Here is a 144179-nt window from a genome sequence, read left to right on the forward strand (position 1 = left end):
TCTCTGGCGCCACCCTCAGGCAAAACTTTACATTCTTTGACCCACTGTGGTATGTCTTTAAATAGTCTTTGCATATTTTATCCATGCATTTTTTTCTGACATGCAATGTGCATTACAGCCTCACGGGGGCTCTGCTGTGGTCACTGACTTAAAGTCATGTTGTTTTAGTTTTTGCAGAACTTGTATGGGGTTGGATATATTTAGGGTGCAGGACACCTCACAGTACCACAGCAGAAGTAGCAGTAATAATAATAGCAGTCGTCTCTGCTCAAGCCTCTGTGCAAGTTCACCACCACCAACACCCCCCCCCCCGCTCATATTTCCTCCCTTATATCTCCCTACATGATGGGCGCCCCCCTCGTCCTCCACTGATAAGCAGCATAATGGGGAGGAGCTCTCTTCTCGCGGGACTCCTCCTTCCACTGCCTTCGTTTTCTTTCACTTGCCCCCACACACACACTCGTCTCCACCTCCTTCTTGCCTGTCTGATCAAAAGGTAGAAGGGGGGGTTAGATGATGAAGAAGTGAAAGAGGGGGGGGGTCCTATTTTCTTAAGAGCGGAAAAAGCGTCACAGCGAGTGCAGAGCGCAGCACGGAGGACGGAAGAGAGGGAGACGCATCACGGTGAGGGGGAGATAGAGAAGACGGTGGGAGGAGGCGACAGCGGGTCGTAAACACGACAGAAAACGGCGAATAGGACGGCAGAGAGCGGCGATCACCCCCCACCGCCAACCCTCCTCATCTCTCCATCTCCATCCTTGTCTGCGCCGTTCGGCTCATCCCTTTGCGCACCGGAGCGGAGCGGTGTTTTCTGTTTTCTCTTTATTTTAATCCTCTCTGGACAAAACCTCTGCTCGGTCTGTCAGAGGATAAACACCAGAAGCAAGAGAGGAGGCTGTGCCATCACCACCGCCGACAGGATCCACTGGAGGTGGTGCACGGGACGATCATCGGCGCAGGCGATTCGGTGGATAAAACCAAAGGAGGGGGTAAACACTACGAGATGACCATAGAGTAACCCGGCTGAAGCACACACACACACACACACACTGAGACAGAGAGAGACCCCGGCCGCCGGCTACCACCGAGACTCCAGCATCACCAATGCGATGGCATAGCGGTTTCTGCTGCAAGACTACCAGACTAGACTCAGACCAGCAGGGCTCGCATCCACCATGAATCTCTGAAAGACATCCGACACAGGCACAGATGGGTAAGAGGAGATGCTCTGCTTTGCGTGTGTGTGTGTGTGTGTGTGTGTGTGTGTGTGTGTGTGTGTGTTTTTTGTTTTTTTTTTACTCCGGGATATGGAGGTTGGGCCGGGATGGGTTGGGGGGAGCAGGAAGGCTTGTGACGTGAAGACCCTGGCCATTGCATGTACAGTTTAAGACTGCAATGTAGAGGATGGGGTGTATTTGTGTGTGTGTGTGTGTGTGTGTGTGTGTGTGTGTGAGGTTGATGAAGTGGCTTCTGGTGAAATTAGGAAATACATGGGTGGAACCAGATGGCCTTTTACTACTGGTGAGACTGGAGGTAGAGTGTAGCTGATGCCATCTCGTATTATACTGTGCTGTGATGTTTTGGGGGTCCTGGGTATGTGAGATTGAATGTAATAATAGGGTACCAGGATCATGGATGGGTTAAGGAACGGGCCTACTGGGCGCAGGCCCATGGACTCAAGGGGTCAGGGGGTGAAATGTCACTGAAAGAGACACCAAACGGCTACAAAGAGATGCAAAAACAAAACCACTTTCCCACCACTTTCACTTTGAGTTTTCTCTATGTGTGCGATTGTTTTTGGGACGTTAACATTTCTGTGCCCACGGGCCCATTGTCTCATAATGAGTCTGTGACCTCATGGCACAGGACTTGAGGCCAAGCTTATAACATTTAAAACTATTTAGACTTCAAATCCTTTAAGTTCTTACTGCCTCAGTGGATTGATGTTGCACTAACACTGCCAGGATTTAGGGTTTGGCTGCCTGTCGTTCACTGAGTCCATGGTATTATAAGGTTTGTTTAGTGTCCACTAATTGAGCCATTTTCTACGGGCTAGTTCTTAATTTTCACACCATCACACGTCCCCATTCCCCTCCCCAAACACCTGAGCGGATGGCCGCTGCTACATCTTCCAGCCCACAGAAAAGCCCTGCTCCATGCCACCTCGCCGCATGTGAATCACCCTGCCCCGGGTGGTCGTCTTCTGTATGCAGCGACTGCAAGCCTCGCTGACAAAAAACATTTTCATCTCCCATCTGGTCCAAACCAAAAACCAAGCACCATCGCCTGCTGAATCCATTTCTAATTTCCCATGAGAGCGGGCCCCCCTCTCCCTGGTTGCCGCTCAGAGGTCAGGTATTGATCCAGGGTCTCAGATGGGTTTGAGTATATGAAGGCTTGAGTAAGCTGAGCCCTGATAGGCAGTTAAGTGCAAATTTAGCACTAATGAATGAGGGAGTTGCCTGGCGGTTGTAGAGGAGCAGGTGAGATTGTGGCTGTGGAGAAACACGGGAGAAATCTGGCTGTGTGGTGTAAATATGAATCTCTTCTTCTTTCCCTTGACATGCTGCCCTTGAGCAAGGCAATTAATCAGCAATAACGGCATTAGAGCGGCTCAGTGGTGCAACAGTAGCAGGCTGGAGCTGTACCTGGCAGCTCCCAGCTGTGAACGTGTGAAACAGGGCATCGCTGATGAGCATGCTCAGTGTGCCTCCTCAGGTTTTTAAAGATGCATGTCGGGTAGAGGTAATTAATCGAGTATCTGAGGTTGCTCCAAGAGAGATGTCTGCTTTGTACAGAAGATACACCACTCTTCATTTGGTCCAGTTGAACCCAGAAGCAGCGATTTGATGAAATGGCAACATGGTTTTGTCTGGACAGAAAATCGGACCTGCATCTGTGCCTGCCAGGCAGTAAGGAGAGCAGAGAGGAGAATAATCCGAGCTGGGCGAAAGCAGGAAGTGTATACTTCACTGTGTTTGTAGCAGCATAAGCAGAGGCAGCGGCCTGCAACTACTGCGACGGCTCTGGCTCTCTGTGGTTATCTCACTGTGGCTTTCAAATGGTCGACGATGCCCCAACCAACATGCAAGATCCCCACATTTCAAAACAACAACATCAACAAAGACCACATCTCATGGGGATGCTGGCCTTTTCACTTCACAGTGATGCTGATGCTGAGAGACAGGGCAGTGAGCTGGTGTGTGTGTGTGTGTGTGTGTGTGTGTGTGTGTGTGTGTGTGTGTGTGTGTGTGTGTGTGTGTGTGTAGGGTAGGGTAGGTGTGGGGTTGCAGAAAGAGCAGGAGGAGAGGAGACAGAAAATGTTTCCAAGGGATCTTAAAGGTTTTAGATGCCACAGCTGGGGACTGAACACAGTAGCCACGCCTGAACATGTATGTTGTGTGCATGTGTGTGTGTGTGCATCAGAGCCGAGGCATTGCTGCTAGGTTCAGAGATAAGAGGAGTGAAATGTAAAGATGGAGAATGGACGGATGGATAGATGGATGTACTGAAGAATTAAAATAGAGAAAACAGGGGAGCTGGGGGGGAGGGGGGGGGTTATTCAGTCACGTGTCTGAAAGAGTGTGTGGACTCCAGAGATCCACCTGAGCCCCACAGCTGAAGCTCACTTCTTTTGTCAGATTTGATTAAGAACACTCTCCTGTGATTTCTCCCCCCCTCTCTCTCACACACACACTCTCAGTTTCACTTTCAGTTTTCCTTATTGATGTGACAAGTAAATATATCTCGGTTGCAAAAGCATATTGAGCAGAAAAATAGTGGTTAAAGGAGACAAAAACAAGAAGCGATGCGGAGTATAATACAAACTGGTTATGGAAGAAAACAACCATGAAGAATGACTGAAAGAAAATCATATGTATAAGTCCATTTTCTCTTCCTTAGATATGGAATTTAAAGGTCTAGTGTGTAGGATTTAGGGGGATATATTTGCAGAAATGGAATATAATATCGTAAGTATGTTTTCTTTGTGTTTTGGTTACCTTAGAATGAGCCATTTATACCTACATAGGGAGCGGGCCCTTGTCTATGGAAGTCGCCATATTGCCATTCGCATTTTCACATTGCCCACCATAGTTAGCAGTTCCTCCATGACAAGAGCATTGAAAAAAATAATTATTTTTTTTTTTTACGTGAAACTGCTTTATTCAGTATTTTTACCGGTTTAAAACATTGGGTCCGTTTGTTTTGGAGAGGAACAGACCTCTGCAGATAATTCAGTTACTGGTAAAAAAAAAAAAAAAACCTGCTGAACGTCTTGATCTTAAGTTATCAGAGAAAAAAGGTGAGCACAGATTAGCAGGTGCTGGGGCTAGCAGTCTGTCTCTGACATGCCAAACAGCGTTGGAGAAACCCTGTTTTTTCTGGTTTAGATCACCAGGTCTGTTTGTTTTGGAGAGGAGACCTCTGCAGATAATTTGGCTCAAGGTAAAAACCTCCCGAAACTCTGGATCAGAAATTAGGTGAGCACACATTAGCAGGTGCTAGGCTAGAGGCCCATCTGCGACGTGCCAAACAGCATAGGAGAAACACTGATTTGTAACATGAAACTGCTTTATTCAGTATTGTCACTTGTTTAAATCACCTAGTCCATTTATTTTGGAGAGATAGGGATCGCTATGGATAACTCAGCTCATGGTAAAAACTTCTAAAACAATGAAAACAGAAGCAATTTTAAATTAAGTTTCAGCTAGTTGCAGTCTGCAATCCTCATCGCTAGATGGCACTAAATCCCCCTAACTCTTACACACTGTACCTGTAAAGGAAAAGTTAGGGGGTGATCACACCTGCAGGGAGCGCTAGAAATGAGATGCCAGTAAAACAATTGATTCCCTATGATATGGCGCGTCTGACTGGTTTTCAAGCACTTTTGACGATGAACGTCTTTCTGGCGTCTTTTTAGACTCGCGTTTTTTTTTTTTTTTAGATGCGCGTTTGTAGACGCTGAAAGTTGAATTAATCTCAACTTTTGGGCGTCAGGAGCCAGTAGCACCACCAGCAGAGCAACGGCAAGTGCCCTCCTCCATCTTGGGTCATTTTCAATGTTTTGATCGCCCGGTTGCGCACACAACCCTGCTCTACAGGTGCTCCTCATGAGGAGCGCTCATTGAAAGGGCGTGTCAGGCATTTCAAGCGTCTTTGAAGCGTCTGCCTTTCTAGGGCCACCTGTAGCTGTGATCGGCCCCTTAATCTTGGGAGGCATGCTTATTTGCTTTCCTGCAGAGAGTTTGATACCACCGTGATGTCTGTATAGTACAGATAAGGCTGGAATAAGCAGGCGCTTAGCTTAGCTAAAACACTGTAAACAAGGTGGACACCATTTGGTTGGGTCTGTCCAAAGGCAATTAATTGCACCTACTGGCACCTCTAAAGCTCACAGATTTTCACATCATAGTTCACCTCAGGCTAAACAGTATGGAAAAATCAATTATCAAAATATTTTTGACCTAACACCTCGATATTGATATTGCGACCATATTGTCAGTTTTGCAGTAGTGTGGATGTAATGACTAAGTGGGTAAAGGCGAATAGTAGAACAGCTCCAACAGTTTGGATCATTTTTCTGTAATGCCACCTTTTAAAACCAGTAAAGACAACTCTTCCAGTATTATGATATCAAAAATCTAGGACTATATCTATCATATCTAGCAGCATGGTGGTGCAGTGGTTAGCATTGCCGCCTCACAGCAAAAGGTTTCCTGGTTCAAACTCCAGCGTAGGTTTTCTCCGGGTACTCCGGCTTCCTCCCACTATCCAGAGACATGCAGGTTTGGTTAACTGGTGACTCTAAATTGACCCTAGGTGTGAATGTGAATGTCTGTCTCTATGTGTCAGCCCTGTGATTGTCTGGCGACCTGTTCAGGTTGCGCCCTGCCTCTTGCTCAATGTCAGCTGGGATAGGCTCCAACACACCCGACAGGATAAGCGGTCACAACAAAAAATAATGAATATACCTAATCTCATATCTCATCTCTCAGCCCTAATTTTGCTTTGTTAACCAGAACAAAAAAATGGAGAGTAAAAACAGCAATTAGCCGCTGAACAGATGTTATGTGCTGAACTATTTCTTGGCCTGGACCCATAACTTCCTGTAGCTTTGGCCATGCCATTGTCTGTTCGTACACCACAGTCTCAGTGTTTACTGTACTGATATAAGAGGAAGTGAACCACTGTTTTTCCCAGAATACTGAACTTGTCCTTTAAGGCTGTTAGTTGCCCTGTGACAAATGTAGCTTCTGTCCCTGCGGTGTTTCTGTCTTACCCAAGTTGGACAAAAGGAAGCTTTTCATCATCAGACAGGGCAATGACATGTGGTACGCTGTAGCTTGTATTCAAACTTTAATCATTTAGCTCAAATATTTTATTTTCCTGTCTTTGTCTCACCTTTTCAAAGACAGTGCGTCTGCAGATACTTTATGCACCAGCACTATTATCAACTCATCTAATGACAATAAGAGCTCATGTGGAAAAAGGCAGTGCCATACCTCTTATCTCATTAACAAACAGCAGCTCTACACCTTTGTATTTGTTTTATCAGAACCGTATCACAACTCCTCCATTCTCTGTTCCTTGCTTCCTCTCACACAGCACTTTCATTATGTCGCTCCCTCTTTTCGCTGCCTGTGACTCAAGTTGCAAGGCTGAAACAAATGGCTTTGCTGGCGCACGGAGAGGCTGTCAGTTAGGCGATCTGGGTACACAGAGATCAGCAGCCTCTTCCTCTTCCACAGCATCCTGTTTTGTTGGCTTTCTCTCTAAAAGACAGTCTTTGTCAATTTCTAGGAAATCAGATGTTAGCTCTGACTCACAGCTAAACGTCTTGTAATCACAGCACGGCTGCATTCAGATCAAGAATCTTCGAAGCTTTTAATTTGTAGATGCATAGATTTTGTTGTTATTATTTTGGTTCATGGAGGTGACAACAGTGGTCTTTAGAATCCAAACCATGTGTCAGCCTCTTTCCAAGGCAAACGTATTGCATTGTGTAAGAAGTGAGAATGTAAGTCTGCAGGAAATGACCACAAACCAGGCTTGTTGTTATAAGCAGATGGATGCAGACATCTGATATCCTGCAGTGTGTGAACACCAGTGAAAGACAGCAAAAAAAAAAAAAAAAAAAAAGCGAAGGCAGTTTTGCATAGTCAAAGTAGTTCCTCTTATGGAAGTTATGGAAGCAAACTGTGTAGCAGTGACTTTTGGTTACAAACCTTGGTTTGTCAGAAATTAGGCAGAGCAGATGTGAATAAGCCAAATGCAAAATTTCACCGTCCATGCCTAAAACACATGATTTGGGTATGTTTTACAACCTTAATTAAATTATTTCGCACAGTATTACATCGAGGAAAAACACATAAAGAAGACAAACAATGATTTTTAAAGCTCTGCGTTTTAACTGAACTGTGTGGCCTGATCTTTGTGCAGAGAGGAAAGAGTTAAGTCTTGGTTTAATATGTGCACATAAGAGCAGAGTCTTGTGACATCATGGTGATGGGCCAACATGCAACTTGCAAAGTGTGATGTTGAAATTTGAAACCCCCAGTGAAGTAGGAATCATGTCAGTTTCACCAGTTAAAGTTTTGAAACTAAAAATACTTGCATGTTGATAGAGTCAGGACTTTTCAGTTTGAAGACTTTTGGGGTAATTAGACTTTTTTTGTGCTTAAAAATCATATCAGGAGCAATTCTTATTCAAAGCAAAGTATTTTTGGCTTGAGAAATTTCTGGAACAGTATCCAAATTTACTGTAAAGATCTCAGCACCAGATACGACAGTGAAATGTAGGAGAGGAGGAGGGTGTTGTCTGTGACTGCAGGTTTATTACGGCTATATGTATGGTGTCATCCCATTGTTCCAATCGCCCAAAATTCCGAAGCCTCATTAGTCTGAAAAATGTCCCATCGGACCGAAAGCCTGTTTCTTCAACAGCCCGATATCCCCAAAACAAATGGCCATTACTCCGAAGTCCCATTTCTCAGAAAGTACACACACCCTGCAGTTATTTTCTGTTTCCAAGTGTCCTTTGAGCCACTGATCCTGGGTGTTTTCACCAACCTTTGCAGCATTTCTCAGTGGCGTTTGAACCACCGATTGCGAGTGTTTACCAACCCTTTGCAGCATTTTTCACTGATGTTTGACGCACAGAACCCAGGTGTTTTTAATCGATCATTCGCAGTGTTTCTCAGTGGTGCTGGCGCCACCGATCTCGGGTGTTTTTACTGGCCCTTTATTGCATTTGAGCTACCAATCCCAGGTGTTTTAACCAATGTGTGGCATTTTCCGGTGGTGTTTGAGCCACCAAAGAAGGGTGTTTTCACCAACCATTCAAAGGATTTCTCAGTGGCACTTGAGCTACCCATCCTGGGTGTTTTCACTGATCATTTGTGGTGTTTCCCAGCAATGTTTGATTTGCTGATCTCAGGTGTTTTTACCAGCTATTTGTGGTGTTTCTCAGTGGCGTTTGAGCTACCAATCTTGTGTGTTTTTACGGACCCTTCATGGCATTTCCTGGTGGTGTTTTAGCCACCAAACCAGGGTGTTTTCACCAACACTTCACAGTGTTTCTCAGTGGCGCTTGAACTACTGAGCCTGGGTGTTTTCACTGATCATTTGTGGTATTTCCCAGCGATGTTTGAGCCACCCTGCTTATCTAGTGGCTTTTGTGCCACTTATCGATGGTGTTTGAAGCCAATACATGTTCTTTTCCTAGCCATAACCAAGGGGTTTTTGTGCATAATCCTAACGACACCTCCACCACAGAGTTGTAAAGTTTCAACACATTTGATACAAAATAAGCTACAAATGAAACATACAGTGCAAACAATATTCTGGTGATTGGGTTTTCTAACTACAGGGAGTTTGTATTTTCAGAGAAACAGGACTGTGGAGAAATGGGCTTTTGTTTTGGGAATAATTGGCTGTCAGGGAAATGGACTCCCGGTTCAGTGGAACGTTTATCAGAAAAACTTGGCTTTGGAATTATGAAGGTGTAATTTTGAGATGGAAACTGAGACCAGTCAGCTTTCAGGATCCACATTTTGCATATAACTGATTTCCTGAAACCTCCTGAAACTGAAAGTTTATGGCCTTCAGCTGCACCTGTAGCTGAACACTTGAGTCACTTGTTTAAGCTGTAGCTGTTGAGGAGGCTTGAAGTGGTGCAGGTGCAGAAAAATCTTCAAGTAAACGTTAAGGAACGATGGCTCACAGTTACTGTAATTCTAGATTACCTGTGTTTCTACAGTAAAAAGTGCTGGGTGTAGAAATTAGAGCAAAGGTTGAGTGAAGCTCAATGATGTTGGAGGCCATATTTGTCCCAGCAGCCTCTGTTATTTCCTGCCCGGGGGCGGTCTTTGGCATTAATATGCTCTTTATTCCATTGGAAGTCAGTGGGACAAAGGGATGTTTTCAGCTCTGAGACACAGAGGCAAAAACCCCGGTGAGAGCCAAAGTAATTACAAGACATAGCTCAGCGGAGAGTGAAAGGAGAGAAAAAAAGAAACGCGCAGCAACACGACTGTTTCCTCTCCAGATTTCTTCTTCTAGCTCTTTGTGCATCTCATCGCCTGTAGTTTTTCCGCTGACCTGGATCATACAGTAGAACCAATCTCTGTGTGCATCATTACCACTGTGCGTGTAATCTCCCTGTGGTTCAGGCGGGGTTGTCCCAGGCTCCAGGATGTCCAAACGGCGCCATGCTTACCCCACCAACAGGTTACGTACGGCCGAGCACAGCCTGCTGCCGCTGCTGCTGGGGGGAATTAAGCTGTGTTCCACCTCTGATCTGGCATCTGTAGACACACACAGGAAGACACACACTCACACACACACACACACACACACACACACACACACACACACACACAGTGCTAGGCTCCTGGCTGTGCTCACACTATTCCTGGAGAGAGAATCAGACACATAGGCGTACATCTCTATCCTTTTTTTGACATCTCTCTCTGCACACGTCTGTGCTGTCTGATTTCACTTGAGTTATCAGGCTTCCAGTAAAATTCTCCATCTCTCTTTCTCTCTGCCTATATTACATACCTCGTGCACACATTCATCGTACACATACGATGCATTCACCCCTCTGCCCACGCATACTGCAGATCCTGTGTTGCGTTGAAAGACCAAAAATGCAACACAGGACCTGAACCTTTGCTTCAAAACCTCCAGAGCCCTCATTAGTCAGTCGGAGGGCGTTTGATGGCTCGATGATTGAAGAGCTCAAAGTCTTCTCCCGTCACTAACCTCCTGTCACCTGACAAGATACAGAGATTTAAAAAAAAAGACATCATCCGGGAGCTCAGCACATGAAAGGCAGCACTGTGGCGTTCTACTTTGACTCTGAAAGCTCACGTTTGCTGACTGTGAAGCTGCTGTTTTGGGTGCATGAGCATAAAATGTTTTTTTTGGCAAGGTGTGCTCTCGAGCAGGGGATTTAATACAAAGATATTGTAACAGAAGCATGTCTTAACGGTTAAAGATAGTGACAGCCCCTCCAGTCATTTGGCAGCAGCGTCTGTTTAGACAAACCAGATCTTTAAGTAGGAAACTTCAGTCATTAATTTCACTTTTGAAAGACAGGCAGGCTGAGATGATGAAAGAGATTTTGATGTGTGATGACATTGAGCCTCTGCAGCTGCATTAGGGCTGGGCAGTGGATTGATATTTTGTCCTCTATTATTGTAATAATAAATTACCATAAATTAATGTCTCGCCTAACAACTGAACTTAGATTTTTACGCCTCTGTCCTGGTGACAGCTGAGGCCAGAGGCATTATGTTGTCAGGTTTCCACCCCATGTGTTTGAATGTGATATCTCAAAAACGCCTTGAGGACATTTCCTCAAATTTGGCACAAATGTCCACTTTGACTCAAGGATTAACGGATTAGAATTTGGTGGTCAGTAGTCAAGGTTACTGTGACCTCATAAAGCATGTTTTTTGCCATAATTCAAGAATTTAGGAGCTTATTATGACAAGATTCCACACAAATGTCTAATAGAATAAAATGATGTGATTTGATATCCAAAAGGTCAAATGTCAACTTCACTGTGACATCATAATATCCTGCAAAACACACTCTTATGGAAATTGTTTAATGCCACAACTTAGGAGCAAAAGAGGAGACATTTAGGCACAAATCTTGGGTGTCCGCCTTGAAACTGTGCTGCTGTGTTAAAGATGTGTGTGATGTTTCCATGGTTTAGAATTTATAGCTCTGCAGCAACATCCATATATGAAGCATTGCCTACTGTCATGGCTACATACGAGTCTGGACAGACATGAATGAAGGCTGTATCTAAATGCTCAGGCCTTATGGCACTTGCAGACTCGCAAACTTTGTGGGCGTGTCCCCGGGAAGTCTGGGAGTGCTTAGGGCTGTCTAAATCCACAATTCATCCAGTCCACAAGGGGCCTCAAACAGATTTTTTGCAGACTTCCAGAGAGTCCACTTGGGGTGCAGACTTTGCTGATTTAATAACCCAATACGGACGTGACATTGTAGGTTTTTCAACTGCCGAAAAAAATCTTATGAATGTGTAAATTAGTTATTGATAGTGAGGCCTATTAAAATGCTGCTTGAGTTATGTGGGCCAGAAAGTAAAAAAAAAAGGCTATACATGGGATTTATATCTTATCTGGAGGGACAGATGAGTAGGCACTATTCATCAACTTATGAATATGACAGCAGCTATAGTTGAACGTTTCCACGGCAACGAGCAAAATGGTCTCAAGGGCTGCTTGCAGTCTCTGCCCTTGCAGACTTTATGTGATGACAGTAAATACGTCACACTACGTATAATTGAAGTTCGTGAGGGCTCAGTCCGCAAGCATTTGGATTCAGCCGTAAACTGCAACTTGACTGGTTGGCGGAGGCATACAACCGTAAGGTTATTTTTCAGAATCATTTCTAAAATACTTTAAAGAGGTCCAATTTTTAGATGTAGAGCCATAAAAGTTTCTTCTTGAACTTCCACCTATTTGATTTTTCTTTTCTGAACAGTTTAAATATATTTAGACAGAGGTGGAAAATGTACTGAAAAATTCAACTCAAGTAAAAGTACCTTTTACTTTGATGAAATTCTACTTAAGTACAAGTAAAGGTGCCCATCTAGAATTCTACTCAAGTAAAAGTAATAAGTAGTTTGTTTAAGGAAAAGTTACTTAGTTACTTCAAACAACTTGATGGGGGTCACTCCTGTGCAATGCAAAAATGGTCCAGGGGTCATAAATCCAATCCCAAAACTGGTTATTTTTACTAAAAGAAAAACTTTACAAATATAACGAAGATTTGAGGATGAATTTTTGAAGGCCAAGAGTTCCGTCTTCCAAGGCAGGCACAGCTTGCACTGAATAATGAAGTAGCTTCCTCACGTATGTTTGAAGGCAAAGAGCTGTCCAAGATGTGGCCGGGGTTTTCTTTCGTTTCGTTCATTTTTTTCATTCATTTCAACTGTTGCATCTGCTTGTGCTTCTGCCGAAGAACTTCCATCCTCCTCCATCCCTCTGTCCAGTAACTCGCCGGCACTGGCCGCTTGTTCTGGGTCAATTCCACGCGAGATTTCCAAGATTCACCCTTCTGGTTTCCATTTAGTCGAAAACTTTTTTTTGTTTGTTTGTTTTCTTTACTCAGTAATGGATGTAATCCCCAATGTAGCGAAGTACAATACTTCAGTCAAGATTTACTTCAGTAAAAGTAAAATTACAGATTTCAAAAACTACTGAAAAAAATTACACAAAAAAACTACTCAATTACAGTAACGTGAGTAAATGTAATTAATTACTTTTCACCTCTGTATTTAGACAACATGTAAATAAAGTAAAAAACACATTATCTTTTGATCTGAGCTTTCAGCCACATTTATCAGTCTGCCTTTACTAAGTGGACCTTGAGGTCACTTTTCTTTTGCTTGTCTTTTTCATGTCAAACTACCATTTCCAAGGCCGAGGAAGAACGAACCATCAAGCTCAATATTTGCATTTCGTTTCATGCAGCTTGAATTTGCATGAGTCCGTTATAATCAGAATATTATAACTTCTTATATTAAGCTAAGGAGATTGAGTAATGAGACTGTCATTATTAAGAAGTGATTAATTCGTTGGGTGTGTCTGCTGTTTGTGTCTGTTCGGAGTTGTTCACTGTACTCACTGATGGTTGGTGACAGTGCATGCTCTTTACTCTTTATTTGCTTGTGCTTTTACAGCAGTATTTAGCATTCTCTGTCTTGACCGTGACCTTGCCTACATGCAATCTGCCGGCCTGTAAAGATTACGATCCGAGCCATTTCAGACGAAAACAGTTTAACACGGATCCCATAAAAAATCCCACAGGTGCCCACAGGCATCATCACGTGAGCTGTTAAGCACAGAAACGATGGACTTTGGTTAATATGCCTGAGTAAATCCTATGTTGACGCAGCGGCCATCGGTCGTATACTGTGAGATAGTGGCCCTGATGTAGTCTACGTAAAGTACGGACTTACAGCGCAGTTACTCCCACTCAGTAACCTCTCGATGGGCTCTCGCACACATACACAAGCGCTGCGTCTCTCAGGCAGGGTCTTGAGGGGGCAGCAGTTGTGATGATGAAGTATGGATTTCTGTTCCTGCAGGTCAAACTGAGTGTGGCTGGGCTTTATGTGGGGGTGGATGAAGAGCACTCCACATGCTGCTGCTGTTTGTCAAGGACAGGACCGCCTGTTGAAACACCAGCATCGCAACCTTACTCTTCCTTTACACTGTCCTTTCTCTCCCTCTTGCTGTTTGGTGGGTGCTCCCCTTTTTCTAAATAAGGCAGTTTCTCCCTCCATGACCCCCCTCTACCCCCTCCACGCACACACACACACACACACACACACACACACACACACACACCGCCACTGTGTCGTACTCGTCTTGTCAGACAGCCAAGCCAAGTTTACCACCAGGCCAAAATAGAAGTCGTCTGCCCTTGAGGACGTCTCTCTCCCTCTCTCCCTTTCTGTGCGTGCCCTGTTTTCTCTCTCACCCACTCTCTATTTTTTCCTTCCCCCCACCCACCTCTTGGTCACCTCAGTGTCACCTTACAGTCATATCCCGCCATGGAGACCTCAGGGGACCCTAGCAGGGAAAGAAAGTGGCCCTGACCTGTGCTCAACCCGGCATGTGTGTTTATTGAGGTTACAGTGCTGGAGCGTACCACTGCCTCACAATTTGTAGGGGGGAGGTGTCACATGCCAGTTGGAAATAAAGCACAAGTCGTGCTTGGTCAAAGATGAATGTAGATGTTTCACTGTGTGCTTAGTCTTTGTGGAGGATAGTTTGTAATGCAGGATGAAACGTCTAAGAGGAGAAAGTTGAACTATCGAGCGCCCCTTAAGTAGACTTGGATGGTATCTGGTTTTTTTTTTTATACATTCATACCTTATTGAAATTTCAGTGGGGTATATAGTTTTCCAGTTTAATAAATAAACAATATAAACTCACAAAATATCAATAAAAGTAATATTCTTGCTCCTATTTTCCTCATTAAACAAATAAACAAATACTTCTGTACACCTTCTGAATTCAAGTTTCTCGCTTTCACCAGAGAAAGACTAACTTAATTGCCTTTTTAACTTAAAAACTCGACAAAAGCAAAATAAATCTCAGCAAAACCGCCCTAATTACGTGATGTGTACTACATACAATTTATCCCCAATACAGCATCTCCGTATGAGTTTAATAGAGGTGGGTATTTTTGACAGTGTTGAACATCACACTGTTGGATTTCTAAATACCCAGCTATACCCTGATACCGTGATATGGCTTAGGTCAGCTGTTTTGCTCATTTTCAGGTCAAAAGATGTCAATACATCTGTGGTGAAAATGGGCTAAATTTGGCTTTTTGGATGCAACTTTACATACAACTGTTAACGTGTTTAAACAGCATTTTTAGTCCTTAAGGCCCAAACACACCAACAGTGGTCACTGAAGTGCCTCATTTGATGTGTTGTTTCATGTTAAAGTTTCACTGTTATAGACGTATAAAATTAAAAACTGTATAGGTATCAGATTGAAAAGCCATCACCGCAAAACCAGCAATATTTTAGGACAAGGTCGCTATTTAGGCAAAATTACAGATACTGTGATTTACTGATACTGAGATACTGATTCTGTAGTGTATATTACAGATACCCCTATTGATTTTCTATACATTTGCTGTTGAGGAATATGAATTTACAGAACCAGCAGTATTTTGGGAAAAGTTCACGCTGAGATATATTGAAAATTTAATTAAGGAAACCTTGCAAATTTCAGACTTATCATATCAAGGAAATGCTACTTCTAATAAAACATTTATGATTTTAAATGCCATTGATGATAGACTTCAGATCATTTATCACCATGGATGGAGCCCACAAAGAAGATTATGTTGCTTATAAATGGTATGTTGCTGTAGAATTTATTGCAATGTCTGGTAGTCAGGTAGGTAGCCAACGCAGCTCAGCACAACAACTGTGGCTGGGGAAAAGAATTTTGGTCACTGCGTCCTCATTTGGTGCTCCAAAATCGTGCCCTATATGAATCTTGGTGCGTGTTCTGCTGTTTAAAACAATAGATGTACTTGTGTGTCAGATGCTTCTTGTGCTTTTGGGAACGTACAAATTAATACACAGATGTCATACACATAGCTAACCATTTTAATCACTGGATCGTACTCTATCCAGTGATAACGGTCTCTGCAATATCCATCAAGGACAGTTGTGCATATTTAAGCTCAGATGTTGCCTCACAGTATCCAAAATTTGAAAAATGTCCTCAGTATCATATGTGATACGAGTTGTTTTCTGCACTTGCGTCGTAACCGTACATAAAGGAGCTACTAGTTGCTAGCAAAACAAGCAACATTTCATGGTACAGATTTACTAAAATATAAAGAAATATATTCAAATTCTGATACTTTGAAAACACCCTAAACTTCTAAAAATATTAATGCAGTATATTCCAGGCAGGCTGAGCTCACACATTAGTACATCTTGACACTTGGATGTCTTTTGACCTGTAAATGCTGACTGGATGTGATGACAGCCTTGGTAACACTATCTGTCCTCATGCTGCACATCTAATACTTCAAGTGGGTTTGAGCAAACACTGACAATTATTTGCCGGTTCTGTTCAAGCCAGATCTGCTGACACTTTTAAGTGAATTTATAGTCCAAACTAGAAAATAGTAGGTGGGGGGAGTAAGTGTGACACCACTGAAGAAGGTTATTTTCCCTTTTTGTTGTTTTTTAAATGTGTAGATGTTATTGGATTGAAGGTCGTCTACACACAGCACCCAGCCACTTTTGACACACTTGTGTTTTATCGCCTCCTGGGAGCCTGCAGCCTATCCTGAAATGACTCTGAAAAACTGCCTCAAAATAGCAGACGATGCTGAGCATGAAAATGAAGACGCGCGGGTTTTATCTTGTCAAATCCAACTAGGTGTAAAGAACAAAAGCTCTTTCTAGAAAGCCCAAGCACATGGCGTCGGCGCTGGACAGAGGGAGGGTTTGTGAGAGAGATTCTTGTCATTTTATCAGCATTAAGTCTTTCATAATATGCACTTGAGTGCTAGAGAAAGAAGGGTACGCAGAAAAAAGACGAGAAGAATCCGGGAAGTTTAGTGGAGGCCAAGGTAGAAGCTACAGACAGATGAAGAAGGTCGGGGGCGTGCTTATGATTCATTTCCAACAACAACAAACGCCGCTCGACAATTCTGCAGGTTTTATGAAAAAGATAATGACGCACAGTCGTCGCATTACTGTTCTTTTTGGCTGTTGGGAGATACTTACGTCAGTGAGGAGTCTGTCACTGGTAGTGCGAGGGAGGTGAGACGTGAACAAAGGTGGGAGAGGAAGAGCGGGGGCGGCTGGCCAACTGTTTGTCTGCGGACGGACGGATGGAGAGAACGAGAGCGAGAGGGAGAGGAAAGACATTTTCATCAGGATTATCCTGCAGCAGAGAATCTCATCTGGGAAAGTGGCCCAGTGCTTACTGAACACACACACACACACACACACACACACACACACACATATACACACTGCCTCAGGAGGCTGCACAAACTGGAAAAGCTGTGCTTTACCTCAGTTTGCCCAGGAAAGCCCCTCTTTTAGACTTCGTGCTACATTGTGGTCCCCCCAGGAAGACTGCCGATGGATCTTAGTGTACAGTTCTATGAAGTGTGTGCGTGTGTGTGTGTGTGTGTGTGTGTGTGTGTGTGTGTGTGTGTGTGTGTGTGTGTGTGTGTGTGTGTGTGGTCCATCCGTCTGTCCTCCTTGTTGAATCTCAGCGGAGTTCCTCCCACTTGATCACACTGTTTATTCACCGTGCATCCCCAAACTCCTGCCCACCCGCCAGCAGGCTGCAGCCAGGAGGGAAGCCTTGATAGCAGTGTGGCGCTTTGTATTCCAGTGCCGTACTTACACATGAAGACTTGAAACCACATGCATGAAGCTCTGTGAAGGCTCAACATTAACACAATGCATATGGAGAAAAGGCAGAATCATGCAGGTGCCAAAACAATCAGATGTCTCATCAGATAATTGATCAGACAGCAAATCCAATAGTTTGGTTTGGCAAAGACACCAAACATTGGCTCGGAGCAGCCTCGCAAATCTGAGGATTTTTTATTTTTCTGTTTTTATATTACTGTAAATTAAATACTTTTGGGGGACTGGACTGTTGGTTGGTTAAATTCAAATGTCCCCTTTAGCTCCAGGACATTGTGTCAGGCATTTTCTCACTGTTAATTGAGTTTTTTTGTCATATTTTGGGGACATCTTTTACTTTTATGGGACAGTGTACAGTCGAGAGCTGACAGGAAATGATGGGAGAAGGAGAGATGTGGTCCCCAGCTAGACATGAACTGGGGATGTATATCAGGGCCGTGTCTTTAATACACCAGGGTACCATCTTATATCTTATAGTGTGATGAGGTAATAAAAAATACCATACAGATGAACCATTAGTTGTAGCTCTTGAAATATGTCCTTTTTTATGCCTCTCTGCGGGCGAAAGTTGTGTTCAGAGGCATGACATTTTCGGGTTGTCCTCACGAACACGATACCTGAAGAATGTCTTGAGGGATTTTGACATATTTGGCACAAACATCCACCTGGATGAACTGATTCAATTGTGACCTCTCAAAACATCTGTTTGGCTATAACTCAAGAATTCATGCACTAATTATGGCAAAGTTTCACACAAATATCTAATAAGATAAAATGAAGAGATGCCATTTTATATAAACTTTTACTGTGACATCATAATGTTCTGCAAAAACACTTTCTTTTGCTTATTCAGTGCCATAACTCAGTAACAGAAGGCGGCACATTTGGTCGGATAATGAATTGGTGACCCTAATCTTGGGTGCTCACCTAGAAACTGTACTGATTGTTTGATCTTCTATACTGCCGGGGTTTGAGAGGTGTGCGGAGTATCCACATTTTCAAATTTCTAGTCTTTCCGAGTCTGGATAGACATGGATGTAAAAATGCAACTTGACTGGTTGGTGGAAGTGTACAACTGCAAGGCTGTAATTCTAGTTCCTGTCGGCCTTTTAAGGACCACTGTGTGAGATTTAGTTGGATCTATTGGCGGAAATGGAATATAATTTTCATAAACATGTTTTCATTCATGTATAATCACCTGAAACAAAGAGCTGTGTTTTTGTTAGCTTAGAATGAGCTGTTTATATCCACATAGAGAGCAGGTCGCCTTCTACATAGCCCACCATGTTGCACCGCCATGTTTCTACAGTAGCTCACAACACACAAACTGAATACTGGCCCGAGAGAGGACCTTTCGAGGTTTATGTTACCTGAAGACCACTATAAGTTTCCCAACATGCTTGGAAAGGAAGGGAAGGGGTATTTAGTTGGTTGCAATCTGCTGCCTCAACACTAGATGCCACTAAAGGCCCATTTATGCTCCCTTTACATATGAAAATGTATACGTCCGTTTCAAACGATGTTACCGTCACTGCCCACATATTTCCATGCATCCTTTACGTTGGCATGGATGTTAACCAATATATCCACCAGGGGTCAGCCCAGAGTCAAAAGTTTATGACAACAACAAACTCAGAAACAAACATGGTGACTGTGGAGGAGATATTGATAATGTACCTCTTGCATAAAAGACAAAGTCTCTAGTACTGCCGATGAGAGAATTTGATGACGAGCGTCATTTCCAGTACTTTAGGATGTCCGCCGGGGCATTCGATAACCGCCATTGTTATTTCTTCTTCCTGTCTCACTAGAGCTACGTATCAGGTAGTGACAGCAACACTGCCCCCATGGTTTCCGGTGGTACTGCCCCGTTTGGCCCGTATCCGTAAGCTTTATGGAAACGTGTAGAAATACGGACGAAATGAATGCGGAGCACAGACAGAAGTTTAAGTTTATTTACTTTATTAATCCCCCTGAGGAGAAATTCAATGTTTTCACTCTTGCTTGTCAATTACACACAGGTCTGAAAGACACACACATGCACAAACAGGACCTATACATGCACAAAGTGGAGAGATGTCAGAGTGAAGGGGCTACCCTTTGGTCAGGCGCCCCGAGGGGTTGGGGGGTTCGGTGCCTTGTTCAAGGGCACCTCGGCAGTGCCCAGGAGGTGAACTGGCACCTGTCCAGCCACCAGTCCACGCTTCATATTTGGTCCGGACGGGGACTCGAACAGGCGACCCTCCGGTTCCCAACCCAAGTCCCTATTGACTGAGCTACTGCCGCCCATAGCTCCGTCCGTATCCGTATCCATATCCGTATGTAACGTTGAGCATAAATGGGCCTTAAGTCTTACATGATTGTCCTTTTAAAGCCAAGCGTTGGTGGAGTTCTGTTATCAGACTTCGTCATTATTGTTCAATTTTTACCTCACCTCACCTCACAGTTGGACATGAGGGTACATAGACGCACCCACCATCAACTGTATGGGTAGTTCAATACCTCCTTTATCACCACCATTCTTCATACCTGTCAACAACAAAGAAAAAACGGTGACCTTGCATAACATTGCGAGCAGCTGCGACTATATTTATCGCACCCACAGTGTAAAGGTGGTACGCATGTGTTTTGGATTGCTGATGCAATTTTGAGATTTCAGCAGCATTGTACACAGTGTGGGGATTTTGTGGAGAGCTAGGTATGTCGCTGTGATTGGGGAACATTGCAAGCTAGCAGGAGAAGAAGAATTTGCATGCACCAAGAGAAACAGAGGTGAGAAAGAGTAAGTATTTAAAAGACCATCTTTGGGCAGCCAGATGTATTTATTTTGCTTTCATTTTTAAATGTGATTTAATTCATTTTTGTTATTTTTGAATTTTATTTCAATCTCTAGCTCATATGTATCAGTTAATTTTTCAAACAGTAGAGCTTAAGCTAGTTTTGCTGTTTGTATTTACAGCACTACTCTGAGTTTTAGATTTGCTCTCGGTACCAGTAAGATGGAGTCATGGTGTAGGCATAGTTAAGCCGAAACCCACTGTTGATGGGATTCCCACTCTTTCCCACACACTAATACTCTTATTCCCAGTGAGCTATTGCTGTGGGATACTAGGTTAATCTTAAATTCTTTCATCAGCAGATGTACATGCCGCCAGCGGTAAAGATTAAAACGTACTGAGGCTTTGGTTTTCTTACAGCTGACCGTGTGAGTTGTCAGGGGCGCTCTGCGCAGGATGAGTCAGATGACATTGAGCCAAATGAAAAAAATGTGTTTTGTGTTTTTGTTACAGTTGGGTTTCAGTATCACATTTGGCTGTCTCCACTGTACGGAGAGACTGATAGCTTTGGTGGCACTTTAACACTTCTCCTGTGTGGCACGCTGGGAAGGGGCCAAGTGTCATCTGTTAGGCTGCTCGAGATCAGGATTGAACTGGAAGACTGACATTGATTTAGACTTTATTAATTCTTGCTCTCTTAAAGATTTTTAATTTGTAGAATTAGTAATGTGATTAAATGCTTTACATCATGATCAGTGCTGCCTGGTTTCAACGATGTGGGTCAGAACTGAAACGCTGCAGTAATGAAAGACTGATGCTTTTTCCTGACTGTATGTTATTCGTAGTAAAATTAAATATCCCTCTAAGGTTTAGGATTTCATTGAGCACTTGATCTGTAAAACGTTTGCTCAAAACCATGAATTGATTTTGTAATTTTTTATTTATTTGTATTATTTCAGATTATCACCTGAGCTGCTGAAATTGTTAATTCTCGCCCCCTCCTCCCATTTATTGTAATCACCTGAGGGTTGGATTTGATTCAGACTATAAGCCATAAGAATGGGGAAGCTGTGTGTGTGTGTGTGTGTGTGTGTGTGTGTGTGTGTGTGGGAGAGGGAAAGAGAAGGATTGAATGGATGATGCATTTCAATGAGGGTGGTGAGATGTGGGAATATTCATCATGTCTCCTCATGGCATCATCTTGTTACCAACATAGTTGAATATTATTAGTTGTGAGTTACTCTGCTGTCATGTGCCTTTTGTTAAATGGCTCCTACATGAATCATGCACACACAGATTTTTGGTTGGAGCAGCTGGGTGGCCTGCTGGTTGGTAAAAATGGAAATTGAAATATACTCAAATCTGCGTTAGCATTTCTCTTGATTAAAACATCCATTTAGCCATTGTTTTTTGTCCTGAGATCTCTCAGCCACATTTCATGGTCTTCTTATTGAATGATAGTAACCCTACTCTAATATAGTTTGTGAAACTTAACATGCACCAAATCAGCTTCAGATCTGATCATTTTAAAGGGACAGTTTAAAACAAACAAACACATTCTTCGTCCTACCTGTCGTGTTGTTGTCAATTCAGATTGTTCTGGCGTTAGTTGCCAATTGTTGGAGAAATCGGCCGTAGAGGTGTCTGCCTTCTCTCCAATATAATGGAACTAGATGCCGCTCAGCTTGTGGTGCTCAAAGTCCCAAAAAAATACATTTGAAAACTCAACAGCAATGTCTTTTTCCAGACATCATGCCTGGTAGGGCTGGGCAATATGACCAAAATCTCATAAAGTTGACGGAGTTGTCAGAGACAGACAGCGGTGGAGTTATATAAACTCATTATGTTACTGTAAGTGCAGTAAAAGCTTCGTGAATTAAAAAGCCAAGAAGAGTAATTTATCAATGTGATCCGTGCAAAAGATGGACAGACTCCAGATGATGAAAAATATTGCCGTAAAAAGTGTAATTTGCATCACAACGTATAAACGATAGAGCAAAATATGAAACTATAGACATTTTTCTCTCGTCACACGATATACAGTATATCGTCATATCACACAGCCCTAATGCCTGGGTTCCTCAAGATAATCCACAGACCTTGTTGTGAGAGGTTTCATGTAGGAACTACTTTCTCTCTGCAGAACTACACGTGCCAACCAAATCACCGTGCAGATGGAAGCGTGCATCTACTCATGGACAACAGGCTCATACTCGTCCTCCTTGACTGAGCTGTAACGTTAGCTAGCTCAGTGATGCTAGATGAGCTAGAAGTCGATGCACGCTCCCTTCTGCGCAGTGATACCGGATATAGTTCGGTAGAGAGAAAATAGTTCCTACATGAATCTGTTAACAGCAAGGTCTATGGATTGGATAATTTTGGAAAGAGACATTGCTGTTGAGTTTGTCGAATGTATTTTTTTGGCGCTTTGAGCTGAGTGACATCGAGTTCCATCATATTGGAGAGAAGGCTGACATCTCTTCAGCTGATGTCTTCAACACTCGGCAACTCACACCAAATCTAGACTGATAAATAGCACTACAGGTGCAAGGAAAAATGTGTATTTTTGATATACGGGTGCACTGTCCCTTCAAGGTCAAAACCGCAACAGACAAAGTTTGGAGAAGATCAATACAATACAATGTTTAATTAATACAATGTTTTGGAATCAATATCACAATGAACATGAGTTGGTTTGGAAGCTAAAACTTTATACCCAAGACACAAATACATGAGTATGGGCATAAATCCATAAACACAATATATTTTTTAAAAGGATCCCTACATTTTCTAACATTTGTTGGTTCGTCTGCCAATGAAAACTCTGACTCTTGCAGAACAACTTTGCCATTAACTCCACATAAGTGCATAAACACTTCTTACACCATTTTAACTTGTTGTCTTTGGACATGCAGAAAAAGGAGAAAAGGAAAGTTCAACTCTGTAAAATATGCAGAACTCTACTTGTATTCTTTGGCATAAGATTTATTGACTGAAATTTAGGTGAAACTAAAATTAGATGCACATGCTCAACATTTTCCAATAAGCTGAAAGCCAGGAACAGATTGCATAACCTAAGGATTTGATTTGATCATATTCCAAATATATCCCAGGAATATGGACACATTTGGACCTGATTCTATGGTTGGGTAACCTTTGATTATCAGTCGGTGAATATCTCGTCTCGCTCAGCTAGGATTTGAAGTCTTCATGTGTATTGGCATGACAATGAGGCCCATATAAGAGCAGCCACCTCCCCGCCCTCCTCTGCCTTATAGTAAAATACTGAACACAGAGGGTTTCTGCTCGACCTTTCACTCCACCGGTGGGTCATTGTTCGGTAAAGGTAGTGTAAGCAGACACCGCTCCCACTGCCACTGTATCTCTATCGTAGATACCTGGAGAGCTGAATAGGTGTGATTGAGCCTTGACTATTATCTGGCAGGAGGTCGGATTGTAAAGAAAGGTCATGTGAGAGATCAGGTGGGTTTGGGACTTTGTGTGTTTCTGTAGCATCTAGGTCACACACCACACACATGAGCCAGCTCATATTTAATACCTGTGTGAGGTAAGGGGTCAGTCTTACACGCTGTCAGTAACCTAAGATACTCTTTTAGATTAGTGACTGCTCAAACAATATGTACAGGTCATATTGTGTATGCTTGAACAAAGACTTTGCTGCCTGTGACCATTGTATGGATGTCTCAACTTCCCTAACGAGTGTTTATGGCATGAAATAAAATGCTGATTGTGTCAAGTAGCACATATCAGTTGACACTTTCTGTTTGTGAAGGTTGGATAATATCTCTCACTGGTTCATTGCTGTTACACAAATCGGAGACACAAACAATAACAGGTCTGTCACGGGAAAGTGATACATGAAAAATACCGCAAGTGTTACTGTCATTCTGCCAGAGGATCTGTCCTGTTGAGATTGTAACACTTTATTTTAGGTCTCCCAATTTTTTAACTTTTTTTCCCAAGAAGTTTTCAGGAAATTATCAGAAAAATATAAAAGAATAGCTTCACATAAATCCAATTAAATATTTATAAAATATTCATAAATCATTTAGTATTGGAGACTTTACTCACGATATATGTTGAATTGTATGTTTGCCTGTAAAAAATAATTTAAGTTATACTTTCACCTTATTTAATTACCTAGCTGGAAATGTACCAGCTGCACACTGTCTCTAGTTTTCTTCCATAATTTCTACCTAATTACACATTTCTTTTAATGAAGAATCTTGAAAGTTTTTAGGACATTTATATGATCACAGATCCTTAAAATGAAGCCTCACCCTTACAACTTTTAAAAAACACAATATAGAAACATGAACAAATGTAAATGCAGATATTATTGCCTTTGTCGCGGCAGTTGACAATTTACAGTAATTAAGGATTGTATGTAAAACAGGAATTTTAAATAGAAAATAGGGTTTATCGAATTCACATTACATTTTTTTATTGAACTTATTGTAGTATAATTATTTTAGAAATAATACACGACTTACTATTAACATGAAAATAGAAATCTCCCCTTAAGTACTCCAAAGTTGGGCTCTATGATGAATTGAAATATTATGGAAACCACAATATGACCAAGTGCAATATCCAAATCACAGAACTTTTTTGACAAAAGTAAAATGTGTCATAACATACAATTATAAATTAAGCATTGTAATGCTAAAGAGATGCCCCAGCCTTCAAATCATATTCCAGATTTAATGAAGCATGCTTGTTCTGTACAGACCCCAGTGAAAATTACATCATCATTTTCTTTTTCTTTTTTTTTAAATTAGGGATGCACTGAATATTCGGTAACCGAATATATTTGGTAACCGAATATTGCAAAAAAACACCACACATTCGGTATTCGGTGGAATAAGTGAAAAGCAAGGCCGAATAATAGCAGCGTGTTTTGATAACACAATCAAACAGTGAGCGGTGACGGATGGAGTAAAATGTCGGCAGTGTGGTGATATTTTACTCCATCCGTCACTGCACTTGCATTTGCGACTAAAAATAGTTTTGTGCAAGCAAAATAAACCATTCAGCATGCTGTGTGAGTACAGATTTCAACCAGCAGCAGAAACGAAAGGTGAATCCCGCTGGTTGTGGGTTGAACGGGGGTCACAGACACAGACAGGAATGTATTCCTGTCAAATCCACAACCTCATTCTTTCGGTCACTACCCACAGGTGAGGGTTGGGACGTAGATGGACAAGTAAATCAAAAGCTTCGCCCTCCAGCACAGCGCCACTGCAGAAGCTACACCAGGGGATCAACAAAGTTATTAGGGTTCATCCTCTGGGGATCATGAATGTTAGTTGTTAAGATATTTTAGTCTGAACCAAACCCACGGACTGCCCATAATCGCCATCCCCAGCATGATGCATTGCATTCACAACCCAACCCTGATTAGAAGTCTGTTTTTCTCCCAGTGTGATTGCACATGAATGCACCACTGCTGCATAAATCTCAGTCAGCCTGTATTTTCCTCTGCCTTTTTTCACACCCAGTTTTGAAAGACCGAAATAAACACAATAATACTAAAAAATCTGAGTGGGTGGGAGCAAATCTATTTGAGTGGGCTTCCAAGATAAACTCGGCATATAAAAAAACTGCTGCAGTGGAAGAGAAGTACTTTATTGTTTCCTATTGTTGCTATAAATCATCTGAAGATGTTTGGGAACATACTGTGCCTGACCTCTGAGGGTAGAGTCGTCTTAGTTTTGGACATTTACTGATGATAACAGCTCAATCTTTAAATGGATATGTTGACGTTTGGGGTGCAGCCTTTTGTCTTGTTTGCTCAGGCTTGTCAGTCAAGTGTCAAGCAGTGTATTGACTTAAACCTTTTCCTCATGCGAGTCTATCGTGTGAGCAGCCTGGCTCTGCTTGTTAACTTACAGTAACATGTTGTATTACACTCATATAATGTAAGTAATGTAACCATATATCATGCTGTCCCAGGGGATTACAGCTCTAGCACTGTAGCTTCTACTGTTTTCATATCTATATTGTGTTTTTAATATATTAAAATGGGTATTTATGTATCACTGATAAGCTGTAAGGGCCATCAGGTCACCCTCTGGGAGCTCAACATGCAACATGATGAACAGCGCGTCAGGGTGCGCTGGCATTACATGATAAAGTTCAGCAGTTATTATAATTCACAGGCTGACACGGCATCCTGTCGTCACACTCGCTCATGATGGTATTACATCAGTGTAATGACAATTCAAAGATGGCTTTATTGGGGATTATGTGAGTGAGTGTGTGTGACTCATAGATGCGCACACACACATGCTCCCACCCCATCAGGAGCTGTGATACAGCACTAGTCTAGAGACAGGAGGTGGCTGCAGAGATGAATGGGCTTCTTTGTGTTCCAACAGCAGCACTATCTTGGAGACAGAATGGCGAGCCAATGTGCACACTGACACATACACACACACACACATACATAATGAGAAGCACTGTACTTGAATCAACAGCAATCTTGTTCTCTAATAAGCGCTGCATATTAACACTGTTTGTCCACATTAGCCTTCTGCTTGTCTCGACATACATCTGACACATTTTTAAACACACGATGGAGTCCAGTCATTGTGCCTTTTGTTGCAGCCATATTGGAAATTCTTTTGTGTATTCTAGGGATGCACGATATTGGATTTTATGCTGATAAGTTACAACTCATTTGACTGATAACCGATACTGATATATCCACTTTTTTCCCTTCATAGTTTGACGTGATCATCAAGTCTCTTCTGGAGTAGAATTAACATCCTAAACAGGCCTAAACACTCTCATGACCACGTGGGGAAATTGCAGTAGCTAGCACTTAAACAGCAGTTTGATAAGAGGCAGCACACTGATTGTGGGCAGCAGTTCACCTTTAGGTATACAAGCCATAAAATAAATTTCTACCTGCGAGCCAACAAAGACAGATGATGAGTCTTGTGATGCGATGACAGATTGCAGCCCCAGTATAGGTCACATATAGGTGTGCAAGTTTTCGTGTCAGCTTGGGTAAAGCGTACTTTTTATTTTCTGTTTTTAAGAACACGGAAGGAGTTTTGAAATTGGTTGTAGAGAAATTATGTGAGATTCAAATCCTGTTATTTTTTTTTGGCAATGCTGGCAGCGTTGGTCAATCCACAGCTTTGTTCCAGACAAAAAATATCTCAAGGAATGTTTTACTGATAGTCATGATTCCCAGAAAATTACTTGACTTTGCTGATCCCTTGGTTTTACCCCCAGTAGCACCGGCAGCTGTCATGACTCAGCGTAGCAAAGCTTATGTCACAGCCTCGGTCCTTCATTTTTTGTAGTGCTAATTAGCAAATGTCAACATGCTAAACCAGTGAACTAATATGGGGAACAAAACATTACACCTTCTCAACATCAGCGTGTTAGCGTTGTCACTGTGAGCATGGTCGCATGCAGACATTAGCACACCTTTGCCTCATTATAGCCTCCCAGAGGTGCCTGCAATCGTAGTAGTAGTGATAGAGGAAACGTCTCACAGTGATCACGTCTGTGTTACGATAAGCAAATGATTTTTTTTTTCTTTGTGTTTATTATTTCATTCATTCATTCATCTTCTAACCGCTTCATCCTCTTGAGGGTCGCGGGGGGGCTGGAGCCTATCCCAGCTACATCGGGCGAGAGGCAGGGTACACCCTGGACAGGTCGCCAGACTATCGCAGGGCTGACACATAGAGACAAACAACCATTCACGCTCACATTCACACCTACGGACAATTTAGAGTCTCCAATTAACCTAGTCCCCAAATCTGCATGTCTTTGGACTGTGGGAGGAAGCCGGAGTGCCCGGAGAGAACCCACGCTGGCAACCCTCTTGCTGTGAGGCGAGAGTGCTAACCACCACACCACCGTGCCGCCCGTGTTTATTATTTTAATGCAGATATTTGCATGTTTACCACATGCATGTGACATAATGAAACACACAGCTTACCTAATCACGACTTTTTATTGACTGTCTCAAAATACAGTACAGCTGTTTTGTTTACGGGGGCATTATGTGACTGAGCGTTATCAATCCACTTGACGATCAGGCGGCTTTAATCACAGGTGCTTTCCCTATGTACAGTCATTGTCTGTCTCCATTAGAGTTGCAACTATTAAATGATTTGTTTTCAACTATTGAATTATTTTTCAGTGGTTTGAGTCATTTTTTAAAGAAAAACAAGTCAAAATTCTCTGATTTCAGCTTCTTGAATATGACCATTTTCTGGTTTCTTTACACCTCTATGACAGTAAACAGAGTATTTTTTGGTAATGAACAAAACTTGAAATTTCATGATGTCATCTTGGGCTTTGGAAAACACAGATTGACATTTTTTCCCACAATTTTTTGACAATTTATAGAGCAATCAAGTAATCGATTAAGCAAGAAAATAAGAGCTTATTCGGCAATGAAAACAGTCGTCAGTTGTAGCCCTCGTCTCCATCACTGGCAGCCATGGATGTGTCTCGTTGTGGGAGTAGATGACACAAGGAAGCCTGAGGAACAAGTTTCTCTGCTGCATGTCCTCTGGGAGACAACGTCTTTCATTGAATAAGAAATGACTTTCTTTTTCCTATCATGATTTCAGTGTAGAGACAGGTTACGATGAGGCAAAGTGTCGTTTTACAGTAAATAATTAGAATTAGAACAGTTTAATTTTTTTTCCAAATAATGATATGAATAAAAGGACCCCAAAATTAACACTGTAAGTGGACTACTTGATTACTGTAACCAAACTCACGCTCACTTGTAGTGTACCTTAACATGTAGGTTCCCAGCCATGAACATACGCAGTCTGCTCAGCGAGTGAGCAAGAGATTAACATTACTGTCACCACCACAAAACTCCGATTAGCCTGCCACGAACATTTTAAAGACAAGCCAACAGACCCGACAACAACAGCCAGCAAAACAATAAATACGCTGAATAAAGCCCAGAGACATGTACAGGCATTTAGCAGACAACAGATTACCTCATTTGGCCGTGTCACACAGCAACAACATCATGAAAATATACAGCAACAACATATAACACAAAGCCCAAAAAAATTAAGTAGTATTCCTACCTATTTGAAGTTCATTCTGCGTCTCCCTGTTGCATCAAACACTTCACTGATGACATATATTTGCTCCTGAGACTAAACATCGAAGTATTCTGAGCTTGCACAGCAGTCACCCATGAAGGTAGCTGCAGCAATAGATTCCTCCCGGTGCTCATCGCCTTGTGAAGCGGGTGGATCCTGGACATGTAGCTGGCTGCTAGCCTCGGTCGTTGTAATGTTAATGCTAGCAGCAGTTACTTTAGCAGACTCTGTGCTCGTACTGCTGCTCTCTGCATGCATGCTGGAACATGCTCAGTTGTTTCCATTTGCTCATTTCTGACTACTTTTGCATGCTAATACACAAGATAAGTAGCACAGTATTGCTTGCATCACAATTGAGCGCCAGAAATGTTTATCACACACTGAGCTCTGACATGTGCACCAATCATCTGCATCCAAATGCACTTGCATCATAGTGAGTGGACACAGCCTCAAAATGCATCTGAGGCACATTCATCAGTAAAAAAGAACCCAAAGACAATGTTATTTTCAAGATAGGGTGATAAATCATTGCAAAAAATCAGTGCAAACAGGATTACGGCTGCCGGCACCATTGATATAGACGATAGTGTGCATTCCTCCCAGAAATCGTAAGTGCTATATCGTAGGCAACTGGACTTGCGGTTCTTGAAGACATTTCACCTCTCATCCAAGAAGCTTCTTCAGTTCTAAATGACTGGTGCGAAGTTGCAGGCTATAAACCCTGTGTGGGTGGGAACCCTTGCAGAGTCGTAGGGGTCACGTGAGCTCTTAGTTTCGGAGTCGGTAAGGTCACAATGTGAGTCGTTGACCCACCTGGCCACCATGTGAGTGTTCTAGGAGGGGGAACCCAAGACTGCATTGTAGGTGGGATAAGTGGTGTTGTAAGCCACCCTCTCTCACACAGGGTTTAAAGCCTGCACCTTCGTACCAGTCATTTAGAACTGAAGAAGCTTCTTGGATGAGAGGCGAAACGTCTTCAAGAAACGCAAGCAAGTCCAGTTGCCTACGATATAGCACTTAGGATTACCATGACCTGGATGACTGAGAATCTTCACCGACAAATTCCTCCCAGAAATTTTTGACAGTATGATAGGTGTGGGTTGTGAGGTAAACCATTGCTACTCTGGTGAGCCTAGGCTGTATCACAGTGGAGCTACATGAAACATGGTTAGCTGTTTGCTACAGCGTGAGTGTCGATGTGACCCAAATGTGGCTACAACAGACTGAGGTGAAATTCAAACAGCTTCTTCACTGAAGCCAAGCCAGAATGAAAACCACAGGAGCTATGATCTGCACATCTTTAACCACAGTTGTTATTGTCTCCCTCTGTCTGCGTATAGGTTTGTAGTTCAGTTTGATCAGTACAGCGTAGTACTTTGTTTCAGATTAGTTTCTGAGCTTCTGCAGATGTCAGATTTTTTTCAAATTAAAAGGAATGCTGTTTTCCTTACTGCACAGGAAACATAAAAAGCGTCGTGACCCCGAAACTGGGCTCAAATTGGATTTTGTGTACTGTTGCAGCCATATTGTTGACACAGAGCTCAGTTTGTCAGAGCTGATCTTAGTTCTATTTAACAAGTGCAAAAGCTTTCATTTGATGACTGTGAGCATGAAGGACTGGCATATTGAGTTTTTCAGAGCTGCACTGATGGCACAAGAGGAAGTTGAGATGTGATAAAAAAAAAAAACCCCACACTGAGGGCTGACACACACACACACACACACACACACACACACACACACACACACTATTGGCTGTCTCTTGTGTACACATGCTGTTAGATCTGCCTCCTCTGTCACACACACACACACATATGCTCTGACACTTCTATATCTGTGTCACACAAAAACACAAGCTCCCCCTTTGCTCCCGTTCCTCTCTCACACTGTACAGCACAATCAGTGGCGATGTGACACGCAGTAAAACACGACTTGAATATAAATCATCTGCAGGAGATAAAAGCCCGCAGAAAGGTAGAAGTGCTCATAATGGCCGTGTCAACACAAATAAATGACACATGCAGCCACAGTGCACACAGCTCACATGAGAAACGCCTGATTGCTTTGGTGTGAGATGCAAACCACATGCAGTTTCTTTTTCTAAGTCGAGAGATCCAAGATACAGTATGTTTTAACTTCCTCTTTAATCGAGCACTTCCTTTCTTTGCATTTTCTTTCTTTTTCTTGACACAATATCAAATCCTCATCTAGTAACCTTCACCTAAATTTTACTTCGGTGAAGGTTGAACACATAGAATTGTAACCCTTTAAAAACGGACTACCCTTGGATGGCCATAGAAGATTATTGTTTGCTTGATCCTTTTCAAATCAATCTATATAAAAACCATAATAGCTGGAGCATTCATTCTTTCTGCAGGAGAAAGCTAATGCTTCTGTAGTCCATGTCATTGTGTACACTTGTTGTGATGCCCACACTGTAACTAACTGCACTCCCTGAAGAAATATTATCATGTTATTGGAAAATGAAAGAGTGATTCCAGAGAGAAGCAGACAGAGGGGTCTACAGTCTGTGTTTGAAGGATATATCCAGGATGTCAAACTGACTCAGCAGCAACAACAGGTTAAAAAGACAAAGATAGTTAGAAGCTAAAGCCGAACTATAGGCTACAGATCACAGTGTAAAAGTGAACCACCACATCACTGCTGATCGCCACACAAGACAATGAATATAAAGGGAAACTTTGCCGATACTGAACCAGCTGTGTGGCATCGCAGTGTGTGCAGATGAACAGTGTTTGGCTTTGCCCTCGTGCCACTGCCAGCACCCGGACCTCTGCCACCAGACGGGTAGGGATCTCTGGGGAAAGTCAAACAACATTCATCTGAGCACAATGCAATGACACACAGCTGTTAGAATCATTAAAAAGCAAAAGCAGCATGTGTATACATTCAGTAGGCTATATCTTCAGTAGCTAGCTAGCTAACCCTACACTTTTCAGGGTTTGATTTTGGTTTTGGAACAGGGAAGAAACATGTTTTTCCAACCTCTCCAGGTAACGAGTATCATTAATACACAACATGCCCCAGGCACAACATTTAGCTCCAAATCCACAAAACCAGCCTGAAAATGAAGGAAATCTGAAACAACTGCATTAGAGCGAATGAGGCACAGCTGTGTTGTTGTCGGACCCTGGTCTGAGCTGGCCTGATGCTACATTATGATTGGCCAGTCTGCGTCTTGGGGTGGGACTTAGTGAAGGGTCAGTTACGTTACATGCTGTGCAAAAACCACACGAAGACATTCCGGCACCAGAGGAATGAAAGTTTAAGTAACTTACGGAGTGTTGAGAAGTATTTTATTTATGTTTCCACATTTATAAAACAATTTGGATCAATATTTTTTGTTTTTATTTTGATGAAAAAACATTCGATTTTTTTTTATTTTTTTTTTATGTCACACATTTCAAGATACTCCAAGAAATGACATCACAATAAGCCAAACTACCATTGTAGGCACTGGCGGACTATTTCTATGGCAGAGTTTGAAGGGTTAAACAGAAAGCAAGGTCCTTCTGTCTCTGGAATAATGTACAAAATGGAGCTGCAAGCAAAAGGTTTTCATAGTTTGCCCAAATTTCATTCAGCTGTCAGGTTATAGACACTGGAGGGAAATCTTGTCCTCACAGGCGGTGACTAACCAAGCGTTTTCTTATAAAAATCTGTTTTACAACTCTCAGTTGTGGATTCATATGACTAAAGAGATTCGGCCTTGGTTCAGGTTCTTGGTATGATTGACACACCATAACTTGGAATCGTAGCTTAAAAACACCACAGTAACGAGACATTGGCACCAAACATGTCGCCCTGAAAGGATATCACAGACGAGCTCTTTAAGCTTTTAAAGTATCCCTTTCATTTGTGGAAGCTAGCATGCAAAACTCTGTGGGGATGTTTTAATTCTTATGCAGTTTTACATGTTAAGTTTCCCAGGACGACCACAGTCATTAGCTGGTCGACACAGAGTGGCTTCAGTTGGACTGTTTCGGCCTCGGTCAGGGGCAACTTGACTTTTGTCCCCTCCTGTGTTTTTAAGGTAGTGCTTATCATTACAAGGTCACTCATCTAATCGGTCTTATTGTAACACACACACACACACACACACACACACACACACACACACACACACACCATTTCCTGCCTTACTTTCTCATTTCATGTCACCCCCTGCTTCTCTCTACCTATTTTTGTCTCCTTCTCCTCCCCCTCTCAGGCTGACTCTGGAACAGTGTCACGCTGCCTCGCTGCAGGTCTCCTGCCATTACTGCCAATCTGCCATCACAGTGTGTTTTCATCAGTCTGTTGAATTGTGATGGAAGGCTATTGAAAGAAAGTTCTATTATTATACAATTGGGTCTTGCCTTTTATATGAACATAGATTTTTTTTTTTTTTATGACTTCATAGTTGCGATTATTGTGCTGTGTGAACCGTCAAACTGCCAAAATGTCCTTTTTTTTTCTTCTTTAATTTATGTAAATGGAACAAAGGTTAATGGGTATAATTAGATGATTATATTTTTGGTCCACAAGGCATAAATACCATTTCACCATGTCTGTCTACCAGTGCCACGGTCAAACCGAAATTCCCGCTGGTACATAAGAAGCGTCAGAACTTATTGACAGATGGTTTGATACAGGATACATCCTCAGTCACAAACATGAGGAATCCTCTTTGCTCTGTATCACTCACCTTTTCCCCGGCACCATTAGGGCAGACTATGTACCCAAAACAATCCTCTAATCCACAAGCATACTACCATGACATATACTGAGGAGATTCATGCTGTTAATGACAAATACTTTTGAGTTTAGTGATCCCAAGGCTTTACTAGTTGACACTCTTAACATTATTGGGACTGTAAATCTCAAAAGAAAAGCAGAGGCATTGGTGTGTTTTGTGTTGATCACTGTAAATCACTGGTGTAATAAATGTTGCAGCCTCAGCAAGCTGCAATTTGCGCTCCAGACTTTTAACCTTGTTTTGCTATAACCAATTAATTTAACAAATGAGCTTCATTACAGTAGCTGAATTTTTTGTTACAAACATGATTGTTATTCTTTTTGTATTAACCACAGTTTGTAGCGGGTCCAGTGCGCCTTAAATGAAGAGCAGCTCAGCTAACATATTTTTTTAAAAAAATACAGTTTTATGAGGTAGATGAATCACTTGGGGAGCTTGCGTCAAACCAAAAATGCCTTACATTTAAAAGTATGGCTGACGTTTAGATCATTATCTTCCTAAGTCGATCACAGAATCAATCACAGAATCAATCTTGGTGGCGCACCACCTCTGCTCAACACTTTTCTGGGAGATAACCCTTGTTAACAATAACTGAAGAAGCATCTGCTGTAACACTGCCTGTATTCAGTGGGTTTTATGTCACAGTGCATTGATGGACAGTATTTTGTGTGGTTAAAGGAATACTTCAACTCCCAAATGACCATTTGTGTATCTATTACTCACCACATGTTACGTTAAATTTGTAAAGAAAACTTTGTTTTTCTGGCATGTCTCCAAGGTGAATCAGGAGTCCAAAAATGGAAGTAACTGGGGTCCGTGTTTAACTACAGCAAATTATATCAATACATCTGTTTACAAACTCTCACACAACTTGTGCGGTATAATCCAAGCCCATTTATCCAGTCGTATGCTCAGTACTTCCCAAACAGACAGCCTTTTCCACAGGGGACTGAACTCAAAGTGAAACTCTATGCGATCCTCAAAGCCAGACTCCACTGACAAAAACGGTGATTTTTACCTCTCTGAAAAAGGAGCTGCTGGTCTACCACTACCTCCATCTGTGAGGTAGTTTGGGTTATTGTGTGACTTTTGGTGTTTTAAAGGGTTAGTTAGGATTCACCAAAGCGACACACTAACGCTATAGAGGGAGAGGTAGACCAGCAGCTCCTGTGGTCAGCCAGGTTAAATCACTGTTTTTGTCAATGGAGTCTGGCTATGAGGAGAGCATCGATACTTATAACTTTTAATTCAGTTTCCTATCAGACAGGGGTGCCTGTTTGGTAAGTACGAAATCAAATAGACTCTCATATTACCCCTATACTAGAATCCCTTCCTTGACTCCCTGTCTAGTGTAGGATCTAGTCCAAAATTTTCATTACGTACTGAGCGTTACATGGTCAGGCTCCCTCTGATGTAGCTGAACTACTTCACCCGTATTCTTCAGCTCGCTCTCTTCGATCAGATGTGCAAAATTTGTTGTCCGTCCGTCCATCCCTCACACTCACCTTAAGACAGGTGGTGATCGAGCTTTTGCAGCCATAGCACCTAAATTTTGGAATGCTCTACCTGCTCCCTTACAGTCTGCTGACTCTGTGGTTTCTTTTAAAAGCCAGGCGTTTAGGTAACTTCTACGCACCAGAGCTGTGTTTTTTCAGATTTTATGTTGTTTCGTAGTGTGGAATCTTCTTTTTTGGTTGTTTGTGCAAATAGTTTTGCTAGTTGTGCACTTTTCATTACGTGGCTCATGCATACACGTTGTCTGTATGAGTTCTGTCTTGTTGTATGTTGCCCTTGTGAAGCACTTTATGACCTATGTCTGCAAAAAGCACTATATAAATAAATTTTACTTGCTTATTACTGAGACCAGATAAATGAGCCTTGGATTATTCTACATTAGTTACATGAGAGTTTGAGAATTTTCTCAGTTTTTGGATTCTTAGTTCATCAAGGAAGCATATGCCAAAAACCAGTTTTCTTTGCTAATTCAGCGTAACACAGGTTGAGTAATTGATAGACAAATGGTCATTTTGTGGGTAAAGTTCAGTGGCTTCCTTCAACTACTGGTGCAGTGTTTTTTGTAGCTTTGGTGCTTTTATTTTGCCTTGAACTGAACGGTCGTAGCTGCATGTTGATCCGGAGAGAATGTATGAATAGTGTTGTAAAGCTGCTCTTTCTATTCAACAACACTTGCTTTTACTGTGTTTTTTTTTTATTTTTTAGCAACAAGACTTGTTGTGAAGCAGGAAGTGTGTGGCTGTGTGTGAGCACATTTAAACATCCATAATCTGCTCTTAAAGACTCACTGACGAGGCATGAAGTCAGAGAAAAGCCCCCGACTGTTCAGTACCCCTCACTGTTTCAGGGACATAATGCAGCATTTTGTCAGAAAATAGAGAGGCTGTTTGTGCATCTAAATGATCCAATTTATCTATTTGAGCGTACAGCTGTGTTTTTGTTCACGTCGCACCACAGTCTAACCAGAGAGACTGCCTCGCCATTGTCGGCTTAATTCAGGAATTTGTTTTTCTGCTCGGGTTCAAGACTTTCTTTGTCCTTTACGGGAAACTTAATTTACAGCAAATCAAAGATACAATACGCTCAGCAACATGTACATGAATGGGACACATTAACATTCACAATGGTGACAGGATGACCCTCTCACCTTATTCAGAGTGTGAGGTGCTGTAGGCTGAAAACTCATCACGTTAAGAATAACCTCACGTCACCCTACTGAATCACATCCTGTCTCCTACATTGTCCTCCTCCGCTCACACTAATTACTCTCATTAAAGAAATCCACCTTCTTCCCCTCTCCTAACTTCTGCGTCCTCCTTTCCACCAAGATCCCTTTAAGGTTAGAGGAATTTTGTTTTTCTTCACTGTTGCTGGGGAGCTGAGGCTCTCTCCTTTTCTTTTTTTTTTTTTTTTTTTTACAGTTGGTTGATTGAGACAGAAGTGATCCAGGAAATGAAGCTTATTATGCTCCCGATGCCAAAAAATGTAAAATGTAAGCAATGCGAGGAGCAGGAAATTGAATGAGCAGTGAAGTGGAGGGCTGCTGGAGCATTTTGGTGGAGGAGACTTTGCAGGGAGTTTGATGTCAGCGGGGAAAGTTGCTGCAATATAGAGCCATTGTTCTCAGCCTTCCTGGTTTGTCAAACTCCTTATCAGAAGTTTAGAGCAATGAGCTGAGAGCAGAGTACCGACAGAAGGTGTTTCCTCTTTCCAGATAGTTTAATTTGAATATTTTTAAGATCTGAAAAAAACATATTTTCTGTCTTAAATTCATGCATTTCCTTTTCATCTCTCAGCTTTTCAGATCATCTTTTACTGCCTGCGGTGCCTCCCAGGTTGCAAACGACTGGGTCATAGCACAGTTTTACTGTTGTTTCTTAGTTTGATCATAGCTCCCTACTTAGTTTTCTCAACTTATATGCTGCAAATGGCCTCTCTTCATAAGACTAACCCAGAGGCAGAGAAAGTAGCATCGAAACAGATGGGATACAGATGGCAAAAGAAAAAAAGGGAAAAACAAATCTCTACGTTAAAATGTCTAAGAATAGTTCTACAGTCAGAGGCAGGTGTTTGGTTTGCGGGAACAGGTAGCTCGAGCTGATGGATGGTTTTTCAGTGTTTGTTTGTGAGATGAAAAATTCTGGAGGACTCTCACCTAAAACACTGATTATTTGAAGTTTTAATCAGAGTTACTTAAACTGCCTGGTACGACAAATGTGCTGAAATTAGTTTTGGTGGCGTTGGTGCGGAGACGGTCTATACTCTGCATTGATTAAGGCCATGTGATATATGATTTTTAAATGTCTGCACTGAGATGAGAGGTTGAAAAACTCCCTCTCTGTACTATGGATTGACAGCCTGATACAGTTCAGTCAGATGTCCACACTGTATCTCATTGTCGTTGGATAGAAACCCCATTTCTCCCTAAAGGTCTTTCATTTTTGGATAGATGTAAGTGTGTGTGATCTTTGTATACATATGTTCCCAATAGCTGATGTGTCCACTCTTCTATCTTTTAGTTTTCATGGCAAAATGTTAAAAGTACTTCCAGATATATTTTCTTGTCAGTATGAATGCACCGATCCGTTACTGACATTGGATACTGGGCCTGTACTGCAAGGCTGCGGTCATGGAGTCAACACTGGGTGTACCAAATCTACCAAAGGATCTGGGGGTCCATGCTACACATCATTAGCTACAATCATTCAGTTCACTTTACCGAAACCATGAGCAATGTTTCGGTCAAGTCTGATGTTGCCTTTTAAAGAATAATCCCAGTCTCTTCCACACAGTGAGACATACAGCTTTTTAATTAAACAGATCAGTACTCGGCTGGTACCCAAAGCCCAGGCTTCAGTTTTGGGCCTGAGAAAGTTGAATCAGTGCATCCCTCCTTGTCAGGATGGAACAGCCTTTGAGGCAGCATTTAGAACATCATGAAAATCTTGTAAAATCCACCACAACCCAAACTGACATAATTGTTTCCGGGTCGGCGGCTTTTAAATGGCGGGTTGACCCTCTGAACCCAACCCACAGCAGAGGAAATGGCCTGTTTACATCACCTTTTAAAATATTTATAGGTTTTAAAAGCAGCTACCAGAACTTGTGCAGAAATGCTCAGTTCATTAAAGACACTGACTCTTCGGGGCCCAGTCCCAGCTGCGCACCCGTATGCAAAACAGCACTCAGGGGGAGGCCAGCACATGCAAATTTACAGCATCCGTTAGCCTGCTCTCTCATCCTGCCATCACAAGAAGGAAGGCTTAACATCACTAATAGGCTGTCTGTAATTGTGGCGTGCGTGTGTTAGCGTGTATGTGTGGCTGATTGAATGCTGCGGAGTCAAGATGAGGAGGAGCGGACAGATGTTGCTGAATTGCAGGAACTCAATTAGACCCTGTTGCTTTATGGGAATTATGCAGTGGGTTGTATGTGTGTGTCTGAACGTATGGGCATAAGGAGTTCTCTGTAGACTAAAGACGCCATGCTACATCTTCTGCCTGTCTGTGTTTGTGTATATTTTTGTCTTTTGTTTGTCTTGTTTGTGTGTTTGTGCATGCATGTTCTGTCATCCTGTAACGTCTAATAGCAGGGGTAAGGTGCTAGCTGTGTGTCGCACTCGCCCACCGCTCGCATCAGTAACAGGTTGTCTTCCAGGGTTTAATGAGCTGCCAATTCCTCTCCTTCCTCTCACATTTCCCTCCTCCCCCCTGATGGGAAAGGTGCTTATTTGCTAATTTTTCGATTTTGTGGAGAGAGAAAAAAAATCCCTTATTTGTCTCGGTGTCAGTCAGGTTAGGGTTTGCACGGCTGCCTGCACGTATCAGCTGAGGCCTTTATTTACCTCAACAAAAATGTGGCAGGTATTCATCAGAGCCAAGTCGTTATTTCTTGTGGCAGGATTGCAGTGGTCTGCGTGGCTTAAAATAAATTATTGACCGCTGTGTTACAACCTGAAGCTCCAGAATAAAACTGATTTTTATGGTCCATGCCGACGAGAGCCGTGGCTGAAGGCATTATGCTACAGGTTGTCCGTCCATCCCGGTCTCGTGAATATGATACCTCAAGAACACATTGAAGGAGTTTCTTCAGGTTTGGTACAATCATCCACTTAGACAATGAACCAATTAGATTGTGGTGGTCATAGGTCAAAGGTCAAGGTCACTATGACCTCATCTGCCTTTTGTAAACATGGTATCTCAATAAAGTTTTGAGGAATTTCTTCCAATTTGGCACAGTTGTCCACTTGGACTCAACAGTGAACTGATTAGTTTTTGGTGATCAAAGGTCAAGGTCACTATGACCTCATCTGCCTCATTCTTGTGGATGTGGTATCTCAAGAATGTTTTGAGGAATTTCCTCAAATTTGGCACAGTTGTCCACTTGGACTCAGTGATGAAGTGATTAGTTTTTGGTGGTCGTAGGTCAAAAGTCAAGGTCACTATGACCTCATCTGCTTCATTCTTGTGAATGTGATATCTCAAGAACATTTTAAGGAATGTCTTCAAATTTGGTATGGTTGTCCACTTGGACCCAGTAATGAACTGATTAGACTTTGTTGGTCAAAGGTCAATGTCACTGTGGCCTCGTGCATCACATTCTTGTGAAAGTGATATCTCAAGAACGTTTCCACAGATTTTTTTCAAATTTGGCACAAACATCCACTTTGACTCAAGGAGGAACCAGTTAGATTTGGTGGTCAGAGGTCACTGTGACCTAGCATCTGTCTTGTTCTCGTGAACGTGGTATCTCAAGAAAACCTTTGAGGAATTTCCTCAAATTTGGCACAAATGTGGACTTGATCTCAAGAATGTACTGAGGAGAATTTGGTGATCGAAGGTCAAAGGCCAAGGTCACTGTGACCAAACAAAATGTTTTATTTTTTTGGCCATAACTTAAGAATGTGTACCATTTATGACAAAATTCCCCACAAAAGTCTGATAGGATAAAATGATGAAGTGATGACATTTGATATCTAAAAAGTCAAAGGGTAGCTTCACTGTGACATCATAATGTTCTGCAAAAACATTTCTGGTTATTACTCAACACTGTATCTCAGGAACAGAAAGGGAGACATTTGGTCTGAGACTGAATTGGTGACACTAATCTTGGGTGTCCACCTTGAAACTGTGATGATTGTATAGATTTTCTGTGCTGCGAAGATGTGTGTGAAGCATCCATGTTTTCACCGACATGGATATAAACTGTACGTGCAACTTGACTGGTTTGCAGAGGCATACAACAGTGAGGCGGTAATTCTAGTTTAGTCCTGGGGATGATTAACATGCAGTTCAGTCACTGCTGACCAAAGCTGAAACGTCTCTCTTTTCGTTTGCAGGATATTTGGCTGTGATATTCTTTATGGCATCCTGTTGTGACCAGGGCTGGTTGGATGGATGTTTGCTGTGGTTCCGCACCATTAGCAAACGAAACAACTGAGTAATGATGAAGCATTTCCATGCTGTGCTGGAGATGAATCAGCGTTTTTTTTTTTTTTAACTTTGCATGTGGCACATGCAGAGTTAACTTCTGATAGTGTGAGTGATGCTTGACTTGCTTCTATACTACAGTGGTTGCTGAGGTTATACACATTGGTGAATCTGATTGCTGTATAATGCGACTGTACTGAAAACGTGAGACAAAACACAAAATTCAACATCACAGGAATCTCACAAACAAGATCCAATTTGTCTCTTTGTCTTTCCTAATATTTATGTTCCCCTGAGAGAAGACTGAGACTGGGATGTTGCTGCAAATACTTTCTGTGCTGCAGTATGAGGAAAGGTTCAGAGAGGAGATTAAGTGTCTGTGCTTTCATCCAAAGATGCATCATGTTTGTTTAGATAAACCCCCCCGCTCCTCCGATCACTCCATTAAAGCAGAAAAATGCACTGGAAATGAAGTCAGATTATTTACAATTTTCAAAATGTTCCATTTGCCTCCAATCAACCAAAGCACAAGAGAAACCACAAGTGGCTCATCAAACCGCTGTGACCCATCTGCTGGAGATTAATTTGGGGGAGAATCAACAAAAAAAGTATCAGCAGAGTAGATGTCATTCTGCATATTTTAAATTTTGTCAGACAGCAGTGGTTGTTTGAACACTTCAAGGTCCATAAAGTTGCTGTTCTGGAGCTTTCTATTATTATTATTAGTATTATTAGTATTATTATTACATGGTCTTCATCGTCAGAGTTTTCCCAGTTGTCTTGGAAATGTAGATGGTCACATTTCATTTTGTTTCCATCTGTGTTGTCAGCTGGTGTTGACTTTGAATCCCTGCTTTAAGTGACCTTTTAGTGAACTGTGGTTTTGTTTAGTTTTCCTAACCAGTGTTCTCTTGTGGTTGAGTGAATGACGACCGTCCCCTGTCAGCATCAAACACAGAAGCAGATTGATGTTGTTGTACTACCACAAACCCTCAGGGTGGATTCTACATCATACAAGGCATTTGACTTTGACATACAAAACCGCAATTCAAGTCGTTTTTCTACCACCTGTCAGTGTTGTTTTCTTGTAGCTATAAAGGGGTTCTTTCTTTAACCATGCATGTTTGTATCCTAACAAATGATGCATTGACTCATACCAAAGTAGTGTCTCTCTCAATCACTTATGTCTGGCTAGAAGTGTGTGGTAGTGTGTTTATGTGCAGAGACCCTGCCCTCTGCTTGTATTTTCTTATTGTCTTCTCGTTCTGCTATGTTCAGGACGTTCCTGGGCAAAGAGTGAGTTCAAGACTTTGTAAAAAGGTAGCGTTTATGTACCAGATCAAAAGCAGCGTGCATCCGAGTTTAAGCTACAAAAATCACAAACACGGCGCCAAAAACTGCAGATATATTGTTCGAAAACTGGGGTTGGCTTTAACTTTTGCTGGCAATACTGTTTACATACAGTAACCGACAAGTCCCACCTTTTAATGAAGTGGTTTCGGTGCCTAAAGTTGGCCAGACTTTAACCAACACCTGTGAGCGGTTATGTTATGTTGTGTTTACACTGGGTGCGAATAAAACAATTCAGGCAGCGCGATGGATTTGATGGATGCTACACAAATTAAGTGGCGCAGATGAAGTGAGCAGAGCGATTCTTCGCGAGAGTTGAAAAATCTGAACTTCCACAAATCAGTTTGCGCTGTGATAGCCATTCAGCAATGAGATCCTGCAGGGATGTATGATGTGGAGGACGTACCGGCAGAAGTTCATTCATCAACGGGAAAATTCGCATCGTGTTTGGTGTGAACAACACATTAGAGCATGTTGGAGTATTCATGGCTGCAGTGATACTAATTCTTAATGGGAATATTTGATGAATAATCATTTTCATTGGCCATTTAAACAGCTTAGAAGAAATATTGTCGTTTTTGGAGTATGGGAAAAAACTGAATATTTTGTGCATGTAAATATAGTCCTTGATGAGAAGTCTTTAAAGTGCTCAGAAAACAATGAAAGTTGAAGATCTTTGATTTCATGACAACTAGGCATCTGCTGGTGATGCTTGTGATACGATTTAAAAAGTTCTAGAAGAGCTCTTAAATGGTCCGTCTTGAACATTTTTTTTTCCTTGTCAGTTTGTGACCTTTAAGACCTACATACACCAAACTTCTGCTGTAAGTTGGGGCTGTTAAAGAAGAACACAACAATGTTATTTCAGTTTCTCACGACACTGTGTAAACTCCATGAAAGGCAGGTGCCCTGAGGCTGCGCGGCTGGTTGTTTACACGTGGGCTGAACTCAACAGTTGATGCACAGATCTGATCGACATTTGACTGAAAGGTTTTACCACACACACTGCTGCATTCATACTTTGACATCATTACTTGACCCGAGTTTGTCTGCCATTGACGACCAGTCTGTGTGGAGTTGTTTCTTTTATAAATTCAGGTGCATCCAGGTTAATTCAGAGGTCTTGTGAAATGTGGAAATGTAACAAATGGATCTCTGCAGGGACTGATTTATGACTCTGGAGCTACTTGCACATTTGACACAACAAAATGATCTGTTACATGGTGTTACTGAACTGCGCAAATCTAATTTTCTTCCCTCATTTAATCATTGTTCTGTGTCACTGTGTTAATACAAACAATGTGCTCCAGTGGTAATCATACCTTTGAGTTAAAATGTATAGTGTGCTTTCCTGCCTGAAGCCATTTATAGTTTTGTCATGTTGTTGCCGCCGGTGATTTTTCATTTAAAATAATGAATAACGCGTCATGGCGATGTGCTGTAGTGCTCGGCAAGGAGCTCGGAGCATCTGGCTTTGCAGAAAGGTAGTAGATGGTGTTGAGTGCAATCTGAAGCCGTGCAGCAGTGGGAGCTTTAAAATGTCAGCAAACTTTGTCTGTTTTGAAAGGACCGCAACAGAGAGGAAGATGGAGACGGAGAGAAAAAGGTTGTGGGAGAGACAGGAGAATGACAATGAGGTGTCAGCTATAGGGGAAGATTGAAAATGGTGTCAATGTGTTATTTGTGTGTGCGTGTCTGAGTGAAGATTAGCATGAGCACTATAGAAGAAGAGGGAGCGCAGTAAACAGCCCGGGGTTATTTACCTGGCTCTCAGAGGGATCGGACATGCTAGCACACCGCCTCCACTATCTAACGTACGCCCTGCTGACAAATAGCTCACGGTACCTGACATTTTCCTTTTCATTTGTTTTTTTTCTCCCCGTTTTCTTTTTCCCCCACATTCCTGACCTTTGCAGTTAGCACTCGGTGTGCAGGTGAGGTTTGTGCTGTTGAAAGGGAAGAAGGGTTGGTAGAGATAAGGGCACTTGAGATGCTAGCAGGTTGGCTTGGCTGCCAAATGGTCAAGGTGGACACCACTGGCAAGGAAACATGAGCTGAATGTAGAGCTACAGTGATTGAATGTTGTTGTGCTCGAGCAGCTACTGACAAATGATCCAAACACAAACACATGAATGATTCACACATTTATATTGGACATTGTTCGACTATCATAAGGTCTGTTCACCCAAAAAATATGTAAATAAAACCCCATATTTCCTCACTACCTCTAGTGGTATCCAAACATACAATTAGTTTTGGTTTTATTTGTAAAGGTTTTGAGAGATTTGAGTTTCCTGCCACCATGATCTGGTGAAAAGTACATTTGTCATGCTTACATAATACTAACACAGGCTGAGAACAGTTTTCGTGGGGATTATGAGTTTCTTTGGTAGACAGCAGTTCCAAAGAAAGCTCTTAACTGGTGAGGTTAGTGGATTATCCAGAGTTACTGGGATCTTGTTTCAAGAAAGGCATGTTGTTTTTCAATTTTTTTTTTTTTAAAGCTGCACCATGAATATTTTTAAATTAACAACAGATCAGAAGACTGTGTGTAATGTGAAAGAGCCCAATGCAGAGTAATAACCTGACTCTGCAGTTTCCCTCAGCTTAATGGAGCATTTTAGCATCTTTTAGGTCATTGTTTTGGAATTACAACCTGCAGCTTAACTGTTTTGGTTCACTCTTACAGCTGTCATTGACCTTGTTTCCAGCAGCAAAACCTGCACCAAATGGCAGACACACAAAGGCCCCATTTATACTACCTGTTCAAGGCAGGAACATAACGCTGTAATTCTGCATTACTGTTCTTTATGAAAGGTACGACTGCAGAAAGGTGGGACAGTGTTGTCTTGTTTTTAAGATGTCGTTGGAGGTAGTTACAGTGCCAAACTGATGTCCATATTAAATGGACAGCCAGCAGAACAAGACTGGTATGTTTTAACTAGCACTGTCAAAATAACACATTCATTTCAATTAATAAATCACAGAAAAAGCAACACGTTAAAAAAAATGAACACTGATTAATCATGTACTGTGGTGCCCTTTGACCCGGTGCATCACTGAAGGCCACAGTGGCTTTGTCACATGATGGAGACAGATGAGACGATGCATTCATGGCGAATGGAATATTTGCATTTAAAAAACGCCCTGATGGAACTGTTGACAGGAGCATTGTTCTCTGCAGTATCTGCAGTCAGGAATTTCCATACCATCAAAGAAATATCACCTCAATGCAAAGCATTTAGCAGCCAATCCGGAGATCAGAGCTGGAACAGCTTCTGGGCTTCTGGTCCTAGCGCTAGCAGCCAGGCATTCAGATGCAAATTGAGTAAGTCTACCTGTGACCTACTAAGTTAGTCCCTTGCAAAATGGATTGTAATGAAATTTTTAAAATACTTTCACATCAAAAGTTGATCTATGTAATGAGTTAGTCTTTGGGTTAGTTTTTACGAGTAACTCAAAGAAGAGGAACAGTAGCCAAAAACTGGGAAAACAATAAGGTCTGGAAACTCCTTACTCCATTAGCAGAGGACAAGATCGACCACCATGTAACAGACATGATATATTATTGTTAATGCAGTGTTATGGCATTGTTATTTTTTATGAAATGCTGCTGCCGTGTAGGTTATATGTCGCACTAGAGGCTGGGGATGCTGTCTGAAATCACACCCTGGGGTGCTGTTGTTTGGTTTGGCGTAAAGCAGAGACTTCGTAGTGGCCCTGTGGAACAATATCTGTGTGAAAAGGGCTAGCAATTAGCTGGTGAGTGGAACATGTAGCAGCTGAAAAAGCAGATATTTGCCTCAAGAGTTGGTAGAGACCATAACAGAGCTAAAAGACGGATACATAAATTCAACAGCTGGCCAGAAAGACACGTGAAATAAATGCGTATGTTGCTATGTGTTGGCTTGCACCAAAAAAAAAAAAAAATCAATGAATGCATCTTTGATTCTTGTTTTTTATTTTGAATGTCTATCCAGCTCTATTATAATGCAGTGGCAATAGACATCTCAGAGACAGATGTATCAAAATATGGCCAAGTAAAACCAAAACCACAGCATTTGAACGTCTAGTTATCACTAAGAGCAAGAGAGAACTTGTTTTTTTTAGTAATTTGGGTGAACCAGCCCTCTGACAAGAGACATGGTGGAGGGTCAGCACTAGTGGAGTCTTCAGAAGTCTCCCTGACACTCTAATTGAAGCATTTCCAAACTGCAGTCTCTGAGCTGGCAGCTGAAAACCTTATAAAGTGTATCAGTCAGTCTGTCGCTTCCACTTTCCTTCAGTGGTCTTATTGCTGTAATGCCGCTATCTCAGATTGAAGGAGCTCTGATTCTGACAGTGACTGGTGCCGACGCGACAGGCTGCAGCCACCGTGACCCTTTCTGTCAGCCAAGAGAATAATAGAGTGTCCCTGGTCTGAGTAGTGCTCAGCCTGCAGTACAATGTGCTTTATATTTCTGTTTCTATATTTTACCACATATTCTCCTTTTTTTCTGTAACAGTAGCAGTGTTACCAAAACAGTGCATGAAGATTTACTTTCTACTTCAAGACGAAACAGGCCTTTTGACGCACTGACAGTATATCCAGCTTATTATTTAGTCTAAAACTGTGCATGCACTATTCAGTTACAGTAATTATCTGCCTCCCTCTGTCACACCCCCTCTCTCTGCAGCCTTTTGGGTTATTATATAACAGCACTGAGGTCAAGGACAGCTGCATTAATTTTTTTTCTGTGCAGTTTTGCAATTAACAAGCTCTTCAGTCCCATCCTGCAGTAACTGTAAAACACTGAACCCGGGTCAGTAAAACCTGCACGGCTCCACACTGGGGACGGCCTGCTCTCCACTGGCTGTGATCAAGTGTAAGCCCAAATCTGCTAAAACAGAAAACTGTTGTACGTCACTGGCTGCTTCGAATGTGAGGCTTCTATGGCAACACTGCAGGAAGCAGATCTAAGGCGTCATCATAAGTGGCACATGGATTGCAGCAGCGCCGTGGGGAAATGTTGCAAGATCTTTGTCGCAAACTCTTCATCACTCCTTTCAGTGTGCAGTGTGTTGTCAAATAAAGCATGACTTGAGGTTTTTCGATTTGCATTGTAGCATTTCCTCCACCACCATGACTTTGCATTCTGTAGTTTATGTCTGTGCAGCACATCGCCTCAGGAAGTGTATTTGAGATTCACTGTGGCTTCTCCAAAATTAAGAGCAGACGCCTCGTGGTGTGTCATGTTGCTGTTGGAAGTAATGCCACGACTTCCCAAGCAGATGTCTTTAAAGTGACACCCTTTTTTTCCCCAGATGGGTCACAGAGAGGTTAAAAGAGGATTGTAAGCCACAGGGGATTCATGGATCACAGGAAAGGGGAGTGAAGCTCAGTTTTAAGTTTCTGGCATTTTTATTCAAGGGCTGCATAACTTGATTTGGAGGGTTGCTTTCCATTTGCGTTCCTTCCTTGTTCTTTTCTGTGCTGCTGCTAAAATTAACTTCCTAAATGTCAAGTCTGAACGTGAGGGAGGGTGCGGTGTAAAAGCTTACAGTGTTATGGTGATAACAATAGCACAAACAGAGTTTCTTTTAAGAGACATGTATTTACTCAAGCGGCATAAAGAGACGTGCATGACTCTTTTTCCTCTTTTCAAACACACATCCTCTACTTCACAAACACACACGGACAGCAGGAGCCAACAACTCTGAATTCCCAGCGTGCACGGCGCCTCCTGAACTGTGCCCGTAACAGATAAGTGAGCCGTGGAGTGCAGAGACAGGCCCTGTGATTGCAGTTGGCACTGGACTCGTTACAAGTCTGGACAACGCTACGGCCACAGAAATCTGCCAGACCTGATCGGACGCAGTCGCTGTCACACGTGCAACAGCGACTGCTGATCAATCTGTCACACTGCTTGAAAACTCTCCCTCAGACATGAAAAGAGCTGTGGGCAGCACGAGGGGCAGGAAACAGAGGAAGTTTTTGTGCAGGCCTGAATGTGCTTTTCAGGGTTGTGTGAGGTGAGGTACGTGGTTGTGGTATGAGTCAACAAATGGATCCTGGAGTCAGCTGGCCCTTTGCAGCCTGTACGGTATGATTGTAAGCTTAGAGCTGAATTTGATCTCTCATATTTCAGTTTAAAGGAACTTATATCTCATATATGAGCCGACAGCTTAATGGGAACTTTTGAGAAATCTAATCACAATTACAAAGGCAGTTTCACAGGAAAAGTTATTAAGATTAACTAATTAGCAGCATGTGTCAACTTTTTGAAAAGGGTTCTTTAATATATACTTTTATGTGAGCTTTCAAAGCTGCATGGAAGAACTAAAAAGCTTTCAAAGAAAAGAGTAGCTAAATTACAGGTGCCTGGCAGAGCCGAAAAGGGAAAATAAGTTGGAAAATCATAAGAAGATGTGGCTGAAAGGACAAAGTTCTTAATTTCCAAACTTCAAAAACCAAAAAAAAAAAGGAGTAGGCGTGGGACAGAGACACTTAACAGGACTGTTTCTCAACACTGCAATTCGACTTTTCAACATTTCACCATTTTTCCTTCATCTGCTTTCGGAAAGCCAAATATTCCTTAAACTCTTTCCACCTGTTACCATCCCCGATCGATCTGTTTTGGTTTGTTCAGCAGTCTCATGACCATTCAGATTACTGCCATGCATCAGCAACAACTGAGCGTTTTATGGCTCTTTTATAGGACTGGGTTCCTGTATGCCAACACAAAGCTCCCATTAAATACGAAACACTTAAATAAGTTCAGACCCTTCAGCTTTTAAAGGGATAGTGCACCCAAAAAAGAAAATTTAGCCATTATCTACTCACCCATATGCCGAGGGAGGCTCAGGTGAAGTTTTAGAGTGCTCACAACACTTGCGGAGATCCAAGGGGAGAGGAGGTAGCAACACAACTCCACCTAATGGAGGTTTACAGTGCCCCAGATTCAAACATCCAAAAACACCTAATTGAAACCACAAAATATCTCCATACTGCTCGTCCATAGTGATCCAAGTGTCCTGTTTTTAGCCTCGTTGTAGCCTTAAGCCGTCAGCCTCCATTAGGTGGAGTTGTGTTGCTACCCCCTCTCCCCTTGGATCTCCGCAAGTGATGTGAGCACTCTGAAACTTCACCTGAGCCTCCCACGGCATATGGGTGAGTAGATAATGGCTGAATTTTCTTTTTTGGGTGCACTATCCCTTTAAATGGCACCACCACCAGTGGTTTTATCACTCAGCGTCACTGAATGTGTGTCAGAAGTTTGAGTGAGTAGTGCAGGGAGAGTTCTTTTTCCTTCCTCCTGCTCCGAAATGCAGGTCCTGTATCTTTATACGTTAATTTTAGATGGAACAAATCTTATTGGCCTTTTTAGTTGCTGCTGTTTCCTGATTTGCTTTATATCTCTAGCTAAGTTTTATATCTTTACTTGCAGCCTTTCTTATTATCAGCATGCTCAGTTTCCGTTTTCAAAGCACTGCAGCTTTCACCTTTGACCTTAGTTGCCTGCGGTGTCGCTGACCTAAGTCTTCAGCTGTTTCCTTAGTTGTGGTTATTCTCGGTTGCAGTAGATGGGGAGGGGAAATGCACATGCGGTATGTACACATTTGCTTCAACAAACAAACAGGCAGGCACCTGCCAGCCACATTAATGACAGCACCACATATCCACTGCCAGCTCACTTCCGTTAGAAAACTCCCTCGGTTCACACAAGGCTGCACTTCTCACACGCTTCCTCTTTTGTAGAGCTGAAACTGTTAAATATATGCTTCAGTGTTTATCCACTACTTAGACCCTGCCATCTGGAACATTAATTCAAACTGATGAGCCTTAAAGAAGACAGATGAGTAAAATAAAGTGGTCTAGATATTGTAGATACAGTTAGTGAAATAATCCTGGCCAGGCAGTAATTATAATATATACTAGGGGGGCACATTCCCACCCAAAAATTCTAATGTGCATCCTCAGTATATTGATGAGAAAGTGTATAAATTAAAAAGATGTGCTATGCTATCACAGGCAACCATGCACACCATCTGGAATGATCATTAGCCATTGTCATTATTAGGTTTGTCCAAGTGTTGTTGCATGCCTGTACCTGCAACATATGGAAAACTAGAATGTAATATAAGTGTTAGGGTGTTAGTCATTTGCATTTCACCACGTGTGTCATTTATATAGTAAGTACATACAGTAAATTTCATGTATTGATTATTCATGTTAGAGGTGGGAATCACCAAAGGCCCCACATTACGATAATATCTCTATACTTAATTCATGATTTAATACTATTGCAGTTTTGATTGTTTGTTTTTTTTAAAATGTACCTAGTGGACTGAAAAAGCGGTTCAGTCAGGAAAACTTTAGCCAAAGAAAACTTAATATCCATTTGCAGTATTATATTTGGAGATATGGCTCTGTTCTGGGGCCTTTCTGTCTTTCTTCGGGGCCTACGCAGAAAGACTCTTCCACGCGCTTATGCAGAAAGCCTGAAGCAGAGAGCAAACCTCCCTGCCCTTCCATGCGCCTACATGGAAAGCCTAAGGCAGGGAGAGAGCAGCAAAGACCCCCCGGGAACAAAACAGAGCAGCATCAAGGTCAAACAGAAATGACACTAAGTCAGACAAAGCATGAAAAGGAGGAGCTGGGGTGGAGGCGGGTCGCAAAGCGGCTTGCAGAGGGAGCAGCAACAGTAGGCAGGACGGAGCAGTTTAAATAGGGCGCCCTGAAGGAGATTCACCAATTGGTTGAATCAGCTGCCAACTCTCACTTCTGTCAGAAAGTGATCAATCAGCTGCTCCATCAGTTGATTGGACTGTTTGAGATCAGCTGATGTAGCTGGGTTGTGAGCTGAGCTTGCCTGAACTAACACTGTGCTCAATTTGAATTACTTATTCTAGTAGGTAAGTTTAATTTGAGTTTGCAGTACTAATAATTTATATAATGAAAAAAAACAATACTTATTGTTTGTGTATTGTAGGGTTGTACTTGCTTATGATAAATAATATAATGGGAAATGAGTTTTCATATTTTATTCTTTGGTCCCATCCAGTGTTAACTCCTTGGCTACAGCTTTGGCTCAGACTCGTTTTGCAATGATTAGGCTTTTTATGTAGAACTGGTTTTGATGCACTCAGGATTTCTGGTAATCATAAAAGAGGGATCGTTCTGTATTACTTGTTTTTGTTCATGAGACATTCTGGCTTTATTTACATATACCCAGGGATGATTTGTTATGACATGATTTCCAAATTGGGGCCTTTATTTACATTCTCAGGGATGTGATTTGTTATGACACGATTTCCAAATCAGGGCCTTAAGCTTCAAGCTAATTCTGGAAATCTGCGACATTTTCATTAACATTTCTATCCTTTGGTGCTAAGAACTCTGTATGTCTTGGCTTTTCTATTGACGAATGTAATGGTGTTCATTCCATGATGGCTGTTGGTGGCGCCCATGCTGTTTGTGTTTATTCCAAACAAACCTCTTTTGTTTGTCCTAAAAAACATGAGACGAAAATCCACCAAATCCCTAAAATGAAGGACTGGTGAATCACTGCACTGTTACAAACAGTTTGCAAACAGAAAGTAGCAAACAAGACTTTTATTTACAGGGGGTGTTGCAGATAATTCTGTATTGCACCATTTATCTTCCCGTTCTCATACTGTCTTTGTCCTGCTTTTATAAAAGCACAGGTTTAGTGAACTTTTTGTCTGGTGAGCAAGTTTGAGGGAATGGGAGGAACTGGTAGTGTGTGCCAAGCGCTTTCAGGCTTTTCACTTGGCCGTCTTTTCAGTAAGTGAAGAGCAGATGACAGCAAAGCCAGAAAGAGCAGGGCTGATACCCGGGCTCTCTGCTTTTATAAGATCACACAGCTGACAGGAATCACCTGATTCTTTCTCCCATCTCACTTTGTGGGTGGCTCTTTCTACCTTCAATTTTCTAATGTGCCACTCTGCCTCCACCCTTCCCTGACCCTCCATCTTTTACTCTGTCACTCACTGTTTGCATGAACTCTAATAATTTGATTAGAGCCAGTAGGGTAATATTGCAACTGTCAGATAAACCCCTTTTAGAGTTATCGTACTCGCATTAGGGTTGTAATCGCAGAAGCGCAACTCGATTAACCCAGATGGATTACTCAAATTCCTCTTGGCACCTATACAGCTTAGTGATCTCTTCCTCTGAAATATAAAATTGCTTGCAGCTATGTCAAAGAAACAGCAGATTTTGGGGGGGTTGGTGGCAACAAAACAGCTTAAATGTTAGAACTAATGCTGTAAGTAACTGAGCTTGTGCTGAGCTCCTATTTCATCAAAAAAGAAGCACAAATGAACCCATCCATCCATTTTGTTATATCCCTACTTCCTGTTAGCTTGTAGTCTTGCACACATCAATAACAACATTAATATATTATCAAACACCTCATGTTTTTGGGCCAGTTTTATCAGCCGATTTTAGCTCATGGACATACAGTAGATGTATTATTATCTGCTTGTATTCCAGGGAATAACGAACGTGAAATTGCAGAATAGAAATTAATCGGGGTTTAGCTTGTTGACATACAGTACAGGCCAAAAGTTTGGACACACCTTCTCATTCAATGCGTTTTCTTTATTTTCATGACTGTTTACATTGTAGATTCTCACTGAAGGCATCAAAACTATGAATGAACACATGTGGAGTTATGTACTTAACAAAAAAAGGTGAAATAACTGAAAACATGTTTTATATTCTAGTTTCTTCAAAATAGCCACCCTTTGCTCTGATTACTGCTTTGCACACTCTTGGCATTCTCTCCATGAGCTTCAAGAGGTAGTCACCTGAAATGGTTTTCCAACAGTCTTGAAGGAGTTCCCAGAGGTGTTTAGCACTTGTTGGCCCCTTTGCCTTCACTCTGCGGTCCAGCTCACCCCAAACCACCTCGATTGGGTTCAGGTCCGGTGACTGTGGAGGCCAGGTCATCTGCCGCAGCACTCCATCACTCTCCTTCTTGGTCAAATAGCCCTTACACAGCCTGGAGGTGTGTTTGGGGTCATTGTCCTGTTGAAAAATAAATGATCGTCCAACTAAACGCAAACCGGATGGGATGGCATGTCGCTGCAGGATGCTGTGGTAGCCATGCTGGTTCAGTGTGCCTTCAATTTTGAATAAATCCCCAACAGTGTCACCAGCAAAACACCCCCACACCATCACACCTCCTCCTCCATGCTTCACAGTGGGAACCAGGCATGTGGAATCCATCCGTTCACCTTTTCTGTGTCTCACAAAGACACGGCGGTTGGAACCAAAGATCTCAAATTTGGACTCATCAGACCAAAGCACAGATTTCCACTGGTCTAATGTCCATTCCTTGTGTTTCTTGGCCCAAACAAATCTCTTCTGCTTGTTGCCTCTCCTTAGCAGTGGTTTCCTAGCAGCTATTTGACCATGAAGGCCTGATTCACGCAGTCTCCTCTTAACAGTTGTTCTAGAGATGGGTCTGCTGCTAGAACTCTGTGTGGCATTCATCTGGTCTCTGATCTGAGCTGCTGTTAACTTGTGATTTCTGAGGCTGGTGACTCGGATGAACTTATCCTCAGAAGCAGAGGTGACTCTTGGTCTTCCTTTCCTGGGTCGGTCCTCATGTGTGCCAGTTTCGTTGTAGCGCTTGATGGTTTTTGCGACTCCACTTGGGGACACATTTAAAGTTTTTGCAATTTTCCGGACTGACTGACCTTCATTTCTTAAAGTAATGATGGCCACTGCGTTTTTCTTTAGTTAGCTGATTGGTTCTTGCCATAATATGAATTTTAACAGTTGTCCAATAGGGCTGTCGGCTGTGTATTAACCTGACTTCTGCACAACACAACTGATGGTCCCAACCCCATTGATAAAGCAAGAAATTCCACTAATTAACCCTGATAAGGCACACCTGTGAAGTGGAAACCATTTCAGGTGACTACCTCTTGAAGCTCATGGAGAGAATGCCAAGAGTGTGCAAAGCAGTAATCAGAGCAAAGGGTGGCTATTTTGAAGAAACTAGAATATAAAACATGTTTTCAGTTATTTCACCTTTTTTTGTTAAGTACATAACTCCACATGTGTTCATTCATAGTTTTGATGCCTTCAGTGAGAATCTACAATGTAAATAGTCATGAAAATAAAGAAAATGCATTGAATGAGAAGGTGTGTCCAAACTTTTGGCCTGTACTGTAGGCCACACATTTGGGAGAAGATGAGTAAAGAGGATGAGTTAGTGATTGGTGATAGGTCTGGAACTAATGATTTCCTTCAGTGCCCATTGATCTGACAAGTAGGCCTTACCTTTTGTTTGGTCCAAACAAGTGTTAAGGTAGAACCCAAAATTCTTATCACAATTTCCACCTCGGGTCTTATTCCCAACTGGTCAAATACCGACACTTAGGCAGTGGGCCTTGGCGTCAGATACCAGTGCACAGAGGCACCTTTGGCATCTGTATGAGACACACCGGATGGGGTCATTTTGTTAAGCTCTGAACAACTCTCGTAGTATTTCGAGGAAGCCAACATGGGTTGGGTGGAAGGGGAGCTGAATGGGTCCAACAAACTCTGGACTTTCACCCCTGTTTGTCTCCCATGTGAAACCAAAAGCAAACTGAGGTATTTAAATAACAACATATTGTAGTATGCTACAACGTCTACAATATTATTGACATATGTCAAATGCTACATTACATTAATGTTGATTTTTTTTTCTTAATCTAACCACATGCTTCTGTTGTCCAAACATAAGGAAGTAAACCTGCTTAGGAATTCAATTTCAAAACAGAATTGCATGCATTTAACAAGCAGAAACTGTGCTTTCCTCATAGAAACAGAAGTGCATTTTAAAAAGATACAATGCATGTAAAGAGCATACACTGACATGCTGTCCCTTTGCATCCAAAACTGATGCTGGAGAATAACCAAGAGCATCATAGTCTGATGTGGAGGGCCACTGCCCAAGTGTCGTTGTTTGACGAGCTGAGAGGCAGAATTTATTACAATTTCCTACAGTTCAAGATGGTCCTAAAATGATTTTGACAATCAGCTGTTGCTACTGTGCAACACAGTCATATTTTGCCACTTGGGCGCAAGCCTGCAGCAGTGGTTAAAATGCGACACTGAGCCGTCAATCTCACACCGACACCGAAAAGACTTGACTTTGGTGTTAAACCCATTAAAAACCATAGGGTAACATTAGCTGTGTGATGCTAACGGTTAGCCTTGTCACCATGTATGTGACTCTGTGTTTGCAGGCATGGAGCTCACACTCCTGCAGCAGTAATGATAAACAGGCCGAAAGAGGGGGCTGAAGGAATGCCGCACGCAGCTCAGCAATAAAATTAGATTTTACCTGTTAAGTAGTAAAATTAGCGGTATAGTTGCAACAATTGTACAAAATTGCAACCTCACACCAAGTTTATGGGAATTTGCTGAATTTACGATGATTGTTGCCATGGCAAAATCACAATATATAATTATATATACCCAGCCAGGGACACATAGTGGTTTTAAATCCAAGGATTCCTTATCAAAAATAGTATGTGTTTATGTTAAACAACAAACGCTGCTGATCTGTCTTTATTTCAATGTTTCAAAATATCCATGTTGTTATCGGCCGCACAAATCCAGCATCTTACAGGCTTTATTATCAGGGACATCAGGTTTCTGCAAACCCTGTTGTTCCCTTAATAAAACTATTATCCTTAATCTGAGTAGTGAAGTTGTTTGCTTGCATGTAAACGAACCAAATGTTTCATCTCTCTCTGTTGAACTTGATGTTGTACATCCTCTCCCATCCAGCTCTCCTCCACTCTGTGATCTTGTCTACAGTCTTGATCACAGACACACACACACACACACACACACACACACACACACACAGCTTCTGGCTCTTTCTTTTTTCAGTGCTTCCACTGCATCCCTCCCCCACATCTCTCTCCCTATTTCTATTTCTTTCCCTCCCTCCTTCCTACTCTCACTCATATCTATACAGCCACACATCCTCCTGCTGCAGCACCACTCGCACTAACCTTCCTCGTTTTTCTCACACTCGTGCTTCCCCTTTAAGACTGCCCTTTTGCCCCCTCTTTCTCCCTCTAGCTGTTTCTTTTTAGATTTTTGCCCTCTACATTCCTCCCTTTAATCACTGTCTCTTCAGTCTCTTCTCTCCCTCTGATCACGCTCTCTGCTCGAGTGCCTCCATCGACCTGTAATTAAAAACAGTTTCCGAGGCCGGACGGGCTGCGTTCAGGTGTATCGCCTGACTCCTGCCCTCCTCCTGTTAGGGCCACACTACTCCACAGCATCAAAATACCAGTTTGCCTTGTTGCATGAGAGAGTTAAACTGAGCAACTGCTGCAAGAATTGAATGTATGGTTGTAGATTTCATGACTGTGGGCTTCTTTAAACCAACGTGGCCATCTCTTAGCATTAAGTGTCCTGGTATGCCTTACCCAGCAACATTACTGGACACAAAGGCACCATTCTCTGGGTCCATCAGGACTGATTCTGTGCGTTCAGCAATTACCGCCTGGACCGTAGACTAATGCAAAGACTATGAGGCTTAACCAGAGCCAAAATGGAACCTTTCTAATGGCTTCCATCTTCCTGTTTCCGTAATAACAATGGCAACCACACAGACAATAGGAGTGTGTCAGCGAATCCTTCAGCCTTGTGTTTTTTGGGTGTTGACCTACTTTAGCTAATCCCAGGCCTGTGTGTACATCTGTATGCTCTGTGATTAGGCTCAATTTACCGTTTTGATTTGAGCGTCAGTCGCGTGGAATGGACCTGTTTTTTGACCTTGCTGATTGACCAGATCGTTAGCCGGCTGGCTGATTTTATGAAATGTAACGCCGAGTGCTTTTAACTTGAGAGGATGCAGCAGATTGAAAGGGGGGGGGGTGTAGAAAAAACAGATGAAAGGATGCGGCGAGTACAAGCAAGTGCGCTCCTCACAAAGGCTTGCTCGCACTGGGATGTGTGTTCTCATAGGGGAAAACAAACACACAGAGAATTGACGGTAAACCCACTCGTGTCTGCTGCCATTTCATTTTCTCCCACACAGATAGACGCAGTGAGGCCTGTGCTCATACCCACACAGATCCACTGGAGAGACCACTGTCACCCCACTAACTCACTCTGATACTCACACACACACACACACACACACACACACACACACACAAGCAAAACTAATGACTTCAATACTTCAGGCACCAACAGAAGCGGTAGTCCTTGCAGCAAACAATTCTCAGTTCAGCAGGCATCCGAGAGGAAGACAGGGAGGATGGGAAGGTGGGAGAGGAGTGGAAAAAAACCGAGGGAGAGTTGGTGTTTTCATCCTGTCTTGAAAATAATGACACACCTGGGGAAAGCATGGCAACAAGAAGATCGTCTTTGTTTACCATCAAGATGATCTGCAGAGCCCTGTCATTACCACTTATGTTACACAAACTGAGTCAGCCATACAATCACAATGCGGAGCGGTAACGAGCTAACAGCAGCCCAGAATGTAGCAGTTGGCCTTTTAGCTTCTAATAGAGTAGAAGTGAGTGGGCGTGGCAAAAAAAAAGAGGAGGATGGATGCTGCAAATGACTAAAGGAGTGAATCACTGCAGTGAAGATTGCTTTTTAAAAGAGCCATGTTCATTAGCGGAGCTGCACAGTGATGTACGATATTGCAGGGGATTGGGAAATTGGGAAGATGGACGTTAAAGCCTTTGTAGTGGAAGGAAGTTTTCCCGTAGGCCACAGATGTATAATTGGCTTACCTTTTTAATTTGGTGTTCAGTCAACAAGACTGGAGGCTGTGGCAGCAGAGCTGAGATGAGGAGGCTGCAGGAGTCTTATTAGCTTTTTAGGACAGAGAATATTCTGGAGATTGAAGGGAGGAAACTGAACTCAGATCAGGGTTGAGAGAAAGCTGAGAAGATGATGATGATTATGATGAGAGGACACCAAAGGAATTTCTGTGTGTGCTGCAACTCAAGACAACTTTGATTCCTCAGTGAGACTCAGACTCGCAGGGTTTTTCATCCTTCACGAGGCCTTTTCACTGATGCTCTTTATCCATTTCAATACTTGGCTTTTCAATCATGGCCAACTTCATCAAATATGTAGCATATCTTATATAAGACGTCTAACATTAGCTGGCAAGGCTGCACAAGTAAGTTTCGGGAAATGATGTATATTGTTATAGAACACAGGAATTAAGCCTGATTCGAGTCCACAAAAAGATTGAGAGGTCTCCCTCTTGAGAAGACTCACTTTTAGACTGACTATTTTTAGTCTAACTTATTCGTGTTTCTGTAACCTTTTAGCATGAACCTTCATCCTTGACGTCTGAATTGTTCATTTGAAGAAATAATATTCTCAACACAAGGTCGAGCTTTCAACCGCAACTAATTGCATTGATTCACATGATGAGTATCAAATAACGTAGAAAAAGAAGAGGTATGAAATGAAGTACTCTGTTGGTATCGGTATCACTTTAAGGTTACTGGTATTGGTTTCAAAACTTTTCAAATGATACCCGGCCCTAAGGGGAAGTCCATTTTACATGTCAGTGTCAGTTAACAAGTCATTGCCAGTAGCCCACCTGTGAAAACACTTCTGAAATATCTTCTGTGGCTGTGCAGGAGCTTTCAAGTCTGGGAAAGCTACCTTATATGACACCTTGGGTATATCTTGCTGAAACCTTGTGTTATAAACAAGTAGCAAAGAACTTTAAAGATGTTAGCATTGTTAGGGCAGCAAAAGTCTTCATGAAAGATGCTATGGAGTTGTGTTATAGTTTTTGGAGCTTGACCCCTGCTAGGGACTTGAAGCCTGAATACCTCGGCCTCTGCAGTGTCATTTTTGCCTTTTTAAATTGGTCTCTTTTGGTATGAGTCCCAAAACTTTATGGAAGTGCAGAGGTAGGTCTTTGACATTTTTGTTGCTTGTACTGTGTACAGTGTCAAATATGGGCCTCAGGAAGAGTGGACGTTGCAGAGGTATAAACTAAGACAGCAGTTATACCCCTTTTGACAGTCAGGGCTGCCTTGGCTCGGCTCGGCTCGGCTCGGCTCGGCTCAGCTTGGCTTGGCTTGGTTTGGGCTGTCAGCCCAGTACCACAGGGATTTGCATTTCCATGACAACAGGGCAACCATCTTGAAGGTGTGTCTTAAACTGATGATGGCTTGCCTTGAGTGATGACGTTTAAAAGCAGAGGGCTGATTCATGGCTAAAGTCCCCTGCTGTTTTTGCTGCATGTGTTCTTCCATCACACAGCAGGGCCGGTCAAACAAGTTTACTTGTTGGAGGTGAGCTGTTTGCAGAGGTGCAGTAAGAGCCTGTTGTCTGCAGCTCTTCATCAACATCTCACTGTGGCTGTTTCTGCTTTCATTTTCCTTGCTGCTGCATCATTAGACTTAGTTCTATTGAGGAGATGCTGCTAACAAGTTCTGCTAATTCAGTCATAACACACTTCCTAGATACATCACAATAAAATTCTCTTGTGACTTTGGTATGTATAAACTTTTATTGTGAAGCACCAATATAAGAAAATTGCAGTTTTCAAACAGCAACTTCACACAACTTTAAATGAGGCTGATAGCAACCAGGAAAACAGTAAAATAAAGCAGATATCTAAAGTAAAAATAGGATGCAGGAGAGAAACTAAACTCCAAAGCACAAAGATTCAGTTAGAAGTTATAAAGGTACTGAGAGCTGAACACACAGACTTTTAAAAAGGCCTTTCTCTCTGGTCTCCTGCAGGCAGAGGTGAGTGGCAAGAAGTCTGCCTGCTTGAGGGCGGGTGACCCGACTATTAGATACTCCTGATAAGGTCTGTCTCAGGCGTGGCACTGCTTGTCTAATCTGACAATGTAAGCACAAAGCAGTACGGCATTGCTTCACTTGGCACGGTCAAGAGTGACAATTGAAAAAGGGTGTGACAGGCAAGGAAATATCATATGTTTCACCTGTATAGACCTGTAATTATAGCTCACCTTGCTGCCATAAGGAAATGTGGGCGTTGCACATTCCTGCAAACCATGTTGCATTTGTACATTTCATATATATCATATCAACTTTTCTAAAGTGACATAGTATAGGAGCTGACTTTGTCATGCAGAGGAGGATAGAGGGGATAATGGATGGTGTGACACCTAGACGAGACACCTGCCAGGCTGTACACCACTGTTTGAGACCAACAAACACCAAAACCAGTTGTGTTTTAGCAAGTCATCGATGTGTTTCCAGCACTTTTATAACCACCAAACATGGGTGTTTTTTAGTGACCTGTTGCTGTTTTTCCACCGGGGAGAGTGCCATGTGAAACGGTTGTATTTATCGAGACATGACTGCGTTACCTGCTGGGATAGTGCCCCCAAAACCAGATGTTTTAAGCCAAAACTTGATCTTTTTCAAACATCACCAAGTGGTTTTTGTGCATAAACCTAAATCAACATATTATATTTCAACATTATCCTCTACATTATAACGTACACATGTAATGTATCCGTAGTCTTTGTAAGTTTAAAGATGCCAGAGCAAAGTGGTGATGTGCATTATGTGCACCATTCAGTGGATCCTGTGACAGATTGAGGGATAAATGCAAAAAAAAAAAAAAGCGCGGGCAAGAATCAAAGCTTAGTCATCATGGCAAGGCGACGTCCATCTTAATTATATAACATACACAAACACAAGTGCTTTATATAACACATATTAAATATTTAAAATTAGAAAAGCAACACACTTAGATACATAAATAAAAGGATAGACAATGCACAATGGAGAATATAAGAATATATACCTGGTTGTAAGCCCAGGCTAAGTCTTGTATCACCTCTGCGAACACATTGTGTATGTTGAGAACATCTCCATTCAGTGAAATTCACTGAGCTGCTGCTCACAGCTGCTCGGCCTCTGGAGAGGTAGTGGTAGATGGGGATGGATAGATGGGGAGAGGCAGTGTAATGTACCATGGAACACTTGTCTCCACCTTCAGTGCAGAGAGCGAACAGGGGGGAACGAGAGAAAGACCTCACGGACCGCTATGGAGCTGAATTATAGATGAGGTCGGAGGAATGGAGGCACTCCACCGGCTTTTCCCATCCTCCCACCTCAATCCATGCTCTCTCACTCTCACGCACACACAAACTCTAGATCGCACCTACTATACCCAAACAATATTCCTCACACGCACCGAGTCTCACAGAGGCAGCACACATTCACGCTGCAGCTCCAGCCCTCCACTTCCCAATATTCATGTACACCTAAAACCCGGCCCTGTCTCAACATACACACAGTTTCACACTCACACATGCACACACACACACACTCTTTCTGAAGCCCTCACTGTGCCTGCATTATTGAAACCCACTTAGCACGCTGGCTTTCTCCTGACATCTGACTCACCAAACCGGTGACCCGTAAGCCCAGGGAAGAGCTGAATTCCCTGATTCTGCTGCAAAAGAGACAAGAGAAGAATATACTCTGATATTCTGCCAAGAGAGGAAGAGTTAGTCTCTGGTGCTGCAGTTGGAAAGAAAAGAGAAAGAATGACTTTTCATGTAGGCTGCTGGAGGAATGAGAGAAGAAGAATTCTAATGTTTGAGCGCTTAAAATCATTAAAATACCACAATAAAGTGTCCTCAAAGATGCCAAACCCTTTACTTTAATCACCTGTTTTTTGGCACTTGAAAAAGACAATATTCCTACTAAGCTGATTACATGGCTAATGATAATGAATATTCCACTAATATTCCCGTGCAGCATGCAGCGGTGCGTACCCTGATTAACATGCACAAACATGTTTGTCACATCAAAATATGGAGTAGTAGAACGGCTGGAGTCACTTTTGACACTTTGCTTATTTGCATCGAAATAGTATTTGTTTTCCAGCGGTGGCGAGCTTGTTCAACAGAGTGAACACAGCCTCTCTCTCTCATTCCTTTAACCACCCTCTTGAAAAGGTCGGTTTTGGGTCTGTCATATTGTTTTAAAGCAAGTCTTCCTCTAACTATAAATATGGACTTTTCTTCTGGGCATGCACCTCTACCACAGCGTTGCAAATTGCAAACTAGTTGGTTTGATAACAACACATCCATGACAATGCATATTCTAAATGGGCTGTATTCATGGCTAAAGAATAGTCCCAAAACCAGAATAATACTGGCATATTCCACATGTCTTAGGGTGCATTCAGACCTAGAGTTGTCTTGCTTTGGTCCGAATCAGGGACTTGTTTTGTTCGGAAGTTGCAAAATTGTCTTGAGTTGGTTCATGTTCTCTCGTCAGTATTTACAAGCGGACCAGATGAAATGCCTTGTGCGAGAAAGCTGCTCTTGATTGGTCAGAATTTCGGGACCACCTCTGTAAGAAAGTCTCAGTCCGGTTGTTTTGGTGCACAGCTGAGTGTTCACACCTAACCAAACCAAACCAACTGCACTTAGGGGGCAAACGAACTTGAGTTCGATTGAACTGAATCAAACAGGGCAGGTGTGAAAGCAAAGAAAGTTTGGATGAAACCTTAAATCAGAAAATCCAAACAAAATATGCTGTTTCCATGGCTTGTATCAAATGCAGGATGTTGCCATATTCAGATCAATAGTGGAATATTAGTGTGCATGTAAACGTAGTCTATGAAGCATTGATCAGAAAGCAACAGGTCAAAGGATCACATATATTCAATAACACTTAACGCAATTTGAACCAATACAATAGGCCTAATGTAGCTTAAAAGCCACCAATCAAGCATAAGGCCAAGTGGATCCAGGGAATGACAGTAATACACTTTCATTATGGGCATGAAAGCAGGAAGTGTTAGCAAATGTGCTAAGTGGATAGCTTTTATTGGCACACTCATGGGAGGCAGTCATAGCTTCAAAACAACGTGCTAAAAATGCTCAAACCCAAATTAAAGTCAAGTTTTGGTTGGAATATTTACGGATACTTCATACAACAAATGAATCACAGCAGAGAATAAGGAGCTAACAAGCCACTAGTTTGTGTGTGAGCTTTTGGCTAATGATGCTCTAAGGCCTACAAATGCTACGTGGCATTCATCCAAAAGCATCAGCTCAAAGCATCATATATATTCAAAATCAGCTTAACACAATTTGAACCAATACAGTAGGTCAGGTATGACTCAAAAGCCACAAAACAAGCATGGCTACCGGCCAGGCAGATTCAACAAATGATTCTAATTAACATGCATTACAGGCATTGAGGCCAAATAAATCGTTCAGCATACAGTGTGCACTGAGTGAACAGCTTTCATTGGCATGAATGGGCAGCCATGTTTGGATACCTCATCGAGCGCTAAATTCATCCACTGGAGCTACAGGAGTTTTGAAAAAGTGAATAACTTTATATCTTTGCCAGCTTCTTGTTAGGTCATTAAATTACTAGGAGCTCTACAGACGAGCAGTTTAACATCTCCAAGTGAAAGCCTTGAATCACATCCTGTTGGGAAATTGTCAAAGTGCATTCATTTCTTGTGTATTTACTGTTATAGAGCAGTGTTTAAGTTTTGTTGGCCCACAAAGGTCAACTTGTCTTGCTTTTAGCCAGCTTAATGTTGGTTGGAGGAGAAAACTACTGAAAGCTTTTGGTAGTGTTGAAAAACAGCTGTTTGGAGGACATACTTTTACAGTCCTGCTTCCTGAGGGGACAAAAATAAGAGGGTACTTGTGATAGAGTTAAACTTTTTGTGTTTCCGTAATGCTACGTGAGGAACAGCAGAAGAGCAGTTTTGTTTTTGGTTGCGTTATTTATTATTTATAGATTGAGTTATTTAGGAAACTCATCTTAAGTTTCCCGTAATGCTCTGTTTGTCACTCCACATATACATTTACATGAATCAGAGTGTGTCTCTGCATGCATCTGGCATGTGTGGGGAAGGAAGGGCGAAATGTCAACGAGGAATGCAGTAAATCCACCCAGAGTGAGCAGTGAAGTTCTGGTGATTGCCTTGGTGAAGTTTCATCTAATCACAATCTGTCCACTGAAACACACTTGTTTGCTAATGGAGGAACTACATACAAGAAAGTCACTGCAGCTGAGCAGGCATTAAAAGCAGGAACAAGAGGGGAAACTGCGGTCAGCGGTGCATGGTGAGAGATTTACTCTAATACGCTGCAAGTAAAAGGATCAGGCCAATAAAACTTTATGGCTGAAGCGTTTTGTTCTAAAACTCATCCATCTTTTGAGGAAGTTGCTGCCTGATGCTCAAGATTTCATTAAAAAAAAGTAAGGTTTTCTTTTTCATCTTCAGTAATTTCAATTTCATGCCAGTGCTTGTTTATCAACCTAGGAGTTGTACATTTAAAGTGGATTTTAGAAGAAAACCCTTCAAGAAATCCAAGTCTGTATGAGAGTGTTAATGGGACCTTGGGGTTTAGCCCATATTAAATGAAATACTTGTGGCTGTAGCTGATGATTATTTGGATTATGGATTTGTCCTTTATTGCTTAAATTAACTGATTAGTTATGTTGTCTTTTAAAAGTCATCACTGACCGCACAGTCGAAAGAATTTTTTACTTGATAAATTCTGATTGATTGTTTTAAAATGTGACATTTTCAGTGTTTTGAGCTCTCAGTAATGGTCTGGTTTCAGACTTACATAGGATGAATTTACCTTGAGGTGCTTCAACAATGGCCCCCCTCTGTGCTTCATGCATTATCTGCTTAGCAACAAAATCTTTCATTAATTCAGCTTTATCTGTGTTGTATTCCCCTGCAACAGCGACAACTGAGGTCAGAGGCATTATGTTTATGAGTTGTCCGCCTGTCCGTTTGTCCCATTCTTGTGAATGTGATATCTCAAGAACTCAAGGATGAACTGATTAGATTTCCGTGGTCAAAGGTTCAGAGTCAAGGCCAATGTGACTTGGTCTGTCTTATTCTTGTGAACGCGATATCTCAAGAACGTCTTGGGGGATTTTCGTAAACCGGGCACTTGGACTCACGGATGAAGTGATTAGATTTTGGTGGTCATAGATCAAAGGTCAAGGTCACTGTAACCTGGTCTGACTCATTCTTGTGAGAGATATCTCAAGAACATTTTAGGGAATTTCTTCAACTTTGGCACAAACGTCCACTTGGACTTAAATATGAAGTGATTAGATTTCGGTGTTAAAAAGTCAACTTTATAACTAAGGAACAGAAAAGGGGGAGACATTTGGTCAGATACTGAATTGGTGACACGAATCTTGGGTGCCCAGCTTGAAACTGTGCTCATTGTATAGATCCTCTACACTGTCGGGTTGAAGATATTTGTAAAGCGTCCATGATTAGAATTAGCCTGGAAATCCAGACCCAAATCTAGAAAGATTTAGGGTCTGGCTATGAGTGATGCAAATGGCCCAACTCGAGGGGCGGCACCAAGCATGCATTTGAAAATATCATCGCACGCAATTGGATAACACTACGACCAATCAGAACAATACATGGGGTGACATATCCAGAGCGCTACCAGCGGAGCTAACTAGTAGATTAGACTCTTGCCGTATCTGGTCGGCAAAATGGCAACAACGTCCTTCTTGCAAAGGAAAGATTCGAGCGCTGTCTTCTGTTCCTCTTTCAGAGAAAAAGCCAAGTCTAACTCATTCATTGTAGCGGCCAAATCCGTTTAAAACACCTGGTGTTCATCCGTAGCCATCTTGCAATGTTTACTGACTGGTAGTTTAGAATACCGCAAAACTTCAATTAAACACCTAGTCACTTTTACTAGCCTGGTGTGGCTACACATTGTGACAAATAAACACCTGTCTCAATTAGATGCTGATCTGGTTGCCAAGCAAGCTCTTTTTTTTTTTTTTTTTTTTATAGAAGTTCTTCAGATGTATAAAACAGAGTTGATGGCTACCTGAAATTATGTCTCCATTCTTCAATGACCTTGTAAGTACTTCATATTCATTTAGCCCGTAAGGGACCTCACATCAAAATAATCAAAAGGGTTTTTCATAAAAAAAATGTATCCAAGTTATGAATATTGTTTGTCAGAGCTAGATCAAATTAATGATTCATAACTGATATTATTATCTGAAAGCTAATTTTTAGAGTTATAGTCAGCATTCATTCATTCATTTCCTGATCTTTGCTGAGCAACAGTTTTGTTTTAAAGGAATTAAAGGCCTGTCCCACACCTTGACGCTTGTTCAAAATATAGGCCTGTTGATTTCAGTGATTTAAGCAAATAATAGCCCAGGCTATTAATTGAAGTTTTATGGTATGTAGCGTCTTTGGGGCAACATCCATACTTGAAGCATTGTAAACTCTCTTGGCTACATATGAGTCACAGACATGAATGTAAACCGTACAATTCAACTGGTTCACAGAGGCAAACAACCGCAAGGCAGTAACTCCAGTTTCCTGATATCAGGTGTAGGAAATGGACATTAAAGTGCGTTAAATTGTGTCTTCATCTGACTCAACCTGACACCTTATATACTGTTGGTTCTCGATTACAGAGCTTGCTATTGTTTCTGACCCTGAGCATGTAAAAGGATATGAGGTTAAGGGCTCTGGATGTGAATGTATATGCCGCTTTTGTGTCCATGTCAACCGATGCATCATCCCTCAAGCACCCACATGACGCTGATACTCTTTTGTTGTGTCCTTTGACAGTAAAGCCCATCAAGACAATAGATTTTTATTTCAGAGGTCCCCAGGAATTCCCCTAGATCTCGGTATTAAAAATAAGTTCGTGCCTTTCTCTGGCCCAGTAAAGACGATCCGTGGCCGTGCAAGGACACGACTTAGGGGTTTGTGGCTTAATTCAAGTTGTCTTTCTGCACACAGTTCAGACCCTGAAACAAAAGAAGCAAAAGAAAACAAATTTTGCAAAAGAAACAAACTCTTAATTGCACAAAGGACACTCTGATTGGACCAAACTTGTGATGGTCTTGTTGGAAGTTGGTCTCACTTACTGCTCTACCCAAGGTGCTTTGTTTTGTTTCGACATCCCCCCTGGGTGCTTGTTAGGTGAGGTCAACAGACTGGTCAGAGACTGCGGGTGGTGCTCAATAAGCTGAGAGACACTTTGTAGTTCAGATGAGACGATACCAAAGCCTTTCCCATGTGGAAAGATGTCTGTGAGTTTTCTTTGTGCTGAAAGAGAAGAAAAGGCGATTTAGCTTCTCACGGAGCATCGTCGCACACACAAACACACACTGAGCACAGCTTCACTGCCGTTAGTTCTTACAAAACAAAGGCCTTTAAGCAGGCGAGGTAGTGCATCTTTTATCATTCCACCTATGAAACCGTTGGGCAGACGTGGCAACATTTTTAAAGCCACAAACCACCAAGTGTGACATTGTGTGTGTTCAAGTGTGTCCTCCTTCCTGTGTATCTGCACATTTTATATCTTAGACTTTTGCTGTAGTTGGGTCCAGGGCTCAGTGTTGAATCCCAGTCTTGTCTGCATATTGACACAGCTGCGTTTGTGCAGCAGAGTCTGGATAGTGTGTGATTCCACCTGCCATATAGTCAGTAGTAGGGATGCACAATAATATCGGTACGCCATCAGTATCGGCCAGTATTGCCTTTAAAATGAACTATTAGAATTGGCCAACATGCTTTTCCTTTATTACATACATTGAAAAGCATTCTATGTCATGTCTCCATCTGCTGGTAGGTTATCACGATAAGAGTATGTGTTGATTCCACTACAGAAAATACTTGATGATCACTGAAATTAGGTGGAGAAAATGTGTTAGTTATCGGTCAAATTAGTTGTTACATATCGGCATATTGGATTTAGGTAAACAATCCAATATTGTGCATTGCTATCTAGTAGTGTAGGTGTAGTGGCTTTTGAGCACCTCTCTGAATAGATAGATATCGGTGCTAGGGATGGGAATCGAAAACCAGCTGTAGTTGAGCCCCTGTTCCAAAATGCCTGATCGACCAGACTCATATGCCTCCAAGCTTATCAGGTCCTTTAATCAATGGCGCCATGTTTTTCTGACAGCTGCACACTGCAATGCTTGAGGCAAGTTGTGTAACTCTACCCACATGCTGTAAATTCATATTAGCATGAGCTGTGTGTTAGCATTGTGACTTACTGTAATGTTACTGCTAACAAATGAATATAATGCACTTTGCAGTGATAAACTATAACAGTTTCCCTTTGCAAGAGAAGCCCAATCACTGACATTTACACAGAGTGAGGTTCTTATTTGACACTGACAGCTCAAAACATGCTCTCGTTTGCAGAGAGGGAGGAGAAGATTGGGTAGGAGTCGCAAATGAGATGCTAATTAGGCAACAATTTGTTATAGGTAAAAAAGAAAACTAAGTACAGAATAAAGCAATGATGCAGAGTGTTTGCACTGCAGGTATTTTTGTTTTACTTTCTAAGATTTTTTTTCTTAATCTGATTTTATTTTTATAATGTAAAAAGATAAATGCACTGATATGTTGTCTGTAGCCATGACAATAGACAGACCCCCCCCTTTGTCTGCCAGTCCCAAATTCAGTTGTATGTGAAATTGGTTCACCAGGTCAGCAGTGCGTGCACACACACACACACACACACACACACACACACACACACAGTCAGACTGATGAAATTAAGCGGGACTCCTCCTCCCTGCACGTACTCTCTCCTGTGGTTGTTTATCCCTCTGATCAGCCTCCGTGTCTCCAAACCAAATGTTTTGGCTGCGTTCGCCAACCAGCAGTCTGGGCTTTTCTAAACTCTCCAGGGGTGCATGCATGTGCAGTCCCAAAACTTCTTAAAAAAATTCCCACAGAGGCAGAGCTGGGGGTGGAGAAAGAAAGAAAGAAAGAAAGGAAGGAAGAAAGAAAGAAAGAAAGAGAAGGGGAGTTTTGTTTGGAGTGGGGAGGGAGGAGGAGTGTGAAATCTACAAGTAAGACCATACTGATAAGATAAACAAACAATGTTGTGGTGGAGAGCAGCTATCTCTCCTGCTCTCTGCCTCCTCTGATATCAGACTGTCCTCAAATAAAAGCTTGCAGTTGTATAAACACAGGAACTCAGGCCGGCCCGAATTAAAAAACAGAAAAAGCACTTTTCTGAATATTTCCTGTTCCCTCAGTTCAATGCATTCCAGACCTGAACACATGATTGACTGGCGTTTTGCCATGGAGACGGTTTCTGGGTGTTGCCTTGGCCGTACGTTGGCGAGATCTTAAACAGGTTAGAACAGACCAGTTTGCCGTGTTTTAAAGGTGCAGTGGGCAGTTCTGAAGATGATGAAGATAGATGATTGTTTGCACTTCCCCCAGTATTATTTTTAAGTTGCCAGTCACCGCCAGCATTTTTGATCATAATGACTCATCTTTCAGGACCCACAGAATAATTTGTTGTTGAATATGTAAACAATAGGAATCGAAAGAGGAGACCGTCTGCCTTTAAACACAACACATTTTAGGCCCTGATCACATGCGTTTAGCAGGCTGTAAAACGCAAGGCGCCGCACTGCCTTTCTTTTTTATAGCCAAATGCCACTATTAACAAAAAAAAAAAAAAAACACGCGTGCTGTGCCTTTTTATTGTTGCCAGGCAACCAGCCAATTCTAATCAGTATACTGTTTATTTATTTTATTTATTTGACAGTAATTAGTAACTAGTCCCTAACATGTTCAGGCACTTGCTGTAGCTCTGGTTGAGGGTGAGAGGCTGTCAGTACATAGTGTGTTGGGCACAGGGAAACAGAGATCTGTGTGGGTACACGAGACCCTAAAAAAGAGGGTGGATCATGGGGAGTACCACCAGTTGGTCCAGGAGCTTCACCTCCATGATGGCCGTTTCCAGGCATACTTTAGGATGACTCGGGGCAGTTTGACAACCTGCTGTCTGTCGTTTCCCCTCCGTAGTTTGCCAGCTGTAAACTTGTTTTCATGATTACCACAGAAGGCCCCTCTCTCAAATCATCTGATTGGACAATGGGGAAAAGGCAGAGATGACGTGGGACGTTTTTCTTGTCTGAGTTTTTTCAACTCGAGGCGTTCAGAGCGCTCGGGCAAAAACGCCAGGCGCTTAAAGCACAGGAATGAGAGGCACATCGCAACATGAAAACCGCAAGAAAAAAGCTTCATTCTCATTGAAATCAATTAGAAGAAGGGGCCTCCAGCTGTTAAAACGCGACCTGTGTGATCAGGCATTATGTTATCTTATTCCATTCTTTAATATAATAATAATACTAATACTAATAATGAAAATAATGAAAATAATATTCTCTCTGAGGTATAGCGGAACACGTTGCCACGTTCAGTGATTGTTCAGTGTTTTCTCTTTTGTGGTCATCTTGCCCGTGTGTCATTGTCACCGTCATGGAGATCCTCTTTTGTCCCGCCAAACTCGTTTGCTTCTTCGTCCAAATCGGATTCAGAATGTTGATCAAAACAGGAGTTGTCCAAGTCTGAATCTATCAACATCTCTACAGCTTGCGTTGGCATTTTCGTGCAGTTAACAAGCTGCTGCAACTCTGTAAACTTGCTTTGGTGTATTTCTCTGTATTTTCTCTTTTGGCAGTTTTGTGCCTTCATATCAGAGTTTGCACAATTACTGAGTTCTACACAAATACATGTAGAAATAAAGTACTATACTAGAATTAATTTCAAAGAATAAGACATGCTTAGTTATAATAAATGCATTTTGTAATCATTGTTGATGACAAACTGAAAATTTAAAGTTCATCTCTAAAAAAAGAGCAAAGTGTTATACAGGTATATCTTTTCACAATGTGGCAAATTGGTCATACAATGTATTGTCCATGTAAAGGGTAAAGAAAAAGTGAAGCAAATGTGCCGCCCGGTTTATTATTAAGAAATATAATTTAGAAAGCAAATGTGTTCAAAAAGTATATCCATGAAATGTTAATCCCATGCTGCACATACTTTTGATTGTTTGTACATTTCCACAGCTGGCACTCATCATTGGTTTTAATGTTCCTTGTCCTACTTCAAGGATCAGGTTCACTGACTTACTCTGACTGAAAATGACAAAAGATTCAGCAAGTATTTTTAAACTCCACCCTGCTCATTATCTGACAGGCAGCGTCACAGGGAAGACGAAGGTTGCAGCAATAGACTGGCAAAGACTGGTGACTTGAGCACATGGGAGTAATTACGGCATTCATGTCTTGGACTAGACGTACCTGGGAGTCCCAAAATCAACAGCAAACACCCTCACGATGCCTGCGGTTTCTCTGTTTGTAAGTGCTTTTGAATATGGATTGGTGATGGGGTGTGTGGATTGGTGATGGGCTAATAAGGGTGGTAAATTTGCACTAACTGGTGCCCAAAACTCAGTGGGGAGGGCAGGCACCCCATGTATGAAGGGAGTGTCCTTGCTGCAGCGGCTGCAGGTTCGATTCCACTCTGTGGCCCCTTGCTGCATGTCATCCCTTCTCTCTTTCCCCCTTTTCACACTTGATCTGTCCTGTCGTATTAAGGCAAAAGCCAAAAAATTTTTTTTTTTTTTTTTAAATTTTAAAAATACAACTACATTTTGCCCTTTTTTATATATTCAAAACATTTCAGTCGTAATTTAGAGACCATCATCTGATGAATTAGTTATTGTTTTGTTATTCATCTCCATCTGTAAAAGTACCTGGTGGTAACAATAAATCAAGGGCTGCCCCTGACTAAGAATTTTGCGACTAGTCGCCCGCATGTTTACAATAATTAAATCATTAAATGATATATTTGATATATATTTGATATATTTGGTTTGAGTTGAAGGTGTGAGAAAGAATAGTATCAGTAACATTGTTAACACTGTGCTACATTACAGAGAAATACAAAACCGTACTAATGAACCTTCATTAATATAGGCCTATATTTTATCTCCAAGTGCACGTCACACACTGAGCGAGCCGCCTGTTAATGATGCTGTGGGCTAATGGGCATGTAGCTACTTCCATGTTTCAGATGATACGTCATGTTTGGAGTCGACCAATGAAGATGAGTTTACATATCACCTTGGGTTCGTCCTTCACCTTCTCAAAATGATCCCACACTTTGGATTTCCTGCCCGACATGTTATTAACTAGCCTGTGGAATAACCGCAGGTACCAGCCCTGGAAATTAACCTGACTCCTGTCTGACTGCTGAGCGTGGACACTTCCTGTGTCTGTCCTTTCAAATCAAATTCCCACATGGTCCAGTCATTATAGGTTTTGATTTATGTTGTCAAGGTGCAGCTCCCAAAAGATTTCACCCTTTCTTTTTTTTTTCTTTTTTTTTTTTTTTTTTTTGCAACCAAGCGACCAATGAAATCTTGCCGACTAATGACCTTAATGGTCAACTAACATTTGGCCGACTATCAGGGGGCAGCCCTAAATAACACCCACAGCAACTAAACTTTTCAGTTATGTTTTTAAATCAAACCACCTGCACCTGCATTGTTTTAACTTCTTAATGGCTTTAATTAATGAACAAATTATTTCCCAATTTGAATTCAGATTTTTAGGTATGATTTCTCTGTTGAACATCACAGTGGTTGAGGTGTACGGTGTTGGGAAGTATAGTGAAATATAGCTGGCATTGACACTCTAAATGTTTGCTCACTGGTTAGTTTCAAAATCAGACCATTGGACATAAGACCCAGCGCTGGCAGACATCTTGGATTTTACCTCTCACGGTCCTCAGATGTTATGCTTTTCTTATAAAATGCATTGTTATAATATGAGAGCTTATCCACTGTACTACAGAACCGACTTTTCAGCTAAGCATGTAATACACTTTCGTGCAATGTCCGTGCATTAAGTTAAGTTTCCCTGTTTTCTTATGATGTCCTAAATCCTGAGCATCTGTTTCTACATATTCTGGACATGTTTTTAATAATTGTTCCAGGTTATGACTATTACCTTGAGCATTCGTGGGCAAAATGTGCAAAGATGATGCGTCCTCACTAGTGTCACACCTCTTCAACAACTCACACGTTCACAATGTCTGTTCTTTTCAATGTGTGCTCAATCTGTTAATAACTCTGTAAACACGGCATCTCCCTCCCTAATTATAGTCTTTAACTTTAGATATGTTACTCTTCAGGTTAATGCCTACATCGTCAACATGTAGTGGCTTCCCTTTTAGTGAAAGCAACTGGAAAAAATCTCCAACAGCAACCGCACCTATATTACCAAAAGAAAAATAACGACTTTGTTTCACCTGCCAAAATCTGCATTGAACATATGCTATCTTTTTTCACTACATTGGTAGAAAAAAAAATTTGTGCGCTAATCTGACTCTTCATCAAGTAATCTCCAAATCCGACATGCAGCATGATTTAAATGTATTAAAGGATTTTTGGTGAGGAAGAAAGAAAGCCCGTTTTGCTTCCCTCTCTGTCACTGTTTCTTTCCATTTCTCTGTGTATTGGTGGAAAAAAAACGGGATGAGTCTTTTACTCACCCCTCGCTTCCTCCTCTTTGTCTTTTATGGCGAGCTGTGTGGGAGACAGAAGAGTGGAGTGAAGGAGGGAGTGAACGTGAAGGGGAATTGAAGATGACAGATAATAGTGGGGAATTGAAAGAGTTGCAGAGAGGATGTGGCAGCGGGAGATGAGGTGGCGCAGTGCTTCGGTAATACACCAAACGCCACCAGCTTCCACCTCATCTCCTCTTTTCCTTTGACTTCATCTTCTTTTCTCCCTTCTGCTCCCATCACCCTGCCTTATCCTCCTCCCTCTTTTCTTCCATGTGTGATTGTGCTCATATCAGCTGAAGTATTATGTATATTTCACATATATTTTAATGAGAAGATGGAGTTGTTACACATGGTAACACCTCTCTATCCAAAGATATTAGTGCCTGAGCTGCTGTATTAGTGCTTGTTGACTGACGACACAGGGAGCGCGGGACAGATTTCTTTCCCACAACACAACCCAAAAAGTGCATCAACATCTCATTTAGAAACGCTTACATTTTCTTTCCTTCAAATTTTTTCAGTTGATATTAATAATTATCACACTTAAAAAATCTATTCATGATTTCTTTCAAGTTTAAGGGCTGATTTTTGCTCCTGAAGTCAAATTTAAAGAAACCAGACAGTAATTGTACCTCAAATTATGATTTAATGTCAGAATGTGTCAACTTTTGCCAAACAGTATGACATTTAACAATTCTGAGGTAGTTTCAAAACCATTACAATCAAAATAATGTCAATAAATAAAACAGCAAATAGATAAAGAACTCTGACCCAGGAGACAGGGGTTTGTGTCCTCTGAAGCCAAATGTTAATGTTGAGTTATTCTATGTTACATATACACATACGCCACATTGTCACGTTACAATAAGTACATATTTTGACAACTAAGGATGTTCCTAATGACTAATTTCCCTGACGTTAAAATGAGGTTTAAACTTAAGCTGGTCAACTAGTCTAAAAGTAAGAAAACACTCAAAAAATTGAGCTCAAATTTAATCTGACAAGGTTAAACATTGCAAAGAAAATATTGTATATAAGAGCCAAATCAAAACTGTGATCACATTTTTCAGCAACTACACACATGCATCCTTGAAAATTCTCTGAAGGAAGGATTCAGTTGTCAGTAGAATTTGAAGAATCATTGACATTGGCACAGTTCTTTGGAGGAATTCAGTGACATAGCCTCCTTGAAATTCAGCCATCTAAGGATCCTTCCTTGACTTTGAGAAGCACCAGCTGTAGAGACATTGATGATCAGAGTCACTGGTTAGGCTCGCACAATGATCCAGACTCCTGTGTATCTTGATAATAAGTTCAACTGACTTGAAATTCTGGTACCTGTTAGCGAGGGTAACAGTTAATCAACTAGCCTACTTATCACGCACATCCCACACCTTATGACAACGACCAGCCGTGATTCTTTTGCTAAAACTAACCTAATCAATAGGGGTTTTAATTAGGAAGATATACGAAACTTTCAACTTGACAAAACCAAAAAAGGACTTGCAACTTTGCAGAGGCTTAAACACGAATGCTACTTAACTTCATTTGGACTTGAATCATGACTCGGGACTTACTGACTTGACTCAGGACTTCGTAGCCAAGATGAAGAGTCTTATCTTACTTTGTCCCACCTCTGGTAATTCATTTTCAGATTGTGGGACTTAGACATGGCTAAAGATCCATGTGCAGATTAGTGTGATTACACTCTTAATACTTGTGTTAAGCCGTTAACATGAACCTTTTTGAGCTTCTGGTTCAGCCTCACAGCGTTCTGTTAATGCAGCACATGAATGTAAAACGCTTCATTCTCACAGAGGACTCTCACTCTCCCTCCTCTCTTCTCTGCCCTCACATTCACTCCGTCAGGCTCCCACTCATGCCTCATTCATTCCTCTCCTCCCTCCACTGGACCACCATCCTCTCCTCCTCTTCCTCCTTGTCCTCCCCCATCTTCAGCGGGACCTCACTCCTCCCCTGCCCCTCTTCACAGCCCTGTTCCCGCTCCGCCTTTCGTTTCATACCCAGCAGTGGAGACCCTCGGGGGGTCTGTGCTGAACAAGCTACTTCAGATTCATGTGATGCATTGCTTGGAGGTCACAGGCAGAGTTGGCTCTTTTTTTCCCCCTTACCTCAGTGTTTTGTTTTTTTCTTCTTTTTTATTCCCCTGCACATTGTATGCTTAATGTGTTCAGATGTTCAACATTTTTTTTGAGGATGGATTAGAGTGCAAGAATAAATCTTGCTGCGTAAGCGCTGAGTGTCCCCGTTTCTTGACCGTACTGCCTGTGAGTGGTTAAAGAGGAAATCCCACTGAAAGCCAAGAAAAACGCTCATGTTCAGATGCTTTGAGTCCACTTTAATGTGCTATTTGAATCAATTTTTTATCGTAGTAGGGAGAAAATGTAGGTGAAATGACTCAGGCAGATGTGTAGAAGTAGGACCAGATGAGGATTATCTGTAATCCATGTGTCACAATGTATTTTTGGATATTATGATCATACCTATAAAGAAGTACGTTTTATGACAGTCCCCAATGAGAAGCAAAGACAGTGTAGATAATGATGCACTTGACAATGTTGATTTTCTGTTCTGTCAGCTCAGTCTATTCCATGTATGCTTCACTTTATCTTTGTCTCGTAATAAAAGGCTACAGAATGGAAATAAAATCGAACCGTTTAATCAACATGATCATCAGAAAAAATTATGTACAGCTCACTGCACAGAGCAGGCCACAGCACTGCCATGAACAGGCCTGCAGTTATGTGTGTATTAACAAATGTTTAAGCAGTTTAGATTGAATAAACCTGCACTTTCACAGGTTGTAGCTTAAACCTGAATTAATTGATTTGGCCGCTTTAGGGACAATGAAACAAGCTGTGAAACAACATGGCATATTATCACCCTATAAAGTAACCTTCTACACATCCATCAGATAAAGCACAAAATTATTGACTCATGTTTCTGTCCACTTGATGACCTTAAGTCTGACAAACTACTTTTAGCTTTAGTTTTGGTCTCCACCAGCTGCTGAGGGAAATATTAAGGGATGCACGATGTTGTATTTTTTTTTGCTAATATCTGATATGCCGACATGTTTGACTGATAACTGATCCTGATATCGATTTATCCACTTCTTTACCCACCAATTTTAGTGATTATGAGATCTTTTCTTTGGGGGAGTTAACATCATAATATGAGACAGGTGGAGAGACGAAATACAATGTTTTCCAGTGTACATAATATTAATTCATTGTTCAAATTAAGAAAACAGCATGTTAGCCAATTCTGAATATTGGCCAGTACAGATGACCAACCGATATTATCAGCATGTTGGCCAATTCTGCTATTTAAATTTATGGCCAATATCGGCTGCTACCAATGACATGCCAAAATTATTCTGCAACCCTAGAAATATTTGTCTCTTTAGCTCCTAAATACTACACTATGTTCATCTGTTAGCCCGTTAGCCGCTAATGTGTGCCATTCACTGCTGGGCAGGTAGCATACAGTTGATTTATTTGAAACGTTTCATTAAAAATATGTACCTGGATGTTAGCTGATGAGAGCTGGATGTATAGAGAGAACTAGATACATCTTTGGAAGCGGGCAATCAGTCATTTCTATGAAAGTTGCCTCATTGAGCCAGAAAGAAAAATGATTAAAAATGATTTAATCATGCGGCTCTTCTAGACTTTCCAAATGTTATCGGACTGAATGGATCATATCTCGATAGTGAAACAAGTAATTTCACGGGGGTTGTAACATTAAAAAAAAAAATGTATTTACTGATTTTCAGGCATCTCTTTCTCAACATAAGTCCATGGAAAAAGACTTTTCTGGGCAACGTGGACCTGGAAGTTGTAGTTCCGTGTTTGGCCACTATGTAAGATTGGCTTCATGCTGGGCACTGTTCCTGGGGGCTTGGATGAGAGCGTTAAGAGAGAACCAAAATAATGAAGTTGTGGACTGTAAAACAAAAACTATGAGATGAAAGACGCTACAAAGTGCAGTAGAGCTGAAGAGGACTGTAATCTGCTAATTATTCTCTGTTTGTTTGTCATTAGGAGCAACATATCAAATTACACTTGTTTTTTAAACTGACTAATTGGCTTAATTGTATTCGAGCTTGTTGACTTGAAAATCTTGACTCATGTTAAATTATGTGTGTTCTAATCAAGCTAACTCTGTTACTGATTCATTCATTCATTTGCTCTTTATTGATTGAAAGAGCAAAGAGGCTGGAACCCCCACATCCTTTGCCTCTAAAAATGTATTTAAATTCTAATTTTCCTTTTTAACAATTGTTTTTAAACCTCTTCAGCTACTTTCTTGTAATTAGAGGAGAAAACAACAGACTGGGTGGGAAGACGGTAAACATTGTCACTTTTGTGCTAGTTTGAATGGTCTGGACTATTGCTCCTATTATAGCCAAGAGGTGCTGATTGTTTTTTATTTTTTTCTCTTTAGCAACCCGGAGGCCATTATTTTTAAGTTAATTGTGACTTGGCCACAGAGGAAGATAGTGCATATGGGAATAAAGACATTATTCCAAAACGGAAATTGTTTTCTGATGTTATTACTCAGGCTCATGTTTCTTCATTTCTCTCCGTCTCCCTCCTTCCTCTCTGTCCAGGATGAAAATGCGGCGGCACAGGGTGTTCTTGCTCTGCACAGTGGGCCTGTGCGTCATCTCCTTCCTCCACTACTACAAGGCCCTCCACTACGTCTCCCTGCTGCGCGAGCTCTCAGCGCCGTACCCCAACATCAAGTCCTTCATCATGGTCACTGGCTTCTTCTGGAGGGAGAAGGGTGTAGGCACCACCCCGCTCAGCCCCGCCTCTCCTGAAGAGGCCCCTCCCCTACCCGTCCTCCGTCAACCGGACACCAAAGCAAGAGCTGTAGCGGGCGCTGTGGGAGGGGGAGGAGGAGGTGGAGGAGGAGGAGGGATGGGGCTGGGGATCGGCGGAGTTATGGTTGGAGGTGCTGGGATCGTTGGCAGCGCAGGGCTGGAGATGAGGTTGAGGGAGGAGCCGGCGCCCCCTCACCCTTGGGAGAAACCAGAGGAGAATGAGCGGGGAGACACTCCGAATGAGGTAACTCTATATACTCTAACATTATGTACACCAAACAAAAAAATAAATGTGACACTTTGGTTTTAGCTCCTTTTTTACGGGGTGAAATAAAGATTTTTCTATGCACACAAAAATTTATTTCTTTGTGAGCACGTTTCCAAGATAATCCATCCACCTGGCAGGTGTGGCTTATCAAGATGCTGATTAAACAGCATGATTACGACACAGGTGTGCCTTGGAATGGTCCAAATAAAAGGCCACTCCAAAATCTGCAGTTTCGTCACACAATGCCACAGATGTCACAAGTTTTGAGGGAGCCTTCTGTGAGCATGCTGACTGCAAGAATGTCCAACAGAGCTGTTGCCTGTGAACTGAATGTTCATTTTACTACCATAAACCATCTCTGATGTTTCCAAGAATTTACCAGTCCATCCAACTGGCCTCACAACAGCAGACCACTTGCAACCAGGGGCCTGTATCACGAAGCGAGATCAACCTTTCCTGGGTTACCCAGACCTATCCTGGGTTGACTAACCCTAACAATGGCAATCAGGATAATCGGCATCATGACGCTGGATATCAACTCGGTAACTCAGCCCAGGGTTGCTTTATCAAGAGCCGTGAACGCACACGCAGCAGACCAATCACAATCATGAGAGAAGCGCAGCGTCACTGAGCGTCCTCACAGAGTGCCGTATGTGAGGGGAAAAAAAGTATTTCTCATGAGGATCAGAGATTAAATCTACTAAAATATGAGGAGGAGAAAAGTAACATTACAGAAAAGGCCAACACCGTGGCAGCTGCAGGAGGAGGAAACATGCGTGGCAACGCATAACGGGATGAATAATGTTTAGTTTTAGTTTAGATTAGTTTATTTGCACGTAATGTTAAAAACAGACAATATAAAATTTACAAGATTAAAAAAAGAAAAGTGCCGGAGAGGTTAGAGGCCACTAAAAGCTTATCAAAGAAATTCCCCTGTCACAACATCAATGAAATCACATAATAGAGAAGGAAAAAAAAAAAGAGGAGGAGAGAGGGAAAAATCAAGACCAAACAAGGTAGCAAATAAAATGATGATTACTCATCACTGGTTCAAGTAGCTACAGTACCTGTACCTGTACATCTGACACTGATCACACCCTTGAATCCCATGAAATCAATGCTGCGCAGATGAATTGTGTGTATTACAATTATCGTCTAACATCATTGCGTCTGATAAATTGGTCTTCTTTGTCATAACATTATATATGCTACAATAAAGCTTAAAGCTGACGCCACAATTAAATCATATCAACACCAAACTGATAGTCTGAATAAAATCATCCTGATATTGAGCTGTGTTAGAAATTAACAGCTGCGCAAAAATATACCTAGTGTCCCTCTTTAAAAAACAAAAAGGAAAATCCCTCAAACACCATGAAGTGTAGACATGATAGGCTACTTTCCACATTTCCAGCAGCAAAGCTGTCAATTAGGCCCATTATCTTTAACAGGGATCATTTCCTCCAACAAAACAAAATGTTGGCACTAATTAATGGTGCTATTAAGTGTCTGCAAATGATCAGTTTCTTTCTTATGAAGGTGTGGGATGAAAGTTCGACTTCTTTCCACTCCTTTTTGAACAATCTTTTCATTGTCTGTTGTTGTTGCTTTCTTTTCTTTTTTAATGTTCAAAATAAACTTTCAAATCAAAATCAATCAAATTAATTAAACTTCCCGTCATGACTGGGCTGCATTTCTGTCAGTGGAGTCATTTTTTTCCAAACAGCTGATTGGCCAGTGGGTGGTGCTTTTTATAGGATCAGATTCAACCCTGGGCTTACCCTGCTCCGGAGCAGGATAGCCGTTCAGAGTAAGTTACCATGGTGATCTACCCCGATAAGAACTGAACCGGCTTTGTGAGACCGAAAACCCAGGGTTAACCCTGAAGCTACCTCACTAAGACATTAATCCTGCTTCGTGATACAGGCCCCAGGCCAACTCGAGAACTCAACATTTGATTTCTTGACCCCCTTTCCACTTTCAAAACACAACTTTTCAAGCTGGCATATTCGGTCTTGATTTAATGGTGACACATATAGTGACCTGCACTGATGATGACTTCATGATGATGATTTTATACCTGATATTTGAAATTAGACATGTTTTTTTCTTTATGGATGAATTCGCTGTAACCAAAACATGCATATCTGTGGCCCAAGTCTTGTGAAATCCATAGTTCAGGGTGTTTAATAAATGTTTTCAAAATAAAACTGCACATTTTAGAGTGCCCTTTAATTGTGACCAGCCCAAGGCAGGCGCACCTGTGTGGCAGTGTTGTTGCTAATCAGCATGTTGATATGCCGCACCTGTCAGGTGGATAGATTATCTTGGCAAAGGAGGAGTGCTCATTGTCTCATCTCGTCTCGTCTCGTCGTCCTCCGCTTATCCGGGTGTGGGTCGCGGGGGCAGCAGCCTCAGCAAAGAAGCCCAGACAGCTGGGGAGAGGTCTGTCAAGAGTGCTCATGAACACAGATTTTAACATATTTATGCACAAAACTTGAGAGAAATAAGGATTTTGTGTACACTGAAAAAGTGTTTCATCTTAAACTTATGAAACTGGGAGTGAAAACAAAAACTAGATAATATTAAATACATTTCTGTTGACACCACCTTCTTTAGTTGTTAGTATATTGACCAGTATGGTGTGATGGTATGATGTGAAGGCTGTAGGGCTTCATGATGGATTAGTTTTTCCCCTCCTAATGATTCTCAACACTGTTAAAATCTGCAAAATCTGTGTTGGTAATTAGAAAGATTACAAAGTCTCAAGACCAAATTGGTGTTTTTGTCAAGTGCACATGAATCACAACACCTTTGAACGCCCCCCCACTATTGAACAAGGATTCCTCCGTACTTGATGAAAAGCCAATTTGGGCTCACAGCATTGTAATTTCTCTCATGTCATAAAATAGAATTTTTACACCCAGCTCCTCAGTAGTGCTGGGAGTGTTTGGAAGGCAGAAATCACAATTATAGTTTTTTGGACTCCTGGTCATGAAAAATATGTGTGGGATTTGCACTCTGGTTGGCCGTATACAAAACATAATTTTAATGAATTTCTACTTTGGGATGAACTTTAGATTCGTAAAATATTACCAGTATCATTTTTTACATATTTAATTATGCACAGGTGGAGTGTTTATATTTTATATTATCCACATGCAGACAGTATTGAGTCCAGGATGTACAGAAAGGCTTCAGTCGCTCACTTAGGCTTTCTTACTGTCACTCATCTGCCACCTGCAGGAAGACAATGAGGGAGAGGTTACTTTAGGAATCTTTGTTTTCCCAGCATACTTAAAATTATTTTTTATGAAACAAAGTGAGTAAAAACAACAGAAATATTGTTTCATAAGTATGCATTTTTAGAAAGACAGCAGAAAACCTAACAAGAAAAACAGAGTAATAAATGCTGTTTGCTTTGAGGCAAGATATTTTCACAACCCTCTTGAGGTAATTCTAATGTAATATTACCTCACACGTTATTGATCGCGTTTCTTTTCTCATCTCTTCCTGCCATCATCCTGTTTTATCACTCTGTGTTTTTATCACGCTGCCTCCCTTTTTATTTTATCACTTTGTAAATAATCTCCAACACTCAGCAAGTTCTCACATCCGTGTTTATGGAACCTTTGAGACCAAAAATAAATAAATAACACTCTGTAATCACTCGTCCTAGGTCATGTGGTGATGCACTGTCGCCAGTCAACACTAAAACGGTGTTTCACGGGAATTGCTTTCATACCAACGTAATGATCAGGTGTCATTGCTCGGTGATTGCAGCAGCTACACTTTTATGGATGTGTTTCTAAACATTAACTGCATACTGTTTGCCCTCATTTCATTCTGTCACATGTGATCTTTTTACAAGGTTACTTAGTAACACTTGACAATGAGACAAGCACAAATGTTGTAACTAACAGTCTTACCAAAGGTTTCTGAACGTACATTTACATACTCTTTATATCCAATCATGAATACCGACTTTGGCTTAGGCCATGATATAATAAATGTAGGGTAAGTTCTATGCAGAAGGAGCTACAACTTTGTAAGGCTGCCCTCCGAAAGTTGAAGATTCAAATCGTCAGAGACCCCTCAGTCGACTAACAAGTCAAGCAGTCATTCGTGTTTTGTCTGTCAGCGTGCATTGTACCTCTGCTCTGGGGACGTTTCAGTCATGGGTGCAGATCCCGGGGGGGACGGGGGGGACATGTCCCCCCCAAATTCTGAAAAACACAAATTGTCCCCCCCAATTCTAAATAGCTTAAATGACTGAAATTGAACAAATGTATACAGTACTGTTTAAGAGAAATAAACAGTAAAAGTAAGCATATGATTCTCTTTTTAGTGCTTTTTGAATGACTTGGTGATGGTGATGAGCCTCTATGAAATCATGAAATATGCTGGCAATCTCAAGCGCTCTGTGGGCATGATTTGCACGCTTGCAATTAAAAAAAAATCACAACTGATTGTGTCCCCCCCCAAACTTGTCATCAGATCTGTACCCATGGTTTCAGTCCCAAGACATAGTTGCAGCATGAGCGTTTCTCGCTGTCACGCTGCACATCACTACAGGCAGCTGCAGACACAGACCCAGGGTGAATCTGAGTGAGACCGAGGCAGCTGCCTGCCTGGTCAGGCTCTGAAATGACATAATCTTCTGCCTTCTGCTTAGAAGTGGTGAATTTACAGCTCACAGCGACTTGATACAATACAGTCTCTGGCTTCTGTTTGACATTTAGTGTTGGCAAAAAATGTTATTGCATATTTTTGATTCTCCTTTGGCGTAGTTAGCACGCATTAGCTCAGTGGGCAAACTTGGCTTGCTTACTACATTGTGTAAATGTCACTGTCACCCTGAAAATCCATCCGAAGCCAGTTCAATGTCTCAAACTTGGTATGGAATATAATGTACAAATAGTCAAATATACTGTAGCTTCTTTACATGTGACATCTTACGCTGGTGAGCTGTCCAGATGGAGGGCAGGCGACACTGCATTAATGCCTGATTTGTGCTATTTAGGGCTGTGCTAATCAAATTGAAAATAGTAGGATGTGAAGTGGAGAAGTAAAACAAAAAGTCACTGAGAAACAGTGGCAGATGTGGATCAAAAACCTCTGTCTTCAGTCTGGAGGAGCGGAGTTAACTAATTTCAAATGTAAACGTTAAATGAACATGCCTTGAGCTGGATGCAATTACAATGTGCTGTAAGAACTTCTCAGTTTTTTAGCCACAACCCAGATTTTTAACAGCGTTTCACCAGGCCTCTGGGAAGGGTTAACCTAGTAGGTAGACAAGAGTAGCTAAAGCTAGCTAATGTTAGCTAGTAACAGTAGCCTGATGGCTAAGACTGAAAAATAAACTATGCTCAAGCACATTTACTCACCTGACCAAAAAGAAGCCAGCAGTCGTTAAGTCATGGACCCCACGTAAAATAGTTGTAGTCCAGCAGATATTTGTATGCTTTCATTGACTTGTTGTGTAACATTAGTAACAGGAGGTCTGGCGGATAAAGTAATTTGTAACAAGGATCGTGTTTACACCGGGCAATTTGGTCAAACTATGAGACAAATTTCACATTTCCTTGTTTTGTATGGATCACGTCCAACATGATTTTCATTTTTGTGATGATACCTGCTGCCTGCAGGTTCTTACAACCCTTTTATATAGTCATTTTCCTCTATATCCAATTCACTGAGTATGTGGATTTATCACTTGCTGCCCTTTATCTTAATTTTGCATGTCATAATAGCCACATGATTGCAAACAAGCTATTCGTATTGAACAGCCAAATCTACAAACAATCTACTAACAAAATTCTGTGTTGGGTACAGCCCTACAACTTTGTTGAAGAAATCAGAAAAAAAGCAAAAATAATTTTGGCCGATGTTTTGACTGTCGGAGATGGAGTTCCAAAGTTTTTAATTTAATGGATCATAAGTACAAGAATGCATTATTATTCTGAAAAGGATACATCTTGTCTCTTTCACTTAACCTAACTTTAAATTTGGTTCTATGGCCGCTCACATCAGTCCGAGAGTTAAGTTGAATGTTACAGGACGGGGACGGGATCATGGTGCACTGACCCTCACTTTTGACAAGTCACCAACTTTGATCAGCTTCAGTTATCAGAATGGGCAAATTTGGTGAAAACCAGACCAGTTAAACGTGCAGTGTCCCCAGCTGTAATCTGCTGATCCCCGAAGACAATGAACGGATATTTTTCTTTATTTGGTTTCATTATTTTATCAAACGGGAACTGAGAGTAGAGCCGCTGCTCCTTCGCATTGAAAGGGGTCAGTAGAGGTGATTTGGGCATCTGATCGCAGACCCAGAACACACCGGAGGGATTACATATCTTGTCTGGCCTGGGAATGCTTCAGGATTCCCCAGGAGGAGCTGGGAAGCATTGCTGGGGAGAGGGGCGCCTGGAGCACTTTGCTCAGCCTGCTGCCCCCGCGACCTGACTTAGGATAAGCGGTTGGAAATGGATAGATGGAAATTGCTGTCAGTGTGCTAAGAACACTTTAAATTTTCACAGCAAAATGAAGCAGAGCACCATCATGTAAACTTTTGTCACATGAGAACTTTTAAATAAACATTTGGAAGTCACTGCAGGTGTCAACTGATGCATAGGTGTTAACTGAAATTGTGGACAATAGTACAAAGCACCACCTTCATTAAAAAGTGCACTGGTCAGGAGTATAACTATGAATTCCAGTCTAGTAATATTTCAATGTTTTTACCGTGACCTTCCTTCATTATGGCGTATGTGTGCAGCTCATAGCTAAAAATGTCAAGCTGTTTCATGGTGTACAATTCAGTTTATCAATCACAATGACATGTACTGGTTTCAGGCATTAATTTTAAAGGGAAGTTGACTTAATTCCCCTCTCTCTTCTTTGCCTGTCTTTTTAGGAGAGAGCTGAAGACCACTTGAAGCAGCGGAGCCCCAGTCACCCAGCCCAAGATGCCGGGCCTGACCTCCCAGAGGTCCCATTTGTGGATAAAGAGCACCTGGACGTGTTGCTCAAAAATCAGTTGCCAGACCCCATAGAATCCATGGGAGACCTCCACACCCGCAAATTCCAGCTTCAGGATGACAAAACACCTTACTTTGTCCGAACCAAAGCTGGGGCCCTTTGCTTCAGGCAGGGGACAGAGGTGGCTACCCCAAAGGAGTACTCTAGGAAATCAGGGGGGTCTGTGGCTAATGGAGCCGGGGATGGTGCCCGAGCTGCTGGGCAAAGGAAACCTCTGGAGGTCCAGCAGCAACCCTCCGTAGCTCCAAAAGCCAAGACGAGGGTCAGGGGCAACGGGAAGCGGCTGGTTAAGTGTGTATGTCGGCCGGGATGGCACGGACCTTACTGTGGGGTTCCCACCATGGTGTACCACTCCAATTTGCCCACCAAGGAGAGGCTGACGCCCAGAGAGACCCCACGGAGGGTGATCAACGCCATCAATGTTAACCACGAGTTTGACCTGCTGCATGTGCGCTTTCATGAGCTCGCACAAGCAGTTGATGTATTCCTTATATGCGAATCCAACTTCACTGCCTATGGAGACAAACGGCCTCTGAGGTAAGACACCATATTTTGGACTGGTGTGTGTGTATGTCCACAGATTATACAAGCCATGCCCTTATGGCCGAGGTATATTTAAGCAAGATGTGTAATCCTCAACTGAGCTGCTCTGTGACCATCAGTAGATGATTCTTTTGGCCTGATAGTATGATGTTGTAAAATGGCATGCTCAGCAAACTTTCAACTGGATTAAAGAGGTAAGAGTATGACACAGTGATAAGACTGTATCACAGAGCAGTAAAGAGAGTAGTAAATATGGTATAAAATCCTGGTCATGTCACATAAAGGCTTAATATCCATAAATTTAGTTTGAGAAGCCCCATTTATGGTATATTTTTATCGTCATCAGTGCAGAATTCCGAAATTGCACAAAAGCCAAAGTTTTTGCCAAGTTGCGACACTGCCGGAGCGTTGAGTGGTAACTGTTTACAGCTTGCAGTTTTTGTTTACAGCCAACCTTCACGCTTCTTGAGTATCAGCGTGCTGAATAACAATTACAGTGAAGTTCCTTTGGCAACAACATGAAATGCCTCAGGAGCAATTTTACAGCAGATTATGACAAGAGCGACATGATTGACTCAGCGTGCAGCCTTGGAAGAGAGATTGGTGTGTTCAATCATAGGATGTGACACCGCATGAAAGTGGCTACATTCAGTGAACACTCAGTTTCGCTATGCATATCAACAGGTTAATTGAGTTGTTCTTCCAGTCAGTTTGGTGTATGGACAGTGGTTGTTCTGCACTGAAAGGCATCATTTGTAAAACAAGAACCTTTTGTTACCCTGTGTACTTCATGTGCACTGTAGCGTTCTGCCAGTCTTTCCATGCAGTGTGAATGTATTTTTCTTATTGTTCCAGGCAGCATTGGTTTCCACTTTGTTCTGTACAGTATAAAAAATCAATAAGCAGGCTTTTGAAACTTGCTGGAGTTACGTAATCCATTACAGTGAACATCAAGTCTCTGTAAATCTTTGTCAGAGTCATGCTATGGTTGTATAATCATGCAGTTCAATGGTACCCTGTGTAGTTCTCCTGTAAAGGAACTAGAGGTGGGTATGGAACTCTGTACTTATAAGGGTACCGACCAAATTGCATCAGTTTTACCAAGTACCAATTCATGTTAATCAATCGGTGCCAAAGTTTGGAACCTGAGAGTGCATCTAGGTGAGAGATGGGTTCGGACAAGAGGTGGATTTGATAGTTCTAGCATGAGCAATAGCTTGACTGTTCACATCAGAAATGCATTTCTCTGTGCTGCTCGACAAGCCATTCTGCCCTTTTCTAACACCGTGACCTAACTGGATGCGAGTGTCAGACTTATCACGCCACATTGCGTTACATCGGACACTCTCTGTCCACACTGGATCCGTTAAATATGGAACTCCGTCACGTCATAAACAAACAACTTACTTACGAGCTGTGGTGTCACAGTCACCACTGACAAGATGGTAGAGTACATATTTCCTTACTATATCATACCACCATTTCCACTTTGTAAAACAAGCTAGCTTGCGAGCATCCCTTTCAATTCTTCCTGGAAATGTTAATCTTCCTGGCGATCTCCCTCCAGCCAGATGCCAACGTATTTAGGTTTTTGTAGTGAAATAAGCAGGTATCCTGTAGGTAATTCCTCATTTAAACCTTGTGAATCAGCCATTCCTTGTCCATTCAGCACTTACAATGTTAAGCGACAGAATACAAATAAGAATCGGGCAAAAGTTCAGCTCAAAACAACAACTATGAACAATGCAATCAAACTGATAAAGTCGCTGGTGCTTGCTCAGGTTGCATCCAGTTAGGGCACAGTGTGACCGCACATAGAGCTTTATCATAGGTAACCTCTCTCTGTCTGTCTGTCTGTGTATGTAATTTAAAAAACACAACAGCAGTGATATTAGACTATGTCTAATAAATATAGTGGATTGGCAGATTTTGAAATTTCATCATGTGTGGAGTAAAAATCAGGGAGCACCAAACCAAGGTGCACCCTGTCTCTGGCCAAAAAGAAGCGGGCAGTGCTTTCCATCAATTCTGGGCACTTCGTAGAGCTTCCACCTCCTGTCTGACACCAGTTAATCTCAAGTATAGAGAGAGCATGGCTTCATCACCCCTGCAGCTTGTTCAGAAGTCACATTTTTGTTATAACAGAGAGAAAAGTATTAAAAAAGTGTACCGTTACTGAATTCCAGGTAGTGGTACTTGCATTTAAATGTAACCAACCCAATAAGGACCACAGTTACATTTGCACTGCTTTATGGCAAATGGCTTTGTATGGAGTCTTAAAGTCCAACAAGAGTGTTTATTTCCATTTTTCCCTTAGTGAATGTTCAAAGCAGATATTTTTTTGAAAAACTAAGCCATGCATTTTGCATTTTTTTTAAAAAATATCCTTCTTCATCACCTTTAGCTGGTGCTTTGCTATGTTTCTGTTATTAGCTAAAATCGCCAACTGTAAATCATTGGAATATCATGAAACTCGAAAAAAAGTTGATCTCGTCAACCACATTTTCATGGAAGTACATGTGCTAGTACAGCATAAGATGCAAACAAAATGGAGATCTGCTCATCAAAATGTTCTTTTGTAGCAAAGGTACCTTTTAAAGGCAGCATGATTTAGAAACTTTGCACTGCATTGCTAAGAAATGGCAATCCACTCTTGACAAGGAATTATCTGTGTTTATCTGTGTCTTCGTTTACATTGTGATTGATTACACCCAAGCAAGGTTTCAGCAAGTTTTGAGAGTCTACTAACAGATTTTTTTACCATATGGAAATGAATTGAAACCAATGGCTACCTGGAGTGGTAGATAAAACACATCCAAAGATCGAAACACAACATAAAATAGTTAGCTGTGATGTGGTATGTTCCAATATAACAACACACAAATTCATGGCACTTGAAGTTTCTTTGGATGAAAGAATCTGCTAAATGGCATTTGTAATGTCTGTAATTCTCTCCAGTTTCCTGCGGCTCCTTCTCAATGGTACGTATGACTACATACGTCACAAGATCCTGTACGTGTTCCTCGACCACTTTCCGGAGGGTGGTCGGCAGGACGGCTGGATTGCTGATGACTACTTGCGTACCTACCTGACACGCAACGGCATGTCCAGGTTGATTGGCATAAGACCGGACGATGTCTTCGTCATCAACGACGCGGATGAAATCCCAGCACACGAGGGTCTGGTTTTCCTAAAGCTGTTTGATGGCTGGACAGAGCCTTTTGCCATCCACATGCGCAAGGTAGTAGCGATAATTTAATTGATGTGTGTGTGTGCGTGTGGTTGCTCATTTCTCACCAAGAACACGTTTTCATGCATGAAACTGTTCCTCTTCTTGTGTAACCTATGCAGCTTCCTTTGCTCCGTGTTTTTGAAAGTGAAACATATTTCTGTTTGTAATTCTGGTTTCTTCTCTTCCCACATCCAGTCACTGTACGGCTTTTTCTGGAAGCAGTTTGGCTCTCTAGAGGTAATATCAGGCTGCACAGTTGAAATGCTCCGCGAGGTCTACGACGGCGACGGTATCAAGCTCCGCCGTCGCGAATACTACACCATGCCGGGTTTCCGCAAGTACGAGAACGACACAGGCCACATCCTGGTGCAGTGGTCAGTGGGCAGCCCCTTCCACTTTGCCGGGTGGCACTGCTCCTGGTGCTTCACGCCCCAGGGGATCTACTTCAAGCTGGTGTCAGCGCAGAACGGAGACTTCCCGCGGTGGGGCGACTACGAGGACAAGCGTGACCTCAACTACATCCGCGATCTGATCCGGACGGGGGGCTGGTTCGATGGCTCCCTGCAGGAATATCCACCTGCGGACCCCAAAGAGCACATGTACGCACCCAAGTACATGCTGGAGCACTATGACAGGTACCGCTACCTCCTGGAGAACCCTTACAGCAAAGTGTCCAGACTGAGTGAGGGCTAGGAGTTCAGCTAGGAACAGATAGGTGAAATAACTAGTAGGACCCAAGTGAGGCCTCAGCACTGAGTTTTGGGGGGGCGAAACGGTACTGATGAACTACATCTCTCATTGGAGCAATACTACATGTATCTCCACCAGGCAGCACTGATGTTGCAGGGACTTAAAATCTCTTAAAAATAATTATTTTGGGGTCAAAAAAGGGAACACTGAATCGCATTCACCATGGATTTGCGGAGCGAACATCGAGAGGATACAACCACTGGATAAACAAAATCATAAATTTCCTCATTCCTCCCTTTTTGGGGGAGGAGCCAAGCTATCTCTCTTTTTGTCACCCCACCCCGTCCTCTCTTTCTTCGCCCGAGCCGATTCCACACGCCTGCTGTCTGAGAGAAAGAGGCCGCGTCGGCGTAAAAAAAAAAAGAGGGATATTTCGCAGTCCTTAGAAGCCTGTGGAGAAACTTGGAAGTGAAGAATTGTTTTTTTTTCCTGTCTGTGTTTACTGAAGTTTATGGACTGGCTGATGTTCCCACCTCACTCTTCACCTTCAGATGTCTTCCTGTCATATTTGGTGACCTCCTTCCAGAAACAGACACACGTTCAGATATTATTCTTGGGTCTCAGTAGAAAAGTATAAATCCTATTAAACCCCGCTGGAGTACCCACTGCCAAATGAAAAGGAATGACTTGATGGAGAAGCCTCAGCTCATGTATTCTCACTCATCCACACGCACCTTAGACCTGTCTGTGTGTTTGTAAAAAGTGTGTGTGTGTGAGAGAGTGTGGTCTGTCTTAGTGTCATATTGCGAGGTTTTGGGCTGTGAAGGGGGGACAAGATCAGCATGAGGAAACAGAAAGCAAGAAATAATCACCAGGGGGGCAACAGGGAAGAAAGACAGAAAGCGAGATGGGAAAACACAACAAGCAAGACAGAAGGCAGGAAAGAAAGGAGAGTAATGAGGGAGGAAGAGAGAGGCGATGAAAAGGAAAAAAAAGGAGGCTCTTTCGATGTTCCCTTTTCCCACAGTGTCTGCTGACGCACGAGCGTTGCAGGGATGAGTGTGCAGAATGTGCGCAAATGTGTGTGTCCCTCAGAGCTCACAGACAGCTCTGAATAAATCATGCCCTGTCGATGGCATCCGAGACGGTTGAAACTCGCCGTTATTGTTTGTCCGATGAGAACAACCGAGGCCTGTTGGGGAAAAGATCACCCCTCAGTTTCGTCTTTCTGTCTGTCCAGCAGCCGAGATGACTTTGTTTCCTTGGAAACTAAAGTATCTGAAAAAGGAGACGGGATGGGTGTTGTTAAGATGAGTGGGTGGGTTCACATCAGGCGAGGAGCTGCAGCGTTCAAACGAGGTCAGCGCCGACTGCAGGTCCCCTCAGTTAAATATTCCTCTTCCTCCTCAGCCATCAATCGCCCACTCTCTGAAAATGACTCTCCCGAGCTCTTTCTGTCTCTCTCCTGTCCTCTTTTTTCTTCTTTACGCCGCTAAGTGTCTTTTTTTTCCGTCTTTGTTGTTGGTGTCCTTTTAATCCTCATTAGCGAGGCACTTTTTTTTCTCGTCAATTCAATTATTAGTCTTTCATTCTCTACCCATACCCGTCTCTGTCAAAATGGTGAAATCTTCAACTCTTCCTCTAACTTTCCCTCTCACACACACACACACACACACACACACACACACACGCACACACTGGCGCTCATGCTTCATTTTGGGTGTGTGTCTATTTCACAAGAATTTCTTGTTTAAATAATAGGGACATATTTATCTTCTCTCCACATCATTCCTCTTCCCCTGTCTCTACAGGACAGGGCAGTCGTTACCATGGCAATGCCTTCCCTGTGCCCACAGATCACTATCATCTGAGCAATAGGCATGAGCGCTCATGCCTCTTGCCTTCTCCCTGCCGTAGTCGGCTGTCAGTGTGGCTAGATGCCGAAATCCCCACCCCACCGCGGTTTGGCAGGAGTTGGCGATGTTGCGGACAATTTGGCGAGCATAGTTTTCTCTGCGGGTGTCTCATGTGGGCTGTGGCCAGCGATGGGTTGGGTTACACTCTTGTCAAGGGCAAGGAAATCGTAGCAGCAATATTAACAATTCCTGGGAGCAATTAAGGGAAAGTAGGAAACTAAACATGCAGCAGACAGACAAGTCAAAAACAGCAAAGGCTTTGATTTTTCTTTTAATTGCAGATTGACGGCATTCACCATCTGCTTCTTCAACGCCTGTTTGGGCTTTACAGTTATTGTTTACACCAGCTTCAGGCAAGACGCTGTTTCAAAGTGAGCAGTGCCTCAAGAGGACTAAAAAGTTTTGGGGAAGGAAACTTGGTAAAATGTAGAGGGGTGAGGACAGGACTGAGAATATTTTAAAACCTGGAGGCAAAAGTTTGATGTTGCAGCTTTAATTTCACATCCAAACAAACAAGACACTGACACATAAGTCTAAAAAAGAAAATGCCTTGAATGCTCCTCGCTTAAAGTGTCCTTGAGTAAGACGTTGGACCGTAGCCATCAGTTAAAACCCCCCAAATGTGTGATTAAAGAGTCAGTGACAGAGTAGCTAACAAAGCTGAGATCTTGCAAACTTGTGTAAGCAAATCTGAGTATGACTCGGTCACCGCGCTGGCTCTTCATGGCTGTGAGCTCATAGTGGGAAAAGCAGATTAGCCAACAGGCCGCTGACAGTTGTGTTGGGTCTGTGCTGCAGCCTCGATGGCAGTGTGGTCTGCGGCAGCAGCTGTTAGGGGTTTGGTGTTGGTGTTGGGAGCCAAACTCCCATCCAACCCCAGAGGGGCTGCAGAGAAACAAGCTTTAAATAGGATTTGACATTATAGGACCGAGGAGACAACAACAATGCTGGGTGTGATGCGTTATATCCCTATATTGGATTTTCTGCCTTTTGAAAAGGTGATAATTGATACTGATTGACGGAACAAAAATGGAACAGATGATGAATTTTGAAGGGAAGGGTAGCAAAGGTAACTTGAGTCTTGGGTTGACAAAGTTGATATTGTGCTTTCTAGAGATGTTAAATCATGAATCCAGGCAGTTATCCAAAGAGGAATGGTTGTGAACCACTTTGGATTTCATCACTTTGCTTCAGCTGCTTCGTTTTTTTGTGCGATTCTGTGGCAAGTGGAATTAAAAACTGTTTGCAAAACATCCACTCCTAAAAATTAACATTTAGAAAAATACTTTATAAGCTTTTTGAGCAAAAATATCATCAGTGAATGCTGGTATCAAACTGACCAAAGTATTGAAGGCTAGGTTCACATTTCAAGGCTCAATGCTCAATTCTGATTTTTTTTTTCTCCCTAGATCCGATCTTTCTCCCTAGACTGACGTGACACATATCTGACATCAGTGTGAATGTATCTCTGCCCTTAAAAGCTTCACATGTAACCAATAACATTTTAGTCATGGGAAACAAAAACGTCACATTTAAGGGAAAAAATGAGTGACTTAGCAGTGCAAGCTTTCATCTCCCAAATGATTTGCTGCAGAGGTTGAATGACAGTTCATCATATGTTGAGCATGAAGGTCAGAAAATGAAGGAACGCAAAAGTTGTAGAAAATGTTAGCTGCTATTGCTGGTAGTTCTGTGGATAGAAGTGTGGGTGTAGCCAGGAGAGGAGTCAGGAGTGATGGGCCTGCAGTGCGGAGGGTTTCAGGGAGGAATAGTTCCTATCCAACTTTAGGATGTCCACTATCTCTGTCGGTGCCTCACCACAACACTGTCATGGCATGTAGGCAACCTATTCCCATCAGAAAGCATCTGGCAGTCAGGCTCTAGTGGGTGGCGACTGAAGCAGCCTACCGCAACAGAGGTACGGCCTCAGCAGCCTTCTGTAGTTTCAATGAACAGCTGCGACACTACATGGTGAGTGATCTGGGCCAGCACAGTGACGTATGATGTGGTAAAAACCATGGATGTATGAAAGAAACACACATGAATTCCTACATGACCATTCTGACAGGGGTCGCATGTGTAGCGTCTGGATAAGTACGGCTCTAGGACCACATATGAAAGTGGCCTGGATCTGAGTGGATGAAGTTGGATAACTGCGTTCACTCTACTGTAAAAAAAAAAAAAAAAAAAAAAAAACAGACACGTGACAGCCAAAAAAAAATCGTATTTGAGCCACATTTGCTCGTAATGTGAACATAGCCTAATTTGATGTACAAAAAAACAAACAGATCTTACGTACTTCCCTCTGACTTCAGGGCTGTAAACCAAAACCATGTGCAGGCTCTCCCTGTTTGTCTGTCTGGTGAAATAAAAGTTCCTATTCTCATTTACACGATGCCACGTGCAAAGAAAACAAAAAGTTTGTGCTGCATAGCTCAAAGTCATCTCAGAAATGGGGCCACGAGGGTGGCTGTTCAATCCCATCAAGGGCTGGGCAGTGTGTTTGTGTTTAAGCTCTGCCAAGAGACATTTAACCAGAGTTAACTCCCAACTCAGGCCTGCTGCAATCAGGCTGCACATCTGGTGAACGGTGTGTGTGTGTGCGTGTGTGAGTGTGTGTGTGCACATATCAGTATGTATGCTATGCACTTCCAAAATCATGTGTGCACGCAACAGACTGAGTGACTCATGCCAGATAAGGGTGTCTGGCCCGCTACGAGCCAGGGTTAAATCACTCGGCCTGTTGCCCCGTTATCGTCATGGCAACACTCCTCTTGATGAATTTCTGAGATCCCTAACAGCCTGAAGTCATCAACCAAGATAGCAGACCAGTAGGATAAGAGGTGAGGGAGAGCAGAGGGAGGATGATTGAAGAAAACCACCAAACAGTTTTCTATTTAATTCTGCTTACACAACCCGACCTGAGTAAAAAATGCAAAAACCTCAGTCGCTTTCAGTAAATGTCACGGCACCACAGAGCCGAGAATAGTGACACAGACACATGCAGTGTGCACCATTAAACTGCACACACCTCTGTTTTTTTTTTTCTCGTCGATTTGACTGACTCACCACAGCAAGCAAACAATTTGTACGAGAAGCAGAAAAGGTAGACAGAAAAAATAAATCTTGATTCAGGAATAAAACATGAATGGGGAATATTTTTCGGACAGAGCGAAAACAAGACAAAAAAAGACAGAGTCGTGGTTAAATCAGAGCCAAGGCTTGATGAATGGAGACTCAAATCCAAAAAGAGACAGTTTGGAAATAATCCTGTCAGTGCTGTTCCCTGCAACTGTCTCATTGGATGTAGCATGGTAATGACATCGGGAGAGGAGGGAGGTAATAAGCTTGACCGAACGGCTTTGATTTTTCACTTTGATGAGGGAAAGTCATCGCAGCAATGAAATGAAAACTGTCTAAATGAAGGGAGCAGCTCATCATCCCTGTAAAAGGAGATTTGTAGACCAGTGAAAGCTAAAGTGAAAGCAAGGTTGTGATCTTGAACAATTGGGGCGGCGTTCGCTGAGCTTGTAGCGGATTCAAAGTGTTTGATATCCGAAGAGGAGGGTTCTTGTCTCTTGTGTCTTGTCTTGCTCAAGGACACTTAAGTATTGTGGCCACTCAGCAGATGTTAAAGCACTTAAACCTGTGACATTTACATTCCTGGACAGTCTGACTAATCGCAGCTCTGGCCTGGTGCCTGCTGTCATTTCTGTCATGATCAGTCACAAAATCAATAAAGCAATAACACACATGGGAAAGGAAATAGCTGCAGCCTGTAGTCACAAAATACCTTGGGGATGTTACAGCTTATTTACAGCATGTTCAGCGTTTTTACAGGGGTGTCAGACATTATCCAAAGAAACGAGCTTTGACTGTTAATTTGATCAGATTTTCTCGGGCTCTCTACCAACAAATGTTCTGCAGTAAACATGGCTGCGTGCTTCGGGTGATTGGAACACAGGGAATAAATTAAGTGTAAAATGCTAAACTGTAAACGAGACAGACATTGCAGACAGTTTTGGAGTTGTGTTGCTAGGAAACAGCTCAGCGCCATCTTTATGTCTTTTCAGTTATTAATATAAGCTACAGGAAGCAAACTTTGACCCATTCTGTGGGTTAATGTCTGAGAATGGAGTGGTCTAATCTCAGGATGTGGGTGCTGTCACAGGGTTTCTATACAGGTTGTCTGCTACATTATTCTTCAGTATATCAGGGCTCTGTCAGTATGTAGTTGACTGCTGAATAAAAGCCAATCAGCCGTTTTTTCCCCCCCTGACTTGAGCTTTAAGCATATTTTCTTTGCATGAATTCATAAATTAGCAACTCACTTTATTCTTACAGGTGCACCTGAAGGCTTAAAGGGACACTCCAGTGATTCAGTAAGGCACTTGAGGGACTCCAAAGACACAGATTACAAAAGAATGATCAAAATTGGTGCAGCAGAGGTCAAGATCTTCTCCAAAAAGCCTTGATTAATCATTTCCCATCACGCAACTCTTCTTGATTAACCCTCTCTGCCTGGTAAATGTTCACGTCTGTAAGGGGCCGTACACATGCCACGTCCTTAACTGCAAGGTCAGGTACTCAGTGCTACTGTTGTGCCTACTTGTGCCAACTTTCAAGGGCACAGAGGAGGGCAGGTTGCATCCAAGGTTGCTAAGTGACCATAACCAGCACTGCATCACAGTTTACTTACCTGAGTGCAGAGCTGATTTTCCAGGCATTGTTTTGTAAGTGTGGATGAGGCCAAAAATATTGTCGGTGGGACAGATGCAAAGCTCTGGGCAGCCCAGCACTGAAATCAACTTCTTCCTCAGAAGAAGGGAAAGATATCTGCTATCTGTGATTGGTTGTTCCTCGTCACATGACATGCGGTGCGCACTGCTGCTTTCTAAAATTTGAACTCTGTTTATCTCTGGGCGCAGCCGTCACGCCCTGAAAAACAGGCGCTTGGGAGCTGTGATGGCGTCGCTCAGGCTTTTGAGCGCACCTGCCTTGCATCTTCATTGAAAACGATGAATTTGAGGGTACCAAAATGCAACATGTGTACAGCCCCTTAACCTCAATGCCACCACTTTATAGCACAGGCTTTCTGTTAAAAATGTGTTGTTTTAAAGCCCAAGGTGAGATAACCCCGATGACATCATTATGACAACATTGGGCTTATTTTCTCGATCTTGACATGGCTCCTCTAGAGCCACGGGAAACATTACACGACAGTTGTCACAGGTTGAGTAGTACTAACCACGCCTAGTAAACTGCAGTGCCAACTTTGACCTTACAGAATATTGTTTCCAAAATCACAAACGTCAGTCTAAAACAATCACCATCAGCCTTTAAAACCCTGCTAATGGTCCAGCTCTCTTTTCAGCCAACTTCCTAACCATCAACACATGTTCATAGCGTTCAGCACGTGTGTGTATCCTGTACAGATGTGAGTCTCCAGGGCTGTGTTGCCCCACCACCTTCACCACAATCACCCCCCATCTGTTGTTTTGCTTGCAGAGTGGCTGCCTGTCTACGGGGCTTACATGCCTTCACGGCCCTGGCCCCTCGCCAGCCCTGTGGCTTCCACCGATTGATCTTTTCCAAGAAACATTAGCGGCAGGCAGGCCGGAAATCAAGGAGGAGGGTGCGGGGGTGTGGAGAGTCACTTTACTTGGGTCTCTTTCTGACTTTGTTGTTCAAGTCATTTCTTTCTTTTTCCTCTCTTTCCGGTGGCTCCTATATGGGTCTGGAATGTGTGGTAACCTTTAGCAAAACACAAAACAAGTGCCAAGTGTGCCATCTTGGCAAGCCAAAAAACTACTTTTCCTGTAGTTTTGACTCCTCGTGTCACATATCACAGTCTTCATCAGTGGAAGATTGCAGCTGTTATATGTTAAACACCCTCAACCCTTCAAATCAACGAATTAAGTTCTCAAAAATGGGAACCAGAATATGCCTCCTGTCAGGCCACAGCGACAGAAAGCTGCTGCTGCTGCTGCTGTTGTCTTGGCTGCAAACATGTTGTTATTCTCTTCATGTAAGCGACGGAAAGCATTCGCATTCCACAAGCTGAGCGATCGCATTAACTCCGACAGCTGCAACTTTGTGTCACCACTGATTGGAAAGTACTCGGTGTTACTAACCACAAGCATTGCCCAAAACAAGTGCAAGTCTTTTAACTTGTTTTTTTGTGCTTAGTTGGACTCCAGGGCTGGATTTGTTAGTATTAGACTGAAACCTATCAATGGTATTATAGGGGTCAGTTCACCCAAATAACAAAACACTTCCCTCTAGTGCTGCAGAATCCAGCTTTTGTTTTCTATCATCCCCTTATACAATGGAGGATAACAGCATTGAAAAATGTCATTTATTGTCTCTGCAGTTTTTCTTGGAACTACTTTCGACCAAAGTAATACTGCCTATGAAAACTGATGACCACATATTCTGTGAACAGCCAGAGTCACAGACGCTGTTCCTGGAAAGAGATGATGCTATTGAATTTTTGTAGGTTTGTGAAAACCACAAAAGATATTCTTTAAACTTCCTTTGTACTGGGGTGAAGGCAAATGTCTCAAAACTTTGCCAGATCCAACCAAAACTATCTGCATGACTAGAATACCACTAGAGGTAGGTGAGGACATTTGTGTGAACTCAGCCTTTAAAACGTTAAAAAAAGTACCAGTGAAAAAGAGAAAGCCTCAGAATGTTGGATTCTTCCCCCAAGAACTAAAACCTTCCTTTTGTTTATGGGTCCTTTTAATGAGTAAATCAATTGGGCGCGGTCCAGTTCTGTTCAGTGAAGCAGCCAACTCACGTAAAAGTTCCATGGAAAATAATTTGCCCTATCACACATTGAAGTGGGCTCCAATTCAGCAAAGCAAATACACCAAATTAGGTAGCAGTGTAGAGGTGGTGTTGCATATGAAATAGTGGAAACTTTAGTAGTGATGAGCAGGAAACTCCTGTAAACATGTCGCGTTTTGTCCAATGAACACGTCTGGTATCTATAATAGCAAAATAGGAGAGGTGTGAGCGAGTGTTTGTCAGTCAGGGCTCATAACACGACTATTTGTGCTCCAGGACAGATTGTTGGCTTCGGGGGTGGGTGTGGGACCAGTCTGGTCCAGGAGTCCATATGTTGTGACACCGCAGATCAAAAAGATGAAAGTCAGTGTGGCGCTGCAGAGACAGATGGACGCAGTGACACATACTACGTGCGCGAAAAGTCGGGCACACAGACAGGCCGACACCTGGCTGCAGATCAGATGCCATCAGACACTGGAGGGAAGGGATGTGTGTTGAATGTGTGTCTCTTGTTGCTGCGTGAGACTACGCAATATGGCCAAAAGTATGTGGACAACACTCAACATTATTTTGTGTAATTTTGCATGGTTTAAGGTTCGGCCCGTTTGTTGCAACTGTGAGAATCATTGAAGTATTTCTCAGTGACAGCAAATATATGTGACTAAACAGTCAGAGTTTAATATTACTCTAGGGGTACTACTGATTAAAAATTTAAAGGAATAGTTCAACATTTTGGGAGATACTCCAGAAAGTCACCGGGGCTGGACCTGAATGTCAACTATTTGGATTAGAGTCCACCCATGCACACACATCACACATTAACAAGGCTAACTGTTAGCATCACACGGCTAACTTTAACGAGTTAAACAATAGAGTCAAGCCATTTCGGCGTTGGTGTGAGTTTGTTGAAACCGTTAAACAACAGCAATGTTGTCAGATGTTAGCCGCTGCTACCTTGTTGGCTCATGCTAACCAGGCAGACGTTTATCTGACCGTTCGCCGGGAAGAAAGCGGCTCCTGAGACAGTCTCCTACAGCGTTGCATCTAACCTGTGTAGCAGAAACATTGTGTTTTGTAAATATGAATCTCAAATACTAAATTGGTTGCAGTTACTATGGTCAGATTTGGAGTCTACTGTGATGACTCCCATCCCAGCAAAAGCTTCAGATATTCGCTGCTGATTACTACCAAAGCTCCAAAAGATGCTACATACTGCTACCAGCCAGGAAATTGTCTGGTTTATAGCCCCAATAAAACATCCAGATATTATTTTTACAATTCAGCAATCAGTTTTCTTGGCAAAAGGACGGATTTCCCAAAATGTCAAACTTTCCCTTTACCACTCAGCACCTTTTTAACTGCTTTATCAGGACTTTGTGGGCTTGCTTTCATTAGAACTGACCGACAATGATCATAACACCCATCAGCTGTCATCAGATTCTGAATCAGAAGCTGCTGAATCCTGATTGCTGCTTTTTCCGTCTTTGTAATTGAGTCACACCCACTGCAAACCAGCGGAAGAGCAGGGACAAAAAAGGAAAAACAGAAAATTCATGTGAAACAGCCAAAACTACTCCCACTTTGGCAGAAAATACTGTGTCCACGCAGGATCCCATCACTCATAGTAAGAAGTTGATTGCGAACATATGTTTTCAAGGCCTTTAATGCTACAGCATACAGTGATATTTTAGACTACTGCCAACTCTGTGGCAATGGTGGGAAACCTTTTCCTGTGTCAACATGACAGTGCCCCCATGGCCTGAGTATGGTCCATAAAGATGTGGTTTTCTTAGTTCAGTGTGGAGGAGCTTGACTGACCTGCATAGTGCACTGACATTAACCTCACCCAACACCTTTGAGATGAATTAATTAATGCTCCTGTGGCTGTGTTGGAGAAAATCACTGCAGCCAGGTTCCAAATTCTTGTGGAAAGCCTTCCCAGAAGAGTGAAGCAGTTACAGCAGCAGATGAATGTCCATGGTTTCGGAATGAGACGTTCAACAGTCACATATGGGTATCATTTTCAGATGTCTACATACTCTTGTTCATGTAGTGTGTTTAGTCCTTTTCTGCGTGCATGTGTGTGGTCTGCTTTGTAACTTGAGCCTACCTGCAATTCCCAGAAACTTGCCGTCCCCAAGCAGCCCAACCTGAAGTGAGACAGAGGCAGAGAAAGAGAGGGTGACAGGGTTAGAATAAAGAGGCAAACAAAGGGGAGGGAAAGAGGGCAAGAGCGAGCCTCTAGAGGGGTTTGAATTCCCCGCAATCAAAAATGGAGACTGAGATGGAAAGAGGGAGTGACTGAATCTTACAATCACAGACTTCCCACATTTATAGCCCCCACCATTTTTGGGTTTGGTTTTGCACTTATGCTTTTGTGTGAAGTCAATCGATTCTGTTTTAATTATTGTTTTTGGTGGGAGTCTGAGAAAAAGAGACGACACGATGATGACTTTTTTTTTTTTTTTTTGGCCCTCTGTTTTTCTATTTAACTTTGTTTTTGTACATTTTTTTTGTAACTTTCATCCACTTGGCAGCTTGATATTTAATGTCTTTTTAAGGCGGTGTGTGTATGTGAGTAAATGTGTATGTGTGTGTGTGTGTGTGTGTGTGTGTGTGAGCTCATAAGCACTGTCTCAGCCTACTGCCTGAAAAGACTTCCACTCCACCTCACAGATCTTTTACCTCCTTTGATGCCGTAAAGGGGACTTCATACTGTGGCGGCCATCTTGTTTGCGCTCTGTAACTTTTATTTTGTTTTGATGACATCATCTTTTCCTTGTGACCTTAACAGCATCACATAACCACTTGTTTTGCTTTTTTCTAAAGTTGCTTTTTTGTTTTAATGTTTGTTTGTTTTTAATAAGAAGATGTAATTAATTTTCTCACCTTTACACATGCAACTCACAGGGAACATACACATCTACATATACATACATGCACACAAACACACACAGTACAGTCTTTGTTTTTTTGCCGTGGTCTGATTGTGGCCGTGTCCTCCTCTAGTACAACAGTCAGACTACTGTAGCCGCTCTGTTTGCGCCCTCACTGTTATGTGATCGCTATGAAGGCTCGCCATTGTGTGACCAAAAACCATTTTTGTCGTCACTCAGCCACTCAGAACCGGTTTGGGCCAGAGAGACCAGACCTGAGAGGAACCCAGGATGCAGAAAATAAATGGCCATTTTTGCCCTCGTCTTTTGTTTACTGTTCTGTGTGTGTCTGACAGCAAAATGGTGCCGGTTTGATGCTCTTTTCTGTTGTTTCTTTTTTTATCTTTTATCACTGATATCGTTTTTTTCCCTTCAAACAAACAAAGATGTCAAAAAAAAGAAAAAAAAGAAATTATGATTTCTTCTGGGAAAAGCTTTTTATTTGAGTTGCATGCTGATGTGCAGATAGTACTTCTGCCTGTAAAACTATGAATTGCACCTTATTGGAGAGATGTGTTTTTGTTTTTGTTTTTATGAGTACATAAATATATATATGGGGGATGTATCTGTTTTTAATTTTGTTAAAAGATGTAACTGTTAGCTAGTCAGGCAATGTATTGAATCATAAACAGGGTTATGTTTTTTATTTTTTTTACGCCTGTTAATGCAGGTTCCATCATAAATGATTCAGTCACTGATGTTTGCGGTGGGAAGGCTTCATTAAGCAGCGAAAATAAGCTGGAGACTGGTGAACATGCAAAAAGTCCAGCAGACTTCCTACAGTGGATTGTGATTCAGATTTAAAGGTCCAGTGTGTAGGGTTTAGGGGCATCTATTGGCAGAAATTATGTTTAATATTAATAACTATGTTTTTGTTATGTTATGATCACCTGGAAATAACAATGGTTGTGTTTTTGTTCCCTTAAAATAAGCCATTTATATCTACATAGAGATAGTACTTCCAGGATGTTGCCATGGTGGCAAATTCAGCCCATCCCAGTAAAAAACCCATCTGACAATTTAAAACGGATAAAATGCCATTTCGTAGAGCTGTCTCATTCTCTCTCTGTTTATCAAACAGAATGACGGGGACAACTGTTAGCATCACACAGCTAATATTTCCCAATGGTTATTAACGGTTTTAACGACAGAGACGATCTGTTTTGGTGTCTGTATAACAGCACAGTTGGATGTTATAGCCGCTGCTGCTGCTGTGTTAGCTCGTGCTAACCAGGCAGAGACAGCAGCAGGAGAGTGCATCACTGAGACGGTACTTAAGTGCTGCGTTGAAATCCTGAAGGGACTCACACAGAGTGAATCTTCTCCACAGAGTCCACTTTTTTGTTCTACAGTAGCCCAGAATGGACAAATCCAACTGGTTTTGGTGTCTGTTTAACAGCTCAATTGGATGTTTTAGCCGCTGCTGCTGCTGTGTCAGCTCATGCCAACCAGGCAGAGACAGCAGCAGGAGAGTGCATCACCGAGATGGTACTTAAGCGCTGTTTTGAAATCCTGGAGGGACTCGCACAGAGTGGATCTTTTTCCATGGAGTCCCCCATGTTGTTCTACAGTAGCCCAGAATGGACAAATCCAACTGGCTCTAGATAGGGCCATCCGCGTTGGCCACCATACACGCTTGACACCCTGGATGAGTTTAGTTCTGCAACCTCAAAGCCATATCCCACTAAATCCTCCACACTGGACGTTTAAAAAGAAAAACATTTTAAAATCTTTACTTTATATAGGCTAACTAGAATTCTGTGAGAACAGATTTTAAAATGAAGTGGACTTTGGGGTTCAAATTGGGGCACAAATTACAATTCATCCAAAAGCTGCCTGGAAACCAAACACAGTGTTGTTCCAGGAAGTTTGATGGGGAAGAAAATAGATGACAAAACCACAAAAACTTGTTTCTCTACAGACTTCATAGCAGAAACAGGTTTGCTTCGTTGGTTCAGACAAAAACATCCTGTAATGAAGACAAGTGTGACTGCCTGGCTAATTGCTGCTGCTTAGTGGAGCCTTGTCTACAGACACACACAAACACACTCACACACACACACACACACACACAGGCTTGTCCTTACAACCACTAGGAGGCATCCTGCTTGTCCTCTCATACATCACACAAACACGACTTCAGCCTTCCGTCCATCTTGTCCTTGAAAAAAGGACAAATGACTAACAAAAGACACCATGTTGCTTAGACACATTTTCACACACACACACACACACACACACAGGCAAACACGCACACACACTAACAATAAGGCTTTGGCAGATGACTGGCACCAAGCATGGTGCTGCCACCCGGTCTCACATCCCCAGGGCAGGGTGCTGTCTGCAGCCAATTAACCAACAGGGCCGGATGCCAGGTCCATATCCATCTAATCCTCTCCACCCTCCCGCCACGTTGCCAGATTTAGCCCTCCACTCTTTACGCAGACTTTGTTGTGTTTAAAAAAAATAAGGTTTACAATGTGAGCGGGATAATGAAAGTAGGTTAGATGACTCGGGTGTTTTTTTATTGGGTAAAATCCTGTTGAAAACAAGCAGGTTGCAACACTTTGTGCTTTTTTTAGTCGACCTAAATGAGATTGGAGAGATTAGTAGACTGGTTATGCCTATTCTGATCCATCCTTGTCTACAAATGGAAAAACACCTAACATACAAAAAAGCATCCCTACCTGAGTAGCAAACAAAAATGTTCTTGTGTAGCCTGCAAACCACAAACCAGTCGCTCCTTTTCAAGCATTTGAAAAGCTGTCAGAAAAGGACAACGCAAGGATTATTACCTTTTTATTTTTGACACAGTGGCTACATATGAGCGTATGTCATTACATATTGTGACATGTACCATAACATAACACAATAACAATAACCAATAACCATAACACAACCTCTGTCCCCTGCCTCCCTCTGTCCCCCATGCACTGATAATGATTGTATATGGTCGCATAGTTTTATTTTTTATATCATTGTTGGGGCTTAATTTTGTTTCTGGGGTCGTTTATTATTTTGTGCTATTTTGTTTGAGATAGTTTGATGAGTCTCTGTAATTGTTGTGCAGGAGAGTGCGTGTTTGTGCGAGTGAGTGTGTGTGTGTGTACTGTAGCTTACTGAATGTGTGTACGAGAGGGGACAGAAGAGAAAACGACTGGGTGTGTTGTTTAGTGGCTCGGTGTTCAGCTCCTAATGCACATCAGCCCTTTGCCTGTGTTCATCATTGTGCCAGTGTGTTCAGGTGTTCCCTTGCCTCTGCATCCATTCATCCAAATGAAGAGAGAGAGAGAGAGAACAGGAGATGAGGAGGAGGAGGAGGAGGCAGAGGGCCTTTTCCCTCAGGGGGAAAAAAAACACAAATGAGAAAAGATACTTTTGAAAAAAGGATATTTTTCTCCTCTGCGGGGTCACAAAGAAGAGTGTACATTTCTAAGTTAATTGAAAATGATGAATAAAAAAACTCATTTGTTCTCTATATGAATGGCTGTATGTTAACCATGAACAAAAAGTAATGAGTTCTATGACAAAGACATATAATAAATTAATTTTAAAATTTTAACACTGCTGTCTGTTTACTTCTCACGTCAAGGCATGTGTTGAGGTGTGTGTGTGTGTGTGTGTGTGTGTGTGTGTGTTTGTGTGTGTGTGTGTGTCTGCAGATGCCCTGCAGTGTTACTAGATTACGGTGATTTGCATCATCCATCCCTCATCTCACTAGAGGGCAGCACCACATCATTACTGCTCATTAGGATGCATCACTGTGAGCGCTCTATAGTGCTTTGGATTCATGTTAAACAGCAGACTTTAAAAGTTCAAGCTCTTAATGGAACAGGAGGTATTTTATTACACTAAATGCTGCGCTTACAAACACAAAAACAAATTCAACTGGCAAATTCAAAATAAACATTTATGCTGTTATTGGAGGGCATGTTGATCCCAGGTTCAATTCAGTATTGCAGAATGAAGCAACTTTGCCTGGATTAGTAGCACTGAAACACAACATTTTATCACGGCTGGGTCTGTTAAGTGGCCCTCGAGCTAAAATATGTTGTTTGGGCCTTTGTGCCCCCCCCCACCCTTTCCACCCTTGGTGTGTTGTGTATGCACCGTGTCACCACCAAGCATCCATCAAACCAGAAAGTGCTCCAATGCTGAAACAAAATTGCAGTAATATGCACCACATACAAAGTATAAACTAAAATAATGCAGTGTTTCTGGAGGTCCTTATAAGTCTAAAAATGTCTCAAATTTAATTTTATTATACCTCAGAAGTCATTAAATCATCTTAAATTTTAAACTGAATAGGGCTGCAACGATTAGTCGACTAATCAATGACTAATCTACTATTAAAATAATTGGTGACTATAATAGTAGTCGACTAATCAGTTTGAGTTTCATAGAAAAGTACTATAAAAGTACGTCAAAAAACTCTTATTGCAGCTTCTTACATTCAAATATTGGCAGCTTTACTCACTCTCCCATGACGGTGAATTAAAACTCTTTGGCGTGAGTACGAAATAAGACATTAGATGACTGACATTTTTCAACATTTTAATAAATTTTTCGATAAGATGATTAGTTGGCTAATCAAAGAAATAATCGACAGATTAGTCGCCAATGACAATCATCGTCAGTTGCAGCCCTAAAACTGAGGTCACAAACATTTTATTCTATTTTATCCATTTTTAATCTCTTTCAGTTAGAATGATTTAAGCTTTTCTGCATGAAAGTTCCATTTTCTGATGTTACAAATGTTAAAACATGCCACCACTGAACATAACAATGTATTTTTACAGAACTAAATACTTGCACTTACCTGTTGGCAAATGTAGATCAACCTACTTCGCCCTGAGTGCTGCATAAAATCTGCCTCTGCAAGGGACTAAAGTATTTTAACCTTTATTTAACCTGAAAAAAAAACCTCCTGAGATTAAAATCTCTTTTTCAAGAGTGTCCTGTCCAGGACAGCCAGCAACATAAGTTACAGACAAAATATACAGATCTGAAATAAGCAATACACAACACAAAATGACATTACTATAAAGAAAAGTCAAACACTATGTTAATATATGCTAAAAGTGAACCATAAGAATACAAACAAAAGGGCAGCTACTCATGATTACAAAGATACATGACACTACTTCGCTTTAATCTTACCTGCAATGCTTACATAAGAAAAATAAATAAATCTGAAAAGTTCTTTGAAAGCATTAAAGTGTCTGATACCTGTAGACATCCTGCCTGTTAGTACTGCACCTTTTGAGTGTTTCTACATGTGTCTGTTTGTGACCACGAAACATTTTAGGCCAATGTCTCAGGTTCACACACTTTTGTTTTGTGTCTGTATTTTCGTGCAGTGTGCAGAGTACGCCCCTAGTGTTTAATGCAAGGAAATGCATCTCTTTACTGATGGATCAGGTGTTGACTTTTTGTGAAATGCATGCACATTATGTTACACAACCAGCATGCTACCAATATTAGCTAGCTAAAAATGCTGTTGAACTTTTAACTCAGAAACAATGCATAAATAGAGCTGTATAACATTTATCAGTCCGTTAGCTATTTCATTTTATGCTCATTTCCTGTGGAACGATGCATACAGTCTGTCTGAAGTTACATTTAGCAGCAAAAGTTACTTTTTTTCAAAATACTTGAAGCAAATTCTGGACCAAACAAAAAACAAAGGAGGAGTTTCACAAACACATCAGAGATCATGAAGGTTCTCATAGGAATGAACAAACCTCTGGTTGACTTGAACATGTACACAGAGCTGTGTGAAAATGAGGTGTTGTACTAATGTGTAATGCATAATATGTTATTATACAGGTAAATTTATAAACATCACTGGGAAGAAAAATCAGAGGCTAGCTAGGTTGCATTGAAAACACATCAAACAAGAGATGAAACAAAATCAACTGATGGATTTTCCACAGAAAAAAGTATCTACAACACCTGAAATGCAGTCAGGTGGGGCAGTGTTGCAGGCTGTTGCTCCTGAGCAACTGCCAGTGTCCCCTCCTCAGTCTAGCCAGGTGACTAACACTTCAACCAAGTCTAGAGCTGCAGCTAACTGAGCAACAGCAACAGCAGTCAGGGTCAGGGACATATCAAGGCTTAAAATCGACTAACTAAATAACTAACTGCATGTCTGTAGATTGGCCTTTCACCTACGAAGAACAGCAGACAATTTTCCAAAGGCTAGTAGTGAATGTGTCTTTTGCAGAGTTTTTAATGGCATAGCAGGTCCTTGATGTCATGTCACTTCAGCTGAAACAACGCCCCTGTTTATGGGCATGTTTTTCTTAACTTTGGTCAGAGCCATGCTAGCTGTTTCCCCCGGCTTCCAGTCTTTATGCTAAGCTAAGATAGCCGGCTGTTGGCAGTAGCTTCATATTTAGCATACAGAGAGTAGAGTGGTAAAAAATTAGAAACCTGTTGGCCAAAAGGTTAAGCTATTCCTTAAAAGTGATGCAAATTCCTCTTACAAATTTGCAATCAGTCAAATAACTAAAAACCAGCTGACATGCAGTTAGCCTGGGCTTTTTGTGGATCCTGGGGGTGTTGGGTCCTCGAGGCAGTTGCCTGCCTTGCCTGGTTGGTAATTCACCCTGGCTTTTAATCACTGATATTACTGCAAGTTGTAAACATTGACTGTAAAACTCTAATAGCCTCCGGGGACACATTTGCACCAAGACTTTAACATTACGAAAACCATATGTGAAGAAATTACTAACCTGCACTAAAAACAGGAAGTAACTGTTTCTGTGGATATAACCATTACCAAAATATTATAAAAGTAGAGCATACACACACTACCCTCAAGTGTGTGCAAACTCAGTGGCAGCAGTCCATCTTTCCATAATTGAGGAGGGAAAAATGGACAAAAAAAGTGTCATCTGAGGCCATGACACCACTATGACACATCCAGCAGGGAGGAGGGAGCCACTTTATGTCTAAACATCCAGTTAATGTCCAGTTTAAGTGCCAGATCAGCCACAGTGGATCAGGGTGTAACAGCTCCCAGCCCAGGCACACAGACAAAGGAATGCACTGCTGTTGTTTTTTGTATTTTAAGTGGAGACAATGAAACACGAACAAAAGATCACCAAGTATCTGTAATCAAGAATTCAAACAGCTGCATGCGCATACAGACATATGATATCCATAGGAGCATGCATTGATATTAATGAATATGAACACTGACAGACAGACAGGTGAGACTTGTGATTAATTCATTAAACTCAAACTGTTTAAAAGCAATCCATTGTGTAAACATAATATCAGCTGTCACACTGCAAGTATTAAAACTCAGCTCAGGGCCTTGAGATTGGATAAACATGCAAGTGCCACCTCAGGGCCCCAGTTTTAATGTGCAAACAAATTTGTGATTAATTACATTACCACAAAGTAATTGCTACACAGACAAGGATCTGAAAGTTGCCCAACTGTCAGGCAGATAATTGAGCTGACAGGGACAGTTCAGGGATGTATTGATAAATGAAGGTACATATGGAGTGCTGCAGGGATGATGTTTATGTTGTAGGCCAACGCAGACAGGGGAATTAAGTGAAGATGATTGTTTAATATGAATTAGAGGTGTGCAGATTAACTTGTGATGATGTGATGTGACGATTAATTAAGCAATATCACACGAGAGGGAGTGATGTTGTACTGTGATATCGTCATGGCCGTGATTCGGTCGTAGGCACGAGGCCGCCGTGTTTAATATGAATTAGAGGTGTGCAGATTAACGTGATGATGTGATGATGTGATGTGATGATTAATTATCAGATTGTGATATTGCTTTTATACAACAGTTCAACAGTTAAATAAGCATGATTGAGAAATGTTGAAAAATGAGGACAAAATAGATAATTTAAGCATTTTATTTGTCTTCCGCCAACAAAAATAGTTCCCTCAGGACGCCGCTGTCACCTTTGCTATGTAACGCAGACATGGTGCGCCAGGCACTTACTCTTTATACACATTTATCTGCACGTTTCCATTAATTGTGCAGCCGGTGAAATAAGTCTCTGGTGACTGCATGGTGGACTGTTGCTTCACAGGCACAGCCGACTCTGCCTTCTGATCTGACAGTATGGTGCTTTTCTCCAAGTCATTGAGCTCCGCTGATGAAACACTGACAAACCTGGGTGTATGCTTAGATGGATTCAGCTTCTCCTCTCCCTCATCTTCCTCTGATGACCATTCATAGTTCAATTCAAAATTTATTTTAGGAAATAAATCCATATTTTTGGCTGTTTGACAGTGGATGAATTAATTAGCCTACAACGCAACTGCTGACCTAACTGACACTAACCGTCAGTTTTGATTTCATTGTTGATTGCAATCAGCTGTGAGGCGGAGTGATACATACACAGTGAAATAACCGCGATGTTGTACGCCAATATCATCACGATTTTACTGTCTCTCGACCAATCAGATTGCAGGGCCGGAACTAACTGTTGTATATTAAGATTTGACAGAAGGTCTTTAGCAGTTGGGCACCAGAGGGGGCTTTTGTAACTGCAGGGCATTCAAGTAGCAAGATAAATGCCTCACGGAGTCCAGACACTTGTGGTGGTGGTCGTGGTGGCTGATGACTCCGAGACTGATGGCTGATGAGGCTAATGAATCTGCAAAGATGGGGCGGTGATGGGGAGGTGGAAGGTGCACACAACTGCAGCATTAAAGAACTACAGGCAAAAAGAGAACCATATTTAGATCAGCTGACAGAACAGCTGATGTCTCAATTGACCGCCCCCAATAATGACAACAAGAAGTTATGAGGGAGCATGTGTGCATGGAGTCTAGGGCTGACGGTATGAGAAATGAATTACAGACCTAAGCGTGCAAAAAACATAGTCTTCCTGACTGAACTTTCGCTAGAGCTTAATTTAGCATTGCCTTGGTACCCAACCTTGTAAAAAACCAAAGCAATTTTTCTAGTGAGTTTTGCATTGATAAAGAAAATACAGTCTGTGGCAAACAAAAAAAGATGATGCTTAAATGTAAATGAACTACGGTCACATAACTTAACATTACCAGAAGAACAAAGTTGTAAAGCTGTGTACGTGTGCTGACATTCTGTAGCATCATTTAGCCACTCGTTGACAACCACCATGTTTTAAGACACCTAAAACCTTAAATATTAAACCTTGACCTTAAACCTTACCATATTTTATATTGTTGAACAAAACATGAAAGACACACCCTTAGGCAGGCATCCCTGTTGTATAAAGATGCAAATCCCTGCCGTGCTGGGCTGATGCTCCAAGTCAAACCAAGTCAAGACAAAAAAATGTACACAGAAAAGGGCTATGAAAGAGTCAGGTGACGAGGAAGCTGGGAAGGTCTGAAGGCATTTCATCCATCCATTCATATTCAACCGCATATTCAAAGCCAGGTTGTAGGGGCAGCAGGCTGAGCAAAGTATTCCAGACTCCTCTCTCCCCAGCAACGCTTTCCAACTCCTCCTGGGGCATCCCGAGGTGTTCCAGGGCCAGATGAGATATGTGATCCCTCCAGCGTGTCCCGGGTCTGCCCCGGGGCCTCCAACCAGTTGGAAGCACCCAGAACACCTCTAACAGAAGGCGCCCAGGAGGCAAACTGATCAAATGCCCGAACCACTTCAACTGGCCCCGTGTGATGCAAAGGAACACTCACTCTACTCCAAGTTCAGATGATGTCCGAGCTCCCTACCCACCCTCCGGGGGGAACTCAATTCAGAAACTAGACATCTGGTGAACAGGTAGAAAATGGCAGTGAAGGGGCCTGGGGAAGTGGGAGTGTGGCTAGGAGGACGGAAAAGAATAACACAATGAGGCAGATGTTGTGACAGTTTCCTCATGTTTCCCCCACAGAAACTGAAACTGTACATTTCTTACAATTTTCCCACTGTATTTTTTTTAATGTAATTATGTAGCTCATTTATTTAGTCTCTGTAATACATCTTTACATCCTGAATAGACAAAGCAAGTTCAATAATGCCTGCCTGGCTTAACACTGCTGCCTATGGCCATGTGTGAACCTGTCCTAAAACCACCCTAAACGTTTGTTTTCAAAGCCATGAAACTCACCGAGAGGTCAGTGGTGTTCGTTGATGTTCTGACATAAAAATCGTAGCATACTGTGGTTTCCATCCGTGTTTTCTCTATTCATCTCGATTGTGGAACTATTTTTTCAGCTGCCTCACACCCGTGTGTAAACTTCCGCTTGATCGTTCATTTGACCCTGAAGCGTTACACACTCCAGCCCACTTGATGGCGATAATGCTCCTTTACGTGGGTGTCGCCAACTGGCAGGAAACCATTGTAATGTAATGGGACACAGAGAAGAAGCAGAAGAAGGCTGGCGTTGTGTTCAAAGGCATCGTACTGCAAAGGCTGTTTACCAGCGAGTAATATTATTACAAAACTTTTTTATTCGTTCTCGTTCTTCCTCCAGGAGCACACACACAGCACTGTCGAGCCGGCACTTTCGCTGAGCTAAAAGACTACAATGACTACAACCTCCTTGTACACAACCCCCTTTCTGTTTCCGGTGGCGGATTACTACCAGTGGACATTGAGGCTTCTATAGAAAACCAATGGATTACACAAAATGTCAAATAAATCATCATGGAAACCACAGTTTGCTGACTGTTATGTCAGAACATCAACAAACACCACTGACCACTCTGTGAGTTTCATGGGTTTGAAAACAAACGTTTTGGGTGGTTTTAGGACAGGTTCACACATGGCCATAGGCAGCCGTGTTAAGCCAGGCGGGGAAAGCCAAATTCTCCGAAAATGAGCAGTCGTCACTATTTTGGTTTTAACCACTCAATTTCATCATAAACAACCCAGAGATGGGGCTCAAAGTGCAAAATGCCGGACTTCTCCTTTAAACGTACATTTGATAATAGTAACAATTTCTGTTCAGTGCTGAATATGATCCAGAACAGTTGTGTTTTAAGGTTTAGTATATGATCAGAGGTCTGTCGTTTCGTCCTTCCTCAAATCAGCAGACATACTGTATGCTTTTACCTCCTGTTGCAGCAAGTTTCAAATGTTTTCAAGGAAAACAGCAGTACCACAGTTAACTTCTACATCTCTTAACAGGTCCCTGTTTGTACAATGTGTCATGATGTGTATAAATCAATGTTGCATTACTTCTTTTCTTTTTTATTGTTTGAAAAAAATCCATCAGAGCTCCATCAAACACAACGCTCGCAGACATCCTCATCAGTCCAAAGCTATAATTCATCATGAAGTGTTCAGCAGGGTTGCATTGTGTGCTGAGACTTAGAGCTCCGTTCAGGGAATAACCGTGATAGCTGACAGCAAGCTTCTTCACAGGTAGCACTTGAATAATAGCAGAAAGCAACAGAGGTGCATTATTAGAATAGTATATTTGCGTCATGATTTACACAGGCTGTTCCAGTAGCCATGGGGAACAGACTGACTGCAACACTCAACACGCAGTCAAAGCACATTTTCACACCTCTGCTGTTTCCTCCATCAAATCTTGTGAAGATGTAAGCACATAGTAATGCACATCTGCACGTCCTGATGCTTTCTGCAATGGATTATGAATTTGTAAATCTGTAAGATTCAATCAAAAAGAAAACAGAGGAGAAAAAACATCAACAAAATTAACAGTTTTATGAAGTATGTCTTCATAAACTTTAACACTTTGGTCCTCCATTGTTTTTTATTCACCAGTTCACAGCCATTTCCCAGTCGGCAGCAATCAATAAAGTTAATCTCATCGCCTCATAATATCCTCTTTGTGTTTTGCCTAATTGCTGATGACTCACACCGCCATCTCAACAGCTAATGACCATTCAATTAAAAAGCTCTTCTCCAGAAAAACAGCAACCAAGCGATGTATGAGGAACAGAGCTAGGAAATTAAATATACCGTGGTGCAAAATGTAATTATAAAGAAGGAAATGACTCCAAAGTGGCAAAGAAACAAAAATATGATTTTCCCTGCGGGGAAGATGATGTGCTGTCTGGTAGATCAGAAAGGAACAGCATGTAACATTCCTGTTAAATTGTACATTGTGAATCTGTTGGTTGCTATAATACAGCAGCACAATGTATGAGAACACTGTGATAATTTGCGGTGATGCTGTGAGCATAAACACCGTCTACACCACCAAATACTCTATAATCACACAAATAAATGTCTCTTAGTTTTCTGTAGGAGACATTCAGAGCATCAATATCGCAGCAAACCACTATTTGCTTTGTAAAGATATAGTCGAGTAATGATGTCCTGAGCAGAGAATGAAGTCATGCTACCTCTGACTGTGTTATTATCCCAGCCTCTTCAGCCCCATTCCCACCAAGCAGTCCGGTTCAGTTCATTTAAGATCAGTACACTTTTTTCTGTCATCACTGTGAAAAGTTGAGGATGGTATCAATGGAACCGTTCTGCACTGTCCCCATTTTTGGTCCCCCCTCTGTTGGGGTACCTAGCACACAGATCTGGTACTAAAAGGTGGAGCTGTGAACACTGCAGTCTGTTGATTGGTCAGTAGAGGACGGTCACTCTGCTCAGGGCTGAGTTGTACCTGGTTTTGAGGCTCATGTAACCACTGTTCATACTGTGGAGTTTATTAGCAGACAGTAACTATAAAATGAAAGGATGTTTTGCTGCCTCTCACAGCAGCTGCAGTCAGAGAAAAAAATTCAATTCACTGGACTGACTGCCGGCAACTTTTAAGATGGAATGTTTACTTGTAATGTTATTCAATACATGAGTTGACATCATGAATCCATCAGCACACCTTAAATTTCACTGTGATAACTCTGACCCTTATTTCAGTTTTTATATGACATACACTTGTAGTGATGAGTGGGTCTTCAAACGTTTCTCACTACTGCCTGTTTTATTTTGCTCTGCTAGGAAAGGCAGAGAGGCCCAGGACAGAGCCATGCTGCCAAATATGATACTGCAAATGGAAATAAAGTTTTCTTTGACTAAAGTGGTCCTAGCTGAAATATACTTCTTTTAAGACAAACCATGATGAATTCCCTAAACCTAAACATGTATTTACACCTAAACCAAACAAAAGTGAAAGGTACTGTAAATCTAATGCTCTTAATGCCACCAAGCACTTGATGGGCTGATAACAGCATTCTGAACCTTCTACACAGTATAAATGGACCCCTGTAACCCAAATCTGTAAGACTAGCCCTTTTTAAATAGGAATGATGCAAATTTGCAGGAAAGCCCAATCAGTCTTTTTTCAGCATTGGCAGTATAAAAACAAAATCAGGGAGTGCAGCAAAATGCCGCCTACCTACTTTTGTTTCTACAGAATGCGCCTTTTTCGGGGCAATGGGGGGGCGTGAGCAAGTAACAAAACATGTAGCTCAGCATGTGACGTAAACAGTGACGTGGGAGGGAAGCCACGGCTGGTTGGTCCTTCCGCCATTCTCTCATAAGTCGGCCTGTCCTTCACCATCCCCATCATCTGACGGTTAATGGCCTCTTCGTTTGCGAGGGCAAGGAGGGCACGCAATTCCTTGTCTCCCCAGTTGCTCATCTTTACAGTGTCTGTCAGGTTTGCGTTTCCCTCTTGCTACTAATACTACCTGCTAATTCCTGCTATCAGCTGTTTCCTGTTTATCCACCGCCAGTGGGTCGCACGGGCGGCGTCATCAACAGCTCCTCCCACAAGTCTTCAACAGCCCTGCCGCGGCAGAAGGGTGCCTCGCTCTTTTTAAACCAATAAGGTTCCGCCAATATGACTACCCTACGAGGCGGAAAATTGGGCACCTCGGATCAACTCACCAATCTGGCTCTGCATATCTAAACGCTCACAGCTTGCCAACTAAATGGCCCAACAATTGCCGAAAATCTGGCAGTGTAAACGGAGCTACTGATAACCACTGATAATGTCTATTTAAACCAGTAATAACATTCAAAATGTGTGTGGAATGTGTTGCTTGGTACAGGAGCAAGGAGGTGAAGGGGACAGCCACAGTGAGGATGTGATATAGCAGGCAGTGACAGAATAAAACTGTTTTTTGTTTTGATTATGTCTGTCCTGACAGCCCAGTTTGATACTTGTGTTGCTGTGTTGGTTCAGGTGCAGCAGCTTCAGTCAGAATTTCTGTTATGGAATAAAACCAAAACTCATTAGTTACACTCTTCACACTGAAAACACACTAGAAATGAACAAATAACCATCTATGCTACTTCTCATTTGTTGTTAGGGAAGCAAGTAGACTGTTGTTAGCAAGCATTATGTCATATCAACTTACACTTTTTGCCAGGCAGCGCTTAATATTTGTTTATATTTGTAATCTTTTAAATGCTGCAGTGCAATATTAATGACCTTCTCTGAATGTGTTCACAGCTGGAAAAGAGAAAATTTCCTGGCTCACCACTGCATCTTTTTTAGCCTAATTTTTTAAAGCCACAGTGTTGCAACTTTCAACTCCTCTCATTTCTCACACTGCTGGTCAGTCCCACATTGCCTTAAGAATAGATTCACTCTCATCATCTAGAGAACAAATAGCTTAAACTTAGCTTAAACAGCCAATAGTTATGACATAGTGTGTTGCTAAATAAATAATGTTGTTTAGCTGGTGATCCCCTCTCTTCTACAGCACCTGTCCTGTTACTCTCTACAGTTTACTATCAAATTGAGCGGTAGTGCCAAAACAATGAAAGCAAAATCAGGCTGGTGAGAGCCAGAGGTCCTGTGTGTCAGTGTAATTGATAATAACTCATATAAACCTCCTGCAGATGGAAAACTCTGGATTGCTGCTGCAGAGCTGGATGGCAGAGATTAGAGAAGGCCTCAGGCTGAATGGATGGGTATTGCTTCTGTATTACATGGCGCTCCGTGTGTGTGTGTGTGTGTGTGTGTGTGTGTGTGTCAACCGGCTTCTCAGAAAAAGCACGGGGTGGGGTCAGACTAACTAGGGCGAACCACTCTGTGATTTGCGACCAAAAAAAAAAAGGCAAGGCCAGACAGCTTGTCATTTATTTTGTGTGTGGCTATGTGTGTAAGTGCGTGCATGACTAAATGAGCATCTGCGGGTTTTTCTGTGTGTGTCACAGTACATGTGACTGTGTGTGCTTGTTTATTGTAGATACAGCCATTGTTGTGGGTGATTCAGCTTTGTAACAGCATCAGCAGGACATTTGGGCGGTGTGGTGGCTGTAGTTGGCTGTCTGGATGTTGTCCTGCACCACAAACAGAGCAGACTGAGCTACTCTAACCCAGGAGATGGAGCAGGCACTGGTGGTCAGACAGGCTGCTGAATGGTTATTGAGGCAAACATGATCTGGATAAGCTCAAAAGTTCCTAATTTGAAGCAAAATGCCAAAGTAAAAAGCTATGTTGCATCTGAGGGCACTGTGACTGAAAGTCAGCACATATTGGCAGCTTATAACATCCACATTGAGGTCATTTAAAACTGAAATGGTCTAACGTTCAAATTTTGTTCAACGTCATCTTTGTGGTAGCCTGCTGTTTATAGACAAGCTATGGTCTGGCTGGTTCTACAGGGATGGCAATGTCAGTTTGTTGGTTAGTCACCCAGCCACTCTGAACCAGACTGAAATATTTCATCCGCCCTTAGATGGATAAAATGTGGACAGGCACTCATGGTTTCGAGAGGATCAATCTTACTGAGTTTGGTGATTCCCTGACATTTTCTTTGGTGCCACCATGAGGGTGACACTTTTCCTCTAGCACCACCAGCAGGTCAAATTTAAAATCAAATGGTGAAATATCTTAAAGAGGATCCATTATACTTATTTTCAGGTTCATACTTGTATTTTGGATTTCGGCTAGAGCATGTTCATGTGCTTTAATGATCTGTTACATTTCTCTATAGATGAAGGGGTGATTAAACTATACTGTTGGCCTCTCCAAAACCACCCCCTGCACCCTCCCATGGCCATGACATGTCCGCCACATTATGTGCCATCCTAAACCAACTACTGAGGAGTGGAAGTGGGTTATGTAACCCTCCAACAGCGAGCCTGCACTGATGCCGACTTACTGACCATGTGCAACGCAGAACTGTACTCCTTTGATAGACATTTAATATGTCATACAGACGTTAACATCCTAAATGCTACATTGTATTTAGGATCAATTATACACTTTTCCAATCTCTATCAAACGGTAGACATGTTTATTTCATAGTTTAGTGTAACAGGAACTGTCGCAAAAACAAGCAGCTGATAAACATCAAAGTGAAAAACTAGAAGATGTTTACGAAAGTAAAAGACAAGAAATGTCACCATTGAATCTCAGGGATAAGCTTTAATCCCTTTTATGTATTATTTAATTGTTTGTTTAATTATTTTTCAATTCGTTTATTTATTTTAAAGGTATAAGGATGATATATGCTACTGAAATTCCACTAAACAGCAGCACAAATCAAATAAAACTAATATAAATAGGCTACATATAAAGAACATAAACATAAAATGGGAGTCATTTTACTTTCCTTCATGATAACCAAATGTAATGCCAGCTACTTTTTTTTTTACAGCAAAGGGAAGTGTGTCCCAAAGCTTGCTGATGTATTAACACCTTACGTCTTAATGTAGGGTGTTTCATTCAGCTGTGAAGGTGTTTGTGTTTATTTATATATTTGTCTGCTGTTGCTTTTGCTTTATGTTTGCTTTTTAAATGCATTTTCTGCGCTGTTTTTAACCATTTATTGTCTTGCTTTTAGCTTTTGTTTTTAATGATCTCAAACACCATTTTATTGTTCCTTTAATGTTTTATTTTAAAGTATTTCTTTTGTAAAGCACTTTGAATTTGCCTTGCCTTTCCTTGCCTTGCCTTACAAACGGAGTGACAGAGTGGGAGCTGGAAGGGTCTGGTTTTGGAGAGGCCCTGTGTTGCTCCTCAGACTCTGTGGGCCTCATCTCCAGCTCCTCCTCCCCTCCTTTGTGCCATTGGCTGGGGACCAGCTCCTAATTAGACTGTCTGGGGTATATAAAGGCTGAGGAGCTGCTCTTCAGGTTCTCTGTTTACTGCCAGTTGTTGCTTTGCTGGGATGTTGGTGAGCCCTCCTGTAAAGAAAATCCAGAGCTCTTTGTGTCTTTGTAGACTTGAGGACTATAAAAAAACTACAACTCCCAAGAGGTGGAGCCTCTACCATCAGGGTAGTGCACAGGTGTGTTTAATACTGCCAATGATTAGACTGAGACTGGTTATTTTTGCCTGCCTGTCCATTGTTGCCCTATTTATACTTTGATGCAGGTCAAATAGGCCGAAAGCTCAAGAATAAAGTGAAACATTGCATAGACCTGTTGAGGCAATCTTGCTGTTGCTAGATTCATCTGTGTTAAACTACTGTGAACTGTTAAAGAAGTATTGTTGTTTGCCTTACCTTTGCCAAGAAAGTGTTACCTGTTGAACTTAATTTGTATTCAAAGTCAGAACCCTTAAGTCCATTGCCAGGAGGCTCTGTAGAGGAGAGCTGCCAGTTTTGATGCACCTTTTTCCCTGTGTTAGGAAGTTAGGTTTAGGATTGTACTGTTTCTTTTTTTGGCAGTCAGTTAGCACTGTGGTTTCATTTGTATCTAAAACTGCACCACCTGACCTCATACCTCCTCATCGAGTTTTGTTATTTCCCTCTCCCCTGCACCAACTTGGGGGTCATGGCACACTGTAATGGAGCATAGCGTTAGTTTCTACCAAGAACAATTACCAATAAAAGCTTGTGAACACAACCGGATATGTTTCAGCAGGACTATGATCTGAAGTCAGGGAGAAATTTACAACATTAGCAGCCAAGATGTTTTCCTGACGTTAGCATGTAGCTTCATCTAACAGTGTAGGTGTGCCGTTGAAATCCATCACAAGCTGGTGTCAGCTTGTCTCAAAAGTAGAAATGAACATTTGAAACAGTATTCAGAATAGTCTTAAGTCTGAGGCTTTTCCTTATCTGCTATACTGTAGCTATAAAGAGCTCGTTCCAAGCTAACAAAAATATGTTTTTGTTTATATTCCGGTTATGCCGATATATGCCCCTGAATCCAACACCCTGGACCTTTAATAACATCCTAGTCCAGGGGTCTGCAACCTTTGCCATTAAAAGCCATTTTTGACCAAAAATAATTTGAAAAAATCTGTGTGGAGCCGCAAAACATGTTTGAGCCTTATAATCAAGGTAAATAGCCTATTAAGTCTAAATTAGCGTATACTTATAGTCTAAATAAGCATTTGTTAATGTTTTACCACAAGGTGGCCACTGTGCAGGGCACTATTTATGATTATTTGGTACTTAAATTTTGCAGAGCTGGCAGTGAGAGCAAACAAATCTGTCCACGCACTACTACATTCTCTATTTTATTCAATTTACTTTTTGGGATTTGACATCCACAGCTAACCAGCCACTGCTATCGAGGTTCAGCAACATTTGGATTTATAGAATGAATTTTTATAGACTTCTTTTCTCAAAGGCTCAAGGAGCCACAGAACAGGGGCTAAAGAGCCACATGTGGCTCCGGAGCCACGGGTTGCCTACCCCTGTCCTAGTCCAACAGCACAGGTGTGTGTAATACCATTAATGATGGCTCCATTCACATCTCGTGTGCCTGGGAGCCATAACAGTGAGCCAGCATGCACCAGGCGTGTGACACAGAATTAAATGGCTCTGATTAACCTCCGGGCACAGCCTGGGATACTCAACAAATTGAACCCATATTAAATGGACAAACATGCTGAATTCACTTAAGTCCAACCACTAATGCAGGAAGAGTCAGCGGCTGAAACAGCAATGATGAAGTGCCCAGGAGTAGTACTAGAGCACCTAATCTATTTATCAGTACAGGTTTGGTCACATAGCTGACGTCAGTATTACTCTACTTTTACATCACATTCACCCTCTGCTTCTTCAGTGCCCGTTGCTCATCAGATACCAGTTACCTTCAGGCTAGATGCCATTACCTAAGAGACAGCGGATCAAGATGAGTGACGAGTGTGGGATTGAGAAGGAAGGGGACTGGAGTGGGAATAACGATACACCTGTCAAGTAAATGTTTTTGTGATGATTACCTGGTGAAATGTCGTCTCCAGTCAAGTCACACATTGTGCTTGGAATGAACAAGGACTCAAGGCCTACTGAGAGATTATTGCTTCGCTCACATTTTCTAAAGCAAATATTCCATTCCAGCTTTGTGTCTTAATATTCATCACTACCTCTCGCCCTAAAGCAACAGCAGAGGATGACAGTTTGTTAGATGTCTGTCATGGTCATAAATTGCCTGGCCATGAAAGACATGCAGCAAGCTTCATTGCCTAGAGACCTAGATGGCTTTTCATCAGCTGAAGCTCAATGTTTTGCCTGAGGGAGAGAAACTGTTTATTGTAGCTTTACATGAAGTTCAATATGTGGCCTCACGTGATGTAGGAATGAACCCACAGCATATGCAGCGTTGCGTTGGTACAGGCCGAGCACGGAAGTCATGCATGCTTTTTATTTCCGCTTTGCAACCATTGGATAAAACCATCGAATGTTTTTCTATCAGCTGACTAGTCACATCAAGTCATATTCATGATCTATGCATATCCATTCTGACCTGACAAAGAGTCTTTTCTGCCAAGTCCAGCTGTTTAACTATTTATAAGGCAAATTCCTATTTGACAGTTAAGCATTACCAGCAATACATACTGGTATACCAATAAACAATATAAATACCATTTCACACATGCACTGCAAACCTAAAATTACAGGTCACAGCGTACGCTTGTGAACTGCATCTCGTTGCCGTCGCCATCAAAGACAACAAGTTAAAGTGCCACTGAAGTTAAGGTTTTTGGCTCAGAATATGAGAAAAGGATAACGGCCTTTTTACCATCTTTACCAAGAGTGTCTCTCCGTTAGTTTGGTGCTACAGTATTTACACTGAATCATTCAGCATAACGTTTGCCAACCTTTGTTATCTCTGCCATTACAGATAAGTTAATGAAGCTAAGCTCCAGAAGTTAACGTTAGCTTAACTAGAGCCCTTTGGACAACAGCTAACAATGATGTTCGATCACCAAAGTACAAAACTAGAACAAAATAGGCTAATGAACTCCCAGGAAACAAGGTGACATGATGAACAACGCAGCTAGGAGCTAACGCTAGGCTAACTTTAGCTAGAGATGTTAAAGATAACTTTATAATTCTTTCCAGCAAAGTGACAATATGTTGCCTCAAACACAATGTTGACTTACCTTAGAAAAGATGTAGACATCATTAGCCATGTTTCCATCAGCCTGTTTAGATGCACATCTAGAAGTATCGCATTGGGAAATTATGATGGAAACGCCAAAATTCGAAGTAAAATCCCCTGATTCGCACAAACTAAAATACGCTCACTTTAGCCGGGTTTTGGTTGATTTGAAAAAATTTTGATTCACAAAACGGGGATGGAAACAGTTATGTTCGAATTAAGTCTGACGTAGCGCACCTTACTCCATGGTGATATCCACACTCTGGGTCAGGAAGGCGGTAATGCATTTACAAGCTGAAGAAGAAGAAGAAGAATGTGAGACGTGTTTTGTTTCCGGTTCTGTGGAAAACTCGCGTGAGTTTGTAGTTTTCACCAAAGTCCGTGCATTTAATGGAAACACACAGGATTCGTATTTCTTTTAATGCGCATTTCCCAATGATTCTAATCACTTGTGGATGGAAACATAGCTATTGTTAATCTTATTCACACCGAGTTGATGTTGTGGTCTAACGTTACCACACAGCTTTATCCAAAGGAGACACCCTTCTCGGTTGAGATGTGGTTTAAAGGGTAAAAAATACACCTCGTCACCCAGCCTCTCAGGATACCTTGTGTCGGAGTTGCATGTACCCCATGCACACCATTTGACCATTTTTAAACTTCTAATCTCCGGAAAAGCTCATAAAACCGAACAAAACTGACTTTCTGTAATACATTTCAATAGACGTCCAGGCAGAGAATGTCCGAGTGTATGGGAATGGCTATACGCACTGTGATTGGCTCATCGCGTTTGAGGGCGGGACTTAGCCATAGGTCAATTGGATGTTAAACAAGCTTTACCCTGCCAGATCCCTGGTACAAAGTCCATGTAATGTCCGATTGACCCTGTGGAGAATTCATGGCGAGTAAGTGGGCATGCTGATGACATTTCTATCATGAGGCTTACGGTGACAGGAAGAAAACAAACATTTCAGGGTCATTTACATACACAAAAATGTTGACTGGAGGAGATGACGAGATTTGAGAACTTCTGTCAGTAAGGATGAAGCTGAAATCATCAGACAAATTCAAGGAACAGCAAGAGACTGTTGTTTATGACCAAATTAAGAGCTGGCTATGGGACTGTGCAATACGCTGCTGGGTGGCGTTGTAATGTGGCCGGACCAAACCTTTTGCAGTGTTAAGATACTCTGCTGGTCAACTGGACGGCACCTGTGGAGGCAGTGAGATACACAGATGGGTGGTGTCAGTTCATAACATGGCTGGTGTGATATGCTGCTGGATGGTGTCAATTTGAAATGCTGCCAGTAATGATATTAAATCAGGAGCTGGAAAGTCCCTATAGGGTGGGTGAGAGGGGTATTGGATGGGTCGAACAAACCCTGCAGCTAGTGTTCGCTTCCTGTATGAATGCTGAGCCAAACCATGATGTTTTCTCCTAAACCTAACCACATGCATTTGTTTACATCCTGGCATTGGTTGCAGGGTCCTGGAACATCATCAGCAGATGCAGGAGGATACCTGGCACGTGATATGTGGACGTGAAAGTCCCCTGACAAAGCAACCATATGTGATGACTTGGGATGATAACGTGTTGGTGCTACGTGTAAAAGAAAAACTCTGGACATAGATTGTGTTTCACTCAGGTTTACTAATTAAATGATTTAAGCTAAGGTGAGGAGCTCAGACATCTGTGGAGAACACACAACTGCTGCTTCTTTGCACTGAAAAGAGCCGTTGGAGGTGGTTCAGGCATTTGATCAGAATGCCACCTGGACGCCTCTCTGTTTAGGTATTCAGTGCACGTCCAACAGGGAGGAGACCTGCACAGTCAGAACATGCTTAAAGGAATTATATATTCCATCTGCACTGGGATGCCCCAGGATGAAGAACTGAGGGAAACCTAACTTAACCTGCTGCCGTTGTGACCCAGAGCTCCATAGGGCACAGAAATTAGATGGACAGATTTGAGGTTCCTTCTCTGAAGCGTTTAAATGCCAAGTACCTGGATGAGCATCATGTATTTATTCTGCTGCTTCCATTATTTTCTAATCAAAAGAAGTAATCCTTGCAGGAAAAAAACTTAATGCTCTGAATAACTGAGCTGTAGATTCACACAGGATGATCATCACGTAACCTCAGGTAGGTAGTTTCCAGTGACTGTGACTTCACTGAAGACAGGCATGGCAGGTTCACACAGGATTAAAAGCACAAATGGCTTTTGAAATTAATGCAAATTACATGAGGACCGGTAAGCTAAGACCAAGTAAGATCATCCTGTGCAAAACAGTCTTTAGGTGTCTGACAAATGAGACTCTTAATTAGTTAAATACCCTCATATGACCCACACGTGCTGCAGCACTTTGGCAGCACTCGCATGCAGGCCCTCACGCAGACTCTGACACAGAAGATGTCTTCAAGTATCGGCCAGAGAATCAGTTTACTCCTTCCCAGCTTGACACCACACACTGTGCACAGAGCAGATAAGAGCTTTGACCTGGGGCATGTGTTTAGGAGTCGGCATTTTGTTCTTCAGCCCAGAGAGAGCATCTGGGCAGATCGGGGCTTGGATCAGAAGAGGAACCTTATACGTCTCCTCGAGGATTGCCCTGTCAGCTGCCTTCTCTGGCTCAGAATACCAAACAACTAAATTAGCGAGAGATAGAGAGATAAGTCAGAGCAAAGAGACGTTTTTTTTTCTTTCGCTGTACATCTGCCCTGAGAGAAACTTATGTCCTCCAGAAAACCTTGGCCTTGTTTTCACAGCAGTTTAAAACAGGCTTTTAAAGAAATATTGCAGTGCAGTGTTGTATAGGTGTTAATCAGAAGAAGCCACAACAGTGGGATCATACTACACAACATTTAATTTTTATTCCTGTATGTCTTTCCAGATAGTCACTATGTGTAGCAGGGGGACACTATAGGACCCATGCAATAAGTAATAGCCAATCAGGTGAGAGCCACAAGCTAATAAGTAGACTTATGGGCAGCAGGTGTGGAGACTGCAGGCTGTCTCCACACTCAGAGACAACGGTGCTTTGTGTGCACCCTGTTCTTAGGTATAACTGTTAGGTGTGGCTTCAGCATTTCAATGTGCCTTTCAGCTTGAGTGCTGCAGTTTCCTGATGAGACTCTTAATATCTTACAGATTATAATAAGAGTTAGGGACTTACAGAAATCCCAGTGCCATCAACAAAAGATCCTGGGATATAAGAGAGGATGACACACTGAGTGAGGGATTGAATCCATTTACCAACCCAATCTGCAGAAAGCATGTTGGCATTGTACATTTCAGCAAACAATAGATATGTTACATTTGTTATATAGCACATATGTTGAAATTGCATGTACACCAAACACTGTGTTTAATGTATGGTTAGGTTTTGGCACCTTTATAGATAGGAAAAGATGATGTTTTGGGGTTAAGGCCCGAACATACTCGGGTGGAGCGTATGTGGAACGGACTCCGTGGAGGTCCGCGCGGACTCAAAGCAGACGTCCGCAAGCCCTGTGCATGCAAAGCTCAGATTTTACGACCGCGCAGACTCCGCTCTGTGCACCAGTGACTGCTCGGCATGTATTTTTCACATCGCGGGGATTTTTCACGGACATTTTTACAGGAAACTACAACGCGGAAGTGCGCTCGACTATGGAAGCCCAAATGACTGCGGACATTCCTCGCGGAGTCCGTTCCGCGTATGTTCCGCCCGAGTATCTTTGGGCCTTTAGGGTGGTTTTGGGGACAAAATCCTGGTAGGATGGGGAGTGATGGCTTTTCATGCCACTATCATGGGCAGAAAATGCAGCAATTTCTCAGTAATATACAACCACAATTTGTGCTACTATCCCAGCAGAAAACGCAGCAATTTTTTAGGCATAAAACAAACTCTTTTCTTGCCAATATCCAATTAGAAAAACGTAGATGGGTCACTGCAAAACACCCATGTTTGGCGCCTAAAAAGCTGGTGGGAACACATAATGAGCAATAGTAGTGACTCAATAAAACAGAACCGGCCTTCTTGTTTGCCGGTCTTGAACAGTGGTCTGTGTTACAGCGTTCAGTTTACCTTGACCTTGACCTTGACCTTGTTAAGCCACTGATGTGTTGCTGCAAAACACCCACATTTGGAGCATAAAAATTACTCACTAAAACATATCTGGTTTTGTTTTATTGTAGGTCTTGAACAGTGGTCTGTAGCTTGGCAGGTATTTTGCCTAGGTGACACGCCAACCACCATCCCCTCCACCTCCCAATGGTGAATTCAGCTCATATACTGTGTCACTTTAGAAACCTTGACATGATACAACTGAAATGTACAATACAACAAAATAGTGGTTTGCAGGATGTACAACGCCAACATTTGCTTCTGGTGACTGAGCTGCATTTACACCTGGAACTGTAACCACAGTGTTCCTCAAAAATCTAATACCTAACATCTCTCACACACGGACCAAACAACTTTGCAGCAGTTTAACTGAGCATGAGCAGACTCCAGGTTTTGTTGTTAAAGTCTAAATCATGTTCTGCACAAATCTCCCTGCCTTTGTCCTCCACTGACCGGCCCGCTCTGCTGGCTCAAGACGAGATTTTACCTCATTTGCACAGACCTGAATCGGCTTGTCTTTGCTCAACTCATGACCTTCACTGCAAGATAAAATAAAGCCAACAGAGCGTTGAGCAGTGTCTGGCAGTGGCATGTACCTCCTCCCCTCTCTCATATTTGACTCACCCAGCAGCACTCTGGCAGCGCTCTCCTAAGAGCCATTACCCAATTATTAGGCAGTGAGGCTTTTACAAGGGAAACAGACGAGTGAGTGATGAGGGACAGACAGAGAGACACAGCAATGGAAAATGTGAAAAGCAGTGAGACAGCAGTTTGATCCTCACACACTCACATCACTGTCTCTTGCTTTTAAAGGATTAGACACTGTGATTATAATAATTTGATAAAATTCGTTGTTAACCTTGGAAGTAAAATGTAAAAGAAAACTTTTGATTACTCAAAAACACAAATTGCCATGTCTATAATGTACTTTAATAGATACCTTGAATGCATTATGCATGCAATACAATATGAGAGAGTTCCTTTAAGCCCTCATAATGCATTGTAATGTCTTATTGTTCCTTTAATGTTTTATTTTAATGTATTTCTCTTGTAAAGCACATTGAATTGCCTTGTGTATGAATGGTGCTATATAAATAAAATTGCCTTGCCTTGCCTTGCCTTGCCTATAATAACAGTGAAGAATGATTGACCATCATCATAAAACTCTGAAGCTCCAAGCTCAAATACTGTATCTTAAAATGGCTCTATTGTTTTTACATAAGAGGTTACGAGCTGTTTTCAGTATGGTGGTGCTTGAGCTGCCAAACTTCCACTTTGACTGCTATGATCTTTTAAGGCTCTGAATGTGGTGTTAGTATCAACACATGCTATGACTGCTGTGTTCTTCTTCTGTCACAGCACCATAATATGCTTTCAGTACACTCTTACTGTGGAGGTGTTAGGACCATAACAATACTTTCTGGCTGTGATTATTAAGGAAAAACTTCGAGCTCAAATCTGTTATTGTCATGTGTGCAGCCATTACAGTTATGGCAATGTCCTTGTAAGATATTATGATCATACTTATGTCTCATGACTGTTGTTGAAAGACGACATTATATACTGTGGAAAGCTTGAAGTAACTCTCATAATGCATCATGCATGTTTAATGATGTGTTACTGTATTTATGCACACTCAAAAACAACCTGATGCGGCTTAAGGCTCATTTAAACTCCCTTTACGTACAAAAGTAGATACACTTATTTCCAACGCTGCGAATGTCACTTCCAACATACTTCCGTTGGTCTTTATTAATAGCATGGATACATCTACTAAATGGCAGAAGAGAGCAGAGTCAAAAGTTTCTGACAAGGTTGTAATGAAACGATAAAGCATTTAATGGAGGCAGTGTTGTTGACGGTGGTGGTCTGTGAGACCATAACATATATTGTGACACATGGAAGGAGAATTCTTTTTTTTTGGTTCAGTTACATCATTTTTAAATGTCTTAAACTATGCTACACTGCTCCCATGATCTTCGGTGGTACTGCTCCATTTCGTCCATATCAACAGGCCTTCAGAAAACGTGCACAAATACCATCCGTGTTCCTATACATTATTTACTGTTGAGCATAAATGAGCCGTTACCGTAGTTACCGGTATATTGTTATATTGTTCTCATCACTGTGTACTATATGAAAAAATAGGTTGGTCCTCACCAGCTTTAAGAAGAGAAATACACACTATAATGTTGTTTCTAAATGTCTCCTACTAAGCTGCCTCGATATGTAACATCTTCTCTCAAACTACTGTTCATGACACAAGATTCCAGAACTAGCTTAATCTTGATACCCATGCTGTTTTAAAGGTCCACTCTGTCGGATTTAGGAGGATATATGCCTAATATGGAATATAATATGTTATGTTTTCTTTAGTGTGTAATCACCGGAAAATAAGAATTGCATTGCCAACTGCCTAGAACAGACAAAGCAAACACTGGCTCTAGATAAGGCTATTAATGTTTTCACATCAGCCACTGTAAATACTGTAAGCAGCCCCTCTGTGGCAGGACAGATGGAAAAAGGATAAGGAAAGGAAAAAGTTTTTGTTGTCTTTATTTTTTAATGTGAAACTGCTTTATTTTGTGCTTTTTAAACTACTTCTTTCATTGTTTTCAGTTTCAGTTGAAGTCACTGGGTCAATTTTGGCAAGATAAAGAAGACAATTTGAATCCTGGTAGAAACCTCCTGAAAAATGAACACTGAAGACATCATAACCTGAAATTTCAGCTGGTTGCAATCTGCAATCCTCACCAATAGATGCTGCTAAATCCCCCTACATCATATACACTATCAGTTTAAGGGTTCTGTATGTTACTTTCAGAAAATTCTTGTTATTAATGACACCAGTGGCCGTAAGTGAACTGACATCAGCATCCTGTTGCTTGCAATCGCGCACTACTTTGTTGGGAGGAGAGCAGATGGCAGCTCCAGACAAGGCCCTTAGCCACTGTAGCAACTTAAATTCAATAAGCGCAAACACCAGTGCTGGGGGTCACAGCAGGCTGGTGGCTAGCAGCAGTGCTGGGTTTAACCTGTGTAACAGCAGCAACAGAAAGTTTGCTGATCTGGTGGGGATCAGATCTCTGGCACTGAACTTGAGTTACAAGGCCCTGAATGAAGGTCTGTCTGTGGGCTGCTGCTGAAAATGGAAACACAGCATGAGTTGTGAGTTGATGTTAGCGGACTCCATTTCTTAGTTTAAGTTAGCTATTGTTGCACACTGTTGGCGCTGTAGCAGAGCTGAAGAGAGGCAAAACACGGGGGCCTGCATGAAGGGCACATCCTTTGAATTTTCTCAGAAAATGTAACCTTATTCCTTTTCTTAAAAAGTCAGACTAAAGGCTGCAATGCAAGTGAGAAAGTCAGGGAGGGTCTCAGTTTTTACGATACATTAGAATCGGTTTTCCCATTGACGATAAAAAACAATTCATTCATGTAAAAAATGACACATAGCACCTTTTACATACTGACTGAAATTTAAATGTCTCATCCCATTAGATGAACTGAAATGTTTAATTGTCCAAGTTTGTTGTGTCTTATATCCGTGTCAGTTCTTTCTTGCAACAGAGATTATATCTCACAGTACATGTGGAAGTCATAGAAACTGTCACCAAATAATCTACTGAATCACCATTTAATAGGTAAGTAGTACAAACAGTTGTCAGCTGTAACTTTTTTGTATTTTTATCCCATGTCATGCTTTAATGTCATGCATCTTGACTGTGTTTCATGCTATTTATAGTGTTCTTGGGCCACTGTATCTATAAATCTTGGGTAAATCCTTTTCTTCTGTCCAACAGACCCAGAAAGCCTCGCTTACTGTCAATTGTGAAGCAAAGAAAGAGGAAAGAAAAAAAAGCAGCTGCAGACTGGTGCCAACATAAAACTCTGAATGACCTCAATGTGTCTCCATTAGGTAACACACACACACACACACACACACACACACACACACACACACACACACATTGTAGCTAACTACACACGCCATCTAAAAGGGGTATAACTCTCCAACCCTCAGAAATTATGTTGCTTACTTTGGAGGGTATATGAAAGGCTGTTGGCTCTCTCCCAGCATGCCTTCCTGTCTGCTCTATTTATGCAGCAGTGGGGGATTGTAGATCAAGAAAGTATGGGATTTTTTAGATTTATATCTTGGGGATTCCTTGATTTAAAGAGATGTAATTCTGTGATTTCAAGGAACTGTCGGGAACTAGTGTGCGTCCTTTGAACTGTTCCGTTCATTCAACTTCCAGTTTCATTATTTTCTCTTTCCATAAATCCCAGCCGCTCATTTGCTCCTACCTGTTTTCCTCTTCCTTAACTACCCCTCAGTCCTGTCTCCCTCTGACCAATGAGTGTGGTCAGAGGTCATGTGGTTGTAATTAGAAGAGCCCTGCCTCGGCACTCTGCCCTGCTTCCTGTTTCTAATCTACAAGAAAACAGGCTTCACTTCAGTCAGCCCTGAAAACAGCTGTTAGCCTTGAGGCTCAGCCCTCAAACTCCCCAACCTAAATAAAACTGTCTTTAACCTGCTTTGATTGTCCTATAACATTTATCATACCTTCCTCTAAACCATGCCAAATCCAACCTCTAATTTCCTTTCTGCTTGATCAATTACATAACCGTAGAACTACAGAGATGCTGGAATGCAAAAGGCCTCACAGTGCTTTAAGTATTGGCACTTTGACTGCTTATACCAACAGTATCTACTGCGCTATAAATCTTGTGACTCTTTACAGAGGAATATTATTAGTCTGTTGGTTTTGAGTCATTAGAGAAGATCAGAGGCCATGCTCCTTTTTTTTTGCTTTTTTACTACATCCAACATCTTTGGTTTGTTTTAGTGTTTATTTACTTTGGTTTACAGGTGGTTCTTGTTATCCAGGTCAAGGCTCTCAGCCATTTTTCCAGGTGGTCTGTCAGTATGAAGTAAAAAGAGCATTGCACTTTGGTCCTGTGTTAACATTGTGACAACCTCCTTAAAGACATCAGCAGAAGTCCATTTGCTGTATGGACTGGAGATATAACAAGCATTTGGTTCAAGGTTATTGGCATACAGTACGCTTGGTCATGTTTTCATGTCTGCTGGATTATACACTCGCCGGCAATGCAAATAGCTAATCAGCCAATCACGTGACAGCAACTCAGCGCATTTAGGCATGTAGACATGGTCAAGATGACCTGCTGAAGTTCAAACCGAGCAGCAGAATGGGGAAGAAAGGTGATTTAAGTGACTTTGAATGTGGCATGGTTGTTGGTGCCAGATGGGCTGGTCTGAGTATTTACTGGGATTTTCGCACACAACCATGTCTAGGGTTTCTGAAAAAGAGAAAATATCCAGTGAGCAGCAGTTCTCTGGGAGAATATGCCTTGTTGATGCCAGAGGTCAGAGGAGAATGGCCTGACTGGTTCAAGATGATAGAAAGGCAACAGTAACTCAAATAACCACTGGTTACAACCAAGGTCTGCAGAAGACCATCTCTGAACAAACAACACGTCCAACCATGAAGCAGATGGGCTACAGCAGCAGAAGACCACACCAGGTGCCACTCCTGTCAGCTAACAACAGGAAACTGAGGCTACAATTCACACAGGCTCACCAAAACTGGACAATAGAAGATTGGAAAAACGTTGCCTGGTCTGATGAGTCTGGATTTCTGCTCCAACATTCAGATGGTAGGGTCAGAGTTTGGTATAAACAACATAAAAGCATGGATCCATCCTGCCTTGTAGCAACAGTTCAGGCTGGTGATGGTGGTGTAATAGTGTCGAGGATATCTTTTTGGCACACTTTGGGCCCCTTAGTACCAACTGAGCATGGTTTAAACACCACAGTCTACCTGAGTATTGTTGCTGACCGTGTCCATCCCTTTATGACCACAGTGTACCCATCTTCTGATGGCTACTTCCAGCAGGATAACGCACCATGTCACAAAGCTCACATCATCTCAAACATGACAATGAGTTCACTGTACTCCAGTGGCCTCCACAGTCACCAGATCTCAGTCCAATAGAGCACCTTTGGGATGTGGTGGAACAGGAGACTCACATCATGGATCAAATCTGCAGCAACTGTGTGATGCTATCATGTCAATATGGACCAAAATCTCTGAGGAATGTTTCCAGCATCTTGTTGAATCTATGCCACCAAGAATTAAGGCAGTTCTAGAGGCATAAGGGGTGCAACCCGGTGCTGGCAAGGTGTACCTAATAAAGTGGCCAGTGAGTGTATGATTCTTATTTGTCCTTAAAGCCGGGGAAGTCTGAGAAACTCTTCCCATGATGAGAGTTGAATCACAGGCCATTTCAGGGAGTTAGTTCCTATTGGCTGTTCTACATATGCAGATGCACATACAAGTCCCTTAAGGGAAGGCCTTATTTAATTGTGGAGAATCCTGCAGACGAAGTTGCTATTTCAGCACTGGCAACAACTACCAACACTGCAGAACAAACCTAGAAAGAAAGCCTGACTCAAAAAAGTGACTCTAAAATAGAGTTTGACAATAAATGAACATGTCAGTATCATTGAAGCGTTACAGAGATGGACAGAAAACATTACTAATACTGTAGTTAAGCTCTCTGCTAATTGAAGCCAAAGGCTCACGGCTGTGCTGTGCTTTCATGTTCATGTTTATGTAGCTAACGTTAGATAGAGCCTTAAATCCCAGTGTGTCCTTCTCCTCACTCCCTGCCACTACAGACCACATCACCGGGGACGGAGTGACACAACTGGACCCCGGTCAGCGGCTGCAGCAATCTGAATCCAGCCTGCAAAAAAAAACCTCCTCTGGGCGACTGGACAGCCTAGAGTCCCTGTCAGATAAGCAATCTGTTGCAGCTGTTACACAGGTTAGACCCAGCGCTGCCGCTGGCCACCAGCCCACTGTGACATCTGGCCACTACAGCCATGGAGCAAGAGAGAGAGCGGGGCAATGAGGGACTGAGCTAATGCGCTGCAGGCAACTCAACAAGATAAGATGAAATAACTCAATGTATGGGGCACACTGCATGAAGCATGTGCATATGGCCGTGGTCTTCTGGTGGGAGGTTTTTTGTGTGTGTGTGTGTGTGTGTGTGTGTGTGTGTGTGTGTGTGTGTGCGTGCGTGTGTGTGTGTTTTCCAGATTTCTGCTTACCCTGACTTAATGTTGACATTTTATGTCAAAAGCAGGTGCAAAATTATTCAGAAATACATTACATATATTTTCGGCCAAGCTCTTCTCAAATTTTATTTGAGACTTTTTGTTAAAATCGCTAGTAGCAATAAGGGCTCATTTATGCTCCCTTTACATACGAAAATGTATACGTCCGTTTCAAACAATGTTACCGTCACTGCCCACATACTTCCATGCGTCCTTTAAGTTGGCATGGATGTTAACCAATATATCCACCAGGGGGCAGCCCAGAGTCAAAAGTTTATGACAACAACGAACTCAAAAACAAACATGGCGACTGTGGAGGAGATATTGATAATGTACCTCTTGCATAAAAGACAAAAACAGAGGCAGCGTTGCAGGAGGCGGTGGTCGGTGAGGCTGTTAAATACATCGCGACTGGAGGACGGAGAATTTTTTTCTCTAGTACTGCCAATGAGAGAAATTGAATTGTTATTTCTTCTTCGTGTCTCACTAGAGCTATGTATCGGGTAGTGACAGCAACACTGCCCCCATGGTTCCCGGCGGTACTGCTCCGTTTGGCCAATATCCATAAGCTTTATGGAAATGTGCAGAAATACGGAAGAAATGAACACGGAGCACAGACAGAAGGCTCCGTCCGTATCCGTATTTAACGTTGAGCATAAATGAGCCCTAAGAGGTAATCAAAATGATATAATATCAGATCATTAAAAACTGTATGATTTCTCTAAATCAGTGCAGCTGAAGCCTCTAGTGTTGCCTACAACCTGTCAAGTTACATCAGCTGATCTCAAACAGCTCAATCACCCGATGGAGCAGCTGACTGATGGAAGGGAGTCAGCTGATGGATCACATAATTCCTTTCTATGGAACCAGTTGGCAAATCTCATTCAGGGTGCCCTATTTAAACTGCTCTGGCCTGTCTACTGTTGCTGCTTCATCTGCAAGCTGCTTTGCAACCCACCTCCACCCCAGCTCCTCCTTTTCATGTTGTGTCTGACTTATCAATGTCATTTCTGTTTGTCACTGATGCTGCTCTGTTCTGTTCCCGTTGGCTTTCCATGTAGGCGCATGGAAGGGCAGTGAGGTGTGCTCCATTTCACGGTGGTCAAGCTCCTTGGCAACAGCAAGTCCACTTGAGAAATTGCATGAGAATGGAACAGACACAGGGTCACAGTGACCTTGACCTCTGACCTTTGATTACCAAAATCTAATAGTTAGTCCTCGAGTCCAAGTGGACGTTTGTGCCAAATTAAAAAAAAAATCCCTCAAGGTGTTATCTGAGGTATCTGACAAGCTGCTTTTAAAAGAAAATCCTACATCTACATGCATCCCAAATGATTCCTGTACACACGCTGAGCATTAAAATGCTTATGAGACACCATGTCTGTCATCATGTCTTACCTTTCACTTTGTTAGCTAGTGTTTTCCACTCAGCCGGGATAATTGAAAGAGATTTTACGGCACTTGATTGTTTATTGTTTAAAAGCATTAAAAGCCTCGACTGGCCGGTTGTTTTCAACAGTCTTGTAAAAGTTGAGTTAATTGGGCTGATCACTGCAACTGTGAGCGTATTTAATTAAAGTGCAGCTTATTATTTTAATGGGCAGCAAAGTGAACATAAATATGTTTAAAGGGTTTGGGCACACACTTGTTTTTAATTTGTTCATTTTAAATTGATCTTGTTTATGAAGTCTGTGTAGTGTTTTTTCGTGTGCAGGAAATACTTAATAATCTTTAACAGCAAAACTAAGTTTGACAAACCTAAACTAGACCAAAGTACATGCCTGAATCAGCCAGTGCTCCTTTAACTAAGAGCTCTTCTACTGTGCATGTTGGAACAGCCTCCACTAGTCTGGGCTGATGATCCAGGAAACTGTTCAGATGTCCTGCTTTGTTTCCCAATAGAGCTTTTCAGATCTCCACTCAAGGCTTAAAGTATTTACAGCGCTGCAGTCTGCTTTTCCTCTAGCAAAGCCTCCCTGAGGACGGCATTACAGCTAATGGGAGAGATATGGCCAAACAGATGGAGCTGGCATGTTGCAGAGACCCATCCAGTGTCTATGAGACTTTGAGATGCTTCCTAGTTTGTTTATTTTAGAGAGTTGGACAAATTTTTAGGTTAAATCTCAAATATCATTTCCCTCACAGGACTGAATGGTTTAATTGTGAGCCAAGTTCCAAACTGGATGGTGTCATTTGTAAAGAATTAGAAGGGTGAGGAAAATTCCCCTGAAGAAATGTGACATTGTGAATGTGCTGTGCCGTTAAAAGAAGTGTCATTTTGTCATTTTAATGGAATATACAGACTTCTGGTTTCATTTTTTCATTCTGAAAATGTTTAATTTTTTTATTTTTCATAATCAAGTGTCTTTCTGTTGCTCAGTGATAGAGAACAAAAGAGACTTGGTTAATGAAGGAGAAAATACTGTTTACAAATACAGACACACATACAAAATTCAGCCCCAACAGCATGAGTGGTAGCACAGATTTAGGCTATAAAGACAGCTATTATACAACTATTTACATGAACTGCTCTGCAGTTTGAAGTCTCTGTAAGGATGCATTTAATCATCAAAACCCTAATGCATTTATACATTTGGAAATAAAGCACCTTTAGTTTTCATTTTGATATGGTGGGTTGTATGTTTACAGGGTCAGTTCACCAAAATTACAAAAAGACAAGTGATTTCCCCCATAACCCTAGCTGTGCAGATGATGTATTTTCATTTAAAGGGTTAGTTCTCCCCAAATCATCTTCATTCATCTTCTAACCGCTTCATCCTCTTGAGGGTCACGGGGGGGCTGGAGCCTATCCCAGCTGACATCGGGCGAGAGGCAGGGTACACCCTGGACAGGTCACCAGACTATCACAGGGCTGACACATAAAGACAGACAACCATTCACGCTCACATTCACACCTACGGACAATTTAGAGTTATCAATTAACCTAGTCCCCAATCTGCATGTCTTTGGACTGTGGGAGGAAGCCGGAGTGCCCGGAGAGAACCCACGCTGACACGAGGAGAACATGCAAACTCCGCACAGAAGGGCTCCCATGCCCGGGATCGAACCGGCAACCCTCTTGCTGTGAGGCGACAGTGCTAACCACCACACCACCGTGCCGCCCCTCTCCCCAAATCAAAAACACATTTTTTTTCTTCTTAGTGCTGTTAAACAAATAAGATTGTTTTGGTGTGAGATGCCGAGTGTGGGAGATATCGGCCGTGGTAAGAGATAAAACGTGTTTTTGATTTGGCATCGCACTGTCCCTTTAATGCTGTTTTTAGAGTTTCAACAGTTTTCATTGTTTCTTCAATAGAAAACAGTCTGAGGGAAAAATATTGACAAGAACCAAATTATGTTAAATGCCATTTTTAATGCTTCTAATAAAAAAAAAACAAAATCTCTATTCTAAGTCTTCTGGTTTGGTAAATCAGCATGTATTTAGGAAGATATTTAAGGTTAAGAAGTGTTTGCACATGGTGCAGAATCTGACCTAATTAGCCACTGATGTTACACACCTGTAACACTCCAGGTGAACAACAATTGAGCTGACACAGGGAGGATGAATTGTTTATGTTCGCAACAATTTAAGATATCTACCTTACTTAACCTAAACTAAAGCCTGACCTGCCCACATCAGCAGTAGCCTAATGCATTTTCTTTTTTTTTAAGATTATTTTTTTTTGGCTTTTTGCCTTTAATATACAGGACAGTGTGAAATGGGGAGACAGAGAGAGTGGGGGGGGCGACATGCAGTAAAGAGTTGTAAGCTAGAGCGTGGCATCACCTCTATACATGGGGCGCTGGCACTATCCACTAAGCTACCAACGTCCCTCTAATGCATTTTCAATTAAAAGCAAGTCACATAACCAAAGGTTTACGTTTGTTACATGGTTTAAGTTTTGTACGTAAGTTTACTTACATTATGTATGTCACATAAATTTAGTGCATTGTGTAAATTAACTTGCGTATGTTAAGAAAACTCAACATTGACTTCTCATTACACTCGGTACACAAACAGCAGTCTCCTGGTTGAAAGTCCTGTGTTTGTCTGGCTAATCTACCCACCCTGAGCGCCTCCTTGTGTAGACTTTGTCGCTCTTTATACTTCCTCCTTTGCTCCCATCATTATTACGAAGGCTTCTAGAGACCGCCACCTAACAATAAACATAAATATACTGCAGGAGGTAATCTATGCCACAGGTTACAACTGATAGCAGCCATTTAATGGGTTGATAACATTAAACCGGTTAACTATATGTGTGGTTAGATGCCATCAGAGGTGAGTGGGACGATGTGTTTTTGCAATTTGGATGAACTGACCCTTTGAAGTTCTTCTAAAAGGTACCATGGTTTGTTCGAGGTGTGACAGCAGTCTGTCTGAACACATTTTAATCTGACAGAAACTCTCTATTCATAACACAGATACATAATTGATTGCACAGATGTAGAATTCCTGATACGTGATACAACTTGTGTTAAAACACAAAGTCCCTGAAAGGAGTGATCCAAGAGGAAAGTAGCACAGCACAGCAAGTAGGAAAAAGTGATTTACTTTGTACAAAAGTGTAGTGCAAAGGAAGTCATTTAACATTCTTTCCTAATTGTGTGCTGTGCTACCTGTCTCTATTTTTTGTTCCTTTTGATTGTTATATTTTTAGGGCAGTCCTCATTTAAGAAAGCACAGTAAATTCCTCTCCAGGCTGAAAGGGATTTACAATAAGCACCACACTTGTATTGTCCTCTGTTTAGTTCTCCTGTCTTAGCATAAAGCAGTATCCATGGCAAAAAGATCAAGTAATCCCAGCCAGAGATTCTGCCACTCCTCTCATTATTCCCTTTGTCCCATTCTCACTGGATGCTAGGTGCCACCAGGTATCCATTGAAGGTGATGTAAACATCCACGTCGTCACTGTAAATGGCGTTCTCCCTCTCCCTCTTGTAGAGTCGGACCCAGACCTCGTCGTTCAGAGCCAGATCCATCATAACACTCTGGCTCTGCATGATGGACCTCTCACTGGGCTGAGCGTACAGGATCACCTGCTCCTTGTCGTTGTGCATCAGGTGGAGGTAGGTCTCCTTAAAGTTCCAGGTGTGGATGTTAACGTTGAAGAAGTAGATCCCTGGCACATAGCAGTAGAACTTGCCCTTGAACATGTTGAAGTGCCCGTGGAGGTTGACGAACACCGTGTCGAACACCAGCGCCTGGTAGTAGTCGATGCTGTGCAGGGACTTGCGGCGTCCCACTGAGAAGGAAGAGTAGGGGATCTTGCAGGCGTCTCCAGGTGCACCCACCTGGCCTTTGGTGCCTTTAGGGCCCATGGGTCCTCGGTGGCCGGGAGGTCCCTCTAAACCGGGCTTGCCAGGTGTACCCTTGTCACCTCTGTCTCCTTTATCACCTGCGTGGACAGGAAGGAACACAAGTGAGTGGTGCAGACAGAAACATCTGGAGCATAATCTTTTTCCTTTTTTTTAAATTTAACTTCATAGGTGGGAAGTAACTAAGTACATTTAAGTACGCAGAACACTGAAGTATTGTTCTGAAGTATGTATTATAAGCGGCTATGGAAATGAATGAATACTGGTACTAGTAAAGGATCTGAACACTTCTTCCACCTCCTTTTAACTTGAGTGTAAGTAGGAACATTTTAATATTTTAGCTTCTATGTTTTTTTCATAGAGGAAGAATTATATATTGCTTGCTGAAATAACACTGACATCCCCTTTTTTCAGTTGAGATGTTAATTAGTCCTCATTGTGCCCAACAACAGTCAGCGCTGGTCCAGACTACATGATTTCATCCCTAATTGTCTGTAGTGCAGCTGTTATTGAGTAAACAACAGGTCCAAGCTCTTGTTACAAAGCAGTCAATTCATTTTGACATGCACATGATGCCATTAAGCCTTTCTGTCTTTTATAATGGTTAATAATTTCAGAAATGGACATAAATTTCAGCAAAGCTTTCACGTCTTACGTTCCAAATCCTACTCATAAATCTGAGGTAATTTTGTTGAACCAGTGCTTATCCTAATTTTGTGCTCCTTGTAGACTGTGAGACAAAATGTTCTGACAGAGATGTGTAAGGAGGATCTGTCTGGAAAATGTGTTCAGGTGCCAGGAGTTTTAAAATGCTGAGTCAAACCCCGTTTTATGTAATCTATGACCTTCACTGGCCTCTACTGAGGACCAGTAGGAACTGCAATAACATTTATCTACGATAATTTATTTCCGTAAGAGGAGCTGGTAATGCCAAAGGGTATCAAACATCACAGTAATAGGTTACAGGCGAGAGACAACTTAAGTTTAGTGTAAATTAAAGGATATTAAAGGAACAGTGTGTAGGATCCATTGGATTTCGTAGAATCTTGCGGTGAGGATTGCTAATTGTTATGTATCAAGCTTGAACTCCTGGTTAATATTCATTTTTCATATGTTCATTGTTCAGGACATTTTTACCGAGAGCTGAATTATGTACAAAAGTCTCTTCCTCTCCAAAACAAATGGACCAGGTGATCAAAACAGGTAAAAACACTGAACAAAGCAGTTTAACATTTAAGTCAGTGTTTCTCTGACACTGCTTGGCTCCTTGCAGATGGGCCACTAGCTGAGCACCTGCCAATGTGCGCTCACCTTTTTTCTCTGATAATTTAAGATCTAGACATTAAGTCGGTTTTTACCAAAAGCCAAATTATCGGCAGAGGTTTCTTCCTCTACGGAACGAACAAACCTGAAGATTTAAACCAGTAAAAATGCTGAATAAAGCAGTTTTACGTTACAAATCAGTGTTTTTCCTATGCTGTTCAGCTTTCGGTGGAGGGGCTACTAACTACAGTGGCTGTCGCGAAAATGTGAATGGCTCTATCTAAAGCCAGTGTTTGGTTTGTCCATCCTGGGCTACTGTAGAAACATGGCAGTGCAACATGAGGATATCCATGTCATTTCCAGGACCCGCTCCCTATTTAGATATAAACGGCTCCTTCTAAGGTGACAAAACATGAGGATTCTTATTTACAGGTGATTATACACTAAGAAAAACATACTTATTATATTATTTTCTATTTCTGCCATTATATATCTCTAAACATTGGACTGAAAACTCATTGTGACCTGATTTTTTTCTCATAAATTCTCCTAAATCCTGGGCTAAATAAACTATTTAAGATGCAATTGGATTATTTGAAAAAATAACAAAAAAACCAGACCTATTCCCTTTTTTATTTTCATATGTTCTTATGTTGACTCATGCTAAGGTCATCAATCTACACTAACTCCCCCAAAAAATGGATTTTAGAGATTTGTGAAAATTTACTAAAAGTAAAAAACTGAAAAATCACTGACATAAGTCAGACCCTTTGCTACTACTCTTGAAATTGAGCTCAGGTGTTTCCCATTTCTCTTGATCATCCCTGAGATGTTTCTACACCTCGATTGGAGTCCACCTGTGGTAAATTCAATTGATTGGACATGCTTCAGACAGGCACACACCTGTGCATATAAGGGTGTCGCAGCTGACAATGCACATCAGAGAAAAAAACATGAGTTTAAAGGAGCTCCCTGCAGAGCTCGGAGATATCAAGGCACAGATCTGGAACTAGAACAAAAATTCCTGAGTGACCCCTGCAATTCTTAAATCCTTGAAACATTTAAATATATGTTTCTCCACCTGTTAAGTTAATTAGTCACATGTCTCCACATACAAACCCCAAATCGTTTCATTCATATACTCAGATTCACATGTAGTACTGTTATAATTGTTAGTTGGAGGTGTTAGTCCTCAGTGGCTCTCTTCTTGTTTATATCCTGCTTCCAAGTTGGATTCTGTTTAGCTGCCACAACAACCAAACACTGTTTGTCTGCATGGATTTTGAAATTCTATGTGACTTGACAGCACGCTCTGAAAATGATTAATGGGCTTATGTATGTTCGCTTGTCACCACTCCTGACTGAAATGTCACTGGTTAAGTGAACATTTTAAGGGTTTGCTATTGTTCAAAGGATACAAAAACCTCTTTGCTATGAAAGTGACAAGTGACACTGCTTATTGGACTTCATAAGCTCCATCACCGTATCAGTGCGGAGCAGCTGGAATAAAAAAGGCCCGTGAGCTAAGCAAACACTTTCAGTGATAAACAGAAGTGAATAAACTAAGAAACAACAGACTATAATAGCTGGAGGAAAAGTGAGTGACAGGAATTTTACCTGGGTAAAATTTAAAACTCCATGGATGTCAAACTTTGATACATATATATGTAATATTTAGCTCTTTGAGAGAAATCTGTCTATGTAGGTCCTAATGTAGTCATGAGTTAAACACCTCTGGGTTGGGTAAACCACACAGGAAGAAGCCACAGTGCTGCCCTCGCTTCCTGGACACCCGAGGTAAACATCAGTGATCCTCTGTACAGATGCATAATTATCTGTCCAGCTGTGACCAGTATCCACACAAAGAGCCCTGGGGAGAGTTAAAGCAGTTTCCACAAACAGCAGCTTAGCAGCACCACTACACTAGAAGGCCATATATGGCACCTTTGTCCTGAAAACAAATAACTTCATGCTCACCTGAACTTCTGACCAGATAAAGTGTATATAATGAGAGGTTTGAGTATATAGCATGAAAGTCAAAATATATAGAATGAAAGTTTGAATATATGGAATTAACCATAAGTGTTTATGTAGAATGGACCTTATATAGAATCAAACTTAAATATATGGAATACAGAATATATATATATATATATATATATATATATATATATATATATATATATATATATATATATATATATATATATATATATATATATATATATATATATATATATATATAATAAAAGCTGGAATATATGTAATGAACCTTAAATGTATATGAACTACGGAAAGTCAGAATATACATGATGAAAGTTGGAATATGTGGAATGAACCTTGGATGTATGGAATCAAATTTACATATATGGACTATGGGAAGTCAGAATGAAAATTGTAATATATTGAATGAACTTTGAATGTATGGAATTAAAGTCTGAATATATGGAATGATCCTTTGAATGTATGGAATACAACTTGAATATATAAACTACAGAAAGTCAAAATATTTATAATGAAAGTTGGAATATATGGAATGAAACTTGGATGTATGGGTTGTAAGTCTGAATATATGGAATGAACCTTTGTATATTTGGAATAAAACTTGAATATATGAACTATGGAAAGTCAGAATATATAATGAAAGTTGGAATAAATGAATGAACCTTAAATGTATGGATAAAACTTGAACATCTGAACTATGAAAAGTCAGAATATATACAAGGAAAGTTGGAATATAAGGAATATACTTTGAATATGTTTAATTAAATCTGGAACATACAGACTGAAAATTACAATATATAGAATGAACCTTTGAATATGTGGAATAAAACTTTATTATATGAACTATGACAAGTCAGAATATGTATAAAGAAAGTTGGAATATATGGAATGAACCTTGAATAATTATAATGAATGTTTAAATATGTGTATGGAATGAAGCTTGAATATTTATGATTAAAGTTGGAGCATATGGATTAAAAGTTTGAATACATAAATTGAACTCTGAATCGATGAAATTAAAGTTTGAAATATGGAATGAACCTTGAATAAATGGAATGAGACTCAATATATAGAATAAATATTTGAATACATGGAATGAACCTTGAATATAAAGAGTGAAACTTTAAATAAATTAAATGAACCTTTGAATATACGGAATGACAGAATATATCGAATGAAACTTTATTATTATTGAACGAAATCTGACACCATCAAGATACTGGACCAATTGTGTGTTTTAACATGATTTATCAGTATGAGTGTTCCTACAAGAAGTAACACTGTGACTGAGTCAGCACAAAATAATCTTGTAACAGCAATTCTAAGTAATGAAGAGATAATGAACACCCTGGCGAATGCACGCATGGGCCAAAGATATCTTAAAAATCTATATAATATGAGATCTCAAGGTCCAGACTACAAAGTGAAAATCTCAAACAAAACATGAGTTATGTAACTGTATCTGAACTGCACTTATTTTAATGTTGTGTAAAATATAATTTGATCCTGTTGATGTAGACATAATGTCAAAATTGTGTGGGTGCAGATTTGCCTTTGTCCATGAATGTAGGTTCTGGTTCCTTTTGAGATATTTGGCTGATTGCTCTCTGAAATTGAGATTGGCTCACTGACTGATTGTGGGTCACACTGTTTAAATCCAATCACCACAGCTTTATGAGAGCAAATCCAACTGAAAGCAGGCTTTATTGTTTTCCAGTTAGTGAGTCAGTGCAACACAGAGAGGAAAAAACTAGATTTGCTCCAAGGTCAGTGTGTTCCTTTGTGCATGAATACACATGTGTATGTGAGTACCATATGTTTCTGTGTATTTGTGTACGTATGTGTGCTTCCCGCCACATAAGCAAGTTCAGTGCCAGGTGAAAGTGCCTGTTAAGACCTCCCTCATTGCACAGCTGCAGTACACCAACGCTGTGTACTTCATTGCCTCATTTGTAAGAAAAGCAACAATTAAAGGTTCTTTTTTTAAATTTCCATCCAAGTTATCCAAGACCTTGAATACTAGGGGAAAAAAGGATAGCAAGAGTTCAGT

At 41.8% G+C, this 144179-nt stretch overlaps 2 protein-coding genes across 4 annotated transcripts in view; one reads left to right on the top strand and one right to left on the bottom strand.

The window, feature by feature from the left end:
* The first annotated feature begins 455 nt into the window (after window positions 1-455).
* On the top strand, window positions 456-101771 carry mgat3b (beta-1,4-mannosyl-glycoprotein 4-beta-N-acetylglucosaminyltransferase b). Its single transcript, XM_049570947.1, has 5 exons — window positions 456-1213; window positions 78453-78912; window positions 85856-86517; window positions 89482-89764; window positions 89951-101771. Exons 2-5 carry the CDS (start codon window positions 78454-78456, stop codon window positions 90446-90448), a joined length of 1902 nt encoding a protein of 633 aa, XP_049426904.1. The 5' UTR covers window positions 456-1213; window position 78453; the 3' UTR covers window positions 90449-101771.
* Window positions 101772-135853: 34082 nt separating this feature from the next.
* c1qtnf6b (C1q and TNF related 6b) overlaps window positions 135854-144179 on the bottom strand; it is a 21318-nt gene continuing 12992 nt past the window's right edge. For all 3 annotated transcript variants that reach the window (XM_049570976.1, XM_049570978.1, XM_049570979.1), the window contains exon 3: window positions 135854-138942. In XM_049570976.1, coding sequence (XP_049426933.1) covers window positions 138395-138942 — 548 coding nt within the window. In that variant the 3' untranslated portion in view covers window positions 135854-138394. The remainder of the gene's footprint in view (window positions 138943-144179) is intronic.

This window comes from Epinephelus fuscoguttatus, linkage group LG3, assembly GCF_011397635.1.
Source record: "Epinephelus fuscoguttatus linkage group LG3, E.fuscoguttatus.final_Chr_v1".
In the NCBI taxonomy this organism is placed as follows: Eukaryota; Metazoa; Chordata; class Actinopteri; order Perciformes; family Serranidae; genus Epinephelus; species Epinephelus fuscoguttatus.

Coding starts and splice junctions, on each gene's coding strand:
- mgat3b (XM_049570947.1), top strand. CDS start 78,454: ATGAAAATGCGGCGGCACAGGGTGTTCTTGCTCTGCACAGTGGGCCTG. Junction 86,518..89,481: donor GGAGACAAACGGCCTCTGAG/GTAAGACACCAT, acceptor AATTCTCTCCAG/TTTCCTGCGGCTCCTTCTCA. Junction 89,765..89,950: donor TTGCCATCCACATGCGCAAG/GTAGTAGCGATA, acceptor TCCCACATCCAG/TCACTGTACGGCTTTTTCTG.